The 144,179-nt window shown below is 37.6% G+C and overlaps 2 protein-coding genes and 4 long non-coding RNA genes across 9 annotated transcripts; 5 read left to right on the top strand and 1 right to left on the bottom strand.

Annotated features, from left to right (window-relative positions):
* The first annotated feature begins 36,080 nt into the window (after positions 1 to 36,080).
* LOC145801028 (uncharacterized) lies at positions 36,081 to 132,526 on the top strand. Its single transcript, XR_014341846.1, has 3 exons — positions 36,081 to 36,270; positions 37,538 to 37,672; positions 131,583 to 132,526. It is a non-coding gene; the product is annotated as an uncharacterized LOC145801028 (long non-coding RNA).
* Positions 45,630 to 51,101, top strand: LOC145801025 (uncharacterized). Of its 2 annotated transcripts, XR_014341835.1 has the most exons (5): positions 45,630 to 46,240; positions 46,341 to 46,441; positions 49,595 to 49,697; positions 50,511 to 50,606; positions 50,740 to 51,101. It is a non-coding gene; the product is annotated as an uncharacterized LOC145801025 (long non-coding RNA). The 2 variants fall into 2 exon arrangements; XR_014341834.1 differs by having other exon boundaries at positions 45,653 to 46,240; positions 50,511 to 51,101.
* Positions 52,381 to 56,734, top strand: LOC145801022 (disease resistance protein RGA2-like). The gene is made up of 2 exons (XM_082891087.1): positions 52,381 to 56,258; positions 56,372 to 56,734. Exon 1 carries the CDS (start codon positions 54,499 to 54,501, stop codon positions 56,065 to 56,067), a length of 1,569 nt encoding a protein of 522 aa, XP_082747213.1. The 5' UTR covers positions 52,381 to 54,498; the 3' UTR covers positions 56,068 to 56,258; positions 56,372 to 56,734.
* On the bottom strand, positions 71,325 to 76,183 carry LOC145789173 (uncharacterized). Of its 3 annotated transcripts, none has more exons than XR_014341844.1 (3): positions 75,607 to 76,183; positions 75,270 to 75,536; positions 71,325 to 71,728 (listed from the first exon to the last, which is right to left on the bottom strand). It is a non-coding gene; the product is annotated as an uncharacterized LOC145789173 (long non-coding RNA). The 3 variants fall into 3 exon arrangements; XR_014341843.1 differs by lacking the exon at positions 75,607 to 76,183 and adding an exon at positions 72,381 to 72,501 and having other exon boundaries at positions 75,270 to 75,600; XR_014341842.1 differs by lacking the exon at positions 75,607 to 76,183 and having other exon boundaries at positions 75,270 to 75,600.
* Positions 132,527 to 132,712: 186 nt separating the features above from the next.
* On the top strand, positions 132,713 to 138,248 carry LOC145801024 (uncharacterized). Its single transcript, XR_014341833.1, has 4 exons — positions 132,713 to 133,243; positions 133,382 to 133,482; positions 136,647 to 136,749; positions 137,633 to 138,248. It is a non-coding gene; the product is annotated as an uncharacterized LOC145801024 (long non-coding RNA).
* A 1,088-nt stretch (positions 138,249 to 139,336) lies between these two features.
* LOC114268736 (disease resistance protein RGA2) lies at positions 139,337 to 143,632 on the top strand. Its single transcript, XM_082891085.1, has 2 exons — positions 139,337 to 143,163; positions 143,268 to 143,632. The coding sequence occupies exon 1, from the start codon at positions 139,541 to 139,543 to the stop codon at positions 142,970 to 142,972; it is 3,432 nt and encodes a 1,143-aa protein (XP_082747211.1). The 5' UTR covers positions 139,337 to 139,540; the 3' UTR covers positions 142,973 to 143,163; positions 143,268 to 143,632.
* Positions 143,633 to 144,179: the final 547 nt, after the last annotated feature.

The raw sequence follows: 144,179 nt of genomic DNA, 5'->3' as shown, positions 1-144,179 counted from the left end.
GCGACTTAGGGAGTGCGCCATGAGCGACTTATACCTGATACTGGTATAACCCCCCCTCAAACTCAAATAGGTGTGAAGATAGAAACCTATTTGAGGTTGAAACAAATGGATTGATAAAGCTGACCGGTGTAAAAGACACTGTATGAGTGTGTAAAAGACACTGTATGAGTGTGTATATAGGCTGCCCAAAAATGGATGTAGATATCGAGCCCTCAAAAGTCGTGCCCTCAAAAGGTGTGCCCGCACCCTCAAAAGGCGTGCCATCAAAAGGCGTGCCCGAATGCATCAAAAGGCGTGCCTGTTTGTCGGCGAGAAGAGGCGCGCGATGCGCGTGGCTGCCTCGGCTATTTAACCAAGACAGAGCTGAGGCAGAGGCGAAGACAAACAATTGGCGAAAATCCTCTGAAAAACTCTTCGTTTTGCTGAGAAGGTTTTGCTGAGAAGATACTCTGTAACACTCTCTATAACACTCTGTTGCCCAGAAAAAATGGCTTCGTCTTCCCGCGGGCTGCTTACCCTCTTTCCCGACCTCAACGAGTCTACAGGAGAGAGAACTGGTGCGGTGGCCAGTGAACCTCAACCAAACACTGCTGGGTTTGCTCCGCTGAACTTTCCGATGCGGTCTGTGGAGCAAAAAATGGCGGTGCAGTCGGATGTGGAGGCCAATCAGTATACGTTGAAGGCATGTGTGGAGTCCATGACGGCGGTCACAAATCTGTCGCACCGGCTACAGAGTAGGACAAATGAGGTGCAGCAGTTAAACTCCCAGCTGGCTCTGCTCCAACGCATGTATAAGGATGCGCGAGCAGAGATGAGCGTGCTAAGGGCAGAAAACAAGGAGCTGAAGCGGAAGGCCACCGTGATGTTCCGATTTGGAGGTCCGCCATATGCTGCAGTGGAGGAGCAGAGAGTAGTGATCGTGCCCAGTGGAGTGGGAAACACGGAGGCAACACCGTCAAGGACTGGCCAAGACGGAGGCAAGAAGAAGAGACCTGCAGCAGAGTAGAGAAGAAAAATCCCACTGTGGATGTGGGTGTTTTATTGTTGTTGTTGTTTTTTTTTTTTTTTTTTTTTTTTTTTGTGTGTGTGTGTGTGTGTTGTTGTAAAATGATGATCGGGGTGAGGCCCGACATGAATAAAATAAGTTGGTGTGCAGTTCATCTTCGTCCTCGCTGTTTTTTTTTTTTTTTTTTTTTTTTTTTTGTGGTTGTTTTTTTTTTTTTTTTAGTGTGCAAAGAAAAAAGAAGGAAAAACAAAGATGAAAAATAAAGGGAAAGGGAAAGAAAAAAAAAAAAAAAAAAAACAGAAAGAATAAGAATATATGTGAATAAAATTGAAGAGAAAGGGGTGAATGTGAAAGGAATAAAAAAATTAAAAGAAATAGATAAAAGAAAATCACGTGGGTGTGTTGGGTTGTTTTTTTTTTTTTTTTTTTTTTTTTTTTTTGGTTTTGGTGTGAAACCGTCCTGTGGCCTTGGGAAGATAGTATAAGAAAATATATATATATATATATATATAAATGAGTAGTGAGAGAATGATGAGGATAAGGTGGTGTGGTGGGTGGAGGAAGAATCATTTAGTTTAAAAAAAGAGTGGATTTGTGAAAGGAATAAAAAATTAAAAAGGAATGTGAGATTTAAATGTATTGGGATGGGGCCGACACTAATGAAAAAGGAAGATGAAGGGTGTATGGGTCGGTTTCTGATCAAAAAAGAGGGATTAAAATAAATAAAAAAAAAAGAAAAAAGAAAAGAAAGTGGAGACCATGAGGAGAGAGAAAAGTACTGATCCCTTGCTCATATTTGCAGATATGAGAGAGATGCTCTAAATCTGTTAATCGCGTCTGCAACAGACTTTCCCAATCCAAGCACAACAATGTGGTCTTGTGCACCGGTTTTCTTGAAGTCAATCACGGAAGCAACATTCAAGGCTTTAGAAATTGATAGAAGCTCCTCCTCTGCAGAAGAATCGGATTCAACAAGTGGGACTACCGGAAAATCCAACTCAATTGAAAAACAATCCTGTGATTCTTCACTACTATTGTTCTTCAAGTTCAAGGAATGTGTTTGTTTGACTTCTGGAATTCTTTTAGCAGTCAAAACTCCTGATAGTGTCATAAACTCGATTTCATTTCCATTTACCAAACCAGATGTGAATAGAAAGTGTGAAGCTGCTAAGGTTGCATGGCCGCAGAGTTTAACCTCGATCGTAGGAGAGAACCATCTGAGGCGAAAGCGAGGGTTTATGGACGAGGAGTTTGAGTGATGAGCCCACGACTCGGGGTGAGTGATCCGAGTCAAGTAACAGGTTACGGGAAAACTCAAGAAGTTTGAGTGGAAATCTCCTTGGCAAGGAAAGCTCAAGGGAGGTGAATGAGGAGGTGGTTGGGATTTTGTGCAAAGAAGCATCATCCGGGAAGGGGATTCAGAGGACTGATCTTTCAGGGCGTCTGTTACGTCTGCTTCCAGAGAGACCCAACATACACACCCCGGAGAAAGAGAGAGAAAGACCATGCCCGAGGGAGGGGCTAGGACAGTGACTGAGATAGAGGAAGCTAGGGTATGTGTAGAGGTCTGGCGGGCGGCCAAGGCGAGCCTGCCGCCCGCCGGTGAAGCAGAATAACCAGGTTCTTAACCTTGCTCTGATACCATGTTAAAACTTTGATGTGTTATTGATTGATTGATGTGTTACAAGATTCTTGTATTGATATATTGTATTACAAATCAGAGTGGCATTATATAGGAGAGGGTTTGGGTTAGTGAGTGGTGGTAGTGGATGGTAGTGGAGGTGGTGGGTGGTAGTGGAGATGGTAAGTGTGTTAGGTTTAGTGGGGTGGATGTAGTGGGTTAGGTTAGTGGGTTAGGTTAGTGTACATTAACAAGAAATATATATGAACTGCTTTCACTCTGCCCACAATTCTCTCCCACTCCTCACAAAGATTGTAATCTAGCAATATCTGACTTACATCACTCAACACACAACCATCCCTAATAAAGGGCCAGCTAACAAGCTGCATAACAAACAAATGGAGAGGAAATGTATGTATGCATGATTATGTGTAAGAGATGCCACATAATTAGTTAGAATGATTCAGATATGATCAGATGTACACAGTTGATATGGGTAATTGGAGAGGAAATGCATGTATGCATTTTTATATATGTTTTCACCAATTTATACATTGTGCATTTTTACACCAAGGCAGCACACACCAACAGCACTAAAAAGGTAAGTAAATTTATTTGGAGGCCAAAAGTAGTGATAAAATGTAATCAAACATTGTATCTCCTCTTTAAAAATTCTTACAAAAATCAATCAATATTTTCTTTGGATTATATTTTTTTTTATTTTTTTTCGACTCTGTCTTTGGAACTTCCCTTAATTGATCACATAATGTTAGAGGGAAAATTTAAGAAAGAAGTGTTCTTAAGGTTATATTCTTTCTTTGGTATGGAAAGAAGAGATTTCATTACATTATGTGATTAAATTCAAAAAGCAAACTTTTCGCTTGGCAATTCAATAACAAACTCTAACTAACTTAATTTCCCTATGATTTACAAATCAATACAGCCCAAAAAACCCCATTTATTTTGTCCAAAAACCAAAATCACCCATTCAGATTCATTTTGCTTCCAACCTTGAACTAAAAATTCTGAATACTTCTCCAAAATCTAAATAAAATTGGAATATTTGTTAAGCAATACACGACCATAAGCAAAATATCAAACCAACCCCTTTGGATCCATTTGGTTAGCTCATGGGCAGCAGCCAACCCCCTGCTACAACAAAAACAAAATTTATAAGACTAAACTGATATAATAAAATTCAATGGATAAAACAACAAACAACAAGATTGTTTACAGGGTCTTAAAAAAGTAATAGGCAATGCTGAAACTATATTTATCACAGCGTACCAATCCTCACTCCCAAAGAAAGAAAGAAAGAAAGAAAGGGGAAAAAAAACAGAGAAAAAAAAAAAAAAGAAACAATAGAAAAACACAAAAACCCCAATAAATATAGAAAAACTCCATATCAGTATTTCAAGAGTATTTAGCAAACTCATAAGTGTTTAGCAAAAAATAGTATAGATATATATAGATCCATATATATATCATCCTTTCTAAAGAATGGAGAATTAGAATGCATCAAAAACAACAATAATGCCTTTTATTGTATTTTTTTTTTTTGGTTGATAAATAATGCCTTTCATTGTGAATTGACATTTGATGTTTGAGGTTTTTATATTGGTACCAAACTAGACAATGTGCTATCGTTATGAGATTCAATTTATCCTGTTTTTGTTTTGAAACAAAAAGCATGGTGAATGACCTTTGCTAAAACGTCTTACTCAGCAGTTGCAGCAACCATCAAAACTCAGCTGTGAATTTTTTCTCTACTCTTTTGTTCTCTTCAACAAAGCAAAAAATTAGGTGCTACAAAAATCAACACCCATTTCCTATTAAAGAATCATCCATTTTAGAAATCAAAACCATGTCAGAAATCAAACTCAAAATAAAAATTCATTTATGAAATCAAAACCTATATAAAAAATGAAACCCATTTCATGAAGATCAAGTATTATTTCAGACCCAAAATCTTTTAAAAAATTAAATCCATTAAGAGACAAAACCTATTTAAAAAATCAAAACTGTAAATAGAAACCCACACAATGACCAACCCAACCAAACACCCACACATGCCATAAACGTTTATGGTTTAAAATTGATGAATTGCAATTTCAACAAAATGAAGATAAATGATTTGAGTGAAAATGATCTGAGATTCAACAAAATGAAAAAATATCCAGGTTCAACAAAAATAACCATATTTAAAAATATCTAGATTGAACTTTACAAACCCGCAAAAATATCCAGATTCAAGCAATCAGAAACAACCAAACCCACAAAAATATCATGAATTGCAAAAGTTGGAAGTTGTATTTTACCTTGCAAGAGGAGGGAGACAAAAGAAGAGGGTGAGAGGAGAGGAGAGGAAAGGTGGTCGGTGCTGTCGTCGAGAGAGGATGATGGCAAGATGAGAGGTGGTCAGCAGCATCGAGATGGCGGTGGTGGCAAGAGGAGAGAGACGAAAGAGGACTAGAGGAAAGGCAGAGGACATTGACTGAGAGAGAGAGAGAGAGAAGCTTATGAGAGAAAAAAGTTTTGAGGAGAGAGAGAGAGCAGTGACTTTATGGACGGGAAAACAAACGTTAATCGGCGACTAAACATTTTGGTCACCAATTAATTTGATATATCTTTTCAAAATTTAAAACGTTTCCCTCTAAATGTTTTAATTTTTTGGTAATTAAAAATATTTTTAATCGCTGAAACTAAATCCTTGTTTGGTTTGTATTTAAGAAACATGTTTTGAGATAAAAAGTATAAAAATTTGTTTAATTTGATTTTTTTCAAAAGATGTTTTGAAAAATTATTTTGAGAGAGAGTTTTGAAAAAAGTGATTGATTTGATGTGTATGAGAGAGATTTGTTTGGAAAATTTGTAAACCAAACAAGTTTTGAAAAAAAATTTTGAGAAAATTTGTTTGGTTTGATTACTTTTGAAAACTTGTTTGTAGAGAATTTTTCTCAAAATTTTTTGAGAAACACAAACCAAACAAATTTTTGGTGACAAAACTTTTGGTTGCCAAAGATAAAAAATAAATTTTTGTTTTTATTCGGGCAACTAAAATATTTTTTAGTTGCTGAAAATAAATTTTTGTTTTTCATTCGGCGACTAAATAATTTTAGTAGCCAAAACTAACTATACAGAGACTAAAAATTTTTTTAGTCGCCAATTTTTAGCGACTAAATTTTTTTTTTAGTTGCCAATAATCAATATACCCCGACTAAAAAAAATTAGTAGTTAAATATTGTACTTTTACCGACTAATATAATTTTTGGTTTCCAATTCCACAACTTTTGACAACTAAATTTTTTTTAGCCACCAAATTTAGTTGCCAAAAGTGCAATTTGTTGTACTAACTTATCAACTAACCATTGGCACATTGACAATCAAAGTGTCTTCCTTGCAAAGCCTCATCTTCACTAATCCGTTGTTTTGAGAAGTTAGTTAAAAGCTAACTTTTTTATTTATTTATTTTTGGCTTTTTTTGAAAAAACGTGTAAAAAAGTAGAGAGATGATGTGACTCAAAATAGATTAAAAATTGACTTTTGGCTTTTAGCCATCTTCCCAAAAGAGTTAGCTTCACCTTTGTAATCAATTCTATATATGTCACTAAATCCATTTCTGAACTGCGCACCCAAGTCTGAAGAAAATGCAAAATTAGAGCAAAAACACAACAAAATCTGAAGAAAATGCAAATCAAATGAAGAACGTAAGGGTGGAAATTGTGACCACGGAGATTCCAAATGGAAAAAAACCAAATCAGAGCAAAATGCATAGCAAGAGAGAGATGCTTGAGAGTGAGACATTCAGATGACAAGAAGGTGAGGAGATATCAAATACCCAATTTTTAAAAACATGCCATAAAAATTAACAAAACACTTTTTTATTTAACCGCAAGTAGACCCAATATTATGATTAATGTTTGTGTGTGCTAGATATCAATCAAATCCTAAGGAATTACATCTTAGTGCTTGAGAGGGTAATTTTTGGGAAAAATTGGGCCGAGCTGCGAGTTGGGCTTTGAGGCCCAAAACGCGAAGGACTGAGTAAAAAAGGCCGTAAAGGATACTCCGGCCCAGGAGAGCAAGGTTACTCCGGCAAAGTTACTCCGGCCCAAGGAGGTGAAATTACTTCGGCTCACAAACGATAAAGTTACTCCGGTTCAAAGATTATAGATTTGTTCCGGTTCTGAGGAGATGTTGACTTACTACGGTCAAAAGAGATGAGGTTACTTCGGTTGAGAGATTGTAAATGTACTTCGGTCCTGGAACAGCTTGGAGTTAGACCGGTCTTGAAGTCTACATCGGCTTTAGAGGTGTACCGGTCTTGGAGTTATACCGGTCAAGAGTCGTTGTTTCGGTCCAAACACACCATGGGTTGAACAGAGGAGAATCGAGATATGGTATAGCGAGCAAAACCGAACTAAGGATAGGTCGGCCTAATCTGAGGCTCGGCATAACTAATGTTACTTCGGTCAAAATAGTAATTCGGCTATGGAGAAAACCATCCCACTTGGTTTAAGCAGTGGGGGAGGGTGTAAAAGGATAAGCATTATCCTTAGGAGAATGAATCCTAGGAGGACTCTGCATGGAGAAGTACAAGTCCTACTAGGATTGTGCCACGGAAAACTTATAAAAGCCCACAAGCATCACCTTGGAGGAGGTAATTGAACACAATTCTTTCTGAGAACATAGAGCTTTGTCTATTTGTTAAGCTTACTGACTTAGGCATCGGAGAGGTTTCCGGCACACACCCGCCGACTAGCTCACGTTTGTGTTTTCAGGTGATAAAGCGACGTCGTACGGAGGAGCGTGGACTTGGTCAACAGGATTATACGAGGAGAATTATTTCCTCCCCGTACAATTGGCGCCGTCTGTGGGAATCGAACAGACAAGAACAAAAACCTCTTGACTAAGCTTCTCCTTTCTCTCAAATCAATGGCACACATTGAAGAACTACCGCAGTCCGCCGTCGACGGACTAACTCCAGACGGGGGCGCAAGGCGTGAAGGATTACCCTCTGTCCCTCCTATGGCAGATCTGGAGCCCCAACAACATAACTCCAGGAGGAGTGGCAGGGGAAGGCAGAATAGCAGCCCTCGTCACTCTCAAAGTCCTGACAGGCAAAGGAGGAGGATTGATCCTCAAGCCCTGGAAGATCGCGTAAAGGAACAAGATGAACTAATTCGGAAGATGGCGGCGGACATGGAAGCATTAAAACGCCAGATGAAAACTAAAGATGTGGCGACAGGAGAGGGGCACAAGCACAAGACGCCCCCTCGCCACTCAGAAAATCGTAGTAGGAATACTACACCCTCCCAAGGAGAGAGCAGAAGCCTCAGGACAGGCGACACACACTCCTTATCTTCAAGGACTCGTCAGTCCAGGTCTGAGAGGACGAGATCCGAAAGATCATACACTGAAGGAAGCACGTATTGGCCTTCACATTCACACCAAACCAGATCTAGACAAACGGAGCTGCCCAGGTCATCCGACTTACGAACCGTGCTCGAAGAAAAAGCACGATGCAAGGAAGATGCCAGGGCAAGGGATCCACACCGAGTTTCGGCCTTACAACGGTTGGCTCCTCGGACGCATGGAAGCGTCGAGGTTGGAATGCCAATACCGCGACCGGCCTACGAACCAACGGACAAGGCATTGGCAAGACTACAGACTTCGCCGTTTGTCCCAGCGATCGAAAACGCGCCCCTGCCATCAGGCTTCCTTCAGCCGAAATTCAATACATATGAAGGGAAGACGGACCCATATTCACACCTGAGCCACTTTCGCCAAGTCATGGCTGTGTACAGGCGAAACGAGGCCTTAATGTGCATACTCTTCCCGTCAAGTCTGGGCGACTTAGGCTTGACTTGGTTCGAAAAGCTCCCAGAGGGCAGCATAGCCTCCTGGGCCCAATTGGCAGAAGCGTTCGTAACAAGGTTTCGAACAAATACTGAAACACCGGTGGAGATAGACCAGTTACTCTCCATCGACATGGGTGAAAAAGAGACCCTCAGATCTTACAACAGTCGCTACTGGGAGACATTCAACCAGATTGGAGACTGCCCCACCAATCTAGCCATTGCGCAATATAAAAGAGGCCTACCAGTAGGGAACCGACTAAGGGATTCAATTACCATGACGCCACCCCTCACCATGGAGGCCCTGATGGAAAGAGTGCATCAGCACATCAGGGTAGAAGAGGATGGCGCACGTGCAAAAGCAAAAACTAGTGCAACCACGGTGCCAGAAAAGAAGGCCTCAGCAAAGGTCAATACAGTAGATAGGCAGAACAAAAACGGGCGTGGCAGACGAGATAACGGAGAAGACCCAGACAAAAGATGGTTGAGAATCCGCACTGCCATAACAACGGTATTCAAAAAACCAATATATCGGATTCTGAGCGAAATAAAAGACGAGCCATTTGTCAAGTGGCCAGCCAAGCTAGGGGAAGCTCAGAAGAATTACGACGACAGATCTCGGTGCACCTTCCACAAAGAAAAGGGGCACTGAACTGAGAATTGCACGCCACTGAGACAGCACTTGGAAGAATTGGTGGCAGCAGGCCACTTGGACAAATACATTGAAGGAGGAGCGCAACTGGCCCCCCAAGATCATAATGACCATCCCAATAGAATGCCAATCGATGCACCACCTCAAGGCATTATCAATGTAATTCATGGAGTTTTTGAACCTGAGCGCGTATGCGAGCTCAGAGGTTTAATCAAGAAGGCTGAGCACTTTAGGGAAGTATTAAGTGCCCAACCTACCATCAAGAAGGGGAGGACAGAGGCAACAAACATCATGTCCTTTTCGGATAAGGACTTGGAACGAATTTACTGCCCCCATAATGATGCCCTGGTTGTCACTCTCCGAGTCAAGGATTTTGACGTCAAGCGGATTCTGATTGACCAGGGTAGTTCATGTGAGATCATGTATTACGACACATTCAAGCAACTAAAGCTGCAAGACAAAGACTTGGCACCTGCAGTTTCTCCCCTGATTGGATTCAACTCCATGCCAGAGTGGCCTGTCGGCAAAATAATCCTTCCAGTCAGAGCAGGAAGTGTAACAAAACAAGTGGAGTTCTGGGTATTGAAGGTCCCCTCCACCTACAACATCATCCTGGGCAGAACATGGCTGCATGCCATGCGTTCGGTAGCATCATCATACCATCAGGTAATGCGGTTCCCCAATGACGCCGGTATAATTGAAGAAGTCTATGGCGATCAGATCATGTCAAAACAGTGCTTCGCCACAGCGAATGGAAGCCGAGCTGCCAAAGGATACGTTCATTCGGTGGAAGAGCCAGAAAGTAATGAACTATTCGCGGACGTCGGCAAAGAGGCTGATCAGAAAGCGGTGGAGGACTTGGTGGAGGTAAAAATAGATGAGAAGAACCCGGATAAGTTCTTCTTGCTTGGCTCATCGTTGTCCAGCACTGAGAGATTAGAGGTCTTGGAATTCTTGACCTCTAATATCGAAGTGTTTGCCTGGACACCTTACGACATGCCAGGCATTGATCCAAACTTCATCAGTCACCAACTCAATGTCCACCCATCCGCCAGACCAGTCATTCAACGCACACGCAGATCGGCACTCCACCACGCCGAAATAGTGGCAGAAGAGGTAGGCAACCTGCTGGAGGCAGGAGCAATAAGGGAAGTGCACTACCCAAGATGGATCTCCAACACAGTCGTAGTGCCGAAAAAGAATGGTAAATGGCGTGTCTGCGTCGACTACAAAACAGTCAACAAGGCGTGCCCAAAAGATAGCTTTCCTCTACCAAGGATAGATCAACTGGTGGACCTGACGGCAGGGCATAACTGACTTAGCTTTCTGGATGCATACAGAGGCTACCACCAGATCGCCATGCATGAACCAGACCAAGAGGTCACATCCTTCACAACACCAAGGGGGTTATATTGCTACAAGGTCATGCCCTTTGGCCTAAAGAACGCTGGGGCGACATTCCAAAGGATGGTCACCAAGATGTTCGAACCATTGTTAGGCAGAACAATGGAGGCTTACATCGACGACATGGTGGTCAAAAGCAAGGATGAGAATGACCATCTTAAAGACCTAGGCGAGATGTTCCAGATCCTGAAGAAACACAAGCTGCGCCTCAATGCGTCCAAATGCGCATTCGGAGTTGGATCTGGCAAATTCTTGGGCTTCCTGGTGACCAACCGAGGTATAGAAGCTGACCCCTCTCAGATCAAAGCAATCCAGGAGTTGGAGAGACCAAACTCAGTCAAAGAAGTGCAGCATCTCACTGGTATGGCGGCTGCACTCAACCGGTTCATAAGCAGATCGTCGGACAGACTACGACCGTTCTTCCAAGCTTTAAAAGCCAAGTTTGAGTGGGATGAAGAATGCGACCGAGCTCTGGAAAGCTTGAAGGAGTACATGTCTTCCCCACCACTACTTGTTACTCCAGTACCTGGTGAAGAACTCTTTTTGTACCTGGCAGTTTCTCAGCACGCAGTTAGCGCAGTGTTGGTCCGTGCAGAAGGAATACAACACCTGCCCATCTTTTATGTCAGCAAGACATTGTTGGGAGCCGAAACAAGGTACTTGCCCTTGGAGAAACTAGCATTAGCATTAATGATGGCATCCAGAAAATTGGCACACTACTTTCACGCCCACACCATAGTCGTCCTCACAGCCTTTCCACTAAAGGCTCTATTTGAAAGGGCGAACTTTAGTGGGCGAATCTTAAAGTGGGCAGTGGAGTTGGGACAATTCGACATTAAGTTCCAACCCAAGACCGCAATAAAAGCCCAATCTTTGGCAGACTTCGTCGCGGAGTTTACTCCTGGAAGTCATCATATCTGCCCAGTCGACCTGACTGACACAACCGAACTAGGGACGGAAGTTGACGCCGGAATAGCGCAACCCCTAGTGGAAGGTAGTCAATCAAGCACCAAGGCAGATCATACTAAGGACAACAAGGAAGAGACAAACAAAGGCTCACCAGCAGTTCAAACAGAGGACAAAGGACAGACAGCCAACATGGACCTCGAAGAAAACACCATTCTTGACCTCACGACATCGTCTGATCCTTCCACTTGCTGGAAACTATTCGTTGGAGAGATGTGGAAGCTCTTTGTGGATGGAGCATCCAACCGACATGGTGCAGGGCTTGGCATAGTCCTCATCTCTCCAGACGGCCTGGTTATAGAGCAAGCAATCAACCTTGGCTTCCCAGCATCCAACAATGAAGCGGAGTATGAGGCGCTTCTCGCAGGACTCAAGTCTGCACACTTCATGAAAGCAACCGAAATAATGGTATACAGTGACTCTCTGCTGGTGGTAAACCAAATTTCTGGCGAATACGAAGCAAAGGACGACAGAATGGCCAAGTACCAAGAGTTAGTCAGAACGGAGATCAAGAAGTTTGATGTGGTAAGGATAGAACAAATTGGCAGGGAGGAAAACAGCCGTGCGGACGAGCTAGCAGGCCTTGCCTCAATAACAGATACATCAATCCCTCATCCATTACTCATCGACTTCTTACCAAGACCAAGCATAGAAGACCCCGAAGCAGAAGAAGTATGTTGCGCAGAATTAGGCCCTTCTTGGATGGATCCCATCATCCTATTCCTAAAAGACGGCATCCTACCAGAAGAGAAAAAAGAAGCCAACAGAATAAGGGCAAAGTCGCAGCGGTTTTGGCTATCTCCATCTTTGGCATTATACAAGAAGTCGTTCTCTGGGCCTTGCCTCAAGTGCGTTCATCCCAGCAAAGTAGAAGCATTCCTGTTCGAAATACACGAAGGGGTATGTGGAAGTCATCAAGGGGGAAGGTCGCTCGCTTACAGGGCTATTTCACAAGGATATTGGTGGCCATATATGCAAGCAGACTCAGAGAAATATGTGAAGAAGTGTGAAAATTGCCAGAAATTCGCGCACCAAATACATCAACCAGCAAGAGAACTCCTACCCTTAACTAGCCCATGGCCTTTCGCAATGTGGGGCTTAGACATAGTAGGACCACTTCCAACAGCACCCGGGGGCAGAAAATTCTTTCTCGCAGCAACAGACTACTTCACAAAGTGGGTGGAAGCAGAAGCATTGGCGTCAATCAAAGAAAAAGATGTGAAGAAGTTTGTTTGGCAGAATATTATCACTCGGTTTGGCATACCAAAAGCACTGATCTCAGACAATGGAACTCAGTTCGACGGCAGAATCTTTAGAAGCTTTTGTGAAGAATACAAGATAGAGTTCTACAATTCCACACCGGCATATCCTCAAGCAAATGGGCAGGCTGAAGCATCAAATAAAGTCGTCTTGGATGGACTAAAGAAAAGGCTAGAGAAAGCAAAAGGCAAGTGGGCAGATGAACTTCCTCACGTCTTATGGGCTTACCGCACCACGCCTCGGCGATCAACTGGAGAAACACCATTCTCCTTAGCCTATGGCATGGAAGCAGTGATCCCACTAGAAGTTGGCCTCCCCACAATTCGAAGCGAAAATTTTGATCCAGACTTAAATGGAGAAGCCATAGCCTTAGAACTCAACCTTGCAGAAGAAAGAAGAGAAAGAGCGTTAGTCCACATCGCCTCATACCAACGAGAGTTAATCAGAAAATACAGCAAAAAGGTGCATCCAAGACAATTCAAGATTGGGGATTGGGTACTACGCAAAGTAATGGGAAACACCTTGATCCCAGGAGACGGCAAGTTAGGCCCAAATTGGGAAGGTCCTTATAAGGTGGTTGGGTTAGCAGGCAAAGGGGCATACCACCTAGAAGACAAGGATGGCAAGGCAATCCCTAGGCCATGGAATACGGCCAATCTCAAGTTATTTTACTTTTAGCTTTTCTTTTCCAAACATATGTAATTTTCTCTTCCTTCAATAAAATGAGAAATTCTTTTTAGCACAAGTTGTTCTTTGTAAAAGTTTAAGTATATCGCAAGCATTCTATTCTAAGTTAGCTGGAAAAACTAACTTAGAGGTTGGCTGGATTAAACCAACACTCTTCCTAAGCCCAGGATAAGGATCCAGGCTGCGGGACATTTGGTCGGAATAACCAAATACTATAAGTTAGCTGGAAAAACTAACTTCAATAGTTGGCTGGAATAAACCAACACTTGTTACTCTTCAGCCGAAGTAAGTGTATGGCTGAAGAGTGGTTGGCTGGAATAAACCAACTCTTGTTACTCTTCAGCCGAAGTAAGCGTATGGCTGAAGAGTGGTTGGCTGGAATAAACCAACACTTGTTACTCTTCAGCCGAAGTAAGTGTATGGCTGAAAAATGGTTGGCTGGAATAAACCAACTCTTGTTACTCTTCAGCCGAAGTAAGTGTATGGCTGAAGAGTGGTTGGCTGGAATAAACCAACTCTTGTTACTCTTCAGCCGAAGTAAGTGTATGGCTGAAGAGTGGTTGGCTGGAATAAACCAACTCTTGTTACTCTTCAGCAAGTAAGTGTATGGCTGAAGAGTGGTTGGCTGGAATAAACCGACTCTTGTTACTCTTCAGCCGAAGTAAGTGTATGGCTGAAGAGTGGTTGGCTGGAATAAACCAACTCTTGTTACTCTTCAGCCGAAGTAAGCGTATGGCTGAAGAGTGGTTGGCTGGAATAAACCAACTCTTGTTACTCTTCAGCCGAAGTAAGTGCATGGCTGAAGAATAGTTGGCTGGAATTAACCAACACTTTGTACTCCTTAGCCGAAGTAAGTATATCGGCTAAGGAGTGGTTGGCTGGTAAGCATAGATTAAAAAGCCAAAACCGAAATAGAAGTTGGAGTAATAAAAGGCATTACGAAGTACAGACATACATATCAAAACCGAAGTTAGAGTCCAAGCAAATTTCCATTTCATTAAAGATCAAAATAAGTACAAAGCAAGGATCGAAGCCCGGTTACAAAGACGAAACAAAAAAAGAAAAAGTACAAAGTCAAGAAAAGAGTTCTTGTATTTCAGCGTCAAAGGCCGCATCACCATCAACTTGAAAACCGGTTTCAAGGGGAAGATCACGCTCGGTCGCCGGGTTAGTTTCGGTTGGAACCACGGTGTCACTTGGTTGTTCAATAGGAGGGCCACAACGGCAGGCTGCGCCTCGACGGATGGCTGTACTTCGGCTCTGGTTGTTGAAGTTAGAAGGGCCCTGACTCTGCTCTTCTTTGCCATTTCTTCCTCAGCAGTTAATGGAACAAGTCTTATTTCGGGCAAAGTTGGGTCCGGTTCTGGTTCTTCCTCAAGTAGGAAATCGGTCACTCTTGCTTTTCGGCGACCACTATATCGGTAGGTCGGTTCAAAATTTAGAAGCTTGGCCCAACCTCGTTCTTTAATCCGTAGTGCGGCTCGCAAAACCGCAAGGTTGGGATAGCTATATAAGGAATGAAGGTGGGCGAAATCTGCAAAAAAGAGAAGTGTTAGTTCGGCTAATAAACTAACAAAAACCGAAATAAAATACAAATAAGAAGACCGAAGTCAGATTACCAGGCTCTCCCTTCTTCCAATTTATAGGTCGGCCAGGAATTTGGGCTTGAAAATCCTCAAAATTCCCAGAGACCCAGAAGAAGTCATCATCATTAAGGTCTTTGTCCGGTGTGTGCTTAACAATCTTCTCTCGGCGGCGGCGGATCCTAAGGTAGTAGACCCACCCAGCATCTTTCGAGCCGATGGAATATTGATGGAATATTTCGGCAAGGCCGAGGTTTAAACTAGTTTGGTGGTTTAGTGCGGCTATTCCCATAATAATACGGTATGTATTGGTGGACAGTTGGGTGGGGCATAACCTAGTTTGCCTAAGGAACTCACAGATCAACGGTTGTACGGGAAACCGTAGTCCGGTTTCTATTATGGACTGAAGAGTAAAGGGGACGAAGCCTTCGTTATCCCAGGGTGTGATGTCTTTTTCGGCCAAAGTCAAATGGACGTCATCCGGTATGTTATAGTCCTTCCTGAATTCGGCCATCCCACCAGGGGTCTCAACTAAATACCTATACTTACCCATTTGTTGTATAATTTACGGATAAGTTATTTCGGTGCAAAAATCGTGCTCAGTAGCTCGATTGAGCGCACGCAGGAGTGCCTGGGTAACCTAAGTCTGCAAAGTAAAAAGCAGAGGGGGTTAAAACACTGATTAATGGACCGTGCTACAATTTAAAAGCAAGGTATAAGAGCCCTACTTCGGCCTCAAATTAGCTTTTTCTATCTCGGCTCATCAAAACGTTTGGTAGCTCGATTTGAGCAGTTTGCTCGGTAGACCGGTTTAACGTCTAGGGGCAGCTTTCTGAGTTCGGTCTAAAAGACTAAGAGAGCTGGTTTAGCCCCAAGGCCTAAATCGGCTGCAATGTGAATAGAGTTACTTCGGTTAAGCCTCCGGGGGTGGCTTTCTGAGTTCGGTTTAGGAACCAAGAGAGCCGACTTGACCCCAAAAGCTTAGTTCGGTTGACCACCGAGGTTCCTAGTTTGCTATATTCAAAACTTGGTGATCTTATTTCGGCTAAAGCGAGTTCGGTTATTGACTACAAAGATCTATCTATTTGGGGACAAACAGGATCCTAGCTCGGTTGCTATGTGATTTTGGATCTAAAAGTGGTTTTCTACATAACAGTTCATACACACATGGAGTTCTACTGGTTTTTTCATAAAAGTACGAAAACATAGAAAGCAAGATGGTTAGATTTTCTTACCAGAGAAGAGAGAAAGAAGACTGGAGTCGGAAACGGTGGCAGCAAGTAAAGAACACAAGCTTGAGTATGGAAGGAGTAGAGGCACAGAAAGAAGATGAAAACAGTAGAGTAAGTGATTCAAGAAGAGAAAGGTTGTTTTGTGAAAGAAGGGAGAGAAAAAGGCGGCAAAAAGAGGCGGGAACAGTACAAAATTTCTGAAGGGCGGCATGACAGTTGGCCACAGCTTATCAGAGCTTGCCACGTGTCACTGGAATGGGAAGCGTTACAGTCGCTGTGATTGAAGAGACATTTTGACCGGACATAGTGATACCCGAGGTAAAATTAGCTCGGTTGGAGAGCCTGAGGGTCTTTCGCTCGGCTGGAGAGGCTAAAGGGTTTTTAGCTCGGCTGGAAAGGCTTAATAAACTCTAGCTCGGCCAGTAGACTGATAATCCCAATCATGCTGCGCAGATGGGATTAAGGGGCAATTGAGAGGGTAATTTTTGGGAAAAATTGGGCCGAGCTGCGAGTTGGGCTTTGAGGCCCAAAACGCGAAGGACTGAGTAAAAAAGGCCGTAAAGGATACTCTGGCCCAGGAGAGCAAGGTTACTCCGGCAAAGTTACTCCGGCCCAAGGAGGTGAAATTACTTCGGCTCACAAACGATAAAGTTACTCCGGTTCAAAGATTATAGATTTGTTCCGGTTCTGAGGAGATGTTGACTTACTACGGTCAAAAGAGATGAGGTTACTTCGGTTGAGAGGTTGTAAATGTACTTCGGTCCTGGAACAGCTTGGAGTTAGACCGGTCTTGAAGTCTACATCGGCTTTAGAGGTGTACCGGTCTTGGAGTTATACTGGTCAAGAGTCGTTGTTTCGGTCCAAACACACCATGGGTTGAACAGAGGAGAATCGAGATATGGTATAGCGAGCAAAACCGAACTAAGGATAGGTCGGCCTAATCTGAGGCTCGGCATAACTAATGTTACTTCGGTCAAAATAGTAATTCGGCTATGGAGAAAACCATCCCACTTGGTTTAAGCAGTGGGGGAGGGTGTAAAAGGATAAGCATTATCCTTAGGAGAATGAATCCTAGGAGGACTCTGCATGGAGAAGTACAAGTCCTACTAGGATTGTGCCACGGAAAACTTATAAAAGCCCACAAGCATCACCTTGGAGGAGGTAATTGAACACAATTCTTTCTGAGAACATAGAGTTTTGTCTATTTGTCAAGCTTACTGACTTAGGCATCGGAGAGGTTTCCGGCACACACCCGCCGGCTAGCTCACGTTTGTGTTTTCAGGTGATAAAGCGACGTCGTACGGAGGAGCGTGGACTTGGTCAACAGGATTATACGAGGAGAATTATTTCCTCCCCGTACAGTGCTGTTAAAAGAATTTTTAGATATCTTGTTGGCACTGAAAATTTGAGACTGTTTTATCCTAGAGGTGTTGCATTTAATTTAATTAGTTACTCAGATGTCGACTTTGCCGGATGCAAACTTGATAGAAAAAGCAACAGTGGCACTTGTCACTTTATTGGTAACTCAGTAGTATCTTGGTTTAGCAAAAAGCAAAATTCGGTTGCTTTATCAACAGCCGAAGCTGAATATATAGCTTTCGGAAGTTGTTGTGCCCAAATACTTTGGATGAAACAACAATTTGAGGATTTCGATTTGCATTATGATCATATTCCTATTAAATGTGATAATACTAGTGCCATCAATTTAAGCAAAAATTCAGTTCAACACTTACGAACAAAACATATTGAAATTCGATATTATTTTTTAAGATATTATGTTCAAAAATGGGATATTGTACTTCAATTTATAAACACCGACAAGCAATTGGCGGATATTTTAACCAAACCCCTAAGCGATGATCGCTTCAATTTTATTCGTGGCGAGCTTGGAATGTTGATTTCTACTTAAAAAGTTTTGTTATGACTGTAAAACTTGAATTTTTGTTAAAATGATATATGTGTATTGCTACATTGATATGGAAACATTTATATCAGTTGAATACTCTCAAGTCCTTCATACATTTATTCTCCTTAATAGTTTGCTATTCTCAACTGTGTACTTTTTTTTGAGTTCTGCATCTTGAGGTAAAATTAACTTTGCATATATTGATTTTTTTTAAACCCTCATGGTATTTTTTTTTTTTTGCATTACCATTCCAACAACACCAACGTCCCATTAAGTTTAATTTCTGCTAGTATTATTTTATTTTTTTATTTTGTTATTAGTCTTAATTTCTTTTATTTTTATTTTTTTCTCATTATTATTTTTTTGTTTGGGTTTAATTTTCTTATTTTTTTTATTTTCTATTTTTTAATTTCATTTTTCAGTACTTAAACATAAAAACAAAAATAAATCAAAATAAACATATTTACATACAAAAAAAAAAAAAACCTTCATTTTTTTTTACGCCTGTACGCCGATCTTACTTACTCGCCTCTTCCATCGTTTTCTTCTTCTTTTTATCACCTTGGGTGGCACTTGAAGGCCTTGCCCCCGTGCTTTCGTCGAGAGCAACGACTCTCTGCTGACTGTCAAAGGCCAAGAACGACGTTTCTCCAAATCGGGCCATGGAGATGGTCTTCCATTTAAGTTCTTTATTTTCGGCCTTCAGTGCGCAAATCTCCGCTCGCGCATCCTTATACATGCGCTGGAGCAGCAAGAGTTGGGCGTTGACCTGGTGGAGCTCACTCGTCCTGTTCTGCAGTCGGTGAGCCAATTTTGTGACTGCAGTCACCGTCTCCATACAAGACGTCAGTGTGAAATGATTGGTTTCAATGTCTAATTGAACTGCCATTATTTGCTCAATCGACATCATAGGAAGGTTGGAAAGAGTAAGAGCAGGGCACTCAACCCAGTAGCGCTTGCGGGATCATTCAAGTTCGGAAAGAGAGTAAGGGGACGGGACGAGGCCATGAAGTAGAAGAGAGAGATGTAATCGAAATGAGGGTTGCTTTTGGCAGCCTTTCTGCTCTGCTCAGTCTCTCTGTTCTATCTCTCTCACGTAGAAGAAGAAAATAATGGAAGCGAATGAGAAAGCAGAATGAGAAGAGAGTGATTAAGAAGAAGACGGAGGGGAAGAAGACAAAAGGGAGAGAGAGCTGAGGCAATCGATTGACCCGTCTCGTTTTTGTCGGTCAACTGACGCAAAAACGAGGACGCGTGTCCGACGCGATTTTCGACGGAAAAGAGAGAGGTGCGTGAATCGTATATATATGTATATATATATATGTTTTGAATTGTATAGATGCCGTTTATCACTATCATTTTCCTCCTCCTCCTCCAGTTTTTGACCTATGATTTCCTTTTGATAATGTCACAAGGGAAGAAAATTATATGATATTATGTATTATGGTATTATTTTGTTATGATGTTATGTATTTATAGTTTGATATCTTAGTCTCATATCATGTCTCTAATTAAAGCTTATTTATTACACATGTGCTAACCTATGTATTTAGAAATGAATTCATGGAGTATGACTTGAGGGGAGCTTTTCTTACTCCCAAATCAAATTAAAACATCATTGTGTGCTATCATAAAAAATGGGGAGATTGTTAGACTTATTTATTTTGATAATTTATTTAATTATGTTTTAATTTATTTGAAAGAGGAAAATAGAATCTAAAATTTATTTTGATGATTTAGTTAATTATGTTTTAATTTATTTGAAAGAGAAAAATAGAGTCCAAAATTTATTTTGATGATTTATTTAATTTTAATTTATTTGAAAAAGAAAAATAGAATCCAAAATTTCTTTTGATGATTTATTTAATTATGTTTTAATATAATCCAAAATTTATTTTGATGATTTATTTAAATTATGTTTTAATTTATTTAAAAGAGAAAAATAGAATCAAAATTTATTTTGTCCCATTATTTCTCACCTAAACTTTTATCCTAAATATTGTTTGAATGTATTTAATATTTGCTTAAATCAGAAGTTCATTTCAACCTAAAAATAATGCCTAAACCAGAGGTTCAAACAGCCCAAAACAAAGGTTCAAACAGCCTAGCACAGCAGTAGGCCAAAAGGTTTAAGTGAAAGATATTCAAATTAGTAATGATGGAGTGGAAGATATTTAAATTAGTAATGATGGAGTGGAAGATATTCAAATTAGTAATGATGGAGTACAACGGCTAGAAACGGCTATAAGTTTCATTATATATACCAAAACCTCTAATATAAATAAGTTACAAAAAAATCAGAAAATATTCTTTGATCTATAATCACTCACATCTATTCTCTGAAAAATTCTCTGAGAAATATTCTTCAATTTTTGTTTACATCCACTTTCAGAAATTATACATTGAGACGTATAATTTTAAACCCATCTTTCCTGTGTGAGGTTTACAGAAAAACTAGAGCTTCATTTTTATATTTATCTTTAAGAGATAATTCTTATAACTTTCTGTGAAAGCAAAAGTACATTCTTTTCAATCTTGTAAGAGTGTAGTACACTCAGTGTTCTTGACTTAGAGAGTTTGTGTAAAATCTGTGAAGGATTGCTCCATCTGTGAAAAGGTTGTTGGTACCCTGTGAAGTTAGAGTATAGTGGAAAATCTCAAGTGAAGCTTGAGGAGTGGACGTAGGCCGAGTTGACACCGAACCACTATAAATTTGTTTGCCTCTCTCTCCCTTATCTCTTTATTTTTTTTTAAAATTGCTATAGCTATATTTCACATTTTTACTGTGCTAAAATTATTAACTGACATAGTTGTTAAAACACTTGTTTTAATTATTTTTATTTCATTAATTATATTTATATATTGTGCTAGTCATAATTTTTATTAGGGTATTATTAATTTTAATTGTAAAAACCTAATTCACTCCCTCTTAAGTTGTCTTTTGGGTAACAACATCTTTATTTTTTTACATATTTTTTTAAAAACAGTCAGAAAATAAGCTTTTATTGTCACGCACCATGTCTATTCTACTAGTTGATGTTTGTATGAGAGGTTGAGCTATAGTTTACTGCATTGAATATTTATGAGCTACTAGTGGATCTGTGCGTATGTTTGCCAATCTTAGTGTTTATGAGCCATCAATTTAAGAGTATTTCTCAATCTCAATTACCTCAATTACTGTGAACCATTCATTTTTATAAAAAATTGTTTGCATAAGTATAGAATGACCATGTAGGCTTTTCTTTGTACATTAAAATCCACTTGACCCCAAAAAACAGACTCAATTTGACATATTCTTTCATTGATAACTCAAAATTCAAACTACCCTTAAAAGATTATTTAGTGCAATTGAAATGGTGGGCTTTTTTTTTTTCATTTTTATCTAATTTGCACAAACTAGGTGATTCTCTTACCCTCAAATGCTGTCTATATAGTTTAGAATTAAGTGTGAGACACACAATATCATGTGGAATTATCTTCTTCTTCTTTATTTATTTATTTAATTTTGTTGTTGTTGATGATTGGGCATGTGCATATTATTCGCAAATATTTTGCTTTTATACACACATATTTATAGTCACCTATTCAAACTATATGCAATTCAGCATTTGGACAAAGAGAAAAATGGGAGGAGAGATAGATTCATTCTCTCTAAGTCCCAAAACTCCCAATCATATCATTTTAAGGAAAATTATTTGCACCCCGAAGTTTGCATAGTTTATATTGTACCCTACAAATAGAGACAAACTCAAAGCATTCCCTATTAACTTGGTTCATGATTGCATTGAGTGGCCAACTTGCATAGTATATGATGAAGAATGGAATCTCTTTCATTCATTCATGAAATTTTTCTTGTCCAACTGTGGCTTTTGAAAAGGGGTGTAAATCTGCGTATAAGTTATTCCCTAATGAATTTTATATATCTAGCTTGGTTTGTTTAGTCGTATAATGTTGAATAAGCTATGGCATACTAATGCCTGCCTTATGAATAAACTGACTGGAATCACACATCTACACCATGATCTTTAGCAATATCTTTGACCTTGTAGGTAGCGACAAAGTTAGAAGATTTGCTTAGAGGGGGCCATGTTAAGTGTAGAAAAAAAATCTTTCGTTGAATGAACATGATAAAGAGCATGGAAAAAGAAAAAGGGCAAATTGATTTACCTTAGGCAGAGGGTTTCAAACTAACCTTCGGTCAGAATTGGTTGGTGTTAAATAAACCAGAAGATTGGTGGTTGGGTGGCGGGTCAGTAGCAAACCCAACACGACCCGTGAACAACCCAAATATCACTTTGTAGGTTTACTAGGTCTGCTAATCCAAAGCAATGTGAATGGGTTGAATTCATGGTTAAGGAGTAGAATTAGTTAACGTTTTTATCCATGCCCATTTTCTAAATATTAAAGAAAGATCAATTAATTAATTAGAAGAAAAAAAGTAAAATCAATTAATTAATCTGGGCGCATTGATTTTTTTGTTCACTTTTCTATGATTTTGTTCCCCTATGCACATAGGCATTATTGGTGTCCTGTTGCTACTATTAACATGCTTCATCACCCCTATTATCCATTTCCGTACTGCTATATGTGCTTTTATTGTGTTGGATAAGTGTTTTTGAAGCTCATTTTGAGCCCAGGAACTTCTATATATGGTGGATTTCAACTATGCATCTCATTCCTTCATGGTGAATAGACATTCATATTTTTCTAATTGATGTATGTCTTGAGAATAGATCATTGATAGCAAATTGTTTACTAACTTCTAGAAAAAAGTAAATGATGACATGACAATTTAATATGCTAAAAATCACAAAATGCATGATAACCTATTTCACAATGTTACTCGTTTTGTTTATATACATGATGTTTATTTACACTTAATTCTTTTGCTAAAGAATGTAATATTCTCTGTTGATCATTGCATATTTACAGACAACTTATGAGAACTTTTGTTATCACTATGACGAGAAGGAAAACCCATTTAACAATGGGATAGTGAAGAATCTTAAAGAAATCTTCCTCTCTAAGACCCCTCCTTCAGCAATCAATTTCAGAGAATGAGTGGTGCAAGAAACTGATCCAATTATGGAATCCATAAATCAAAAATTTGGTAGAGGTATGATTGACTCAAAAGATAAATTAGATATAAAAATGGGAGGTGTGCTTAGCAAGGATGGTGGAATTCTTATTCCAAATATTTTGCAAAATTTGAATTATACTGGAATTGATGATAATTTGAAAAAGGAATGAGGGGATAATGCATTTGATCCGTTGTTCTCTTGTACTAAGGAAGAACATAGGCACTCACAGTGGAGCCCCCATAACCGCTATAGTACAAGTGTAGATGAAAGGAGTGAGGACGGTAGCTCCCATTGAACTTCATCTCCAATTCCTTAAGATTTAAAAGGTAACATGAACATTGTGTTTTTACTTAAAAATGGCTAACAATATAACAATAAATTTTGTAGTATAAATATTTGCATTTGAATCTTAATACTGCTTTGCACTCAGTGTTCATTTTTTGTTCTACATGACTGTAAGAGGGAAGTCCTAATTGTTCCAAAATTTTGTTTGTTCTATTAATTGCATACACCTGCCATTTATTTTTCAATGATAATTATTCCATCTGCAAGTTTCTTTTCTAGTTATGCTAGGAATTGTGATGGAAAATGATAGAAAATCAAAATTTTAGAAATAACAGAAAATGTTAAAGGAAAAGCATAATCGTTGCTTTGGAGCACTAGAGACCATTCTAGTATATGAAAGAGCTGGTTTATTCCTCATTAAAAAGCTATTGTAAATATCTCCATGAAGCCAAATAAACCAGCTCTTTCATATTTAAGCCTAAGGAGTTAAGAAGCACAAATACTTCTAAAAAGGTGCGTGTCGGTGTTGTGTCTGTCTTAGCGTTTCTTAGCTATGGAGCTTTTTTCCATATTCCTCTTGTTCACATTCTTGGAAACTTCATGATCAGTTTTTTGTTAAATTCTCTTTGATTCAACTTTTTCTTCCTCTTTTAGAGGAGTACTGTAGCTCGACTTTTTCGTGCCCCCCCTTTCGTGAGGTTGAGATATAAGCCCTACAGTTCGGACTCCCGTGGTTCTAACTCTAATCTCACAAGTGCAATGTGAAATTGATAAACACCAAAGAGTCCAAATCCGGCAAATTGTTTTAAAAAATTGATTTTGAATCAAAAATGCCAAAATTGGACTGATTTGCTAGATACAAAGTCACCACCTAAATATTTTTATTTTGGAGAAATTTAGGAAACCCACGACTCATGCCAAAGGCCACGTGTCTGTCATCACCAAAGTTGCTTTGGCTCGGGAACTTGGGTACGAGAGGGGAAGGTCGTGAATACATTTGTGCACCCCCGCTCGCCCGATCAAAGATCGGCCTCTACTAATCATGATATGATTTTTATCAACATTATATGCTCTTGTTCTGGTTTATTAGGCTAGCATTTACTATGTGATGCACGCACACAAGGTATAGACTAGTTTGCCCAAATTAGAACAATTCAATTTCATGTTTGTTTTGCGAAAAGGGTTGATTTTGCCACTTAACCAAAGTGGGCTTAAAGTTTGTGAATTTGCCACTTGACAAAGTGGGCTTTAAATGTACATTCATTGAATTATTTCCAATTCAAACAACAAGCCTTCATCCACAAGCACTCAAACAATTTAATAAGTAAGCACTTAGCCTCATGGCAAGCATGCTAGTCATGGTGATCACTCACATTCATGCAAGTATGCTAAAATACTAAAAACTCACCTAGTACTCTAAGCTAAGATAAAACAAAAGAGTTAGAAAAATATGTATGTTTCCTAACTACACAAGATAACTAATGCAACACATGGAATAATGCAACTAATAGGCTTGACTACTTAACATGTTATTTGCAACAATTTCATAGCATGCGTTTAAACATGTATTCAATGAGGTAATAAACGACAATGCAAGTTAGAATGATGCGCCGAGTCTCGGTGCATACAATACAAATGAATGGATTCAAACATACGATATGCTAATTGAAATGTTAACCATCGAAAGTGGATAAATAAAAAGGAGAAAGACATGAGGTTGTAAGGCATACACATTATTACAACATTGATGCCCTCGCGCATGAGGGTCCGAATGAATAAACTAGCTAAGCTAAACTACTTAACTAATTATTAGAAAACTTGAAATAAATTAACTACCTCTAAGCTAATTAAATAAGTACAATGCAAACTAATTAATTAACTAACTAATCTAAACTAATTAAATAAGTACAAAACAAACTAATGAGCTACAACTAATTAATTACAACAAATAAATGACTAATTGCCAATTAAACTAATTAACTAGCCCCAGAAAACGAGGGAGGCCCACGCATGCTTGGTTTCCACCCAAAGAATGTCCACTGTTTGCTCCTGAAAGCCTCTGCTGCACAACACTTACACTTTTTTTCTTCCCCAAATCAAATCTGCTCTACCTCACAAGCATTCTGCTCAAAATTCACTGGTGGCCGGTAGGCCAGAAGTGGGGGATTGCCGGCCAACACTGAGCGGCTGCCGGCCACTGTTAAGGGGTTACTGGCCACTAATGGCTTATTCCTCCTTGCTGTAATAGAGGAAAAACAGAGCAAAGAGAGGGTATTCTTATAGATTGTTTGTACTGTGTATCCCTCTTTATCATCAAAACATCTCAAATGAGTGATACACTTAGCTCTTAAACCATCAATCAAGCAATTTCATTGATAATGGCAAAAGAACTAAGATGTACAAGTTCAATAAATGCACAAACAAGACCAAAAGCCTTCACCCTATCATGCATGATCAAAGGTAATGGAGACCTAGGAAACTTGGCACATTTCATCACTTTAAGTATGAAATGTCCCAATTTTCTTTGTGTTCAAATTAACGTCCAATTTGAAACACAACAAGACATAACCAATTTCTTATCTTGCACTATTTTAGTTGCATCTTTTAGTTACTCATTTTAGATTACCAACCATTGCTTAACCAATTAAGTCCATTGGTGAGAAGTCCTCTAAAGAGAAGGAAGTGTCAAATAAGGGGTGGTTTAAGGCAAGAGAGATGTGTCATGCCGTTGTTAATGAACCCCCAAAAGAAGATTAAACCATTAAGCATGGACCTCAATCCTAAGCTTAAACAATCCCAAGGTTGAAACAATCCTCAAAGCAAATGAAAAAGTCAAGAAATGAGGGAGGTTGCAGAGATTAATAATACTAAAATTAAGTGAGAAAAGCACCAAAAACATGCAATCAACTCAAACAAGTAGTGTCTAAAGCTTAAAACACCAAGCTTGTGAGGACATTTACACTAGAAGCATGCAAAACAAAACTCAAATGCACTAAACAGCCAAAAACAGAAACAAAACAGTCCAAAATTTAGCCTAAAACATGTTGGAATTAAGCTACAAAGAGCTACAAAAATAAGCTAACACATAGAGCTATCTAAGCTAGCAAACAAGGCACAAAGAGGGGAGGCTAACCCCTCAAAATATGGACTTTAAAACATGATTTTCACTATTGAAAATACTCTAAAATTCAGTTTTCAAAAGCTCCGAAAAAGATGGTTTGAAAGTGGAAAACAAAGGTGGAAAGGCCTTACAAACAATGAATAAAAAAGGGTGAACCACCCCTTAACCTTAAATGGCCTAAAACCACCAATTTTAGCCCACCAAAAGAGAGTTTTTTATAGCCCCAAAACAGCCCAAAATCAGTAGAAAAAGACAGAAAAAATAAGTATACAAAACAAGTTTAAAAGGGAGGTATTATACTTCTTGAAGTAAAGATCAACTTTAAGTAATAATTCAAGTCAAAACCACCTTCAAGAGCTCCAAAAAGGCTTCAGGGAACCTCAGCTCAAAGATGAACAACTTTGGTTAAGGAGGTGTAGACAAAAGGGCAGTGTATGTAGGCTAATGTGCACAAATTTGCAAGACAGAGAGAGAAATGTAGAGAGAGAGATATATTTTTGCTCAAAAAATTCCAACCCTCAAAAATGGGAGAGGAGACACCCTATATATAGAAAAACATGTATTTGGCTGAGATACATCCCTCCATACACGTGTAGGGAGATGCAGCCAATTATGCCTATAACTGGAACAACTGTCAACAAAATATCTAAAAAAAGACACTAATGGCCGGCAAGGCACAAGGGTGGCTGGCAACCCACAACTGGTGGGCGGCAGGCCACCAGAGGATACTTGTAGGTCTCAGGGTCTTAAGATTTGAAGCAATAAGGTTTTGGTCCAAAACAAGACACAGAAAGGATAGGGTTTAAAGGCTCAAAGACAGGGCATTCCACCAAAGACTTTGGGCACTAAAACGAGCACATGCAATCAAAATCATCGAGTGCACAAGTAATGGCGTCCAAGTCTTGAAGACGGTCAAAAATGGGGTGTCTACAAGTACCTTGACTTTTCTTACACCTTTTGTTATGTTTGTCCTCATGTAATACAAGATTTGTTCAATCTTTATTCAATTCATTGTCTGGGAAACTTCTTCTCTTTGTTGGCAATAATGAATATCAAATGTGTGTTCACAGAGTAGTGGCAGAGTTACTTGACCTCGGTGTGGAAATTCCATCTTGTTTGCTAATTAGCGAATGCAAGTTTTTTTACAAGACTCGAGATTTTTCATATCCTATTTCTCAAATGCAAGTTGTTTTGAACTTATTTCCCAAATCCATGTTGTTTTGTGAAGGCTATGTTTTGAAAATATTACTTTATGGTTGAAGTTGTGTTTTGTAAGCAAATGAAAACATGACTTCAATCCTTAGTTGCACGAAGCGGGAGTGTGGAATCGTAAATATTTCAAGTATTGTTGGTTGGGAGGGTTTCTATATATTTTAATAATATATAAAAATATATTGTAAGATTATATTTTTTTTCTCCAATGATAATGGAATAATATATGTTATAAATAAAAAAATAAATAAATCATATGTTAAAATATTCTAATTATAATATTTTAATTACTTTTTTTTATCTATTTATTCTAAAAATTTTTTGTTAAAAATTATTTGTTGTAATAACATTAATTCAATAAATATAATATATAAATAAATACACATAAATTTATAAAGGCAATATATAATATATAAATTAAAACATACATATAATTTATATAGGTTATATATAATATATAAATAAAAACATATACAAGTATACAAATATAATTTATAAAAACATAAATAAATATATATATATGCATACATACTACATATATATATATATATATATATATAATCTGAGAAGAGAAGGAAGATCAAAGAGAGAGAGAGAGAGAGAGAGAGGAGTCGTAAAGCCCAACAAAGAGGGAGAGAGATGTTGCGAACCACTTGCGAAGAGAGAGAGAGAAGTCGTGATCAAATTCACGTTTCTCTCACATCAAACTTGTGATTCTTCTACAAATCTGAGTTAAGAGCGCAAAATTACGCTTCCGAGGAAGAATCGTGAGCAACTTGAATGATTCCTGCTACTAAGTTTTAACCTTTAAAGCGATGTATTTCACAAAACAGGGGTTTGAGGAATAAATTTAAAATAATTTGTATGTGATAAAAAATGATTTAAAAGAACTCAAACTTGGCAAAAAAAAAATTTCTGCTCTTCCCTCATTTTCAATCTCTTGAAATAAGGATAGTTGAGTCGTTTAAAACACAATAATTGATTTAAGTCTACATATTTCATTTCTACATTAGCCATCAAAACACTGCCTTCAAATATGAAGGCACTAGTCTAACATTGGCAAGTCAGAGACACCTGTTCAAAAAATCACACACAACATATGGTGAGACTATCCAATATTTAAATATAACAGATAAATAAAGATTAGATAACCTTTGTTAGTTGAGTAAAATCAACCATTCAATCAGGCTCCAAACTTCAGATATTGTAATTTGTTACATGTAGATATGCATTTAAATGTGTTGGTGAAAATACTAGAAAAATTATATTTTATTGATAAAAAATTTCAAAGAAAATGATATACAAATAGATTAAGCTAAGGCACGGATATCTCGTTTTCTTTAAGGAGATCAAGCCTACTGTGGTAGGATGAACCTAAATACCGATGCAGCAGTCACAAAACTATGACTTGTCCCCTCCTAGATACAACAGCCCGACCATTTGTCGTATGATTCAGGCCAACTTTGCACAAGATGGTGAACCCAAAGCTCCACCAAGAAAAAACACCCTTCTTTGGCTAGTAATCTCTCAAGTATAGAAAAATAGTTGGTGTGTTGGTGTAGAAAAGAGTAGATGTGAGGAACTATTTATAGGCCACTAGGACTTTACAAAATACACCAAAAAATAATAATGACCATGAACCTAGAGAAAATGGAGAGTCTCCAAAAAATTAACTCACCACCAAATCCATGAACCTAACTAATCTCCATTCATGAACAAGACAAAATGTTACCAAAACAATGAATCTCCATTCATGAACAAGATGAGATTCATGAACAAGGCAAAAGAAGATTCATGAACAAACTATATATATATGTATATAAATAAATAACAGATATTAAAATGGTCCAACAAAATGTACTTAATGTGACATTTCTATCATATGTCCTAGACTAGTCCGATTGCTCCTAAGCTATTGTGGGGAAGTATTTTAAGATGATGCCATGTGGCTAAGGTGATGTTGTCAGCCGAGGGCAGATCATGTTTGCCAAGATGTTTAGGGCACTGCCGAGGTATTCTACGGGGATACCAGAATTCGAGATATTTGGATAGAGGACTAGAGTCCTAGATGACATCAAGCTACCTATTTGGATAGAGATGAGACTCTTAAGGGAATTCATCTTAATCTGAATAGTGTGAGTTGTGATATATGTTATCCTTATAAAGGATAGAGTCCCATGAAGTAAGACTTCTAGGGGAAATTGGATACTGATCATTATAAAAGTGAGACATCCTCATGGGTTTAAAGTATGTTTTTATTTATGTGTGGTATACTGTGAACAATAAGTTATTTCTTGTGAGTTAAGCATAATTTGCTATCTGTGAAAGATAAGATTTACTGACTTGATTGTTGGAGTTTCCCCGGGTGGACGAACCACCGCGAGAATTCTCATATTCTTGTTACAGGTTGTTGGGCTTAATCTATTTTGTCGGTGCTCTCTAGCTAAATTCACCTTTTGGTTGTGTGGTCGGAAATCAACACCCACAATTTGGCGCAGTCTGTGGGAACTTAGTAAGGATAGATGGCCAACAACGGACAGGAAGTGAGGATTGGGGACGACATCCATAGTGAAGAGGAGGAGCATGTGGATCCTAACACTGAAGGAGGGGACCATAACGGAGCAAGAAGTGAATCCTGAGGCGAATAATGTCACCAAAGGCCGAGAAGGGAACAACAAAGGTAGCCGAGATAAGTACTACCGTGAAAGCGACCTTCAGGTATGGAGGGACAAATGCCGAAGAAAAGATGAGAAAATTGAAAGACATGGCAAATAAGTTGACAGATATACAGACAGTAGTCAACCTCATAATGCAGAACAACGTGATGCAGCCAACATCCCCATTATAGGATATGCCAGCACCAATAACCAAAACTGGTGCCCAGAAAACAAGATCTCGACCTAGATGATTAGGTCCGATAAGAGAAGAGCTCAGCCGGAGTGAGCAGATCCCAAATTTCAGAAGACAAGATCTCTACCTAGATGATTAGGTCCGAGAAGACGAGAGCTCAATCTGGTTGAGCAGATCCTAGATTCTAGAAGACAAGATCTTGGCCTAGATGATTAGGTCCGAAAAGACGAGAGCTCAACGAGTAAGCAGATCCCAGATTCTAGAAGACTAGATCTCAGCCTAAATAATTAGGTCCGAAAAGAAAAGAGCTCAGCCTAAGTGAGCAGATCCCAGATTCCAGAAGACAAGACCTCGACCTAGATGATTAAGTCTGAGAAGATGAGAGCTCAGCCTCAGTGAGCAGATCCCAGATTCCAGAGGACTAGATCTCAGCGTAGATGATTAGGTCCGAGAAGAGAAGAGTTCAGCCTAAGTGAGTAGATCCTACATTCCAGAAGACAAGATCTCGACCTAAATGATTAGGTCCGAGAAGACAAGAGCTCAGCCTCAGTGAGCAGATCCCAGATTCCAGAAGACTAGATCTCGGCGTAGATGATTAGGTCTGAGAAAAGAAGAGCTCAGCTTGAGTGAGCAGATCCCAAATTCCAGAAGACAAGATCTCGGCCTAGATGATTAGGTCTGAGAAGACGAGAGCTCAGCTTGAGTGAGCAGATCCAAGATTCCAGAAGACAAGATCTCGGCCTAAATGATTAGGTCCGAGAAGAGAAGAGCTCAGCCTAAGTGAGCAGATCCCAGATTCTAGAAAATAAGATCTTGGCCTAGATGATTAGGTCCGACAAGATAAGAGCTCAGCCTCAGTGAGCAAATCCCAGATTCTAGAAGACAAGATCTCGGCCTAGATGATTAGGTCCGAGAAGAGAAGAGCTTAATCTAAATAAGCAAATCCCAGATCCCAAAAGGCAAAAAAGAAGCACACAAGATCAAACTGAAGTCACCCAAGTTCTGTCTGTCGGCAGAAGGCCATCTATACAGAAGGGATTTTATTGGACCTCTATTATGATATGTACATCCTTCCCAAGTTGAAGACTTTTTATACAAGGTCCACAAAACAGTATGTGGAAGCAATGCATGGGGTGGATCCCTTATCCATAGAGCTATATCGCATGGATTCTAGTAGCCCTACATGCAAAAGGATGCCGAAGCCTATGTAAAAAAGCGTAAAAGTGTTGTTGAAATCCATGATTATGCGATAAGATCGAAAAGTCTTATCACGATGTTTCAAATTGAAACATGACGAATAACTTAGACTTATCATATGGTAGAGTTGAGTTATACTTGCCATATGATAAAGTTGAACTAAGTTGGCGATATTTCCGAATGAAACATGATGAATAACTTAGACTTATCATATGGTATAATTGAATTACACTTGCCATATGATAGAGTTGAACTAAGTTGGTGATGTTTCCGATTGAAAAATGACGAATAACTTAGACTTATCATATGGTAGAGTTGAATTATACTTGTCATATGATAGAGTTGAACTAAGTTGGCGATGTTTCTGAATAAAACATGACGAATAACTTAGACTTATCATATGGTGGAGTTGAATTATACTTACCATATGATAATTGAACTAAGTTGGCGATGTTTCCGAATGAAACATGATGAATAACTTAGACTTGCCATAACGGCAGAGTTGAACTAAGTTTGATCTAGTCAGATTAACAGAGACACCGAGGTAGAAAACCTCGGCTAAGATTTGTTTGAATCAAAATTTTGTAAAATTGAAGATGCATGCTTAATGTGAACATAAGTAATACTTAAGTTCACATTAGGGGGCAGGATGCAAGAATAAGGAATAGGCTTAACATTTGTTGAAATTTACAAGTTAGAGTCTGCCAAGGTATCTAGATAAAGGAAGCAGTAATAAGCTTGACACTTGTTCAGATTTTTGAAAAAATTTACAAGTTGGAGTCAACCGAGGTATCCAGATGAAGGGACACTCGAGTTGTTGGTTACCTGAGATCACCAACCAGGTCGTCGAACCTGGAAATGTTAGAAGGGTGAAGTCTTGATAAAAGACAGCAAGTACAAGTAAGGAAGCAATACTTGTTGAATCTTATTCAAAGAATTTTTATAAAGTTCCCGTTGGCTGAGATCACAGTAAAAGGTGACCTCTGAGGTAAGTTGATCCGAGGTGACCAAAAAAGGGTACACCCGAGATGAAGCGGATCCGAGGTGGTACATGTCAGATATGTTCTAACGCAAAGTGATTACACAGTTAAAGTATACCTGGGAGAAGTACAAAAATATTCTAAGTATGGAATCAAACAAGACAGTAAAGACAGAGACAAGCATTCAACACTTAGTTAAAAAAAGGACTTGCATTCAAAAAGACAACTTGTTCAGATACAAAAGAAGGCACCTGGGCCCGAAGCAAACAAGATGTTAAGATGGAATCTGACTCCATCCTTGATGATAGATATTATAAGGAAGGGCATATATGTCTCTCTAGGCATCATGGAATCCTCCTCCCCAGCCAACCTTAGATAAACGTCAGCTGGAACGGAGAATTCCTGACGGAAGTATTCTAGTTTATTGGAGGAGTCTACCCTCCATTTGAACATCCCCACGACATCGGCTAGGGAAATTTTGGACTGTGTGGGTTAAAGACCTCGGCAAAATCCTAAGGACTGCTGGGCTATCAGTTTTAGGGTTCTGAGGAAGGTTTGGGGGCAAAATTTGTTTCAGTTTTCCTAAGTGTGGATTCTAGCAAATCCTAAACCTAAGTCTATGCAAATGTACAAGATTCAGAGGTAGTACTCTACTAACAAGCAAGAACAGACAGAAGAAACATGTCTTAAAATCATAAATCAGTGATCAAAGATTCAAGAATACGAGAAAAATAGAGCATTGACAGATTCAAGGTATGAACAAAATTGATAGAATTCGGTGACAGTGTGCCAGAAGATATGTGTCAAATACAGAAAATGTGAAGATGGGCTCGAGAACATGAAGGACAAAATATGAGTCAAAGCAAGCAAAGGCATATAGAACAATAGGATTTGAATATGAATATAAGATGGCAATGTAGATGCAGATATAGATACCGTGTGTGATGTGTAACAATCAACAAAAGGAATATATTTGAAAACGGTGGAGAACTGAAGTTAAAATAAAAGAAATCAAGGACTTACAAAGCAGAGCTGAGGAAGTAAATGCCGGAGGAGGATTCGCCAGAGTCAGACAACGCTCTGATCGGAACGGAACTGCTGAGTGCACATCGGAAGTGGTGACCAAAGTTGTAATAGGAAAAACTTAGAAGGAATGGCAATGGAGACTTTTAGAGAGAGAGTGAAAGAAGTTTTGTCCAAAAATGAAAAAGGTGGCAAAACATTATGTAACTGCCTTGGACGACGTGCCTGTTAAACGGCGTGGGCCGCTTTGATGTAACAGAGTGACGCGTGACTAACACGAACCAACGAAATAATGATCTCGGTTGAAATGTTGATCTTGGTTGAGATTTTAATCTTGGTTGAGACTTTGAATTTAGATGGGATAGAACTTGTTTGTTTTTGGTTCCTGATGATTTAATATTCGGGTCTTGATGTTTTTTGAACTAGTGAATCATGATATCTGCTAGTAGTGTGATCTTTGTAGATGTTGGACCTGGATGAAATAGAACATGATGGCTCTTGATTCTTGGTTCTTGACGAGTGAACATTTGAGTCGTTGTTTCGATACGCCGACAAGTCATGATCTCGGTTGGAAGAGTATCTCTAGCATGTTGGAAGATGAAACGATGTAGGTTCCATTACCTCAAGTTGCCTAGAGGTAGTTATGGGGAAGTATTTTGAGATGATGCCACGTGGCTAAGGTGACGCTGAGGTGTCAGCTGAGGGCAGATCATGTTTGCCAAGATCTTTTGAGCACTGCCGAGGTATTTTGCGGGGATACCAGAATCCGAGATATTTGGATAGAGGATTAGAGTCGTAGATAACATCAAGCTACCTATTTGGATAGAGATGAGACTCTTGATGGAGTTCATCTTAATCTGAATAGTGTGAGTTGTGGTAGATGTTATCCTTGTAAAGAATAGAGTCCCATGAAGTAAGACTTTTAGGGGAAGTTGGATATTGATCATTATAAAAGTGAGACACTCTCGTGGGTCTAAGGTATGTTTTTATTTATGTGTGGTATACTGTGAGCAATAAGTTATTTCTTGTGAGTTAAGCACAATTTGCTATTTGTGAGAGATAAGATTTACTGACTTGATCGTTGGAGTGCCCCTTGATTGACGAACCACCGCGGGAATTTTCATCTTCTTGTTACAGGTTGTTGGGTTTAATCTATTCTGTCGGTATTCTCTAGCTAAGTTTCCCTTTTGGTTGAGTGGATAATCCACCGTGGGAATTCTCATCTTTTTTGTTTTGTTTTGAAATTTGAATTATTTATTTATTTATTTATTTATTAAATTACCAAAACGACGTTGTTTTGATGAGGCTTAATCTTAGCCCTTGGGTGGATCACTCTAGAGGATCTTAACGCCGACTCTCTTTCTCTTATGCCATTTCTGTTCTTTTTGCTTGTTCACTAGAGTAGTGTACCATGTTGGACTCTTTCGTAAATTGCTACCCACAGTAAATATATTGTTTGTTTTTTATTTATTTTTACCGTGTTTATTTACTTTGTGTGAACGATAGTTGTTCACATTTTCATTTTGCCTTCGTTTGGCATGTGGGGTGTCTTTTTAGTTTGTTTTTTTTTTTTAACTATTTTAGTTTGAATTAAAAAGACTTGTTTGGAATAAATTTTTTGATTTTTTAAATATGTATGAGAGAAAAAATAAAATAATTATGATTTATATATGATATTTTATTTTATTTTTTTTACTAAAATAATTAAAAAAAGTCCCTCCCCAAGTCTTTGGGTGTGTTTGCATTGATTTTGAAAGATAAATTTTCAAAAAAAATCTTGGAGAAAGATTTTAAATTTTTTTTTGGTTTGTTTGGTCGTATATTTTGGATATAATTTTGGAGTATAGGAGTTTGCGATAATTTGATATTTTGTTGTAATTGAGTAGATATGTGTGAAAAAAAAGTGATTGAGAGAGAGGAGAGATAAAAAATAATTGATTGAAATGTAAGAGATAAAAAAGTAAATTAATTTTTTTTTTTTCAAAATCACTAAACCAAACAAAATTTTTTAAAAAAAAATTCCAAAATTTATTTCCTAAAATCAAACCAAACAAGCCTTTGTCTTGGAAAACACCGACGGCCTCCTGGGGAAGCCATTTTCTTGATTACTATTTTTCTCTTTTTTTTTGGTTGCTCTTGAGAAATTTTTCACGGCTTGCGAAATTCTCTCTCACGGCTCCATAATCAAACAATGACCGACTCTGTTTCTCTATGTTCCTCACGCTTCTCTCATCTCTGTCGCGTCTCTTTATCTCTGGACGATATCGATGAGAAACCATATCGGAGATCCCTATCGGAGATGGCTCGCACGAAGTGAAGTGAAAGGCTTTGAAGGGGAAGCAACAGGTTGGTTTAATTTTGAGGTTTGTTTTCATTTTCTTGCCTTATTCTTGCTGAATGTTTGGTTTTGTGTTGTTTTTGATTTTGTCTATGAAAATGTGTCCTGTTATTCACGCCCACAACACCAATTTTCTCTTTTATTCAGTTTCTTTATGTAATTTGACTTGTTGTTGTAATAATGGCTGCTTTATTTTGGCGGTTTTTCCCTTTTTTTTTTCTATTCTTTTGCATTCGCACATTTTTCGTGGGACAAGAATTTGCGGGTTTCGCTGAGTTTCTCTTTTCCATTCTCACTTATTGGACAAGCTCTTGCTGGTTTTCCTTATTGCACTTTTTTGCTGGTTTATCTTTTTGTTTTCACTGCTTTATTAATCATGAGTGAGGTTCAACTGATTTTTTTTTTGAATAAATAATAAAAATGGTGCGTTTCTATCTTATTTACATTTTCTCATTCAAATTAATTATTGTGATATAATCATATCCCCTTCTACATTATAGATTACTGCTTATATTTATATATGCATGTGTATGTATCTATTCGTTACTGAAATTATTGGGATTCCATAATTTCTCTAACATACAATGGTACCATTCTTATTCATTGATTTTCTTTGGAGTTTTCTACTTTAACCAGGTACCTTTAGACAAGAAATTAAGTTGCTGACGTGTTAAATGAATTATTGTGGAAGAAAAATTTGTCTACAAAAAGAACCAAGAAATAGAAAAGGCAGTGAGCGAATTTAGGAAAGCCATTAAAGAAATGGCAAAAGTGATGATTTTATTTATTGTTCTACTTTTGTGATGAGGTAATCAAAATGAATAGGAAAGTTGTGGTCTTCAGGATAAATTACTCTTTTAGAAGGGCCAGGTTCTATTCTTTCTTCTTCTTTTGTTTTTTGTTAATTATTTTTATTGATGGTGGGGTTAGTACCTATTTTTGCGTATTAACTTTTTTGCATGTTCTTTGTGTCCTCTAAATTACTTCTTTTTGAAAACTTTTTCCTATACTTGCAAATTCTCAATTTTGCTTCTCATGACTCTATAAATTTTTAATTTTTTTTTCGTTGTTCATGGTCGATCAAAGACTCACAACATTGGTATGAATTATGGCATTTCTTCCACAGTCTGGTTTTTTTACTCGCCTTCATTGAGGCATTTACTTTTAAAGTTGAGGCATTTACGTTTTCAGAGATCACTCTTCTATAGTGTTTACTTTTTGCCTTCCTAATAAATTTGTGATTATGGTTTAAATTGAGCACATTTACATTGCCAGAAACATGGTGGTACTTCTTTTCTATGGTTTGATGTGTCACATTGTGATAGACACTTTGATCAACTTAATGTGTGGCATTCAGACACTACTATTACTGGCAAATGCTCCACAGTTGTATAATATTCAGCCAAACAGGTAAATTATTTCCCTATTTCTCTCTACTGCTTTTCTTTTCTGATTCTCTTCTTGTTTTTTTCTTAATAAATAATATCATTATTATTATTAGGTGTGTGCGTGCGTGCATGCTCATAACATTCAAAGGTGAATAAACTAATTGCAGTTGATGTGGTGGATGGGGAGGTTATCCAATATATTTTGGGTGGAAAGACACTGTTATCCTGTATATTTCTTCTTTTGTGGTCATAGGTTGGTACAGGTGAATTTCCAGCATACATTTTATGTTCTTATCATTGGGATATTTTGTCATGGGTGATTGGATTCAAATTTGTTGTTGGTTAGCATTGCAGAATTATTTGATTTTCGGGATTTGATCTATTCATCATGTATAAAATTATTTTCTCTATCATTGTTTTCGTTTTGTTTTTCAAAAGCTTCTAGATCACAGAAAGGGATTTTTTTTTTTTTTTTTAAAGATTGCTTGCCCTTACATATTAGAACATTGTTGTGATGAATTATGTATTATTGATATAGTACCTTAAGTTATAATATTTGATTTGCTTTTTTTTTTTTAAAAAAAAAAAAAATTGTAGTTGCATATTCATTAATTTAACATCTACTTATTGAAATTTTACATTTGTGGAAATAAATAGTGTTTCAAATATAGTAAAACAACGATCCTTTGTGGGGAAAGCACTCATTGGGGTTCATTCAATTTTGTGGACTACAATGAAAAACCTGTAACAACAAGAGATTTTTTGCCAAAATGGATTGTTATATTTTGGTTTCAATCACTGCTTTCGTATCTACCCAGACAAGATATAAAAGCTTGTTGCTGCAGTTGACATCTTACTCGCGCACGCTAACACAAATTATAATTGTTAGTATATTATTCTATTCTATGTTAGTGTATATCAGCTGTTAGTAGGGTATATTTATTTTCCTTTTACTTTACTTTATTAGTGCCACTTTCGGCTCCTCTCCTATATAGAGGAGTTCAACTGAACCTTTGTAATATCAATCAATACAACATTCAATACAACATTTCAATACACAATTCTTTTTCTTTCTTTATACATAAAACTTTCATGGTATCAAAGCAATAGGTTAAAGATCTTGGTGTTCTTCACCTTCCGGCGGGCGGCAACCTTGCCTTGACCGCCCGCCGGATCTCAACCAATTCAAACCTCCCTCTCCCTCTCGGCACCTCACTGAAACACACCACCATTGCCATCACTCGATGCATACACACACACGGTTTTGAGGGAAGATCCATACACATGCACTCTCTCAACCATGCAAGACACGGTCTCTCTCTCTCTCTCTAATCTCTCTCTCGATGTGCATGGGGAGAGGGCCTTGATCCACACACAACCCACACACAGCAGACACATGCACACTGCCACAGACACCACCGTTGCCATCACCACGCCACAGTAGCAGCAGCCACGGGAAGCACCACATCACTCAATCAATTCACAAACCCATGATCATCAGCTCAATCATCGACCACTATCTCGCCGCCGCCGTCCATTTCTCCACCACCACCAGCAGCCTCATCTCCGCCGCCGGCATCTTCGCCTCCACCACCCATAGCGCCAGTCGCTTCTCCGCCTCCGCCCTCGACTTCCCTTCTCTCTCCTCCGCCACCGAGACCACCACCGCCATGGCCGTCGATACCTCCTTCTATGACTCCTCCTCCACCGCCCTAGACAACTCCAAGCCCATGCACCCACAAGACATGATTCACGCACCTCTCCCTCTCTCTAGGTCTCGGTTGGCTATCACACAAACACACACAGAGGAGGCACCTCTCCCTCTCTCTGGGTCTCGATTGGAGGTGGAAAGGGGACAAACATTCCTCTCTTTCATGGATACACACCCAAGAGGGACACCCAGCAGATGCATACACCCACGGCCATGAGCTCTCTCTTGGCTCTCTCTATGGACAACACATGCACTGGCTCTTTCTCTTCTCTCTCTATAACACACTGACTCACGACATAGCCATTGATCATTCACAAACACACACCAGCTCTCACACACAGACTGAGCTCACTGAGCTCCTTCTCCCTCTCGGCTCTCTCCATAGCCACAGCCCACATACACATTGACAAACACACACCCTTGGAAGCTGCACACACTGATACACACACCCTGGACGCACCAGCACACACACGGCACACACCAAACAACCAGCAAATGGGGGGCACCCACTCAATCTCTTTCTCTCTCATATTTTATTAATCTCTCTCTCTTCATCCAACCCACCAACTTAGCCGCTTTTGTCCCCCCACCATAATTGTTTTCACCACCCACCACCCCACTCAACTTTCTTTTACTTTATATATATATATATATATTTCTTTTGCTCCACCTTTTCCGCGTTGTTCTAATTTTTTTTTTATTCCTTTTTCGTTCTCTCAGTGCTTAGTCCACCAACTCACTCTCCCTCTAACATCATAATTCTCCACCGAATTGGACACCCTATGAGGGAGATATATTGTATTAAAACAAAAAAAAAAAAAAAAAACACAAACATTTTCCACCCACCAAACAACCTTTCATAGCCACTCTACACTCAAATAATTTCCCACCACCCCACACCAGCACTCACTTCCCTCTTTTATTTATTTATTTTACACACTTTTCCACAGAAAGTGAGCCAGCCCTTTTCAAATAATTTTTCATTACATTTTTATTTTACCAAAAAAAAAAAAAAAAAAACAAAACCAAAACTACATTCATTCCAGTTGATTTTTCTGCCTTACCACACCTCCCATTCGAGTTTGCACAACACACTTATTTTATTCATATCAGGGATTCACCCCGCTCACCATTCTACACCAAAAAAAAAAAAAAAAAAAACCACACCCACAGTGGGATTTTTCTTCTCTACTCTGCCGCCGGTCTTTTCTTCTTGCCTCCGTCCTGGACGGCCCTTGACGGTGTTGCCTCCGTGTTTCCCACTCCACTGGGCACGATCACTACTCCCTACTCCTCCACTGCAGCATATGGCGGACCTCCAAATCGGAACATCACGGTGGCCTTCCGCTTCAGCTCCTTATTTTCCGCCTTTAGCACACTTATCTCTGCTCGCGCATCCTTATACATGCGCTGGAGCAGAGCCAGTTGGGCGTTTAACTGCTGCACCTCATTTGTCCTACTCTGCAGCCGGTGCGACAGGTTTGTGACCGCTGTCATGGTCTCCACACATGACTTCAAAGTATACTGATTGGCCTCAATATCAGTTTGCACTGCCATTTTTTGCTCCACCGACCGCATCGGAAAGTTCAACGGAGCAAAACCAGAGGCGCTTGGTTGAGGTTCACTGGCCACCACACCAGTTATCTCTCTTGTTGACTCGTTGAGGTCGGGAAAGAGAGTGAGCAGACCACGGGACGAAGAGGCCATAAGCTGAACGGGAAGACGAGGCCATGTTATGGGTTGCTGAGTGTTTCAGAGAAGGGTTGGTTACAGAGTGTTTACAGAGTGTTTCAAGATTTGCAGCTCTTAGCGACAAGCTCTCAGAGAACGAAGAGGTTTCAACTGGTTTGTTATGCTTCCAAGCCTCAGCCTCCGCTTCGGTTTATAAAGACCATGATGAAGAGGCAGACACGCGCATCGCGCGCCACTTGACGCCAGACGACAAAACGGGCGCGCAAGCCAAGGTAGTCACGCGCCTCGCCATCATGTCCGGCACACCTTTTTATGGATGGGCACGCCTTTTGATGGCACGCCTTTTGATAGATTGGGCACGACTTTTGAGGACTCGATATATATATCCATGTATATCTTTTGGGCAGCCTATATACACACTCATACAGTGTCTTCTACAACGGTAAGCTTTATCACTCCCTTTGTTTCAACCTCAAATAGGTTTCTATCCTCACACCTATTTGAGTTTGAGGGGGGGTTATACATATATCATGTATCATGGTGAGCATGGTTACACACCATGGGAACCACCCAAGCCACCCCACGGCGCACTCCCTAAGTCGCCCCCTTGGTGCACCACCACAAGCTTATACAACGGTCCGACATGACCCCGTAAACTGTCCCGACATTGATTCCGGTCAGTTTCTACAACGGTCCGACATGACCCCGTAAACTGTCCCGACCTTGATTCCGGTTAGCTTCTACATCGGTCCAGCATGACCTCGTAAACTGTCCAGACATTATCTGCTACAACGGTCTGACACGACCATACAGTGTCTCCTATCCACTTTTATTTGTCAGTTTATTTTCCTGTTTTGTTACTCTCTTCAAACTCAAGTTAGTTAGTACCTATCCTCCTTGAGTTTGAGGGGGGCTGTTAGTATATTATTCTATTCTATGTTAGTGTATATCAGCTGTTAGTAGGGTATATTTCTTTTCCTTTTACTTTACTTTATTAGTGCCACTTTCGGCTCCTCTCCTATATAGAGGAGTTCAACTGAACCTTTGTAATATCAATCAATACAACATTCAATACAACATTTCAATACACAATTCTTTTTCTTTCTTTATACATAAAACTTTCAATAATTAAACTGGGGTGTTCTTTGCAAGTAATTGGGAAACAAACAAACACACAGTTTATTGCTTACACTAGCTCATGTTTATTAGTTGGAAAAATTCTCTGAAAAATATCAAAACTTGTTTGTTAGATTTTGGGATGTGTATCTCTACTGAATGAATTTTCCTAACCAAATAAATAAACTAAATTATTTGCTTCATTATTCATGTTCCATTTCATTTATCAACAAAACATTCAAAATACTAACATACGGAATTTTGGGGTTAAAACTTGCGAATTCTGACTCTTTGATTTATATGTTACCCAAAACTCAGGAGAAATTTATGAAAACTTGATTGCCATTTTCTTATTTTCTATGCATGGAGGGAAGAAAAAAAAGATTGAAAAGTGTACCAATATTCATTAATGGATTGAAGAGGACACTATTCAGCAAGTTTGTGAATATGTTAAAGGTTCTTTTTAAGATTAGATTGCATACTTAATATGCATTATTTATAAATTCTTGCAAATAATAATGCTTTTATGGTAAGTTGTTCAAGTACATGTCTAACTGGTAATAAGAAAAAATACTTCTTATGATATTATGATCAATCTATTATTTTAGTAGATAAAGCAGTATGTTCCCATTTAAATGGTTCCCTTTCCCTATAGCATGGAATCCATATTATTGCAGATGCTTTGGATATGACAATAAAGAAATTCAGTGATCCAAGTGAAAAATCTATTTTGCTTGAGGGCAACATAAGTCAACTTACAAAACTCACTTTTTCTGATTAGTGTATGTATTTGAATACTGCCTCTGCAAGAATTTTCTCTATAATCTTTACAGTAGGTGTAACGATTCAAAGAGCAAAGTGGCGGGAAGGAGAATGCTGTATAAATGGTGCAAGTGAAGATGCAAAATTATCAAATATTTTTTGTATGACTGAATATTTGGTTGTGCCTTTTTTAAAGAGAAGTAGCCCATTAATAGAATACCACTCTTCAATGTCTTGTTTTTGGAGTCTTTAGTCTTGCTATAGCTCTTCCAATAAGTGTATCAACTATGAAGCATGGACACGCCAAAATGGAAGCCGTGGCGGTGTCGCATATGGGGACACACTGGGGACATGGGGACACGTCGGGGATACGTATCCCTTTAATTTAATTTATTTTTTTTGCAAGAGACACGGCAGAGACATGGCGGGATCACGCGTGTCCAAATCTAGACACGCCATGGGATCATCTTCTGAGGACTTCGATCATCTTCGATTGTCTTCGTCTCTATTCTCTCTCTCTCTCTCTCTCTTCAACCGTCTTTGTTCTCTCTCTCTCTCTCTCTCTCCGTTTGCATATAATTTACTTTATATAAGATAATTGATCATATATAATATATATAATAAAATTTATAAATTATAATTTTTATCCTATATAATAAAATATCTAATTATTATTTCTTAAAATATCATATATAATAATAATTTTTGTAAATTATTATTTCTTAACTTTTTAACATATAATAAATAAAATAAACCATTCAATTATTTAAAAGAAATCTAATGAAATCATATATAACAAAAAATTATAAAATAAAATATCTAATTTTTCTTTTTATTTATTTTAACATATTTTATTATCCCTTATTTGTTATATTTTTTTATTTATAATATATATATCAATTAAAAATAAAAAAATAAATTAACAATGACATATTATTTAAAAAAATATAATAAATAAATAAAATAATTAATGTGTATTAAAATAAAAACATTTATAAAAAAATTAAAAAATTTGCCGTGTCCCGTGTCGTGTCCGTGTCTCCCATTTTTAGAAATTTCCGTGTCCCGTGTCCATGTCCGTATGCGTGTCCGTATATCAAATACATTTTGACAAATTATATTTTGATGGTTGATATGCATCTCTTTGCCTAAAAAATATTCTAGACCTGAAATTAGTGAAAGCATATATGTCAATCTCTGCTTGATGTTTCTTTTCATATAAGAGAAGAACTAAGGCATAAAGTAGGATCTTTCCCCTGCTTTTCTATGGATCTTTGTTTCATCAGCCTTTTCTTTTTTCTCTTTTATTTTTTGTTGCTTGTGGAATCGATTATACAATTATCATGTAATCTTGTTCATTTTTTCGTAAAAGAATTGCTCCTGCTTTTTATATGGATCTTTTTCTTAGATTTTTTTAATGCTCCTTTTTATTTTCCATTTTTTTGGGGCAGAATATCTTGTAGCTTAATGTTTATTTTCTCTTTCTGATTTTCAGAGTCGATCGTCATATTAAAACCATGACTAGAATTGCAAAGATCTTCTTTTTTAAAAGGTAGAGCTTTCTTTCTTGTCACTTCTTTCTATTAATTTTTATTTGCTTTTAATGTTTTGGTTCTTATGCTTTGAATTTACGTATTAATTCAGAATTTACTTCCAAAACTAAGTCTCGGTTTGCTTTCTAGAAGGAATTTGAGGTTGTTGAATCTTGACCATTGTTCAATTTATTATATGAGTGCTTTGATATTCTGTAGTCCATATTCATTGGCGCTTGAAAATCCTGTTAATAAATCAGATAATTCAATGCTTCCCTTTGCCCTTCTCCCTAACTTCTCTCTCTCTCTCTCTCTCTCTCTCTCTCTCTCTCCCCGTGAGAACATAGAAAATGGACGTTTAAATCATGATTAGTTTTTCTTTTTTTTTTAAAAAAAAAGATTATAAACTTGATGCAATTTACAAAATTATAAAAAAATTCATGAAAATGCACTAATGTTTTTGTGTCCTCAATCATCACGAGACTTCTACCATCACATGAGCACTTTAGAAATGCCTTGGACATGAAAAGGAGGGATCTAAAGAGAGTAGCTCGACATTTTAAAATCTCAAAAAAATTCCAACTCTACAGTGGTATAAAGAACAGATTTCTTAGGTAAATATGATAAAAGATGGAAAAATAGTCACTACCTAAGAAACAAATTTTGTGGTGGAATAATAAGAGGCAAAACAATTATCTTCATCTCGTAGTTTACCAGGATTGTGCACATGACTTTTGACCATTTTTTCAGTTGATACTCTTGCTTTAAATATGTTTTTGAGATGTTAATTCAGAACATTTTTTTTACTTTCAAACTATTTTCTATTAGTTTTACCTTGTGAATGGTGATTGGTTTATTCACGTATCATGTGACATTGTCTTAATCTATGTTGGAAAATTTGGAAAGTTGCCATTATTTTGCTTTTTGTTTTGACCAGTAGCTTCTAATTATGCTATTTTCTTTATTTATTTCAAATACCTTTATAAAGTAAAATCCACTAAAAGCTAGGTATTCTTTATTTTGTTTTGTACTATGTTACTTCAACATGATAATTAACTTTCTTCTACTTAAAAAAAAGAAGAAAACTATAGGCATGACTGAAACTAAAAATGGGATGGATATTCTTAATCTTTCTATGAACATCAATTTCTTCCACCTACATAGAGAGTAGGGCTTACCTCATACTACATTTGATTTCATGTTAAAATTTACTTGAACCACGGGCATGGGTAATCGTGCGAAGCACGACGCCTCACAACTAGTACACATATAAGAGGGAGTTCATTATGCTACAGTATTTGTGGCTTTCTTTTTCAGTTTTCCCTTTTGTCCCTTTCGTTTGTTGAATTTTCCAAGCCATCTCATGTACTTGATTTTCTTAGTACTTATTATTTTGGACTATTTTGTAATTTCATGGCCCAACTTTGCCTGTCATATTAAAGTGTTCATCACATGGCCACTGCCTTTGTTTGGAACAGAAAGAGCAGAGCATGTCTTAATCATTTTACACTCTTCTTCAGTGTCTACATCGCTCTTCCTCTCTTTGGCAGGGATGATGATCTAGACGACGTCAGATTGACAGCTTTATTGATAGTGAGACCCATCGATGCACCACTTTGATTTCGAATCGAAACCCACAGAAGATGAGGTCCAAGAAAGATCTCGACCGAAGATCTGCATCACCATGGCTTCAGGATCCTGACTGAAGATGGGGTACAAGGAAGATCTCCCTTGAAGATGAACTCTTCCGACAACTTCACCAGCAGAATCGCACAATGTACTTTCGCCATAATTTGCCAATTCTAGGCTGAGACCAGTTCCATGGTTTTTTAATTTGAGAGAATCTGATATTGAAGTAGTTGATGTTTCTCTTTTAGGTCAACGTAGAAGAACTATGACTATACATCGGTCTTCTAGATTTTTCTTTTACTGGCTTCTGTTTTCTTGACTTCAAGATTGCTCCATTATTTTTTGTAAGGTGTGCTCCTCTCTTCTCTTGCCCTCTTTTGATGATTTTGCTAAAGTAATTAGACCTCCCAGTTCTTCAAATGGCAGGATTTGTTTTGGATTTTCGTTAGTTTTCATTTTTTTAAAAATTATTTGCACAAGGTGGAAATCTCAGTTTTAGGCTTTTGTTTTTTTTTTTTTTTTTGATTTATTTGCAGGGGTCAAGTTCAGAGCATGTCATATTTGAGCTAAAAGCTATTTTCTTTTTATTTTTGTGAATCCTTTTTTTTTTATTTTTTAACCACATTTTTATTTTGTTGTCTTTTGAAGTTTGTGAATTCCTAAGGTTTTAACTATTATCTTTCCAATTTAGATGTTTTTTTCCATTTCTATTCACTTCTGCTTTTGTTAATTTTATCTGGTGTGTTTTTTGGATTTGTGTTTTTTGGTATTTTCCTTGGGGATTGATACTGACACCAGCAACCAAGTTATAATAGTAGCTATTCCAATTGAAGGAATCAGTGATGCGTACAAAACTACAGATCATATGTAGCCTTTTAATGTGTTTTTTTTTATTTCTTCATCTTTTCAATGTTTTCTTTCAAGTATTTCATATTGTAGCTTTTCAAATTGCATTATGTCGATTTTAGGATGAGAGGTTCAATACGAAGGCAATGTGCCAGGGTCAGTAGTATAGTCACTCAATACTTTTTGGCCAAATCCTCCTCTACTCTCTCTACTCGATGAGAACTTTCTTTGCTTGAAAATGGCCTTGTCTTCTATATGTAAGTGAATTGTTTGTTGTATTGTCTAAATGAATCCAATTATTCTATCAATAGGCTTCAAAGGGTATGTTATTTATTAGACATCAATACTAATTGCACATATAAACCGTATTTTCACTCTGGTTTGTTACTTCTGTGCAAGTCCAAAAAAGTGTTGAGGATTTGTTTGCATATGGAATATCGAAGTTAATGATCAAGTATGGACATCTTAGTGTTATTCTTCCTAATTCTCGAATAACTTCAAGTCAATATTTTTGACTTTCTCAGCTTCGCTATTGATTTGTGAGGTTGATATAGGTAAGCAAGATTCTTTTGGTTGATCTAGGGATGGCTCATTTGGTTTAGCTCGTAAGCTGGTGTTTAAAAAAATATGATTAAGCAAAATTAATATGAAGTTGAGTATGGTTCACACTAGAGTTGCATAAGAAATTATTTGAAAGTTAAAAGCCTCATTCAAGTTACTTGGAAATTAATGTTAAAAAAACTAATTTGATTTGGAGATTAGGTGTCTATACTCTATAGATGTGCTGTTGAAATTTGGTGCAGATTTAGCCATATCTGTTGGTAGATTCTCTATTCTACTAAAAACCAAATGGATTAAACCTTTTCAATCACCCCCACCATCTCCTCCTTGAGGTGTATCAATATTGAAATTGGTTTTGCATTTTTAGCCTTTGTTTGAATCATAGATTGGACATATTTGCATTCAGCCTAAAGCTGTGATGAATAATGAACCATCATGTCTTACAAACAGCATCCTTTTTCTTCTAATTCTGCTACAGTTGTTCTAAAGAAACATGTAGATTTTTAAACTACCTTTTTAATAAAATTTTAGTTGTTTTAGTCCATTATTTATTGAATTATATATATATATTTTTTAGGTTTAGTCGGACTCAAGACAACATGTAGACTATTTTAACTAAAATTTTAAGCTATTTTTTAATTTCAATTCTTAGTTAATCCATATTTTGCCTATTTAAAGATGTGTGGTTCTGTGTATATCTGCTAGCTCAGTAGTTTTAATTGGAGTTGGTTGTCATTTTGTTCCAGTCAAATCCATCAATTTCACTATGGATATTATTGATTAAAGTAGAATTGGCAATATTGCTGTGACCTTTTATTGATGACCACATTGTGTCTGCTAAAAACCCTTTTATCATTAGTAATTTCTTAATTCTTTGATTTTTGATTCCTTGGCTTTTGATCTCACTATACATGCTGCTCCATTGCTAAGTGAATCAACAAATATTGTTTGTATGTGTTGTAATATTTTGGAAGCTTCACACGTCCTAAAGTTGGTAAGGGTCAGTCACTATCTTATGCCCTTTTGATTGCGTAATTCAAAGCCCGATTCGCATCATTATGCTCAATAAAAGGGATGAGGGAAGCTCCAATAGAAAAATATTGGAAGGGAAATGGCAACAAACTCCTATGTTCCTTTCATTATGGTTTATTTGGTCGATAACTCTGAAAAGATAGATTGCCTATCTTTTCTTTCATTTCGGGAGAAATGCAAATTTAGGAGGGCTTGATAATTGCATACCATCAATTTTTTGAAAAATACCAAATGGGAGCATCCGTTCAACAAAGACAAGGCATCTCTCTTTTCTACCAACAAAGACAAACACCACTCCATCTTCTCTCTCACAAAGCAAAATGGACTTGCATAGATTAGCTAAATTCCCTCTCCTCTTCACTTCTTCACTCCTATGTAGCTCTATTAGGATTGTATCTCATTCCTCTAATTATTTCATGTGTTGATTTTATTCTTCTTTTTATTTATTTATTTATTTATATATATTTATTTTAACTTTGACATTATAGAAATCCACCTAACATTTTAATTTGCTTACTGTTCATTTTAATACATAGTGGTTATGTCAATGAGCTCTTCTGAAGCAGTTATGCACAAATGCACAATCTGACAACACTTTTTAAATTAATATAGTTTACAATTAGATGTTATTTTATATAAGGATCAAAGTAACAGTCAATGTTAATACTCCAATTTTAATTCATATGTTTAATGCTTTTTTTTTTCACAATGATGCAACTATTTTCTATTTTAAGAATGTTGAAGAAGAAAAATCATACCTAAAGCAAGTTCAGGAGAAAAATCATCAAATCTCACTCCTACTTGACCACCTAGATTATTTGGAATTTTTGTTCGACTCTATAAAAGCTACATTGCTGATTTTTTATTTCTATTTCATTGCTGACAAAATGATGGGTAAACAAAGAACTTGACATGTGTTTTACATAAAGTCATATCATTTGAAATGTGTTTTGCGTATGTATTCAATAGTGTAGATTTTAGCATAAGCATGCGTGTATTATGCATGTGTTAGTCATAGATAGATCTTATGCTTATACATTTCTTTGTATTGTTTGGTTTGCAGAACAACAGAAATTGAGGAATGATACATGGATGGAGCAAACAAAACTGGTTTTCTTCTATCAAGGAAAGCTTTTAGCTAAAAGTGCAACCAAAATAAAGCACAGGTTTACAAAATTTCCACCATGATTATTCTTCTTCTTCTAAAATTTCCCACTTCCTCAAGCTTATAGATTGAATCCAGTTCACCTAATTATTGATCTAGAACATATGATATTGAGAATAGACTTTCACCCATTCCATTTACATGAACATATATTTTCTTAACACAGAATGACCCTTTTTATTTTTCCCTGTAATTTTAAATTTTCAGACATACAATAAATTATCTAACTTCAATGTAATGTCGTCTTTGTTTGTTTGTTTTGTTTTGTTGTCTGTCATATATAAATGTTTGTAGGGTTTGAGCAGTCTAGAACTTCGAATTTTGCTAAATCTTTTGATTGTGTTCTATTAAATTTCCTACTATCATGCCTCTCACGAAAGACCACCATTAATGTTTACCATTGCAAGCTATTTGTCATACTCCTTGTCAACATCATTGTAATTTCCAAATATTTGTTGATTTTGAGTTCCATTAGTTTGGAGAAGAAACCTCTAGAATTTGTTGTTCGTTTCTTCATGGAAATGCCTTGTTTTGATTTATCTAAATAGTGAGGCATTGCTTGCATTTGGCCAAGCCTCCTCTTGAAATATAAGTCATTCGTATTATTTCTTTGAATTTTTTTTAAAAAAAAAAAAAAATCCTTTCTATACAATTATTATTTGCTTTCTAGAACAATGCTTTAATGGAACTAACATGAGATGCGTATGTGTTAGCATCTTTCTATGGCAAGTATGTATGTGTATTTTTACTTTTTTACATGTAAGAAACAATTATAAAAGAACCATATGTACTTATTAATTAGTCTTTATTGCAGACACTTTTGAGAATGAAGAATCCAAACACACATTTATGGACGAAAAAAATTGATAATATGCAAACCTGATGGCTAGTGCGATCGCATTCTTAGAAGGTTTTATCTGGGGAAGTCCATTACAATCAGAAAAAATCAAATTTCATAACCCCCTTCAAGTTTTGCAAAATATGCACACCATGGATTTTTATTTTATTTTTGCTTATATACTTTCATTCTATTTGTTTTGTAGGGACCCTACAGTTCCCCTAGTGAGTTGGTCCATCTATAGCGCTCACAACTGTAGCTGAACGTGGAAAGCAGCAAGTTACAAGTAGGATGCAACCGGGTAACATCAGTAATTAGTTATCAAAGCTTAAGGATCCTTTTGGATGGATGCTTGATTTGAAATTTGCATGAGCATAGACTGTCGTGGTCTCACAACTAATATATATACAAGTGGTGGTTTGCTGCTTGTGGCTTGTTCTTTTTATTTTTTTTTACTATTTTGCTCTTAACTTGTTTTGAAATTGCTATTTTGTCTTTTAGTTTGGTGAGTGAAACAATTTGAATGGTGGCTTTTTGAAAATTATATAATAAATTTTGGTTGTTTTAGTTGAGAATGTTTGTCATGGGTTGCCTATTTTGCTTTTTTATTTTGTATAATTTACTAATAGTGTATTAATTTGAGTGAAGATTTTTTTGTAAATATGCAAATATTCTTTATCAATTATGAAAAATAATTTTTTTAGTTTTTAACAAATTACAAATATACCAATAATTTAAAATATAAATTAGTCCTATAATGCTATAAATTACAACTATAGTTTATTATAAATTTTAATTTAACACTAATAAGAAAAAAAAAACAACTCGCCTATGAAATAATAAATTATCAAAATTATTCATTAAAAAATATTTCTCATATTATTAAAAATTATTAATTGACTTAGGTCAAGTTTGGCATGAGTGAAAAAAGATAAAAAGTTAAAAAGTCACTATCCTATTTAAGTCACATCATCTTATTTAAGTCACATCACCTCTCTAACACATCACTTCAAACCCAATTCAAATTCAATCCATATTTCATAAAAAGTCAAAAAGTGCACTTATTTACTTATTTAGTTAAAAAGTGCACTTATTTACTTTTTAGATTTTTTGGAGGATGCCAAACTTGGCCTTATTTATTAATGAAATGGTGAATTGAAAGATATTTTTCGTATTATTAAAAGTTATTAATTGATTTAAAATTTTATTTATTAATAAAATCAGTCATTTGTTATACGAGTACGGTTTATTTATTAATAAAATGGGTCATTTTTTTATGTATGTATTTTTTTTTTGTTTCTTTGTTAGTTTAGTATTTTTTTTAGATGAAAAAATTATCTTATCTCTTTTATATTAAAATATATATTTTATTTTGTTTATCTTTGTGTCTTCACACTTTCTGTAATAATTTCAGTTATTTTAGTTATTGAAAAAGAAAAAAAGTATAATTATGTTAAAATGATAGAACTTATTATATTTTTTCTAATTACAATTATTTATAATACAATTTATATAATTGTATTATATATCTAATGATTTAGTCTATTTATAATTTCATAAAATAATATTTTTTTTTAAAAAAATTATCAACATATAAAATTTAAATATGCTGTAATAATAACTCATGCCTTGTACACAAACTTTTGTAAACTACGGCTCTTTTTGATAAGTGAGTTAAAAATTATTTCTTAATTTTTAACTTACTTTCTCGTTCACATAAAAAAATTAAAAAATTTAAAAAAATAAGAAATTAATTTTTAATAATTTTTTCAAAACACTCCTACTATATATATATATATATATATATATCTCTGTGGAGGATTAGAGAGGCTCATGACTGAAATAAAAGAAAAGAAAATGATAGCAAAGAGATCTAAATATAGACCACTAATTTATCATCACTAATATCATCATTAGTGAGATGGCAATTAAAAAAATAAATAAATAAATAAAATAAGACACAAAACACATGTGACAATAAATAAGACCCACTACCACCTTATTAGAGTCACCACTAATTAGTGAGCCACCACTTATTAGTGGTGTAAAGCATTTTTGTTTATTCTTTGGTTCCAACTTGATGCCTCCGTGAGTCTCTGCAGTAGTCAACACCGCGTGGAGCCGAACGTGTAAAAAAATGAAAACCCCCTGATTGCTGTGTTTCCCATTTGATTTCTTTGAAACTGTTTGAGGGTCTGCATTTCTTTTCATTACATTTCCAAAAGTTGTGAGTGAAAATTGATTCAACTCTTTTCTCATCTGGTTTTGATTTCAATTCCAATTCTCAAAGAGTTTGGGATAGCATGGGGTTTGAAAACAAAGCTAGAGAACTTAGAGAGCACACTAAGTACCATTCAAGCAGTCCTTCAAGATGCAGAGACCAAGCGAGGGAAGAGCGAGGCTCTGAAGAATTGGCTTAGAAAGCTCAATGATGCAGCTTATGATGCAGACAATCTGGTGGATGAGTTCATGATTGAAACTCAGAGAAGAAGGATGGATTCTGAGAGAGGCATAAAACCCCAAGTAAGTGCCTTTTTCTCTCTTCGAAACCGGCTTATATTTCGATTGAAAATGGGGCATAAGATCGAGGATATGAGGGATAGGTTAGATGCCATTGCTGGGGAGAAAAGTAAGTTTCACTTGCGGGAAGGTGTGGTGGAAACCGAAGAAGATCGTGTGATGGAGAGAGGACAAACTAGTTCATTGGTGAATGAATTGGAAATTTATGGGAGAACTGATGAGAAAGAAATGATAATTGAAAAGTTGCTCAACAATTCAAGTGATCGTGATGATGATGTTTCGGTCTATGCTATGTGTGGTATGGGGGGACTTGGAAAAACCACACTTGCTCAATTAGTCTACAATGATGGAAGGGTGGAGAGCTACTTTGAGCTGAGAATTTGGGTGTGTGTCTCTGTTGATTTCGATGTAGAGAGACTAACCAGAGCAATCCTAGAGTCCATAGAAGGTGGTGGGTGTAGTATCTCAAACTTGGATCCACTTCTACGTCGCCTCCAAGAAAAACTGTTTGGGAAGAGATTTTTACTTGTCTTGGATGATGTATGGAATGAGTACCATGAGAAGTGGGATAGGCTAAAAAATGCACTAAAGTGTGGAGCTAAAGGCTGTACCGTTATAGTAACAACAAGGATTCAGAAAGTTGCTCTTATCATGGCTACACTTCCTATACACCACATGGCTCCTCTATCGGATGATGATTCTTGGTCCTTGTTTAAACGGCGTGCATTTGGCAACGAAAGAAGAGAGGAAAACATTCAATTGGATCTCATTGGGAAGGAAATAGTGAAAAAATGCAAAGGGTTACCCTTAGCAATAAAGGCTTTGGGAAGCCTCATGCAATTTAAAAGAAGTGAAAGTGAATGGTTATCTATGAAGGAGAGTGAGATTTGGGATTTGCCAGATGATGGAAGTGGTATTTTACCTTCTTTGAGGTTGAGCTATGTAGCCTTACCTCCACATTTGAGGCAATGTTTTGCTTATTGCTGTATATTTCCCAAAGATCATATGATGGAGAAAGACATGCTGATACAATTGTGGATAGCAAATGATTTTATTCCATCTAAAGGAAAAACGACATTGCATATTGGCAATGAGATTTTTAAGGACTTGGTTTGGAGGTCGTTCTTACAAGATGTGGAAGAGAATGAGGATGGAACATAGTTTGTAAAATGCATGATCTGATGCATGATCTTGCACAATCTATCATGAGAAATGAATGCTCTATTATGGAGTATCACGAGGGCATGAAAATTCCAGAGAAAATTCGCCACTTGTCTCTTAACATTGGCATTGGAGAGATGGTTCCTTGGAATGAGATTGTATCTGAAGTCCCATCTTTGCGGTCTCTCATTTTAAGTTGCTGGGAAAAGGATTCTTCACCTTTCATGTCAAAACAAAAGTATCTCAGAGTGTTGGATTTGGTGAAAATGTTCATAAGTTGTCAATGTCAATTTCCAATTTCTACCATCTTAGGTATCTAAACTTGTCGAAGTCTGATATAAAAATTCTACCAGAATCAATAAGTAATTTCCAAAACCTGCAAACACTGAAGCTAAAATATTGCTACCAACTTTGTAAGTTGCCCAAATGCATGAAGCACATGAGAAATCTCACTTACTTGGACATCACGGGTTGTCGTTCTCTTACTTCAATGCCCGATAAAATGGGACAATTAACTTGCTTACAAAGACTAAGCACATTCCTTGCGGGCCAGGATGAGGGTTACCAAATTGGTGAGTTGAAAGAATTAAATCTTGAGGGTACGTTGATCATACAGGGACTTGAGAACGTAAGAAATTCAGAAGATGCCAAGAAGGCCAATTTGAAGGGGAAGCATGATCTTATTTCTTTGGAATTATGCTGGAGCGACGAAGAAAACAGACCAAAGAATGTCGAAGAGGTTCTCGAGAGTCTCCAACCTAATTCAAATCTGAAGAAGTTGAGCATACATTTCTTCCAAGGTTCAAAGTTTCCAAATTGGATGTTGGGTTTGGTTCTTAAAAATCTGGTTGAGATCTCTTTAGGAGGTTGTGAAAGATGTGGACATCTTCCTTCTCTTGGCAAACTACAATCCCTAAAAATTCTCATTATCAGCGGCATGGATTCTGTTAAGTACTTCAACGATGGGGATTATGGAGATGGGGAAAGTTCATTTCCTGCATTGAAGACTCTCGAGTTCTATGAAATGCCAAGCTTGGAGGAATGGACTGTAGTGGATAGAGGAGAAATTTTCCCTTGTCTACGGGAGTTGGTGGTATCTAGATGCCCCAAATTGACTAAATTGCCTTTTCTTCCAGCACTTGAGAGATTAACAATTGAGAAGGGCAATGTGTTGAAGATTCTTCCAGATGGACTGCCTGGAAATCTTAAGGCCTTGGAGTTCCTAGAGTTAGATTTCATGTACAATCTGAAGACCCTGTCAAATCAACTGGATAATCTATTTGCTCTAAAGTTCTTACACCTTAATTGTTGTCTTGAACTTGAAAATTTGTCAGGACTCAAAAACGTAAACTCTCTGCAGAGACTGCATATATGGGAATGTAATAGTCTTACAACCCTTCCAGTGCAAGGGTTGCAAGGCATGACTACCCTAACATCCTTACATATTCACAGCTGTAAACTAATATCTTTGTCAGATGGAATGCAATATCTGACAGCACTTCAGAACTTGAGTATCATTCGATGTCCAGAGATACAATCTTTTCCAGAGGGTATGCAACATTTGAATGCTCTCCGATATTTGTCAATAGACAATTGTGGCGGATTAATTTCTCTACCAAATTGGCTAGGAAGCCTCCGGTCATTATCATCCTTATCGATTTGGCGATGCTTTAAGCTGAGGTGTTTGCCGGATGGGCTGCAGGATCAGAATACTCTGACAATGCTGTCAATGGGACAATGTCCACGTTTGGAGCGCCGGTGCAAGAAACAGACTGGGGAGGATTGGTTGAAGATAGCTCGTATTCCCGAGATTTGGATCAATTTTGAACAAGTACAATCCTTGGATTTTTAATGTGCTATTTTGAAGCCGAGATTCACATCCAACAGTGTTTGCAGAAAGCTGATTCGAGGAAGTGTGATAACATAGTCCCAAGTTAGTGCAGAATTGAAGACTGGAGTTTTTGATGGAGCGTGCTTGAAGAATTTTGTGGCTGGCCTCAATGGGTTCGCAAACTTGTTGAATAATACGTCATAGTTTTCAAGGTTCGTTTTCTTTTTCTTGGATAATAATGCATCATAGTCAGAATTGAATTTAATGAAGTTGTGAAATTAGAAAATCACTAAATTTTGATTTCTTTGATTTATCTGTCGTAGAGGTTGAAGAAATTGGAAATTGTATTTGATAGCAGAGCGGCATGGGTACGGAATGCTCTCAGTTCTCTAATTGCTCTGAAAAGCTTTTGTGGAATTAGATTAGATCATAGATGGCGATGAAGAATTGTAATAATTGGTCGCTGCAAAACATTGCTTTGTTTCCTTTGATTTTATATTTCTAAGCACGGGATGGTGTTTTTAGATGCTAGATATTGTGTGGATTGATTTGTTCCAAGTTGCTTCCTTCCTAGTTTCATCGTTCTTCTTTGAGGGATGTGATTTCCATTTTTTAGCTAATTTAGAGCCATTATGTGGATCAATAGGCCATCAGTTTTTTATTTTGATTTTGATTTTTTCATTTTTTGTAACTTTTTTTTTTAAAAAAAATAAAAATAAAAATAAAAATTTATTATTATTATTATTATTTATTTCTGTTATCTTGCCCAGGCTTTTCATGCTTGCAGAATTTCTTTGGTCCACCATTGTATGTTTTGGGAAACTTAAAAAGTCACCTTTTTCTCTAATTTTTTTTTTTGGGGCGATTTTTTTCAAAATTATGTTAATTTTTTTTTAAGCTTTTCAGTCGATGTAGACGCATCTAAAAATTTTTTTTTAAAAAAAATGAAAATGTCAAAATAAGCTGAAAAAGTTCACTATTTTTAACTTATTTTTGTTTTTTTCTGGACTTTTTTTTAAAATTTATTTTCAATTTATTTTTTATTTTTTGGTTTATCCCGTCGAGTTGAATTTAGAATTTTAAATTTTTTGAAATATTTTAAAAAATTCACTAAAGACTAAAATAAAATAAAAATATAAAAAGCCACCAAACGAGCAAATTCCAAAGGCCGATTAATCTTAAGTTTGTATGTGGGTAAAAATCTGACCACACTGCCCGTTTAGTGATCAGCTGGAGAGCACAGGCAGAATAGATGGCTTTAGCAACCTGTAACAGAAAGAAAAAGCTCCGGCGGTGGTTCTTCCACCCGGGGGCACTCCGACGATCAAGTCAGTATATCTCTCAAAGATAATCAAATGCTAAACTGAATACTCAAAACATAAATTACATACCTTAGACCCACGGGGGTGCCTCTCTTTTATAATATACTCAATCCAAGTCTCACTAGAAGTATGACTTCTATGAACTCCAATTTAGTGCTTACTCTGGACTCTATAAGAGATAAAGATAAAACTCCCTAAGAGCTTTATCCTTATCTTGGTTAAGTCCCCTTTTTGTCTTAGGACTCTTGTCCCTTATCTGCTTATCTCGGATTCCGATATCTTCGGGGATAACCTCGGCCATTCCGAGATCATCTCGGCTTAACTACCAGGACACGTGGCACCTCGGCCAACACGTCGGCGTCACCATGCCACGTGTTGGTATTCAGAAAATACATCCCCACAACTGCCCCCTAGGTTCTATTACCTCGGCATTCTGAGGTGATGGAACCTATTCCGATATTTTGCCATTTCTTTTCTAAGTAATGGTTCAAAAACTGTTTAGCCGAGATAATCCTCTTCCAGCCGACGTGTTCTCTTCGGAGAACAAGGTTTCGATCGTACTTTTCCACGTGCATGAGCTGTCATGCATATCTAACCGTTCTTTTTCACGTGTTTTGTTTTCATTGGAGCGTGTCTGTGACGCGCCTGAAAGCTGTCTGTTCGTTCGTCTGCGCCGTCTGACGCGTGCGTTGCTCTAGGCGCAATAATTGCCCTAATTTTGCCGCCGTTTCAAATTTTTGACAAAACTCTTTTTTGCCTCTACTTTTCCTTCACTTTTTCATTCTGTCTTCTTGCTCTTTTCCTCTCTGAAAGCTCTTTCTTCTTCGAATCCGCCATTGCTTCGATCTCTCTTCTCGAACTGCTCTTAATCCCTCATTCTTGCGAAGCCTTCTTTGCTGTTGCAACCAATTTTTGAGCTCGGCGAACATTGCCCCGACTTCACTTGTTCCGGTAAGATTCATTCCCTTCAATGTTAATTTCTCTTTCTGCGCTTTTGTCTGCCTGTTGCCATTACTGATCTTGTTCGAAGCCTTGGGTTTATTTGTATCTTGAATTTGTGGCTATTCCTTGAACTTCTATACTTTTTCACCATTATCTTTGCCACTGTTCTTGATTTTTTTTTTACTTTTGTATCTCTATTGTTTCTGAGAGCTATACCTCTGTTCTTGAATCTGAAACTTCGTCTTTTTTTTCTCGTTTTTGTATCTGCCCCGGATCTGTGCCTTCAATCTTGGTCTTTAGAGTTCTTAGGTTTGGGATTTGTGCGTAGAACCTTCAAATTTAGGGAAAACTGAAATAAGCCTTATCAGCCATTTCTTAGATTTTTACCGAGGTTCTTGTAACCCTTCCTAAAAACGCCCATCTTCTGAAACATATTTTAAATTGACATAATGGGTATATGGAGGCATAGGGTAAATACCCCAACAAAACTTGAATACTTTAGGCAGGAATTCTCTATCCCAGCCGATGTTCATCTTAAACTAGCTGGGGACAGTGATACCATCATGCCCACAGACCATACGATGCCCTTTCCTATAGTAGCTTTCACCGAATGTGGACTTCGGCTTCCACTTGATCCCCTGTTTCGCGAAGTTCTTTATTTCTACAAGCTAAACCCCATGCAACTTACTATCAACTCTTATAGGGTGATTAATGGTATTATAGCCTTAGCTAGGCAAGAGAACCTTAGAATTACCCTGGCCGACCTTCAATACTGCTATACCATGTGCCCTCTTGACCTGAAGGATAGGGGTTTCGTTTATTACCTTAAGCCGAGATCTACTCAGTACAAAATTGTAGCCGACCTCCCAGACTCCAACAAGGGGGCTGGAGATGATTTTCTCATTGCTTCTGGAAATTGGGAATTTGGCCCTGATGAAGATGTCCACCTCTACCCTCTTCCTCGAACAATTACAGAGGGCAAGAGTAAGAGCCCTGAGTCAACACTTAGTTGTTTTTATTTAAGTCTTTAATATATTTTTTTGTTTCTGACGTCTGTTTCTCTGTCTTGCAGATCTTCGCCAGCCACCGAAAAATTTTCGTCAATCCTTCTTCCCAGGAACAGATCTAAAAACACTCCTTAACCTTCCAATCCATAAACGAAAAGCCCCACTGTTACTAAACTTCATCCCTACATACAAGTCCACTTTACCCGACGTCCCAAGAAAAAGGAAGAAGAGTCTTTCTCCACCCACAGCCACAACCTTAACTGCTTCCACATCCCGAACAGATCAAGAATCCACATCTGACCCAGCTGATTTTCCATCAACTTCGGCCCCCTACTTAATACCAATTCCTGAACGTAAACGTCGACGAAGGCTTGTAAAGACTGCCGAGATGGTTCGCCAAGGCCTGTCGTTCAAGACCTTCTCGCCGATCTTCCAACTGACGCAGAAGCCGCGCCAACGCAATCAATGCTCCCACCCAAACCAAAGAGAGTTAAAAAGGCTCAGCCTAAAGCCAAGGCTACAGATGCCGAAGCTGAGGATGCTGTGCCTATTTCAAAGCTGGCAGAAAGCAAAAAATCAACCTCTGTTTCCACCAAGAGGTCAGCTGAGGGTCAACCCTCAGGGTCTACTCAATCAAAGAGGCCAAGGTCATCGTCTGTGACGACCTCGGCTTCAAAGAAGCCCGACGTCCCTTGGGCCCCTGATCTATCCCTGGAGGATAGGCCCATTATGGCTAGTGAAAGTGTTGACGACATTAACGTTGGTGTCGCCCTCAGCACTGCTCTTCTCCTTCCGAATGACTTGGAGCGAAATGCTAAGCTTAGTGAGTATGAGAATTACGCTCTCATGCTCCAACACTCCGTCCAAGTAAGTATTTCTGTTTGTACTTGTGATTTTTTCTTCCGTTCTTCACTGAGAGTACTGTCTAACACTTTTGTTTTTTCTGCAGGCCATTCAGCATGCCCATTCATTTTCAATGCAATCTTTTGAAAATCGTCAAAGGTTGGTTGATATGAAAAGGGAAGCATCTTCCATGAAGAGAGAGATAAAGTCCCTCGAAGCAAAAATGAAAAAACTGGAGGATCAAGCCGAGGCTGCAACTAAAGTTCAAACTTTAGCTCTTGAGAAGGCCGAAGCTGCTGAGGCCGTTAGAAAAGTTGTTGAGGCCGAGAAAAGAGAGGCCGAGGCTCAGAAGGCCCAAGCGGAGAAAGAACTCCAGCAAGCTCTGGCCACGAAAGAGACCGAAGTCAAAGAGGCCGACGAAAAGGCCTACGCCCAAGGTATGGCCGACGTCGCAGAAGATTATAAGCTTCAAGTCAGGCAGGCATGCAACATGGGATTTTCCCTAGGTTGGATGTCCCTGATAAAGAAGCTTGATCTCCCTGTTGACTCGCCCCTTCGGAATGCTGATGTCATCCCTTTGCCATTTCCTCCACCTCCACCTGAAGGTGAATCAGAATCTGATGCTGACGCCGAGGATGAAGATAAGGAAACCAATGAAGAAGCCTTGGTGAGAAAACCCAAGGATGCCGTCGTAGCCAAGCCCCCTCCTCCTACTGAGCAGGTTATGGACTTAACTTTGGATGAGGAGGGTGATGAGGCCAAGGAGGCAACCAAGGAAACTGCCACTGGGCATCTATCGTCCAATCTTCTCTTGATAGAAAGAAGTGTTGAGGAATCACTAGCAGAGATTGATGCCGAGATACAAGCGGATAAAGTGGCCGACGAGGTTCCACCAGAATCGTCCGAGGTCCCAGTCCCTGCAGTGGCTAATAGTGAAGAATCTTGAGAAAATTGTCTTTTGTACTTTTTCCTTCTTTTCCTGTACCTTGCACTTTTGTACTCGTTTAATTTTTGGACAATGCAAAACTTCTTCTTATGGCCGACGTGGTTTTTTCAGTATATAATTGCAACTGTTCTTTTCTACGGATGTTTTAATCTTGTGATGTTCTGTTGACTAGTTTCTGCATAGTCTTGTATTTAGAAGTTCTTTATGTCGCTTCCTTTGTGCAATCTTCTCGGGGTTACATACCTCGGGTATAACTATAAAACTTAAACTTCGGCAAGATACCGACCTGCAAACTTTTCATGAATTTTAACAAGTATAAAACATATATTTCTGAATGTAAATTGTGCAAGTTTCTTCTCAAATAAGTATCAAACAGTGATCTTGATCTATCTTACTTGTAAATTGTTACAAATTTTCAACAAGTAGTAAACAATATACTTAGCCTCTATATCAACCTATAAATTTCTGTACACCTCAGCGGGTGATCATATGTCGGCTTAACATAGACTTGTGAATTGCTACAAATTTCAACAAGTGTTAAGCATCTTCCCTAGGGTTTAAGCAACTCACACATTGCTATGAGAACTTAAGCAATAACCTCGGCGTATCTTCAACTTGTAAATCGCTACAAATTTTAACAAGTGAAGATAAGGAATCAGCTTAATTCCAACTTGTAAATTGCTACAAATTTCAACAAGTGAATTAAAGAATAATCTCGGCTTAACTTCAACTTGTAAATTGCTACAAATTTCAACAAGTGAAGATAAGGAATCAGCTTAATTCCAACTTGTAAATTGCTACAAATTTCAACAAGTGAATTAAGGAATAATCTCGGCTTAACTTCAACTTGTAAATTGCTACAAATTTCAACAAGTGAAGATAAGGAATCAGCTTAATTCCAACTTGTAAATTGCTACAAATTTCAACAAGTGAATTAAGGAATAATCTCGGCTTAACTTCAACTTGTAAATTGCTACAAATTTCAACAAGTGAAGATAAGGAATCAGCTTAATTCCAACTTGTAAATTGCTACAAATTTCAACAAGTGAATTAAGGAATAATCTCGGCTTAACTTCAACTTGTAAATTGCTACAAATTTCAACAAGTGAAGATAAGGAATCAGCTTAATTCCAACTTGTAAATTGCTACAAATTTCAACAAGTGAATTAAGGAATAATCTCGGCTTAACTTCAACTTGTAAATTGCTACAAATTTCAACAAGTAAAGATAAGGAATCAGCTTAATTCCAACTTGTAAATTGCTACAAATTTCAACAAGTGAATTAAGGAATAATCTCGGCTTAACTTCAACTTGTAAATTGCTACAAATTTCAACAAGTGAAGATAAGGAATCAACTTAATTCCAACTTGTAAATTGCTACAAATTTCAACAAGTGAATTAAGGAATAATCTCGGCTTAACTTCAACTTGTAAATTGCTACAAATTTCAACAAGTGAAGATAAGGAATCATCTCGGCTTAACTTTGCCTGAGCTTGACTTGGGTTCACATTAATTATGTCTTCAATACTCATCAATGCATAACTTTATTACTCATACATGTTGAAAGGATTCTGAAAAAACTTTATTGATGATATCGGCCAAACAGTGATGTATATCTAATGATAGAAAAATTTCAAATTACAAGTATTCCAAGGTCTGGGCAATGCTTTGCCCTTATTGTCCTCAAGCCGATAAGCTCCATTGCCTAATACTGAAGTAATTCTGTAGGGTCCTTCCCAGTTTGGGCCAAGCTTGCCCTCCCTGGGATCCTTCTTGTTCCCGACGACTTTCCTTAGTACTAGGTCGCCGACTTGAAAATCTCTTGGATTAACCTTCTTGTTGTAAGCTCTGGCAAGCTGTTGCTGGTACACTGCGAGCTGAATTGCAGCTTTCTCTCTTCGTTCTTCCAACAAATCCAGGTTTCGGGCTAAGAGTATGTCATTGGTGCCATTCTCTACTCCCTGGGTTCTGATCCCTGGGATGCCGATCTCCAATGGGATGACTGCTTCTGTGCCATAGGCCATGGCAAAGGGGGATTCTCCTGTTGATCTTCTCGGCGTAGTCCGATATGCCCAAAGTACGTTGGGCAACTCGTCCACCCACTTTCCTTTTGCTGCCTGCAGCCTCTTCTTTATTCCATCCAGGATTACTTTGTTGGATGCCTCTGCTTGCCCATTGCTTTGAGGAAACCTTGGTGTTGAGAAATAATTCTTGATCTTGAATTTTGCACAAAAGTTTTTAATAAGTTTGCTGTCGAACTGTGTTCCGTTGTCGGCAACTATTGCTCTTGGAATCCCAAATCTGGTGATAATGTTTCTCCATATAAAATTTTTGACGTCCACATCTCGGATTTTGGCAAGAGGTTCTGCCTCTATCCATTTTGTAAAGTAGTCAGTTGCTACCAGCAAGTATTTTCTCTGCCCAGTTGCCTGGGGAAGTTGTCCAACCAGATCCATGCCCCATTGGGCAAACGGCCAAGGGCTGGATACTGGGTTCAGGTCGGCAGCTGGCTGATGTATCAAAGGTGCAAACCTTTGACATTGTTCACACTTCTTTACATAGGCTTCGGCATCCTTTTGCATGTAGGGCCACCAATGCCCCTGGGTAATGGCCCTGTGGGCTAACGATCCGCCCCCAGCATGGCTTCCACAAATTCCTTCATGAATCTCGTAAAGAAAATCTTCAACCTGCAAAGGGTGTACGCACCTTAAAAGTGGTCCAGTGAAGGACCTCCTGTAGAGATGGCCTTCTGCTGTTAGACTGAATCTGGCCGATTTCAGTCTAATTTTATGTGCTTCTTTATGGTCTTCTGGCAGCTTCCCCTCTTTTAGGAATGCAATGATTGCATCCATCCAGCTTGGTCCCAAGTCTACGCACATTGCTTCTTGTTTGGTGCTTTGTTTGTCTATGCTCGGGGCCGACATGTAATCGATCATAATTGTCCTTGTTTTTCCAGTTTGAATTGAACTGGCCAGGTTAGCCAACGCGTCGGCGTGGGTGTTGTCATCTCGGCTAACTTGGAGTAATCTGCAGTTCTGAAATAGGGCTGCCAGTCGGACGACTTCCTTTGCATATGCCGACATTCTTTCGTCTCTGGCTGCAAATTCTCCTGTTGACTGGTTAACAATGAGTTGTGAATCACAAAAAACAATTACCTCGTCTGCCTCTGCTGCTGCTGCTAGCTTTAGCCCTGCAATTAATGCTTCATATTCTGCTTCATTGTTGGAGGCTTTGAACCCCAGACGGATGGACTGTTCTACAATTTCTCCATCTGGAGATATCAGCAGTACTCCTGCTCCTGCTCCCTGGCGGTTTGAACTTCCATCGACGAATAGTCTGAATGAATCGCCGATGTAGATGCTGCATGGTCTGAGCTTTTCTTTCTCTTGCTTTTTTGTCTTTGACTGGGATTCTTTTTGCTTGTTGGGGCGATGCTCATCTCGGCTCGACGGAGCCCGAGGTGTGATGGCTTCAGGTGTGAGTTCTGCGACGAAGTCGGACAAAACTTGGCCTTTTATTGCTGTTCTCGGCCTAAATTCTAGGTCAAACTGGCCCAGTGTTACTGCCCATTTTGCTATCCTTCCTGTTAAGTCTCCTTGATGTAACAAGGACTTCAGTGGGTGCTCTGTTAGGACCACAATCTTGTGTGCCTGAAAGTAATGGCTCAATTTCTTTGAAGCCATTACCAAGGCTAGCATTAATTTTTCCAGTGGTAGGTATCTTGTTTCTGCGTTAGCCAAAGTCTTACTTACATAATAGACAGCCTTCTGCTCCCCTTTTTCCTCTCGGATTAGCACTGCACTGACTGCGTGTTCAGAGACTGCTAAGTACAAAAACAATTCCTCCCCTGGAACTGGGTTAAAAAGGACCGGGGTTGTGGTCAAGTACTTTTTTAGGTCGGCTAAGGCAGCTTCACATTCTTCTGTCCATAGGAAGTCTGTGGCTTTTTTCACCAGGTTAAAGAAGGGTCTGCACTTGTCTGAGCTTCTGCTGATGAATCTGTTTAGGGCTGCGGCCCTTCCAGTAAGCACTTGAACTTGTTTTGCCGATGTCGGACTCTGTAGTTCTAGGATGGCCTTGATTTGGTCTGGGCTGGCCTCAATGCCCTTTCTTGTTACCAGATATCCTAAAAATTTACCTGACCCAACTCCAAAGGCACACTTCGAGGCGTTGAGTCGGAGCCGATATCTTTTGAGTATGTCAAAGACCTCTTTTAGGTCGGCAAGATGACCTTCTGATTTCTTGGTCTTTACGACCATGTCATCGATGTAAACTTCTACCGTTTTGCCAATCAGGTGTTTAAACATCTTTGTCACTAACCTCTGATAGGTCGCTCCTGTGTTTTTCAGCCCAAAAGGCATTACCTTGTAACAGTACAGGCCTTTCGGGGTGATGAACGCGGTCTTCTCCTCATCTTAAGGGTACATAGCAATCTGGTGGTATCCTCTTTATATATCTAAAAAACTCATCCTTTCATGTCCCGAAGTGGCGTCTACCAGTTGGTCGATTTTGGGCAGAGGGAAGCTATCTTTGGGGCAAGCTTTGTTGAGGCTGGTAAAGTCTACACAAACCCTCCACTTGCCATTCTTATTTTTTACTACTACTGTGTTGGACAGCCATGTTGGGTACTGAACTTCTCGGATGGCCCTGGCTTCAAGGAGTCTGTCTACCTCTTCCTCTACTGCTTCGACGTGCATCAACGTCGGCCTTCTGGCTCGTTGAATCACAGGCTTTGCCGATCTGTCGACATTCAGACTGTGGCAGGTGACCTCGGGGTCAATGCCATGCATTTCATAAGGTGTCCAGGCGAACGCCTCTATGTTTGCCCTTAAAAAATCTTCCAGTTCTTTTTCCTCTTCTCTAGCTAAGCCTGAGCCGAGAAGAAAAAATCGTTCTTCGTCGCCCTCCTGGACGAGGATTTTCTTTAGCGCCTCTTCGCTTTTCTCGGCTGGTTCTTTCCCGACGTCTTCTAGGACTTCCATGTCCTCATCTTCAACTTCTGCTTTCTTTGGCTCCCGTATACTACAGGTGGATTTTATTGCTGCCATGGAGCAAGTTTTGGCTTGTAGTTGATCCCCTCTAACTTCTTCAATCCCATGCTCTGTTGGGAACCGGAGTAGTTGATGCAACGTCGAGGGAACTGCCCCCATTGCATGCAACCACGGCCTTCCCAAGATGATGTTGTATGGTGAGGGTGTGTCAATTACCAGGAATTCCGTCCTGATCTTCTTAGTGCCGGCTTGTACTTCTAAGCTTGTTGCACCCAGTGGCCATGTCGGTGTTCCGTTAAAGCCGACCATCGGGCCGCTTGATTGTTCTAGGTCATCGGGGTGAAGGCCTAGCTCTTTGTAACATCTGACATACATGATGTCACAGGAGCTGCCTTGATCTATTAGGATGCGTTTTACTTGGCACTCCCCAACCTGGAGGGATACTACCAAGGCATCATTATGCGGATGTTGGACCAGTTCTAAGTCGGCTTCAGTAAATGCTATCATTGGCCCTTGGCATTCTTCTGGCCGATGTCTCTTTTCCCCGACTTGGTAGATGTGTTGTAAATGTCTTACCCTCTGGGTTTCTCCTCTGACTTCGTTTTCGTTGACCCTTGAGTGGATCACATTAACCACCCTCGGTTCTCCTGCTTGTGGTGGCTGTGCTGGGGGAGGGGGTGCTGCTAGTGCTTGAGGCAACCTTGCCTGCTCTTCCCTTGTTCTGGCCTCATCGACCAGGTCCCTCAGAAGGCCTTGTCTTACCAGGTCCTCCAAGTGTGCTTTTAAGGCTCTGCAACGTTGAGTTGGATGCCCTTCTTCATTGTGGTAGGCACAACGTCTACCAACGTTCCTTCCCATGAATTCCCCCGGTGCTCTTGCCGGAGCCCTGAAATAAGGTTGATTTCGAATCCGATCTAAGATTTTATGGATTGGGATCCGGAATACCGTGGTTACCTCCTGTTTATTTCTTAATTCTATTTCTTGTTTGGTCGGCCCATTGTTGACTCGGCCTCGCTTTGGCGAGCCGTTTCCCTTTTCTTGTTTCACCTATTTGTTTCCCGATGTATCTTCTTCGGCCCTGGCGTATTTCTCAATTCTTGCCATGAGTTCTTCCATGCTTTTTGGCAATGTTTTTGCCAAAGACTTCCGTAGTGGGCAGTCATCTTTCAGGCCGTTCTTAAAAGACACGACTGCTACTTCCTGGTTGCATTCGGGTATTCGGTTGAACACCTCGTAGTACCTCTTCGCATAGGCCCTAAGGCCTTCTTCCTTGGTGATTCGTAGAGCCATCAAAGCATCAACCCTCAGGGGTTGCAGTTTGTTGGTCACGAACCTGGCCACAAACATCTCGGCCAAGCCTTCCCATGTCTTTATGCTTCCTTTTGGTAACTTATGGAACCAATCAGATGCAATTTCCCCGAAGGATGAGGGGAATACTTTGCAGAGCAACGGCTCGTTCCCGCTATATAATGCCATTGAATTTAGGTATAGCGCAACATGAAAGTTTGGATCTGACTTACCATCATAGATTTGAAACCTCGGCATACTGAATCTCTTGGGCGGTTCGAATTTGTCCAGTTCCATCGAGAAGGCTGTCTTCGGTTTTACTGGGGAGTTTACCTCGGCTTCTGCATTCTGCTGCCTCTTTTTGAGGTAGTCCCTTAGGTCTTCTTTGCTCCTCCCTGGAGCTCGGCTGTCTTTGGATTTTAGTCTTTTTGGTACACTGCTTTCGGCCTCGTGGTGGGTCCGTTTGGATCTTTCTTCATGGGTTGTGTCAAAATGGAGTACTTGCCCCTGAACATGTCGATGTTCTTTGGGGTCTGGGTTCTTCATGTGGTGTGTCCTTCGGGACTCTTCTTCCCTCGGCTTTTCCCGTCCGACTTCTCTGGAAGGCCGGTGAGAATGCCTTCCGCTCCTGGTATGCTGAGGGACCTCGGGGATTGTTTTTCTTTCACCCTTCTGAGTGTTGGTCGCTGGCATCGGCGTATCTTGCAGCGGGTATGGTGGCTGCATAACATTATTCTGCATCATGAAGTTGACGACTGACTGAAGGTCCGCCAACTTGTTTGCTAGTTCTTTCACTTCCTCATCCCTCCGTAGGCACCTGTCCCTCCATACCTGGAGGTTATCTTCATTGTAGTACTTTCCTTGGTTTGTTCTTTTTGACGTGTCGCCTTCTGGGATGACGTCGTTCTCTCTGTGACCCTGGTCACGGGCTTCTGCATTGTGGTTGTCTCCTTCAATGTCAAGGTCAATTGGTCTGCCACTCCCAGTGGGGGTGTCATCCCCAATATTTTCCTGTTGTCCGTTACTGGCCATCTATTCTTCCTTCGTTCCCACAGACGGCGCCAAATTGTGTGGGTAAAAATCTGACCACACTGCCCGTTTAGTGATCAGCTGGAGAGCACAGGCAGAATAGATGGCTTTAGCAACCTGTAACAGAAAGAAAAAGCTCCGGCGGTGGTTCTTCCACCCGGGGGCACTCCGACGATCAAGTCAGTATATCTCTCAAAGATAATCAAGTGCTAAACTGAATACTCAAAACATAAATTACATACCTTAGACCCACGGGGGTGCCTCTCTTTTATAATATACTCAATCCAAGTCCCACTAGAAGTATGACTTCTATGAACTCCAATTTAGTGCTTACTCTGGACTCTATAAGAGATAAAGATAAAACTCCCTAAGAGCTTTATCCTTATCTTGGTTAAGTCCCCTTTTTGTCTTAGGACTCTTGTCCCTTATCTGCTTATCTCGGATTCCGATATCTTCGAGGATAACCTCGGCCATTCCGAGATCATCTCGGCTTAACTACCAGGACACGTGGCACCTCGGCCAATACGTCGGCGTCACCATGCCACGTGTTGGTATTCAGAAAATACATCCCCACAGTTTGTTTTATGTCTTTGTGACCAATCTTCTTTCTTTTTTTTTTTCATCAAATTTGTTCACCAATTTAGATCAAAAGGTTGATTTAATAAAGCTTACTCCAATGATGAGAGTCAAAATTTTCATCAAATATTTTTTAAAATACTTAACCTATCATGAAAACCTATCATTTAGCCAATTCAAATTAAAAAAAAAAAAAAAATTCCATACCTTCATGTTTTTAACAATTTAATCAAATTTAAGTAAAAAAATAGTTGGTGGAAATTTGATGAAATTTAGTACCACCGAAACAAGGCCAACCTTGTACAACTGCTTTGAGATGTAAAGAAAGTGGAGGGAGAGTTAGCTTGCTTACTTGGTGTACAAAGTATTTGTTTGGTGTGCCAACCAGTGAAAGTTGGAATTACCAAACGTGGCCTTAATATTGTTTTCTAAATTCATTTAAATTATTCATGTTAATCACATTAGGTTGTCAGTTATAGATCATTTAACTATATAATGCATAAGGACAATTCTAAACACGCATAAGCTATGTCTCATTTGGTAGCGTCGTCAATTTCAAGTTTTCTATTTGTAAAAAACATGCATATAAAAATATTTTGAAAATAAATTAAAATAAAAAATAAAGAAAAAATGTTTGATGAGTTGCAAAAGATGGTGGATAGCAGTGAAGGGTGGACAGATGTGGTGGTCGAAGTGTCGTCGGAGATCATGGGGTAGTCAGAGGGTCGTTGGAAGTGGTTGGAGCTTGATGAAGGTTGGCCGGTGGTGGTGGGAGAGGGAGGAGAGTAAAAATTAATTCTAAAAACAAGTAAAAACAAATATATATATATATATATAAATTTTCAAAATTTTAGAATCAATTTCACTTTCTTAAAATCAAAAATACCGTAACAAACAAGTTTCATTTTCGATTTCTAAGAATAATGAAAAGGAAGTTTTTGTACTACTAATTTATTAGTTTCAGCTCAATCTTTGGTAGCCATGAAATGCACTTTGTTGTGGATTCTAGGGAGCAGTAGTGTTTGTCAAGATTTTATTTAGTATTTATTTTTTAAAGGTGATAAATTTTAAATATTTGTAATCACTTAAAAATAACAATGATATCTCCAAAATTTGATAAACATTAGTGAGAGTGGAATTCAAAATATTTAAATTTACGATTCATCTCAAAATTCAGTCCCCTAACTATTAAAATGGATGAAAACAGGTCATGTTTTACCATCATTCTAGATACGTCATAGTTTATTGAGATAAAAGTTGGGAGGTTCAATCAGATAATCTCGTATGACATTGTTATCTTTTCTTTCATATCTAGATTATTATTATTATTTTATTTTTATTTTTTTGCCAATGGCTCAAAAGTAAAATGTGTGGGATTTTGTTTCTAGTTTAAATCATTCTTTATATTTTTTGAGCTCTCATTCTTTAAAGTTGGAACTACCAAATGTGGCCTTAACTACTCAAAAAGTATTTTATAAGGGTGCGTTTGTTTGGACAAACTGGATAAGGAGAAATTGTAATCCATCGGACTATTAGTTCTGAGATACATTGTTCCGGGACTATTTGGTTGGACTAAATTGGTATCCTATGTTTGTTTAGTCATGGGATTAGATGTCTGGATTGAACTATTTTTAGTTATTTAAAGTTTGTTTGAAATATTATGGAGAAGGATAAATGCACAAAATGACTATTTTATCCTTTTCGATTATTTACTAAAGTAATAACAATATTAAACAAAGCTTTAATATTTTAATTATTTTTAGCTAGATTAAATAAAAATTTGTTTTATTTTATTTTTTGCACAATATTTTAATTATTTTAATTTATTATTTTCAATCAAATTAAATTTATAATTTATAATTTATATTTTTTATTTAATATATAATTTTAAATTAACAACACTAAAAAAATAATTTAATTTAATATGTAAATTTAATATTTTAACAACACTAAAAAAATTTAATTTTTAAGGCCATAATTTATAATTTATTATTTTTAATTAAATTTAATTTTTAATTTATAACTTATAATTAAATTTTTTTATTTAATATATAATTTTAAATTAACAACACTAAAAAAATTATTTATAAATGTTTAAAAGACTATTTTATCATTTTCTAATTGTTTGCTAAGTAATAACATGGAGGGTAAAATGGACATTTCACAAAATAATTCCATGGGATACCAATCACATGGTTTCTATCCCACCTCCCTATGGAATAGGATAGTCCCATATTTGTGGGATTAATAGTCCGAAGTCCGGAGCAAAAAAAATGAAACAAACAATGGACTATTAGTCCGGTGGGACTAATAGTCCAATCCCACTCTCTAATCCTTCAAAACAAACACACCCTAAATTCATTAAAATTATTCATGTTTTTCACATTAGGTTGCCACTTATCGATCATTTGACTATACTAGTTGGACCTCCACACGCCATGGGTCGCATTATCATTGATGAAAATAATAAGGAAAAGATGCAGTGTGTGTTTTTTTTTTTTTTTTTTTTTTTTTTTTGAGAGAAATTCTCCAATGCAAAATATACAATATTTCTTCTTTTCCGTCCTATCAATCATAACCATATCTTATATTTCACGAAATTGGCCCCCTTGTCTTCAAATGAAACTCAGTGGGTTAACCGGTTGGAAGGATTGTTTTATGTTTCTTCTTTTTCCTTCTCTCTATGCTGCCACTGCTTCCAAAGGTGGAACTGGAAACAAATCCACCTTCAAGTTTTCTCTGCAAAGTTAATTGGAAAATAGCATTAGTTATTGCGTGGGCACAAATGATGTAGTGAGAGTAAAAATGTATAATGATGTAGTGAGAGTGAAAATGTATAAAAGATTTGATTAGTTATGTTTAAGCAGTTGGAAGGTTATCCAAACACAAATTAGAACAGAAGGTGTGGAATTTGCCTAATAATACTATTTTTTAAGTGAGGAAGAGAATGAGATTACACTATCATTTGTTCTTCATATCTGGATAGTGTAGGATTTGCATAGGTGGTGGAATGAGATAAGATGGTTGCTGCTAGTGGTGCCTGGTAAGTTGGGTATGCTAGCTAAAATGCTGCATGGCCTCTGTTCTGTCTTGATGCAGGTTGTATCTTGCGGGGTTATAATGGAAGAAAATAAGAGGGGTAGAAGCGTGAACGAACAGAGAGCAAAATGGCAAACATCAACAAAGAACGACTTTGAAGCAGTAACTAAGAGGACATATGAGAGCCCATGAAAACCACTTAAATCAAAACAAAAACATCAACAATCTAACAAAGCAACAAGAAATTAATCAATATATATTATACTTTCATCTATTGTTCCATTATCTTCACTAATTTTCTCAACAACCAAAAATGATTAGATAAGTAGGGTTCCATTTACACTTAACTAACCATTGGCACATTGACAATCAGAGGGTCATCCTTGCAAAGCCTCATCTTCACTATTCCCATCAACCACTAAGCTTCACCTTTTTTATGTCACTAAATCCATTTCTGAACTGTGTGCCAAAGTCTGAAGAAAATGCAAAATCAAAGCAAAAACACAGCAAAATCTGAAGGAAATGCAAATCAAATGAAGAACATGAGGGTGGAAATTGTGACCATGGAGATTCCAAATGGAAAAATTACCAAATCAGAGCAAAATGCATAACAAGAGAGAGATGCTTGAGAGTGAGACAATCAATGTAAGTTTTCTGTATTTCAGTATATTCAAATTGTGTATTTGATTACAACTAGACCTTACATTATATAGCCCTAACTCCTAAACCAAAAAGGACTCTAATACAATCACTCATCTAATAGGACTCTAACATGAACAACCACAATCATGCCTAATTTGTAAGATTCACAATGTGATGTCAACCTGTAATAATCCAAAGTTTGAGACAGAGGGGTCAATTACTGGTGGACTTGAAAACAGAACACAGAGAACCGAAGATAGAGAGAGCAAAGACCAGACAACAAGACCAGAGACCAAAGAGAGAGAGCGAAGGCAGAGGCCGCGAGAGAGTGCAAGAGATCCCTCAAGCCCAAACTAGACTTGGGACTTCATATATATGTTGCCATTGCATGTTAGAAAATTACAAGCTTCTTGACAATAAGCCTCCAATGAAAGAACAAATCAATCAATAAAGAAAAATAATTCTTTGCATAGTTCAAATTAAAGAACACTATGGTTCTTTCTATTTTGTTGTCCATGTTTTGAGCAACATTGTAATAAAGCACAAATCTTTTTGGACGTTTGGAATTTTTACAGACCAGAATTTCTGCTATATTTTTGCATACAACTCCACAACTATTGACCCATGATATTTCATTGCCCTTTCATTTTATTAGAAATATATACATATATCAACAGGAAACAACCATAAACCAACAAGTAGCAACAGGAACAACTAATTGGCTGAATTGGAAATAAAGAAAAGCAAAAAAGCATGGGAAAAAAAAAAGAAGAAAAGAATGTGAGTAATTTTTTTTTTTTTTTTTTTTTTTTGGGGGGGGGGGGGGGGGAATGCTACAATGTGCACTTATACATGTAAGAAAAGTTACGATTTTTATGGTTAAAGTTACTATTTTTGGAGAAAGAATAATAAGACATGAAAAGTAAAAACCCCACCAAACCCTCAATGAAATTGGGAACTTTGGTTCACTTGAATTAGAGAAATGGGTATGCAAAAAGACAGAGATTGCTAACCAAGCAAGGGTTCTGAGTACTAAATCCAAAAGGGTTACAATCTTTTCATCAGACCAACCATTTCTATACCAATAAAAACAGTACAACAAACTAAGAACCAGGTTAAAGAGTGAAAGACCCAGACAACACAATAGAGTTTGTTTGTAGTAAAATATTTTAGTTTTTCTAGTACTCTGTTTTGAGAACAAATAACAAAAGCGAAGGAATACAAAAATAAATTACGGAAAATAAATTATAAGAGATTTCATTTCTGGTTTACTGGTTATGTTAATAACAACAAGAAAAATAAATTATACAGAAAACCAGGAGTAAATTTTTAAATGAAAATATAAAAAATAAAAAAAATCAACAAACAATCATTTCTAATGTCCCCCAATTCAAAATTCCAATTATCCAAACCACTGTCATCTCACAAGCAGACTAAAACTCCAAGTCAGTCAGAGATTTGGAACTATTGCATTAGCTTATTTGAATTGAAATATTTTGTTGAGAGAAATAAGAGTCCATCAATTGGACAGTTGAAGTTTAATTGATTAAAATATTCAACATGCAGCATGATAAAGTGCAAATAATACATCCAAACCAAATAATAGAATCCAAGAAAACATAAATTCACTTTAGATATTGACCATAGGTGTTCATGAACATTAGATTTAGAGACCAACCCAGATACTCTGATTGGCCTACAAATTGACTGTCTGTTAGTATCATGTATCATAGGTTAGCAGTCGAATTTACTAACCTCATGTTTGTATGGTCATTTACATTACAATATTCGTGAAAGTACCTCCACATGTGTTGACACATGCACACAAACTGGCGAATTAGTCACCTTCGAAGTTTGTTGTGGTATTGGCGTTTGTCTAGTCATATAATTTTTAGCTTCTCAACTTACCTTCAGTTCTAATTGAAATCCTTCTCTTAATCTCAGGACAAGCCTGAGCAACCAATTGAAGGCTGTCTTCCTGATGCTATAAAGGGTTAGTGTTGTTAACTATGTCCTAGTCACACTATATATTTATATCTTAAGGAAAAAAACAAATGAATTTAATTATAAACACCAAATTGTAAAACCGACTTAAACAGAATTTTCAGAATACGCCATCTACTAAATGTAATCTAACATTGATTTCTGGAAAATTAGGTAGATTATTGGTTTAGACTAAAGTCAATGGAGCAATCCAACATTTCAATATATCTGTTGTGTTCGTGGTCCAAGATAAGACGGGAGCATGTTCCAATTTCGTTTTACAAAATGGGAACAAAGTTACAGTCACTTGGTGGGCAATAATCAAACACTTGGTGAGCATGTTCCAATTGTTTGTGATGAATTTCTCACTTGAACCTAGAATCAAACACTTGGTGGGCAGAAATTTTAACAAATGTAAAAAAGGAGGAACTTCATCCCAAAACACAAATTCATGAACAGTTAATTTCAACAAGAAGAAATTAAATTCAATATAGGCACTAACCAAGCTCATAAACAGATATCTAAAAAACAATTTTCAATGAAGCAAACATATGACAACGGAAGAAAGAATTGGATTTCACAGCCACTAAAAAATGCATATTGAAGAATGTCATACCTCTTCTGTTTCGTTGACAAAACGCAGATTATTTTGCACCAACGCAATGAAACACTCAACACCTCTCAACATCGCAGAACTTATGTAACAAGCCTGGGTGAAAAGCTGCAGCAACACAGGTGGCAAGAGGTGATGTGATGCACAGCTTGCTAGAGAAGCTGCAATTGACGCGGAGCTTGCTGGAGCGTGATCAACAATCTTCAAGGAGGGTGAACTGGCCATTCAACTGGGTTAGACACACTGGTGTGGTGTCAGACACAGATTTTCCTGCTTTTATAGATAGTTATAGATAATGCACAACAAAAATTCTAAACACAACCCAGGGGTGAGTGGCAACCTGGTAGGCCTGGGTTTAAGCCCCTAGGTCTTTGGCTTCAACTCCTCTCTGGCCAATCTCCTGGATGTAGCACAGTTGGTTAGAAGGATGACTTGAAGGATACTTTATCAGTTACTTGGTGTGGGTTTAATTCTCTCTCATGAGTCCTGACTTAAGGGGAGCTTGCCTTGGGAGGTCGGGACAAGCAAGCTTCCAGGTTATAGTCTTTTACTCGGAACGGACAACAGGACACTCTGGTGATCTTCTCAAAGGGCGCTGCCTTGGACTGCAGGAGAGTGGGAGGATTTTCCTGTAACCAAAAAAAAAAAAAAATTCTAAGCATGCATAAGCTAGGTCTCGTTTGGTAGCAATGTCAATTTCAAGTTTTCTGTTTGCAAAAACACACGTAACATAACTTGTTTCAAATGTGTAATTCGCCCAAAACAAAAATAACATAACAAACAAGTTTCATTTTGTGCGGTGGAAGATTGATCTTTGGTCGTGATGGGGCATCACTGTTTTTATCTACATTCCTAATATGGCTGCCAGCAATGACATTATGCATAAAAATACTTGTTTTGCTATATCGTCCACCACGTGCTTCTCATTGCTCCATTTGCAATAACGCTGTAGAGAGGTTTGACCATCATTGAATGAGTTATGCCATTTTTTCTTGTCATATCCACTGACTCCCTAAATTTTTTCTGTGTAATGAATAAGCGGGTTAAGTATGCAACATTAACTTGTTTGATGAAATGCCTCAATAAAATTGCTGTTTTTCTGTGTGTTTATTCAACATTTGATTCTGAGCCTAATCAATTCCTAATCAACCCTAAACCTTTTCCTACCAAGACCTAACTTGAATGGTGCCTGATTGCTTTTCCTGAGCCCACTATGACTATTTCAATTTCCAGTGGAATGGTTACTTCAGTTTTCATTAGACGCTAAATTGCACCTCAAAGGACTTATTTTGACAATAGGGTTAAAAGTAAGTTTTTTTGAGTTTTTGACTTTTTTTTTTTTTTTTTGAGTCATATCACTTTTGTTACATTTATTTATTTTGATGATTTATTTAATTATGTTTTAATTTATTTAAAAGAGAAAAATAGAATTCAAAATTTATTTTGATGTTTTATTTAATTATGTTTAATTTATTTAAAAGAAAAAAATAGAATCCAAAATTTATTTTGATGATTTATTTAATTTTAATTTATTTCAAAAAGAAAAATAAAATCCAAAATTTCTTTTGATAATTTATTTAATTATGTTTTAATATAATCTAAAATTTATTTTGATGATTTATTTAAATTATGTTTTAATTTATTTGAAAGAGAAAAATAGAATCAAAATTTATTTTGTCCCATTATTTATCACCTAAACTTTTATCCTAAATATTATTTGAAAGTATTTAATATTTGCTTAAATCAGGAGTTCATTTCAACCCAAAAATAATGCCCAAACTAGAGGTTCAAACAGCCCAGCACAACAGCAGGCCAGAAGATTCAAGTGAAGGATATTCAAATTAGTAATGATAGAGTGGAAGATATTCAAATTAGTAATGATAGAGTGAAAGATATTCAAATTAGTAATGATAGAGTACAACGGCTATAAACGGCTATAAGTTTCATTATATATACCAAAACCTCTAATGTAAACAAGTTACAAAAAAAACCAGAAAATATTCTTTGATCTATAATTACTCACATCTATTCTCTGAAAAATTCTCTGAGAAGTGTTCTTCAATTTTTGTTTACATCCTCTTTCAGAAATTATACATTGAGACGTATAGCTTTAACCCCATCTTTCCTGTGTGAGGTTTACAGAAAAACCAGAGCTTCATTTTTATATCTATTTTTGAGAGATAATTCTTGTAACTTTCTATGAAAGCAAAAACACTTTCTTTTCAACCTTGTAAGTATGTAGTACACTCAATGTTCTTGACTTATAAAGTCTGTGTAAAATCCGTGGATGAAGCTCTATCTGTGAAAAGATTGCTAGCACCCTGTGAAGCAAGAGTATAGTGGAAAATCTCAAGTGAGGAGTGGACGTATGCTGAGTTGAAACCGAACCACTATAAATTTGTTTGCCTCTCTCTCCCTTATCTCTTTATTTTATTTTAAATTGCCATAGCTATATTTCACATTTTTACTGTGCTAAAATCATTAACTGACATAGTATTATTTTTATTTCATTAATTATATTTATATATTGTGCTAGTCATAATTTTTATTAGGGTATTATTAATTTTAATTGTAAAAACCTAATTCACCCTCATCTTAGATTGTCTTTTGGGTAGCAATTAGTATGAGAGCCTAGACTCTTGTTTTAGATTTAACCATCTAAGAGTTTCGATCTATGACAACCTTAGCTAGCACTGCTGAAGGACAAGCTGTGACGCCCTAAAAATCGAGAACATCAGATAATATATTAACCATGAAATACAGGTTTATCTAAGGTTACAAAAGTAGGAAACGTCACTAATGAGTCCTTTGACTAATAACCAAGCAAGATCCCAAGAAGGTTGAAGGAGTCAAAATAGCCTCCCTTCAAAATCCAACCACCTTAGATAGCAAAGCTACCTTTTTGACAGATCTTGACAATGTATTAACACAAGGCCTACATGAGTTGATCTTGGTGTGCCCGAAATTCGAAGAAATTCCCTAAGACAGGTCAAGAACAATTCTATTTTTGATGTCTTTTAGTTGATAGAATAGGTAGTCTTATAATAATATAACATAGTCGAGGCAAGGTAGTCTCTAACCGCAGGTCGAAACGCGTGGGTAAGGATTGAACCTAGGCTTTGATACCAAGTTGTGACGCTCCAAAAATCGAGAACATCAGATAATATATTAACCATTAAATACAGGGTTTATCTAAGGTTACAAGAGTAGGAAACGTCACTAATGAGTCCTTTGGCTAATAACCAAGCAAGATCCCAGGAAGGTCGAAGGAGTCAAAATAGTCTCCCTTTAAAGTCCAACTACCTTAGATAGCAAAGCTACCTTTTTGACAGATCTTGATAAGGTATTAACACAAGGCCTACATGAGTTGACAGAGTATAAGGATAGGTTACAAACGTTACATATATACAAATTACAAAAAAATCATGTCTTAAATACAACATGAGATCTATCACTTACAATCTCAAAACACGTTTACAAATTAGATTCTAATCCTCCTTGGGTAGCCGTACGTCCTCAAATGCTTCAACTTTGCCTTCGATCGGTCTAGTAGTTTTCAATACCTGGCATGAAATGCCATGAGCTTTGAATGCCCAGATATTAAAGACTATTAGACCGGTCGAAAGCAAAGTTGAAGCATTTGAGGACGTACGGCTACCCTAGGAGGATTAGAATTCTAGTTTGTAAATGTGTTTTGAGATTGTAAGTGATAGATCCCATGTTGTATTTAAGACATTATTTTTTGTAATTTGTATATATGTAACGTTTGTAACCTATCCTTATACTCCGTCAACTCATGTAAGCCTTGTGTAAATACCTTGTCAAGATCTGTCAAAAAGGTAGCTTTGCTATCTAAGGTGGTTGGACTTTGAAGGGATGCTATTTTGACTCCTTCGACCTTCTTGGGATCTTACTTGGTTATTAGCCAAAGGACTCATTAGTAACGTTCCTACTCTTATAACCTTAGATAAACCTTGTATTTAATGGTTAATATATTATCTGATGTTCCCGATTTTTGAGGTGTCACACAAGCCACCAATACGCCACTACTATTTGATGGAAACAACTATAGTCATTGGGAAGATAAGATCACCCTATACCTTCAAGCCACTGATTATGCCATGTGGATTATTGTCACCAAAGATCCAAAAATTCCTACCAAATTAGTAGATAATATTAGTGTATTTAAAACAGAAGATAAATGTGATGAGAGGAATCACAAATTATTGCAAGCTCAAACTCACCCTTGTTTATGGATTAGACTTAAGGAGTATAATAGAATTTCAAGTTGTGGTTTGGCAAAAGAAATTTGGGACAAACTAGAGGTAACATATGAAGGAACAAATCAAGTGAAGGAATCTCATATTGATATGCTTGTTCATAGTTATGAATTGTTTAAAATGAACTCTGATGAATCTATTTCAAGTATGTTTACTAGATTTACTGAAATTGTAAACTCTTTGAAATCTCTTGGCAAAATTTATACTAACAGTGAGTTGGTAAAAAAAATTCTTAGGTGTTTACCAAAGAATTGGGAAGCAAAGGTCACCGCCATTATAGAAGTCAAAAATCTCTCCACACTTGGATTGGATGAGCTTATGGGTTCCCTTATGACTCATGAGATCACCATGAAAGGACATGAGGATGTTGAAAACAAAAAGAAAAGTGAAATTGTATTCAAAGCATCATCAAATGAAAAAGAATATGAAAACTCCAGTGAGGATGAAAGCTATGCCATGTTTAGTAGAAATCTCAAAAAGCACTTCAAGAAAAACAATTATGGAGGAAAAAGACCTTTCAAAAAAGAGTACAACAAAGATAACAAGAAAGAACCTATTATTTGCTATGAGTGCAAAAATCCTGGACATATAAAGATGGATTGTCCAAAATTGAAAAATCATAGAAAAGACTACAAAAGAAACAAGAAGGCCATGGTAGCAGCTTGGAGAGAAAGTGAAGATGAAAGCTCAAGTGATAAAATTGAAAATGAAGTAGCCAACTTATATCTCATGACTCTTGAAGATGAAGACTTATGAGGTAACTACTCTTTATGAATAACTTGAAAATGCATTCCATGAACTACGAGACGAATTTAGAAAAGTTTGTGTAAAAAATAATGTGTCAAAAAAAATTGTTGCATCTTTATCTAGTAATGTAAAAGAATTAAAGAAAGAAAAAATTGTTTTGAAAAATGATTTTGACACCATCTCTAATGAGAAAACTGCTTTAAAAAATAATGTTGATGATTTAACAAAAACACTTGAAAATTTTGTAAAAAGTAGATATAATCTCAACATGCTTATTGAAAATCAAAGATGTGTTTTCGATAAAACGGGCATTGGATATGACTCTATTAAAAAACAAAAGAATCTCGATACAATTTTTGAAAAGGCACCTCTCATGACACACCCTCATATTACTTGTCATTATTGTAGAAAGAAATGCCATTATATATCTTATTGTTCATTCAAAAAGAATATGAACATGAGAATTAAAAAGATTTGGATTATTAAGGAATCTAAAAAACTAACCAAGAAGGACCCAAGAAACTATAGGTACCAAAAACCAATACTTGATTGTCATCTTGTAGGTTTGCCTTAAGTCCAAAGCTAAAGAAGGGAAGTGGTACCTTGATAGTGGATGTTTTAGACACACAACCGGAGATAAATCATTCTTTACTACACTATCATCCAAAAATGGAGGCCTTGTTACTTTTGGAGACAACAAGGAAGGAAAAATCATCGGTATTGGTAGTATCGATATTTCTTCTAACCATTCTATTGAAAATGTTTTACTTGTTGATGGACTTAAGTATAACCTACTTAGTATTAATCAATTATGTGATAAATGTAATCGAGTTATTTTTGATAAATCACATTGCACAATTGAAAGCACAAATGATCATAAAGCTTTATTTGTTGGTAATCGCCATGATAATGTTTATGTTTTTCATCTTAATGATCTCTATGCTAGTGATGTTAAATGTTTATATGTTAATAATGAAAATAGTTGGTTATGGTAGAGAAGACTTGGTCATACTCATATGGATTTAATTGCTAAACTTTTGAGAAAGGATTTGGTCATTGGACTTCCAAAAATTAAATTTGAAAAAGATCATCTTTGTAGTGCTTGTCAACAAGGAAAACAAACTAAAACATCGTTTAAATCAAAATCTCATATTTCCACAACTAGACATTTACAACTATTGCATATGAATTTATTTGGTCCCTCAAAGACATCTAGTCTAGGTGGTAAATATTATTATCTTGTTATAGTTGATGATTATTCAAGATTTACATGGGTTATGTTTTTAGCACACAAAGATGAAACATTTTCTTCTTTCACAAAACTCTGTCGTAGAATTCAAAATGAAAAAGGCTTTCTTATTACTAATATTCGAACCGACCATGGTAGAGAACTTGAAAATGAGAAATTTGAATTGTTTTGTGATGAGCATGGTATTAGACATAATTTATAGCGATCCCGGATTTACCCTTGTTGTACAGTGATCTGGACATGTGTCCGTGGATAATAGTAGTTGATTATTACCTGGTGTACACCCTTTCTTACTTTGTATTTGAGTTATAGGATGTGTTGGGCAGGTTTGTTACAGGTTGGTTGAGTTTAGAAACCAAAACTAGTTGCCTAGATTTTTGACCTGTCCGCTCGAGCGGGGGTTTTGGCGCTCGAGCAGGAATTGCACCCATCCAGTATTTCCTGTGCAGTGTTCGACGCTCGAGCGTGGGATTGGCCGCTCGAGCGGGATTGTGTGAGTGCCGCTCGAGCGGGAAGTTGGAAGCTCAAGCGGGAGACCTGTTGTGTCGAGATGCTGGGAGTGTGCATCCGGCGCTCGAGCGAGAGTCTGTGAGTGACGCTCGAGCGGGAAGTTTGACGCTCGAGCGGGGCGACTTTTATATAAAGCCGAGATCCGATTTTTGGATCACTTTTTCAAGATCTTTTCTCTCTCTTACTTTTCCAAAAAGCCATTTTCAGAGCTTCTCACTCTAAAACCGGCCCTTCTCTCTTAGATTTGATCTAGTAGGAGTGATTTGCTCATCTTTGGCCTTTATAAAAAGGTTGTTGATCGTTGGGGGCTACATTTTAATCTGAAAATTTCGGGATTTGGAGCACGTTGGGTTTTGTTATCTTCTCCTTTGGGGCTCCGGATTTGAGGTAGGGATATCCTACTCCTCTCTATGGATTTTGTCTTTAAATTTTAGTATTTTGAGATGTTGAGGTTGGTTTGGTAACTTTGTGAAAGTTTGGGGCTTTTGTGTAATTTTACAAAAGTTGGGGTTTTATTTATAATAAACCTAGATGCATATTTGGCATAGAGAAATGGAATAAATGTTGAATCATTGATGAAAATGGGACCTAAGGGTTGTAATGTTAATTATGGAAAATGACCTAATTACATTGTTAGATTAATTGGGATAATTAATTGTGAGAAACGAGGAAATGAAATGGAATTGTTGAGATTGGAAACGCGTGGGGTTAAAGGGTGTAGTTGAATTATTTGTCACTCACCGAATTGAAATGTTGATTGAATATCCATTTGTGCATTTATTTTCTGTTTAGAAATAACTGCTTTGGGCTATCGGTGGAGGATAGTCGTGATTGTTGTAGACAATGCATGATGATTAGGCAAATGAAAACTAATCAATGGAATGTGTCATGGAATTTGACGGTTGATAGAACACATTAACTGTATGTATTGAGTGATTGTATATAGAACCAATGTGTTTGTATACGTTATGTGTAGAGGAGGAGATGGAGGATGTACTCCGCGGTTTAGGGAAAGATGTGGGATGTACTTCTAAACCGGATAGTATTGGGAGAAGATAGGGGATGAACTCTGTAGATACAGCTCATATGCTTGTCTAGAGAAGTGAAGATAGAGCTCATATGCTTATCTTTGTGAAGTGTAGATTCAGCTTATATGCTTATTTGTGAATGTGGGATATAGTCGTTATATATATTTGTTGAGAATGTGGATATAGCTTATATGCTTATCTGTGAATGTGAGATATAGTTTTTATACATATCTATGGAGATGATGATAGAGCTGATATGCTTATCTGTTGAAAAGGGGAAAATGAAAAGTAACTTGGACTCATAAGTCGTATGACATAAAATGTGATTTATGTGGATGTATCAGTGTGGGCCATCTATCAATTGCTAATCTTTTAGTCATTGTTCATGGTTGGTTTAGTGTATTTCTACTGGGCTGTGGCTCACCCTATATGGGAATATCATTTTCAGGTACAGGTAGCATGCCACCTCCAAGGACGTAGCTTGGGAGGCTAGAGGCAGACAGACTTTTGTCGTTTTATTTCTTTGATGTATTACATGTATTTTCAAGCCAAGGGCTTAATGTGTAAATGAGTTAGCACTCTTTTATTGTAACCAAATGTTAACTTGGAAAGCTGTAAGCCCGTAGGGCATTTGCTTTTGTTGTTAGCATGTAATACTTTTGTAAATAACTACTCTGATGAATAGAAGAATGTTTATCTTTACTTCCAGTTCATGTCTATGTTGATGGGTTTAATGTTATTATTTTGAGGGCGTTACATAATTTTTCAGTACCTAGAACCCCTCTACAAAATGGTGTAGTAGAAAGGAAGAATAGAACTTTAGAAGAAATGAGTAGAACAATGCTTTGCGAAAATAATCTTCTTAAATATTTTTGGGCCGAAGCCGTTCACACCGCATGCTATATTTTAAATCATGCATTGATTAGACATATTCTCAAAAAGACTCATTATGAACTTTGGCATGATAGAAAGCCCAACATTAGTCACTTGCATATTTTTGGTTGTAAATTTTTTTGTGCATAATAATGGTAAGGATAATTTAGGTAAATTTGATTCAAAATCTGATGAAGCAATTTTTCTTGGCCATTCCCTAACTAGTAAAGCTTATCATGTTTTTAATAAAAGAACTCTTGTTGTGGAAGAATCTATACATGTAGCATTTGATGAAACTAACATCTCTACTCAAAAGCAAATTATTAGTGATAATATAGATTTGAAACCAAATGTGGAAGATTCAAGTATCTACAAAGAAGAGAACCAACCATGTAACTTGATCAAAGAGATTGAATAACCTATTCTCCCATCTCAAGAAGAAGGAGGAAACAATGATGATTTGCCAAGAGAATGGAAATTTGTTCATAATCACCCTAAGAATTTAATCTTAGGTGACCCTACAAAAGGTATCGAAACTTGCTCTTAACTTAGAAACATTTGTAATAACTTGGCTTTTCTCTCACAGATTGAGCCTAAAAACTTTCAAGAAGCCGAATTCGATGAACATTGGATGATAGCTATGCATGAAGAGCTTAACCAATTTGAGAGAAACAAAGTGTGGGAACTTGTGTCAAAACCTAAAGATCATACCATTATCGGTACCAAATGGATCTTTCGAAATTGTAACGCCCTCAAAAAAAATACATAAAACCCATCTCTTTGGATATGCATTGATACAAAGAAACCAACCATCTTTCCATTAATCTGAGTAATTCTTACAAAGTATTACATGTTAACAACAAAAGCAAATGTCCTACGGGCTTACAGCTTTCCAAGTTAACACTTGGTTACCAAAAAAGAAGAGTGCTAACTCAATACATATTAAGCCCTTGGCTTGAATTTACATGTAATACATCAAAAGAAAGCAAATAACAAAGCAGTCTGTCTGCCTCTAGCCTCCCAAGCTATGTCCTTGGAGGTGGCATGCTACCTGTACCTGAAAATAATGTCCCATAAAGGGTGAGCCACGGCCCAGTAGAAATACACTAAACCAGCCATGAACAATGACTAAAAGATTAGCAGTTGATAGATGGTCAGTACAGATACGTCCACATATATCACATTTCGATTTCATGACATTAATTCCATGTTACATTTCATTTCCCATGTCTTTTTCAACTTTGAGTTTAAAAACAAGGCTCAACACCTAGCCAAATAACTTAATGAGATTTAGACTCATCTTTAAAACACTTTCAAAATTTATGAGGGATACACATTTTAATACTATAGCAATAACACATAAACCATTCCCACACTTTGCGAAAGATACACATTTCGGTGATGTATCAACAGAACATAGAATCACTTCTATACCTCACAATTGATAACGATATACATTTTAGTGCTATAGCAAATCAATTCAAACACTTCCATAATCAACACTTGATAGACATTGTAGCGCTGTATCAATGTCACACAAAATCCGGTTTAGAGGTCCATCCCCTATCTTCCCCTAAACCGTGGAGTACATTCCCTATCTCCTCCCACATAACACATGTATATAAACATATATCATATACAATCAATTAATACATAGAATTAACGTATTATTCCAGTTGCTATATTCAATAGCATACTCAATCGATTAGTTTTAGTTTGCCTAATCATCATGTAGTGTCTACAACAATCAAGACTATCCTCCACCGATAGCCCAAAGCAGTTATTTCTATATTGAAAATAAATGCACCAAATAGATATATAATCAACATTTCAACTAGGTGAGCGATGAACGAATCTAACTACACCCTTTAATCTCATCCACATCCAATTCCAACATTCTCAATTTAATTCCTCTTTTCTTCAAATTAATTATACCAATTGATTTATCAATGTAATTAGAGCATTTCCCATAATTATCATCACAACCCTAAGGTTCTATTTTCACCAATAATCCAATATTGATCTCATTTCTCTATGCCAAACATGCATATAAGTTTATATAAACAAAACCCCAACTTTTGTAAAATTACACAAAGGCCCAAACTTTCTCAAAATTACCCAATAACCCCCAACTCATCAAAATGCTAAAATTCAAAGACAAAACTCATGAGAAGGAGTAGGATATCCCTACCTCGAAGTTAGAGCTCAAACAGGGGAGTTGAAGAAAACCAAAATGCTCCAAACTCAAAGATCCACGGATCAAAATGGAGCCCTCGACGATCCACACACTTTTTACAAAGGTCGGAGGATAGTGAGACACTCTAACTAGATTAAATCCTAGAGAGAAGGGAGTTTCTAGAGAGAGGAGCTCTCAAAATATCTTTTTTTAGAAAGTAAGAAAGAGAGAGAGAGAATGTAAAAAGTGATTTTAAAATGCCCAGCTGCCAACTGATATACGACGTTCCCACTCGAGCGGAGAACACAATGCTCGAGCGTTAAGAACAAAAAACTAGGTACGCTCGAACGCAAGAAGGCCCGCTCGAGCGCCAAGACACAAGAATAAAGTACATCCGTTCAAGCACGAAAACCAGTCCGCTCGAGCGTGGATTTCCCCCTCCCAGAACTTACACCAAAAAGTACTACCCGCTCGAGCGCCAGAGTACCCACTCGAGCGCGACCGCTCGAGCGTAAATAAACCCGCTCGAGCGTAAAAATCACACCTGTAGAAGTTTTGCAGGGACACGAAATACTGGGAGTGTGCAATCTCCGCTCGAGCGCAACAAGGACCGCTCAAGCGGAACGACCAAAAACTTGGCAACAAGATTTTAGACCAAGGTTCAACCCACCTGTTCGAAACATGCCCAACACATCCTAAAACTCAAATAAATGGAATTAAAGGACGACAACAAGATAGATACAACTACCAACTCCACGGAACCGAGTCCGAAATACAACAGAACAGTAAAGGGACAACCGAGATCGCTATAGAAACAAGCTTGATGAATTCGGCACAATTATAAGAAACAAGGCTAGACTTGTCGCACAAGGATACAATCAAGAAGTACGTATTGATTTCGATGAAACCTTTGCTCCGGTTGCTAGATTAGAAGCCATTCGCATGTTACTTGCATTTGCATGTTTTAGAGATTTCAAACTTTATCAAATGGACGTAAAAAGTGTCTTTCTAAATGGTTTTATAAATGAGGAAGTTTATGTTAAACAACCCCCAAGTTTAGAAGATCATGCTTTTCCAAATCATGTTTTTAAACTATCAAAAGCTTTATATAGTTTGAAACAAACACCTCATGCATAGAATGAACGATTAAGTAAATTTTTGATTGAAAATAATTTTTCTAGAGGAACGATTGACATAACACTTTTTGTTAAAACTAAAAATGATGATTTACTTATTGTGCAAATATATGTGGATGACATTATATTTGGTGCTACTAATGAAACCTTATGTAAGGAATTTGCTAAGTGTATGCAAGGTGAGTTTGAGATGAGCATGATGGAGGAGCTAAATTATTTCCTTAGGCTTCAAATCAAACAATGTAAGGAATGAATTTTTATCAACCAAGCTAAGTACACAAAAGAACTACTCAAAAAATTTGGTATGTTTGACTCAAAAATAGCTGGAACTCCTATGAGCACATCCATTAAGCTAGACAAGGATGAAAATGGTAAGTCCATTGATCAAACAAAATATCGAGGTATGATTGGCTCACTTTTTTATTTAACCGCAAGTAGACCTGATATTATGTTTAGTGTTTGTATGTGTGTTAGATATCAATCAAATCCTAAGGAATTACATCTTAGTGTTGTTAAAAGAATTTTTAGATATCTTGTTGGTACTCAAAATTTGAGACTATTTTATCCTAGATGTGTTGCATTTGATTTAATTAGTTACTCGGATGCCGACTTTGCCGGATGAAAACTTGATAGAAAAAGCACCAGTGGCACTTGTCACTTTCTTAGTAACTCATTAGTATCTTGGTTTAGCAAAAAGCAAAATTCTGTTGCTTTATCAATGGCCGAAGCTGAATATATAGCTTTCGGAAGTTGTTGTGCCCAAATACTTTGGATGAAACAACAATTGGGGGACTTCGATTTGCATTATGATCATATCCCTATTAAATGTGATAATACTAGTGCCATCAATTTAAGCAAAAATCCAGTTCAACACTCACGAACAAAACATATTGAAATTTGATATTATTTTTTAAGATATCATGTTCAAAAAAGGGATATTGTACTTGAATTTGTAAACACCGACAAGCAATTAGCGGATATTTTAACAAAACCCCTAAGCGATGATCGCTTCAATTTTATTTGTGGCGAGCTTAGAATGTCGATTTCTACTTAAAAAGTTTTGTTATGACTATGAAACTTGAATTTTTGTTAAAATGATATATGTGTATTGCTACATTGATATGGAAACATTTATATCAGTTGAATACTCTCAAGTCTGTCATACATTTATTGTCCTTAACAGTTTGTTATTCTCAACTGTGTAATTTTTTTTTGGGTTCTGCATCTTGAGGTAAAATTAACTTTGCATACATTGATTTTTTTTAAACCCTCATGGTATTTTTTTTTTTGCATTACCATTCCAGCAACACTAACGTCCCATTAAGTTTAATTTCTGCTAGTATTATTTTATTTTTTTTATTTTGCTATTAGTCTTAATTTCTTTTATTTTTATTTTTTCTCATTATTATTTTTTCGTTTGGGCTTAATTTTCTTTTCTTTTTTTATTTTCTGTTTTTTAATTTCATTTTTCAGTACTTAAACATAAAAACAAAAACAAATCAAAATAAACATATTTACATACCAAAAAAAAAAAACCTTCATTTTTTTTACGGCCATACGCCGATTTTATTTACTCGCCTCTTCTATTGTTTTCTTCTTCTTTTTATCACCTTGTGCGACCCTTGAAGGCCTTGCCCCGTGCTTTCGTCAAGAGCGACGACTCCTTGCTGACTATCAAAGGCCAAGAACGACGTTGCTCCAAATCGGGCCATGGAGATGGTCTTCCGTTTAAGCTATTTATTTTTGCCCTTCAGTGCGCAAATCTCTGCTTGCGCATCCTTGTACGTGCGCTGGAGCAGCAAGAGTTGGGCATTGACTTGGTGGAGCTCACTCATCTTGTTCTGCAGTCGGTAAGCCAATTTTGTGACTGCAGTCACCGTCTCCATACAGGACGTCAGTGTGAAATGATTGAGCTGCCATTATTTGCTCAATCGACATCATAGGAAGGTTGGAAAGAGTAGGAGTCGGGGCACTCAGCCCAGCAGTGCTTGCGGGATCATTTAGGCCCGGAAAGAGAGTAAGGGGACGAGACGAGGCTATGAAGTAGAAGAGAGAGATGTAATCGAAAGAAGGGTCGCTTTTGGTAGCCTTTCTGCTTTGCTCAGTCTCTCTGTTCTATCTCTCTCACGTAGAAGAAGAAAGGGATGGAAGCGAATGAGAAAGCAGAAGGAGAAGAGAGTGATTAAGAAGAAGACAGAGGAGAACAAGACAAGAGGGAGAGAGAGCCGAGACCATTGAATGACCTGTCTCGTTTTTGTCGGTCGGCTGATGTAAAAACGAGGACGCGTGTCCGACGCGATTTTTGACGTAAAATAGAGAGGTGCGCGAATTGTATATATATGTATATATATGTTTTGAATTGTATAGATGCCATTTATCACTATCATTTTCCTTATAACGATCCCGGTTTTCTTTTTTTTTCTTGTTATATACAGACTTAGGTTCCGTGGAGCTGGTTGTTGAGAGTATGTTGTTTGCACCCTTTAATCCTTATTTTGAGTCTTGGGTTGTGTTGGGAAGATTTGGAGCAGGTTGGTTGAGCTTAGGAACCAAGTCTAGTTGCCCAGATTTTGGCTTGTCCGCTCGAGCGGGGGTTTGGACGCTCGAGCGGGGAATACACCCATCCAGTATGTCCTGTGTAGTGTTGGCCACTCGAGCGGGGGATTGGACGCTCGAGCGGGAAGTCGTGAGTGACGCTCGAGCGGGGAGTTGGGCGCTCGAGCGGGGACCTGTCTGCAAAAACTTCTGGGAGTTTGGCTGCTCGAGCGGGAGTTTGGCGGCTCGAGCGGGAGTCTGTGAGTGGCGCTCGAGCGGGGGTTTCCACGCTCGAACGGGGCGACTGGTATAAAAATCCGAGACTCGACTTTCTGGATCATTTTTTATCTCCTTTTTGATTTTAAAACCCTAGAACCGTCTTCTCCCTCTCCCTACACACCTTCTCTCTTAGGCTTGATCTACTTAGAGTGTATTTCTACCCTAAGTCCTTTGTTAAAAAGATAGAGTGGGTCGAGGGCTTCCGTTGAATCTGAACAATCTTGGGTTTGGAGCACTTTGGTTTTCGTCATCTTCTCCATTCGAGTTCTTCGCTTCAAGGTAGGGATTTCCTACTCCATTCTATAAGTTTTGTTCTAAGTTTTGGTATATTGATATGTTGGGGTTACTTTGATAATTTTGGGAAAAACCCTTGTATTAATTAATTAATATGTATAATTAACTTAAGGGAATTGGGGAAATTGGTTAAATTCATGGAATTGGGGAATTCATTGATTAAATGGTGTAGTTGGTTAATTTAAATCACTCACCTATTGAATTGTTGATATATTTATTTTCAAGTCTAGAAATAACTGTTTTGGGCTATCGGTGGAGGATAGTCGTGATTGTTGTAGACACTACATGTGGATTAGGGATAACTGAAACTAATCATTGTTTAAGTCATCAATTTTGACTGTTGAATTAATACAAACATTATGTGTATTGATTGTGTGTTGTATATGTTATGTGTTTACATACATTGTTTTGCGTGGGAGGAGATAGGGGATGTACTCCACGGTTTAGGGGAAGATAGGGGATGGACCTCTAAACCGGGTTTTGTTTGGGAGGAGATAGGGGATGGACTCCATTAGCATCACTTTTATGTGTGCTTATCTATATTGAAGTGTTTTATTGATACAGCACTAAAATGTGTATCAAACTGGAAGTATGAAGTGTTTTGATTTGAGCCTGAGTCTCAATTGTTTGTTGACATTGGAGGAATGTGAATATGATATATATATATAGTTCACTGTTGTAAGTTTGGCCAGGTTCTGAGCCATATTGATAATGTTGGAAAGTAAAACGTGTTTTAGACATTAGTGTCATGAGACTGTATAATGATGTAATTGATTATCTTGGTTGACCATCTATTGAATGTTGTAGCTTTATTCAATGCTTATATTTGGTTTAGTATTTTTCTACTGGGCTGTGGCTCACCCTATATGGGAACATCATTTTCAGGTTCAGGTGATAAGCTACCTCCAAGGACTTAGCTTGGAAGGACTTGGAAGACTATTTTCAGTTATTTGTTTTTATTTGTTAGTACATATAAACACTCAAGCCTAGGGCTTAATTTGTATTTGAGTTAGAACTCATACTTTTGTGTCCAAGTGTTGGCTTGGAAAGATGTAAGCCTGTAGGGCATTTAAATTGATGTTACATGTAATGCTTTGAGTTAGTAAGACTCTAATGAATGTTATAATGAATTGTTTCCTTTTTAACATTGCATGTTGATGATATATCTATATTTAATGGGTTTATTTTTTAGGGCGTTACATTCCTCCTCCTCTCTTCCAGTTTCTGACTCATGATTTCCTTTTGATAATGTCACAGGGAGAGAAAATTATATGATATTATGTATTATGGTATTATTTTGTTATGATGATATGTATTTATAGTTTGATATCTTAGTCTCATATCATGTCTCTAATTAAAGTTTATTTATTACACATGTGCTAACCTATGTATTTAGAAATGAATTCATGGAGCATGACTTGAGGAGGAAGCTTTTCTTACTCCCAAATCAAATTAAAACATCATTGTATGCCATCATAAAAAAAGAGGAGATTGTTAGACTTATTTATTTTGATAATTTATTTAATTATTTTTAATTTATTTGAAAGAGAAAAATAGAATCTAAAATTTATTTTGATGATTTATTTAGTTATGTTTTAATTTATTTGAAAGAGAAAAATAGAATCCAAAATTTATTTTGATGATTTATTTAATTTTAATTTATTTGAAAAAGAAAAATAGAATTCAAAATTTCTTTTGATGATTTATTTAATTATGTTTTAATATAATCCAAAATTTATTTTGCTGATTTATTTAAATTACGTTTTAATTTATTTGAAAGAGAAAAATAAAATCAAAATTTATTTTGTCCCATTATTTCTCACCTAAACTTTTATCCTAAATATTGTTTGAATGTATTTAATATTTGCTTAAATCAGAAGTTCATTTCAACCTAAAAATAATACTCAAACCAGAGGTTCAAACAGCCTAGCACAGCAGTAGGCCAAAAGGTTTAAGTGGAAGATATTCAAATTAGTAATGATGGAGTACAACGGCTAGAAACGACTATAAGTTTCATTATATATACCAAAACCTCTAATATAAATAAGTTACAAAAAAAACTAGAAAATATTCTTTGATCTATAATCACTCACATCTATTCTCTGAAAAATTCTCTGATAAGTATTCTTCGATTTTTGTTTACATCTACTTTAAAAAATTATACTTTGAGACGTATAACTTTAAGCCCATTTTTCCTATGTGAGGTTTACAGCAAAACTAGAGCTTCATTTTTATATCTATCTTTGAGAGATAATTCTTGTACCTTTCTGTGAAAGCAAAAATACTTTCTTTTCAACATTGTAAGAGTGTAGTACACTCAGTGTTCTTGACTTAGAAAGTCTGTGTAAAATCTGTGGAGGATTGCTCCATCTGTGAAAAGGTTGCTAGCACCCTGTGAAGTTAGAGTATAGTGGAAAATCTCAAGTGAAGCTTGAGGAGTGGACGTAGGTCGAGTTGAAACCGGACCACTATAAATTTGTTTGTCTCTCTCTCCATTATCTCTTTATTTTATTTTAAATTGCCATAGCTATATTTCACATTTTTACTGTGCTAAAATCATTAACTGACATAGTTGTTAAAACACTTGTTTCAATTATTTTTATTTCATTAATTATATTTATATATTGTGCTAATCATAATTTTTATTAGGGTATTATTAATTTTAATTGTAAAAACCTAATTCACCCCCTCTTAGGTTGTCTTTTGAGTAACAACATCTTTATTTTTTTACATATTTTTTTAAAAACAGTCAAAAAATAAGCTTTTATTGTCACGCACCATGTCTATTCTACTAGTTGATGTTTGTATGAGAGGTTGAGCTATAGTTTACTACATTGAATATTTCTGAGCTACTAGTGGATTTGTGCGTATGTTTGCCAATCTTAGTGTTTATGAGCCATCAATTTAAGAGTATTTCTCAATCTCAATTACCTAAAATACTGTGAACCATTCATTTTTATAACAAATTGTTTGCATAAGTATAGAATGACCATGTAGGCTATTCTTTGTACATTAAAATCCACTTGACCCTAACAAACCAACTCAATTCGACATATTCTTTCTTTGATAACTCAAAATTCAAACTACCCTTAAAAGATTATTTGGTGCAATTGAAATGGTGGGCTCTTTTTTCTTTTTTTTTTTTCATTTTTATCTAATTTGCACAAACCAACTGATTCTCTTACCCTCAAATGCTGTCTATATAGTTTAGAATTAAGTGTGAGAAACACAATATCATGTGGAATTATCTTCTTCTTCTTCTTCTTCTTCTTCTTCTTTATTTATTTATTTAATTTTGTTGTTGTTGATGATGGGGCATGTGCATATTATTCGCAAATATTTTGCTTTTATACACACATATTTACAGTCACCTATTCAAACCATATGCAATTCAACATTTAGACAAAGAAAAATGGGAGGAGAGATAGATTCATTCTCTCTAAGTCCCAAAACTCCCAATCATATCATTTTAAGGAAAATTATTTGCACCCCCAAGTTTACATAGTTTGTAGAGTACCCTACAAATAGAGACAAACTCAAAGCATTCCCTATTAACTTGGTTCATGACAGCATTGAGTGGCCAACTTGCTTAGTATATGATGAAGAATGGAATCTCTTTCATTCATTCATGAAAATTTTCTTGTCCAACTGTGGCTTTTGAAAAGGGCTGTAAATCTGCGTATAAGTTATTCCCTGATGAATTTTATACATCTAGCTTGGTTTGTTTTGTCACGACCCACTCCCCGTACCCAAGGGTTAAGCATCGTGATGCCCAGTAACTGAAGTTACCTTCGACCAATTCATAAACAAATCAATAAACACGAGCGGAAGTAATATTTAAATAAGGGTACCAAAAGAATCATTGGAGTTTCTATTTTTATTACAAAATTTACTGACCAAAAAGGTCGATATTTACATATAAAAAAATATCAAAAAAGTGTTGTATGTGTCTAATCCGCAGCCCCGCATCTAAGACTTTCCAAAGCTATTTCTGAATTGCATGTTTCTTGAAAATTGGTAAACAACTATAAGTACATGACAGAGTGAGAAATATTATACCAAGAGTATAAGGTCACGAAATAACCATGAATAGTTAGTTAGGCCAAAACATTTAAGATACCTTAGTCGGAACAAATAATCCTTTAAGTAGCAAAACCGAGATTATTTTCATTTTAGTGGCAGATACTGAAATACATAAATTATGTAAATATATAACCATAACCACGGTACAGAACAGAATAGAACAGAGGTCACAGGTGTGACAATCAAAACAGAGGTACAGATTCAAGAGGTGGTTCGTACGGATTCTAGAGGTGGCTCCCACAATAGTGTAGCACTTAACTCCGCACAGCACTTTAGTCTGCACAGAACAGAGGTACGGATTCTAGAGGTGGCTCCCACAATAGCGTAGCACTTAACTCCGCACAGCACTTTGGTTCGCACAGAACAGAGGTCAATGGATCCATGACAAACAGAGACTAATAGTTATTTAAGTCCCCCAAGGCGTGGGACTCCCGTGGTGATACTTACAAAACATAATTGTTTATAAGGTCGTAGCCAAATATTCTTTAGAATATAAACAAACATGTCCATGGGTTTCCTTTTAAGCAAATAGGGTTCAGAAGATAAATCACGTAACTGAAACCTTTATAAAACATAACTTTTATTAAAAATATAACTTGTATAAAACAGATTTTGGTAAGTTAAAACATACGTAAAATATATTTTGGTGACTCAAGGTATAATAAAACTCACCTTAACTTTAATACCTTACTCTTTCTTTCCACTATCACAAACCCTTTCAGCTTCCATTATTTTTTTCCTTCCTTTCCTCTCTTTCTTTTCCTTCTCTCCTTCTTCCTTTTTCTTTCCTCTTCTTTCCAGCGGACGCCCCTCCCTTTTTATAGGGGGAGAGTTGATACGTGGCAGATTTCGATAATAATTACAAAGATTTACTCTTATCCTTAATAGATATTTAAGATAATTACCTTTTGACTTAATATTTTAATATAATTATATAAATAATTTAATTTGTAATTAAATTACACTTTATCACATTATTATTATTATTAATATTATTTATATTATTATTATTTATATTTTGATACCTAAACTTTTAAATAATTATATTATTTTACAAAATTACGCATAATAATATATAATAAATTATATATTTTCTGAGCTGAGATTAAATAATATTAGTATAAATTCTATAGAATAATTAGAAATCTGGGTTGTTACAATCTTCCCTCATTTTAAAATTTCGTCCTCGAAATTTGTCATATGCATAAGCTATCCGCTGCGCACTCTGATAAATATATGTTAGATAATTAATCTAATAGAAAATATTACCTCAAAAAAAAACTTTACCAAAAATAATTCACTGTCTAGTTGTCAAAAATTGATTTGGGCCAAAATGAGAAATAATGGGCGACTTTAAAAACTTTTTCACATGTTTTGTTTACGATAAAAAAATAAATAAAATGAGAACACAATAACAGAATCATATGCAAGAGTTGAAAAAAAATTGAGAAGAACCTTTCATTTATGAGAAATAGTTTCAAAATTAGTATCTTTATAATTTGAACTCATTTTTAAAATCATCAAAATAAATTTTTTTTTGAATACTGAACTGAAAATTATAAATATTTAATTATATTATAATTTTAGTAGGTGATTGAACCCGACATCCTTCTGTTCTTGTCCTTCTTTTACTATAACAAATATAAATTATATCGAATATTCTTCACAAATTATGCACATAAAAAAAATTTATTATATATATATATAATCATATAAAATTATAATATAATTAAATCGACGAACAAAATATAATAATTCGGTACTAATTACCCGTTATCACAGTTCTTAAATGTGCGCGTGTCCTATGCTCCAATGATGATTTTTTTTCTTAAAAAGACCATTGCTCTGATACCACTTGTCACGACCCGCTCCCCGTACCCAAGGGTTAAGCATCGTGATGGCCAGTAACTGAAGTTGCCTTCGGCAAATTCATAAACAAATCAATAAACGCGAGCAGAAGTAATATTTAAATAAGGGTACCAAAAGAATCATTGGAGCTTTTATTTTTATTACAAAATTTACTGACCAAAAAGGTCGATATTTACATATAAAAAAATATCAAAAAAGTGTTGTGTGTGTCTAATCCGCAGCCCTGCATCTAAGACTTTCCAAAGCTATTTCTGAATTGCATGTTTCCTGAAAATTGGTAAACAACTATAAGCACATGGCAGAGTGAGAAATATTATACCAAGAGTATAAGGACACGAAATAACCATGAATAGTTAGTTAGGCCAAAACATTTAAGATACCTTAGTCAGAACAAATAATCCTTTAAGTAGCAAAACCGAGATTATTTTCATTTAAGTGGCAGAAACTGAAATACATAAATTATGTAAATATATAACCATAACCACGATACAGAACAGAATAGAACAGAGGTCACAGATGTGACAGTCAGAACAGAGGTACGGATTCAAGAGGTGGCTCGTACGGATTATAGAGGTGGCTCCCACAATAGTGTAGCACTTAACTCCGCACAGCACTTTGGTCTGCACAGAACAGAGGTACGGATTCTAGAGGTGGCTCCCATAATAGTGTAGCACTTAGCTCCGCACAGCACTTTGGTTCGCACAGAACAGAGGTCAATGGATCCATGACAAACAGATACTAATGGTTATTTAAGTCCCCCATGGCATGGGACTCCCGTGGTGATACTTACAAAACATAATTGTTTATAAGGTCGTAGCCAAATATTCTTTAGAATATAAACAAACATGTCCATGGGTTTCCTTTTAAGCAAATAGGGTTCAAAAGATAAACCGCGTAACTGAAACCTTTATAAAACATAACTTTTATTAAAAATATAACTTGTACAAAATAGATTTTGGTAAGTTAAAACATACGTAAAATACATTTTGGTGACTCAAGGTATAATAAAACTCACCTTAACTTTAATACCTTACTCTTTCTTTCCACTATCACAAACCCATTTTGGTGACTCAAGGTATAATAAAACTCACCTTAACTTTAATACCTTACTCTTTCTTTCCACTATCACAAACCCTTTCAGCTTCCATTATTTTTTTCCTTCCTTTCCTCTCTTTCTTTTCCTTCTCTCCTTCTTTCTTTTCTTTCTTTTTCTTTCCTCTTCTTTCCAGCGGACGCCCCTCCCTTTTTATAGGGGGAGAGTTGATACGTGGTAGATTTCGATAATAATTACAAAGATTCATTCTTATCCTTAATAGATATTTAAGATAAATACCTTTTGACTTAATATTTTAATATAATTATATAAATAATTTAATTTGTAATTAAATTACACTTTATCACATTATTATTATTATTAATATTAATATTATTTATATTATTATTTATATTTTGATACCTAAACTTTTAAATAATTATATTATTTTACAAAATTACGCATAATAATATATAATAAATTATATATTTTCTGAGTTGAGATTAAATAATATTAATATAAATTCTATAGAATAATTAAAAATCTGGGTTGTTACATGTTTAGTCGTATAATGTTGAATAAGCTATGGGATACTAATGGCTGCCTTATGGTTGCAATTCAAACTGACTGGAATCACACATCCACACCATGATCTTTAGCAATATCTTTGACCTTGTAGGTAGCGACAAAGATAGAAGATTTGCTTAGAGGGGGTCGTGTTAAGTGTAGAAAAAAAATCTTCCGTTGAATGAACATGATGAAGAGCATGGAAAAAGAAAAAAGGCAAACTGATTTACCTTGGGCAGAGGGTTTCAAACTAACCTTCGGTCAGAATTGGTTGGTGTTAAATAAACCAGAAGATTGGTGGTTGGGTGGCGGGTCAGTAGCAAACCCAACACGACCCGTGAACAACCCAAATATCACTTTGTAGGTTTACTAGGTCTGCTAATCCAAAGCAATGTGAATGGGTTGAATTCATGGTTAAGGAGTAGAATTAGCTATCGTTTTTATCCATGCCCATTTTCTAAATATTAAAGAAAGATCAATTAATTAATTAGAAGAAAAAAAAAAGTAAAATCAATTAATTAATCTGGGCACATTGATTTTTTTGTTCACTTTTCTATGATTTTGTTCCCCTATGCACATAGGCATTATTGGTGTCCTGTTGCTACTATTAACATGCTTCATCACCCCTATTATCCATTTCCGTACTGCTATATGTGCTTTTATTGTGTTGGATAAGTGTTTTTGAAGCTCATTTTGAGCCTAGGAACTTCTATATATGGTGGATTTCAACTATGCATCTCATTCCTTCATGGTGAATAGACATTCATATTTTTCTAAGTGATGTATGTCTTGAGAATAGATCATTCATAGCAAATTGTTTACTAACTTCTAGAAAAAAGTAAATGATGACATGACTCAATTTGACATGCTAAAAATCACAAAATGCATGATAACCTATTTCACAATGTTACTTGTTTTGTTTATATACATGATGTTTATTTACACTTAATTCTTTTGCTAAAGAATGTAATATTCTCTGTTGATCATTGCATATGTACAGACAACTTATGAGAACTTTTGTTATCACTATGACGAGAAGGAAAACCCATTTAACAATGGAATAGTGAAGAATCTTAAAGAAATCTTCTTCTCTAAGACCCCTCCTTCAGCAATCAATTTCAGAGAATGAGTGGTGCAGGAAACTGATCCAATTATGGAATCCATAAATCAAAAATTTGGTAGTGGTATGATTGACTCAAAAGATAAATTAGATATAAAAATGGGAGGTGTTCTTAGCAAGGATGGTGAAATTGTGACACCCTGAACGTTAAATTAAGCACCACATAAATATTTATAGTTATATATAGTTATGGTTGCATGTGATGATAGATCATTACATAAATAAATATATAAATCTAAATTGGCATTGGGTTATCAAATATGAGAATAATTAGGGATTATTATTTGAGGCTAAATTAACACAAATATAAATTTTATAATACAAATTAGAGTTAGAGATAGTAAATAAATAGAGGGAATAAATAATAATATTGATAACAATAATAATAATAATAGTGGGTGTGGTAGTAAAATAAATAATTAATTTTCTGTTGGTATACGATAAAGTGAAATTTAATTAGGGATTAATTTAGGCAAGAATGTAATTATCATAAGATAAGAATAAATCTTCTGTTATAAATGACGTATCCAAGTGAGATTGAACAGATCTGTAGAAAGATTGTAATCCGCCATGTGTCGGCGTAAGAGTGGCCTGACCTCCCTATAAATAGGGAGGAGTGGGACAACCTGTGAAGGAAAAACCAAAGGAAAGAAAGAAAAAGAAAACGAGAGAGGTGCGCTTAAGTACTAAACTTATAGTAGAGAGGTTGTGTTAGTGGAGTAAGCTAAGGGTCATTATTAAGGTAAGTTATATTATATCTTGATTTACCATTATATATTTTACGAATGTTTGGAATTATCATAACTTATTTTATACAAGTTATATTTTATTAAGTTATATTAATAAAAGTTATGTTTTATAAATATTTCAGTTACATGGGTTACTTTCTAAACTCTATTTACTTAAAAGGAAACACATGGTTATGTTTATTTAAATTTTAGTATATATTTAACTATAACCTTATAAACAATTATGTTTTGTAAGTACCACCACGGGGGTCCCACGCCTTGGGGGACTTAAATAACCATAGGCCTCTGTTTGGCCACTTTGTGGTCCTCTGTTTGTCATGGATCCATTGACCTCTGTTCTGACTGTCACTTTTGTGACCTCTGTTCTATTTTGTTTTATACCATGGTTATGATTATTTATTTACATGATTTCTGTATTCTGCCACTTTAAATAAATTGTTATTACAAATTAAATTATGTAAATATTTTAGCCTAACTAATTATCCATGGTTATTTTGTATTCCCTACACTCTTAGCATAATATTTCTCACTCTGCTGTGTGCTTATAGCTGTTACCCTTTCAGGTGACGAGATGTAGAGGAAACCCATAACCCTTCAAAATGGAACCCGCACATGGATTACTGTTGAACCACTTTTTTTTTTTTTTTTAGTTTTGCTTTCTTTTTGTCCTACTCGGAGCCAGTCACTGACTAATAAAATAACTAAAGCCCTAGATATGTATGTTCTTTTTCTTAAATAGTAAAATGAAGTAAAATTTCCATTTCATTATTTTATTTCCGCTTGCACAGTTAAGTTTGTTACAAATAACATAAGTTAATAAATTGCGATTCCAACCCTAAATCGTGCATAGTTAAATTTTCAATCTCCTGAAATGAGGATAGTTGAGTCATTTCAAACACAATAATCGATTTAAGTCTGCATATTTCATTTCTACATTTGCCATCAAAACACTGCCTTCAAATGTGAATGCACTAGTCTAACATTGGCAAGTCAGAGACACATGTTCAAAAAATCACACACAACATATGGTGAGACTATCCAATATTTAAATATAACAGATAAATAAAGATTATATAACCTTTGTTAGTTGAGTAAAATCAATCATTCAATCAGGCTCCAAACTTCAGATATTGTAATTTGTTACATGTAGATATGCATTTAAATGTGCTGGTGAAAATACCAGAAAAATTATATTTTATTGATAAAAAATTTCAAAGAAAATGAGATACAAATAGATTAGGCTGAGGCACGGATATCTCGTTTTCTTTAAGGAGATCAAGCCCACTGCGGTAGGAAGAACCCAAATACCGATGCAGCAGTCACAAAACTATGACTTGTTCCCTCCAAGATACAACAACCCAATCATTTGTCGTATGATTCAGGCCAACTCTGCACAAGATGGTGAACCCAAAGCTCCACCAAGAAAAAACACCCTCCTTTGGCTAGTAATCTCTCAAGTATAGAAAAATAGTTGGTGTGTTGGTGTGGAAAAGGGTAGATATGAGGAACTATTTATAGGCTACTAGGACTTTACAAAATACACCAAAAAATAATAATGACCATGAACTTAGAGAAAATGAAGAGTCTCCAAAAAATTAACTCACTACCAAATCCATGAACCTAACTAATCTCCATTCATGAACAAGACAAAATGTTACCAAAACAATGAATCTCCATTCATGAACAAGATGAGATTCATGAACAAGACAAAAGAAGATTCATGAACAAACTATATATATATATATAAATAAAAGATATTAAAATGGTCCAACAAAATGTACTTAATGTGACATTTCTATCATATGTCCTAGACTAGTCCGATTGCTCCTAAGCTATTGTGGGGAATTATTTTGACATGATGCCATGTGGCTAAGGTGACGCTGAGGTGTCAGCCGAGGGCAGATCATGTTTGCTAAGATGTTTAGGGCACTGCCGAGGTATTCTACGGGAATTCCAAAATTCGAGATATTTGGATAGAGGACTAGAGTCCTAGATGAAGTCAAGCTACCTATTTGGATAGAGATGGGACTCTTAAAGGAATTCATCTTAATCTGAATAGTGTAAGTTGTGATATATGTTATCCTTATAAAGGATAGAGTCCCATGAAGTAAGACTTCTAGGGGAAATTGGACACTGATCATTATAAAAGTGAGACACTCTCGTGGGTCTAAGGTATGTTTTTATTTATGTGTGGTATACTGTGAACAGTAAGTTATTTCTTGTGAGTTAAGCATAATTTGCTATCTGTGAAAGATAAGATTTACTGACTTGATCATCGGAGTGTCCCCCGATGGACGAACCACCGCGAGAATTCTCATTTTCTTGTTATAGGTTGTTGGGCTTAATCTATTTTGTCGGTGCTCTCTAGCTAAGTTCCCCTTTTGGTTGTGTGGTCGAAAATCAACACCCGCAATTTGGCGCAGTTTGTGGGAACTTAGTAAGGATAAATGGCCAACAACGGACAGGAAGTGATGATTGGGGACGACATCCATAGTGAAGAGGAGGAGCATGTGGATCCTAACACTGAAGAAGGGGACCATAACGAAAAAGTGCAAGAAGTGAATCCTGAGGCGAATAATGTCGCCAAAGGCCGAGAAGGGAACAAGAAAGGTAGCCGAGATAAGTACTACCGTGAAAGCGACCTTCAGGTATGGAAGGACAAATGCCGAAGAAAGAATGAGAAAACTAAAAGACATGGCAAATAAGTTGACAGATTTACAGACAGTGGTCAACCTCATGATGCAGAACAATGTGATGTAGCCAACATTCCCATTATAGGATATGCTAGCACCAGTAACCAAAACTGGTGCCCAGAAAACAAGATCTCGGCCTAGATGATTAGGTCCGATAAGAGAAGAGCTTAGCCGGAGTGAGAAGATCCCAAATTTCAGAAGACAAGATCTCGACCTAGATGATTAGGTCCGAGAAGACGAGAGCTCAATCTGGTTGAGCAAATCCTAGATTCCAAAATATAAGATCTCGGCCTAGATGATTAGGTCCGAAAAGATGAGAGCTCAGCGAGTAAGCAGATCCCAGATTCTAGAAGACTAGATCTCAGCCTAGATAATTAGGTCCGAGAAGAAAAGAGCTCATCCTAAGTGAGTAGATTTCGGATTCCAGAAGACAAGATCTCGACCTAGATGATTAGGTCTGAGAAGATGAGAGCTCAACCTCAGTGAGCAGATCCCAGATTCCAGAGGACTAAATCTCGGCGTAGATGATTAGGTCCGAGAAGAGAAGAGCTTAGCCTAAGTGAGTAGATCCTAGATTCTAGAAGACAAGATCTCGGCCTAGATGATTAGGTCTGAGAAGACAAGAGCTCAGCCACAGTGAGCAGATCCCAGCTTTCAGAATACTAGAGACTACGTCTGAGAAGACAAGAGCTCAGCCTCAGTAAGCAGATCCCAAATTCCAGAAGACAAGATCTCGACTTAGATGATTAGGTCTAAGAAGACGAGAGCTCAGCCTGAGTGAGCAGATCCAAGATTCCAGAAGACAAGATCTCGGCCTAAATGATTAGGTCCGAGAAGAGAAGAGCTCAGCCTAAGTGAGCAGATCCCAGATTCTAGAAAATAAGATCTTGGCCTAGATGATTAGGTCCGAGAAGATGAGAGCTCAGCCTCAGCGAGCGGATCCCAGATTCTAGAAGACAAGATCTCGGCCTAGATGATTAGGTCCGAGAAGAGAAGAGCTTAATCTATATAAGCAGATCCCAAATCCCAAAAGGCAAAAAGAAAGCACACAAGATCAAACTGAAGTCGGCCAGGTTCTGTTTGTCGGTAGAAGGCCATCTATACAGAAGGGATTTTATTAGACCTCTATTACGATATGTACATCCTTCCCAGGTTGAAGACTTTTTATACAAGGTCCACAAAGCAGTATGTGGAAGCCATACAGGGAGTGGATCCCTTATCCATAGAGCTATATCGCATGGATTCTAGTGGCCCTACATGCAAAAAGATGCCGAAGCCTATGTAAAAAAGCGTAAAAATGTTGTTGAAATCCGTGATTATGCTATAAGATCGAAAAGTCTTATGACAATGTTTTAGATTGAAACATGGCGAATAATTTAGACTTGTCATATGGTAGAGTTGAGTTATACTTGCCATATGATAGAGTTGAACTAAGTTGGCGATATTTCCGAATGAAACATGACGAATAACTTAGACTTGTCATATGGTAGAGTTGAATTACACTTGCCATATGATAGAGTTGAACTAAGTTGGCGATGTTTCCGATTGAAAAATGATGAATAACTTAGACTTATCATATGGTAGAGTTGAATTATACTTGTCATATGATAGAGTTTAGCTAAGTTGGCTATGTTTCCGAATGAAACATGACGAATAACTTAGACTTATCATGTGGTGGAGTTGAATTATACTTACCATATGATAATTGAACTAAGTTGGCGATGTTTCCGAATGAAACATGACGAATAACTTAGACTTGTCATAACGGCAAAGTTGAATTAAGTTTGATCTGGTCAGATTAAAAGAGACACTGAGGTAGAAAACCTCGACTAAGATTTGTTTGAATCAGATTTTTGCAAAATTGAAGATGCATGCTTAATGTGAACATAAGTGATACTTAAGTTCACATTAGGGGGCAGGAAGCAGGAATAAGGAATAGGCTTAACACTTGTTGAAATTTACAAGTTAGAGTCTGCCAAGGTATCTAGATGAAGGAAGCAGTAATAGGCTTGACATTTGTTGAAATTTTTGAAAAAATTTACAAGTTGGAGTCAGCCGAGGTATCCAGATGAGGGGACACTCGAGTTGTTAGTTACTCGAGATCACCAACCAGGTCGTTGAACCTGGAAATGTTAGAAGGGTGAAGTCCTGATAAAAGACAACAAGTACAAGTAAGGAAGCAATACTTGTTGAATGTTATTCAAAGAATTTTTATAAAGTGCCCATTGGCTGAGATCACAGTAAAAGGTGAACTCTGAGGTAAGTTGATCCGAGGTGACCAAAAAAGGGTACACCCGAGATGAAGTGGATCTAAGGTGGTACATGTCAGATGTGTTCTAACCCGAAGTGATTACACAGTTAAAGTATACCTGGGAGAAGTAAAAAAATATTCTAAGTATGAAATCAAACAAGACAGTAAAGACAGAGACAAGCATTCAACACTTAGTTAAAAAAAAGACTTGCATTCAAAAAGACAACTTGTTCAGATACAAAAGAAGGCACCTGGGCCTGAAGCAAACAAGATGTCAAGATGGAATCTGACTCCACCCTCGATGATAGATATTATAAGGAAGGGCATATATGTCTCTCCAGGCATCATGGAATCCTCCTCCCCAGCCAACCTTAGATAAACGTCAGCTGGAATGGAGAATTCCTGATGGAAGTATTCTAGTTTATTGGAGGAGTTTACCCTCCATTTGAACATCCCCACGACCTCGGCTAGGGAAATTTTGGACTGTGTGGGTTAAAGACCTCGGCGAAATCCTAAGGACTGCTGGGTTATCAGTTTTAGGGTTCTGAGGAAGGTTTGGGGGCAAAATTTGTTTCAGTTTTCCTAAGTGTGGATTCTAGCAAATCCCAAACCTAAGTCTATGCAAATGTACAAGATTCAGAGGTAGTACTCTACTAACAAGCAAGAACAGACAGAAGAAACAGGTCTAAAAAACATGAATCAGTGATCAAAGATTCAAGAATACAAGAAAAATAGAGCATTGACATGAGAGGGGAATTTATATGTAAATTGGGCCGAGTTGGGCCGTTGTGGGCCTCAGTGCGAAGGGTTGAGTAAAAATGCCATAAAGTTACTCCGGTCCCAAAGAGGTTAGCTTGGTCACCATACTAAAACTTGTACCGGTTGTCGCAGCATGGTTAGTTCGGTCGCTACAGTTAGTTCGGTCATGGCATAGGGAACCGAAGTATACTGAGCCCTCTTTAGGACTTGGTTTTGGGTTCGTTCGGCTCAAAATCTTCTACGGATAGCTCGGTCTTGGCATGTGAAGCCGAGGTAGGAGAAAAACAAGGAAGAGCCGAACTAACAGTTAGATCGGTCACTCTGGTTAGTCTAGCATGGCAATGTTATTTCGGTCGTATGGTAGTCCGACCATGGTAAAACCATCTCACTTGGTTTAAGCAGTGAGGGGAGTGCCACACGAAACCTATAAAAGCTCACAAATATCACCTGTGGAGAGGTAACATAACTTTGATTTCCGAATACACAGAGCTTTTGTCTATTTGTCTAGTTCGCTGACTTAGGCATCGGAGAGGTTTCCGGTACACACTCGCCGGCTAGCTCACGTTTGTGTTTTCAGGAAGTAAAGCGATGGCGTACGAAGGAGCGCAGACTTGATCAACAAGATTATACGAGAATGTTTATTTCTTTCCCGTACAATTGGCGTCGTCTGTGGGAATTCAGACAAAGAACAAAACCTCTTGATCAAGCTTCTCCTCTTTAGAAGCAATGGCGCACAACGAAGATTTGCCCCAGTCCGCCATCGACGGACAAACACCGGAGGGGGATGCAAGACGCGAAGGCCTACCTTCTATCCCTCCCAATGCGGACTTAGAGCCACAGCGACAAAATCCCAGGAGGGATACAAGGGGAAGGAGGCGGACTAACAGCCCCCGTCACTCTCGTTCACGAAGTCCTGACAGACAAAGGAGGAGGATTGATCCTCAAGTTCTGGAGGACCGCGTGAAGGAGCAAGATGAATTAATAAGGAAGATGGCGGTGGACATGGAGGCCATGAAATGCCAGTTGAAGGGAAAAGGAGTGGCGACAGGAGAGGGGCGCAAAAGCAAGACGCCCCCTCGCCGCTTAGAAAACCGTGAAAGGCATTCCATACCATCACAAGCAGAGAGTAGAAGCCTCAGGGTAGGCGATACTCAATCCAGAACATCCAGAACTCGTTTCTCCAGGTCTAAGAGAACGAGATCATTGAGGTCTTACACGGAGGGAAGTACCTATCGACCCTCGCGTTCGCACCAAACATCATCCAAGCAGACAGAGTTGCCAAGATCGTCCGATTTACGGAACATGTTGGAAGAAAAGGCACGATGGAAGGAGGATATTAAGGCGCGCAACCCTCACAGGGTGTCTGCCCTTCAACGGTTGGCTCCTCGGACGCATGGAAGCGTCGAGGTAGGAATGCCGTTGCCACGCCCTGCCTACGAACCAACAGACAAAGCATTAGCAAGGCTGCAGACCTCGCCGTTCGTCCTGACAATTGAAAACACGCCCCTACCTTCAGGCTTCCTTTAGCCAAAATTCACCACGTACGAAGGGAAGACGGACCCTTACATTCACCTAAGCCACTTCTGCCAGGTTATGGCGGTATATCGGCGAAACAAGGCTTTGATGTGCATCCTCTTCCCATCGAGCCTTGGTGACCTAGGCTTGACTTGGTTCGAAAAACTTCCAGAAGGCAGCATAGCCTCCTGGGCACAATTGGCGGAGGCGTTCGTCACGAGGTTCAGAACAAACACCAAAACCCCGGTGGAGATTGACCAGTTACTCTCCATCGACATGGGCGAAAAGGAGACACTAAGATCCTACAATAGTCGCTACTGGGAGACATTCAACCAGATTGGGGACTGCCCCACCAATCTCGTCATTGCACAATACAAAAAAGGCCTTCCGGTCGGGAACAGACTAAGGGACTCAATCACCATGACACCGCCCCTCACCATGGAGGCCTTGATAGAAAGAGTGCATCAGCACATCAGGGTGGAGACGATGGTGCCCGCGCCAAAAAAAAATCTGGCACGACCGCAGTACCAGATAAAAAGACCACAGCAAAGATCAACGCGGTAGAATGTCCAAACAAAAACGGACGAGGCAAGCGGGACAACGGAGAAAACCAAGATAAAATATGGTTAAGAATCCGTACTACCATAACCACGGTATTCAAGAAACCGATCTATCGGATTCTGAGTAAAATACGCGATGAGCTTTTCGTCAGATGGCCAGCTAAGCTAGGAGAAGCACAGAAAGACTATGACGAAAGATCGCAATGCACCTTTCACAAAGAAAAGGGACACCGCACTGAAAATTGCATGCCATGGAGACAGTATCTGGAGGAGTTGGTGGCAGCCGGTCACCTGGATAAATACATTGAAGGAGAGACGCAACTAGCTCCCCAGGACCACGATAAACCCAATGGAATGCCAATTGACACCCCCACCTCAAGGAGTGATCAATGTGATACATGGAGTATTCGAACCTGAGCGTGTATGCGAGCTCAGAGGGTCGATCAAGAAGGCTAAGCACTTAAGGGGGATACTAAGTGCCCAACCTACCATCAAAAATGGGAGAACAGATGCCAAGAACGTCATGTCTTTTTCAGACAAATACTTGGAAAGAATATATTGCCTACACAACGATGCACTGGTCGTCACCCTCTGCGTCAAGGATTACGACGTCAAGCGAATTCTGATAAACCAAGGTAGCTTATGTGAGATAATGTACTACGATACCTTCAAACAACTGAAATTGGAGGACAAAGACTTGGCACCAGCTGTATCCCCCCTTATTGGATTCAACTTAATGCCAGAATGGCCAGTCGGCAAAATCATTCTTCCAGTCAGGGCAGGAAGCGTGACAAAACAAGTGGAGTTTTAGGTGTTAAAGGTCCCTTCCACTTACAACATAATCTTGGGAAGAACGTGGCTGCATGCCATGCGATCTGTGGCGTCATCCTACCATCAAGTAATGCGGTTCCCCAACGAAGTCGGTGTAATTGAAGAGGTCTTTGGAGACCAAATTATGTCTAAGCAATGTTTTGTCACGGCTAATGGCAGCCGTGCTGCCAAGGGATATGTTCATTCGGTGGAAGAACCTGAGAGTAATGAACTGTTCGTAGATGTCGGCAGAGCAGCTGATCAAAAAACGGTGGAAGATTTGGTAGAGGTAAGAATAGATGAAAAGAACCCGGATAAGTTCTTTTTGCTCGGTTCGTCGTTGTCCAGCACTGAGAGATTAGAGGTCTTGGAATTCTTGACCTCTAACATCGACTTGTTCGCCTGGACACCCTACGACATGCCAGGCATTGATCCAAACTTCATCTGTCACCAACTCAATGTCCACCCATCTGCCAGACCAATCATTCAGTGCACTCGCAGATCAGCACTCCACCACGCCGAGATAATGGTGGAAGAGGTGGGAAATCTGCTAGAGGCAGGAGCTATCAGAGAGGTAAACTACCCCAGATGGATTTCCAACACAGTCGTGGTACCAAAGAAGAATGGCAAATGGCGTGTCTGCGTCGACTATAAGACAGTCAACAGAGCATGCCCAAAAGACAGCTTCCCCCTACCACGAATAGATCAATTAGTAGACCTGACGGCGGGGCACAACCGGCTTAGCTTTCTAGATGCGTACAGAGGCTACCATCAGATCGCCATGTACGAACCAGACCAGGAGGTCACGTCCTTTACTACTCCAAGAGGACTGTATTGCTATAAGGTCATGCCCTTTGGCCTAAAGAACGCAGGGGCAACATTCCAGAGCATGGTCATCAAGATGTTTGAGCCGTTGTTAGGCAGAACAATGGAAGCTTACATCGACGATATGGTGGTCAAAAGCAAGGACGAGAACGACCATCTAAAGGACCTAGGTGAGATGTTCCAGATTTTGAAGAGGCACAAGTTGCCCCTTAATGCATCTAAGTGCGCGTTCGGTGTAGGATCTGGCAAATTCCTGGGCTTCCTGGTGACCAACCGGGGTATAGAAGCAGACCCCTCCCAGATCAAAGCTATTCAGGATCTGGAGAGGCCTAACTCAGTAAAAGAAGTACAGCATCTCACCGGCATGGTAGCTGCACTTAACCGATTCATTAGTCGGTCGTCAGACAGACTACGACCGTTTTTTCAAGCATTAAAAGCTAAGTTCGAGTGGGATGAAGAATGCGACCGCACTCTGGAAAGCTTGAAAGAATACATGTCTTCTCCACCACTACTGGTAACCCCAATACCTGGAGAAGAACTCTTCCTGTACCTGGCAGTCTCTCAGCACGTAATTAGCGCAGTGTTGGTTCATGCGGAAGGAATCCAACATCTGCCCATCTATTATGTCAGCAAGACATTGCTGGGTGCCGAAACAAGGTATTTGCCACTGGAAAAACTGGCATTGGCCTTGATGATGGCCTCGAGAAAGTTATCGCACTACTTTCACGCCTACACCATAGTCGTCCTCACAGCTTTTCCATTAAAAGCTTTGTTTGAGAGGGCAAACTTTTCTGGGCGAATCTTGAAGTGGGCAGTAGAGTTGGGACAATTCGATATCAAGTTTCAACCCAGAACCGCGATAAAGGCCCAAGCTTTGGCAGAATTTGTCACAGAATTCACCCCTGGAAGTCATCATATCTGCCTAGTCGACCTGACTGATACAACCAAACCAGGGATAGAAGTTGACGCTGGAATAGCGCAACCCCTGGTGCAGGATATTCAGTCAGACCCCAAGGCAGACCAGAATAAAGAGAGTAAGGCAGAAGCGAACCATGCTACACTGAGCTAAGACTCACCAACAAAAAAAGACTTGGTACAATCAGATAACGAGGGGCAGACAGCAAGCATGGACCTTAAAGAAAACACCAGCAACATTCTTGACCCCACGACATCATCTGACCCCTCCACTTGTTGGAAGTTGTTCGTTGGTGAGATGTGGAAGCTCTTTGTGGATGGAGCATCCAACCGGCATCGTGCAGGACTTGGCATAGTCCTCATCTCACCAGACTGCCTGGTTGTGGAGCAAGCAATCAACCTTGGCTTCCCAGCATCAAACAACGAAGCGGAGTATGAAGCACTTCTTGCAGGACTCAAATCAGCATTCTACATGAAGGCTGTCGAATTAATGGTCTACAGCGACTCACAGCTGGTGGTAAACCAAATTTCTGGCGACTATGAAGCAAAGGATGACAGGATGGCCAAGTACCAAGAATTGGTCAGAACAGAGATCAAGAAATTTGAAGCAGTAAGGATAGAACAGATTGGCAGGGAGGAAAACAGCAGAGCAGACGAACTAGCAGGCTTTGCGTCAATGGCAGATACATCCATCCCTCACCCACTACTAATTGACTACCTATCGAGACCAAGCATTGAAGACCCCGAAGTAGAAGAGGTATGTTGCGCCGAATTAGGCCTCTCATGGATGGATCCCATCATACTGTTCTTAAAAGACGGCATCTTACCAGAAGACAGGAAATAAGCCAACAAAATTCGAGCAAAGTCACAGTGATTCTGGCTCTCCCCATCTATGGCATTGTACAAAAAGTCATTCTCAGGACCTTATCTAAAGTGCGTCCACCCCAGCAAAGTAGAAGCATTCTTGTTTGAAATACACGAAGGAGTGTGCGGAAGCCACCAAGGAGGAAGATCATTAGCATACAGAGTAATTTCGCAAGGATATTGGTGGCCATACATGCAAGCAAATTCAGAGAAGTACGTCAAAAAATGCGAGAAATGTCAGAAATTTGCACACCAAATACGCCAACCTGCCAGAGAACTTCTACCTCTCACTAGCCTATGGCCCTTCGCAATGTGGGGCCTAGACATAGTAGGGCCACTTCCAACGGCACCCGGCAACAGGAGGTTTTTTCTTGCAGCAGCAGACTACTTCACAAAGTGGGTGGAGGCAGAGGCATTGGCATCAATCAAGGAGAAGGATGTGAAGAAGTTTGTTTGGCAGAACATCCTCACTTGATTCGGTATACCAAAAGCCTTAATATCAGACAACGGTACTCAGTTCGATGGCAGAATCTTCAGAGGCTTTTGTGAAGAATACAAGATAGAGTTCTACAATTCCACACCAGCATATCCCCAAGCAAATGGTCAGGCAGAGGCATCAAACAAGGTCGTTTTGGATGGATTGAAGAAAAGGTTAGAAAAAGCAAAGGGCAAGTCAGTAGAAGAACTCCCTCATGTTTTATGGGCTTACCACACCACACCACGACGATCAACTGGAGAAACACCATTCTCCTTAGCTTATGGCATGGAAGCAGTGATCCCACTGGAAGTTGGTCTCCCTACAATTCGAAGCGAAAATTTTGATCCCGATTTAAATGGTGAAGCCATAACATTAGAACTCGACCTTGCGGAAGAAAGGAGAGAAAGAGCACTAGTCCACATTGCCTCATATCAACAAGAGTTATCCAGGAAATACAACAAAACAGTGCATCCAAGGCAATTCAAGATCGGAGATTGGGTGCTGCGCAAAGTGATGGGAAACACCCTGGTGCCGGGAGATGGCAAGCTAGGGCTTAATTGGGAAGGTCTTTACAAAGTTGTTGGGTTAGCAGGCAAAGGAGCATACCACCTAGAAGACAAGGACGGCAAAGCAATCCCTAGGCCATGGAACACCGCCAATCTCAAGTTATTTTATTTTTAGCTTTCTCTTTCAAGCATGTGTAATTTTTTCTTTCCTCAATAAAACAAGTCGATTCTTTTCAGCATAGTTGTTTTCTGTAAAAGTTAGTTTTAGTGAAGTTAGGAACATTGTAAACACTTTACTCTAGGTTGGCTGGAAAAACCAACTTAGAGGTTGGCTGGATTAAACCAACACCCCTCCTAAGCCCAGGATATGGATCCAGGCTGCAGGACGTTTGGTCGAAATAACCAAACATTTTATTCTAAGCTGGCTGGAAAAACCAACTTAGAGGTTGGCTGGATTAAACCAACACCCCTCCTAAGCCCAGGATAAGGATCCAGGCTGCAGGACGTTTGGTCGAAATAACCAAACATTTTATTCTAAGTTGGCTGGAAAAACTAACTTAGAGGTTGGATGGATTAAACCAACTCTTATTATTCTTCAGTCGAAGTAAGGGTATAGGCTGAAAAGTGGTTAGCAAGATTAAACCACTCTTAGTACTCCTCAGCCAAAGTAAGGGTATGGGCTGAAGAGTAGTTGGCTGGATTAAACCAACTCTTGGTACTCTTTAGCCGAGATAAGTATATCGGCTAAAGAGTGGTTGGCTAGTAAGCTGTCAAATGGTACAGCTAAGACCGAAATAAAGTATCTCGGCCGAAAAGTAGTATGTTTCAAGTTACAATTAGAAAGCATGCTCAAACAAGAAAGTAAATCAAGATAACAGTTGAAGCAATAGAAGTCATTGAAAAGTCATTACAGGTACAAGCATATAGATCAAACCGGAATAAGTATTGAGTAGAAAAGATGATTTTCATTGATCAAATTCAAAACAAGTACAAAGGAGGGGCCACAGCCCGGTTACAAGAGCAAAAAGAAAAAAGAAGATACAAAATCAGTTAAAGAGATTGTCCAGATCAGCATCCAGCTCAACTTTGAGTCCGGTCTCAGCAGGAAGTTCGGTCGTAGCCAGAACTCGGTTGGGCTCGATTGAAACAAGCTCCTCTGGGTTCGACTCAGCTGGAGACACGACTATAGCATTAGGTGCTGGGGGATTGGAGATCACTGGAATTGGAGGAGTAGGCTGGCGATCGGGCTGAGAGTCATCTTTAGAAGAAGAGCCTTCATCTCCACCTTCTTCAAGAAATTGTTTCTGAAGGTCAGCAGCATACTCCGCCAGTGAGGCCGGAATGAAATACTGAAGAACATTGTAGACCTCAGTTTCGGGCCCACAACCGAGCTGCTCCACAGCACCTCTCCAGCCGCACTTGAAGAATAAATCCTTTGCTGCTTCACATTGTTTGATATAAAGGGCTTCGCCCTCCTTGAAACCCTGGAGCTCGGCGTCTTCTGCCTTCTTCTTCAGCTCTGTTATCTCGGCGTCCTTCTTACCTTCGAGCTTGACTAGCTCACGAAGGTACTTATCCTTCATCACAGTTAGGGCCTTCTGTTTGTCTGCATTGGCCGAGGTAACTAGTTCGGTCAGACGCGCTACCTCGGCCTCTAGCTTGGCTGTTTTCTGGTAAGACTCCCTTAGTTCGGTTGTTTTTGCTTCAACCTTTGCCATGGCTTGCCTTGCTGTGTTCCTGAGCTCCAACACCTTTTTATGCGCAATTTGGCTCTTTTGCATGGCCTGAAAAAGAAACTAATGACAAAACCGAACAGAAAGTTGGTAATATTTAGAGAGACAAGAAGAACAACTTACCAGGATTATTGATTTCGTGGCCGAGCGGATGGTCCTTAGCTTGGTCAAGTTCTTGTGGTGCTCCATGTCAGTTGGGAGGCACACACTCTTGGCAAGGTTGAAAGCCATCAGATGGTCTTTTTCAGCGACAACTGAATCAGTGTCCTGAATATCACGATTCTAGAAAGACAGTTTGGGTGCCCATTTGGAAGAGCTGGCTCGGTCGGCATGCTCCGGTTGCGAGCTCGGTGGAGGGCTTGGTGGCAGAGTGGTTTCGTCTTTATCAACTAAGCGTTGTTCGGTCTGGGTAGTACGGGGGCGCTTAGTTCGGCGTGATGAAGAAGGTTGTTGAGATGGAAGGGCCACCACTGTTTCCTGAGTTTGGTTGGATGGTGGTACTTCAGCTCGGTTGGTCTCGGTTAAGAGGGCCTTCACTCTATTCCGGTTCGCCATTTCTTCTTCTTCGGTAGTGCGAACCAGGTTAATTTGTGGCAAGTTGGGGTCCGGTTCGGGAGAGGCTTCTAGTAAGAAGTCTGTTACTCTGGCTTTACGTCGGCCGCTGTATCTGTACGTCGGCTCAAAATTCAGTAGCTTGGCCCAACTTCTTTCGGAATACCGAAGTGCGGCGCGAAGTGTGTGTAGGTTGGGGTAACTATACAGTGACTTGAGGTGGGCTGAATCTGCATAAAGAAGACAACTATCAGTTCGGTTAAGGAATAGAATACCAAAACAAAACAGAAGCATGCAAAGAAACCGAGGTAATTATACCTGGGGTCCCTTTATTCCAGTTTATTCGGTCACCAGGAATCTGGGCTTCTTGGTCTTTGAAGTTCCCAGAAACCCAGAAGAAATCATTGTCATTCAAGTCTTTATCCGGTGTGTTTGTTATTATTTTCTCTCCACGACGGCGTATCCTTAGATAATAAACCCAGCCATCTTCTTTGGATCCTATTGAATATTGATGGAACAGTTCGGCTAAGCCGAGGTTAATGCCAGCTCGACGGTTTAGCTCGACTATGCCCATTATTATGCGGTATGAGTTGGTGGAAAGTTGGGTTGGGCATATTCTCGTTTGCCTAAGGAATTCACAAATTAAGGGTTGGACTGGAAATCTTAGTCTGGTTTCTATTATTGATAAAAGGGTAAAGGGTACAAAGCCCTGGTTTCCCCAAGGTGTAGCATCTTTTTTGGCTAAGGTTAGGTGGACATCGTCAGGGATGTTATAATCCCTTCGGAATTCGGCTAAGCCACCTAGTGTTTCTACTAAAAACCTATATTTACCCATTTATTCCTAAGTTATGTATAAATTATGCTTGGTGCTAGCTCGGTCGGAAAATGTTGCTGTGTAGCTCGGTTGAGCGATCAAAAGGAGTGCCTGGGCAACCTAAGTCTGCAAAGTGAAAAACAGAAGTGTTAAGCACAGATCTTTAGACCGTGCTACAAAGTAAAAACAAGTTAAGTCCTACTTCGGCTTTGTGAAATGTTGCAGGTCCTATCTCGGTTTCAGCAAGGTGCTTGGTAGCTCAGTTGGGGCAAGTGATTTGTTAGACCGGTTGAAATTCTAGGGGCAGCTTTCTTAGTTCGGTCTGAACTAAGAGTGCTGGTTTAGCCCCAAGATAGTTCGGTCGGAATTGTGGCCTTCAAACACACTAAGTGCAGATCTAGTTCGGTTTGTTATCTCGGCTAAGATAAATCAAAAAGATGGTTTTTTGATTTGTTAGAACTACTGGTACAAGTGTTGGTTAGGTTGAAAGGTCTGGCTAGACTTACACATAGCATAAACAGTATCCTAGTTCGGTTGAGACGTGTTTATGGATCAAACATAGTGTTCTACAGATTGCTTCGTAAAGTTCATGGGGTTTTCATGAAGTTTTTTCCCAGAAAATAAGGCAAAAAAAAGAAAAAGCAGTGTTTTGTAAAAACACATGAACAGATTGTTGTGGATTGTATAAAGCAAATACGAAAACAACAAAAGCAAGAAAGATGGATTTGAGTGACTTACCAGATGAAGGGGTAGAAGCACTGAAGATGAAGCAATGACAGTGAAGAACACGAGCTCCTTAGTTACAAGAAGGAATGCGAGAAAGAGAGAGAGAAGAGGTGAATAGGAAGATGTAATGATTTGGAAGGAAAAACGAAAAGATTTGTTTTTGTGGTTAATGGCGGGAACTGTTCAAATTTTGCGAAGTACGAGGGCAGCATGACAGCTGCAAAGGGCCAATCAGAGCCTGCCACGTGTCACTAGAATAGGAAGCGATTCAATTTCTATGACTAAAGAGACGTTTTGGGCGGATAAGGATAAGCTCGGCTAAAATGTAGCTCGGCTGGAAAAGCTTGAGAGTTTTTAGCTCGGCTGGAAAGGCTAAAGGATTTTTTAGCTCGGCTGGAAAGGTTAAAACTTTAGCCCGGTTTATAGACAGGTAATCCCTATCATGCTACGCAGATGGAATTAAGGGGCAATTGAGAGGGGAATTTATATGTAAATTGGGCCGAGTTGGGCCGTTGTGGGCCTCAGTGCGAAGGGTTGAGTAAAAATGCCATAAAGTTACTCCGGTCCCAAAGAGGTTAGCTTGGTTACCATACTAAAACTTGTATCGGTTGTTGCAGTATGGTTAATTTGGTCGCTACAGTTAGTTCGGTCATGGCATAGGGAACCGAAGTATACTGAGCCCTCTTCAGGACTTGGTTTTGGGTTAGTTCGGCTCAAACTCTTCTATGGATAGCTCGGTCTTGGCATGTGAAGCCGAGGTAGGAGAAAAGCAAGGAAGAGCCGAACTAACAGTTAGATCGGTCACTCCAGTTAGTCTAGCATGGCAATGTTATTTCGGTCGCATGGTAGTCTGGCCATGGTAAAACCATCTCACTTGGTTTAAGCAGTGAGGGGGGTGTTGAAGGATAAACATTATCCCTCAGGAGTATGAATCCTAGGAGGATTCTGCATGGAGAAGTAAAAGTCCTACTTGGATTATGCCACACGAAACCTATAAAAGCTCACAAATATCACCTATGGGGAGGTAACACAACTTTGATTTTCCGAATACACAGAGCTTTTTTCTATTTGTCTAGTTCGCTGACTTAGGCATCAGAGAGGTTTCCGACACACACCCGCCGGCTAGCTCACGTTTGTGTTTTCAAGAAGTAAAGCGACGGCGTACGAAGGAGCGCAGACTTGATCAATAGGATTATATGAGAAGGTTTATTTCTTTCCCGTACAATTGGCGTCGTCTATGGGAATTCAGACAAAGAACAAAATCTCTTGATCAAGCTTCTCCATGCAGATTCAGGGTATGAACAAAATTGATAGAATTCGGTGACAGTGTGCTAGAAGATATGTGTCAAATATAGAAAATGTAAAGATGGGCTCGAGAACATGAAGGACAAAATATGAGTCAAAGCAAGCGAAGGCATATAGAACAATGGGATTCGAATATGAATACAAGATGACAATGTAGATGCAGATACAGATATCGTGTGTGATGTGTAATAATCCACAAAAGGAATATATTTGAAAATGGTAGAGAACTGAAGTTAAAATAAAAGAAATCAAGGACTTACAATGCAGAGCTGAGGAAGTAAATGTCGGAGGGGGATTCGCCAGAGTCAGACAACACTCTGATCGGAACGAAACTGCTAAGTGCACGTCGGAAGTGGTGACTAGAATTCGCCAGAGTCAGACAACGCTCTGATCGGAACGAAACTGCTAAGTGCATGTCGGAAGTGGTGACTAGAGTTGTAATAGGAAAAACTTCGAAGGAATGGCAATGAAGACTTTTACAGAGAGAGAGTGAAAGAAGTTTTGTCCAAAAATGAAAAAGGTGGCAAAATATTATGTAACTGCCTTGGACGACGTGCCTGTTCAGCGGCGTGGGCCGTTTTGATGTAACAGAGTGACGTGTGACTGATAGAGTGACACGTGATTGACACGAACCAACGAGGTGATGAAATAATGATCTCGGTTGAAATGTTGATCTTGGTTGAGATGATGATCTTGGTTGAAATGTTAATCTTAGTTGAGATTTTGAATTTAGATGGGATAGAACTTGTTTGTTTTTTGTTCCTGATGATTTAATATTCGGGTATTGATTTTTTTGAACTAGTGAATCATGATCTCTGCTAGTAGTGTGATCTTTGTCGAGATGTTGGACCTGGATGAAATAGAACATGATGGCTCTTGATTCTTGGTTCTTGACGGGTGGACATTTGAGTCCTTGTTTCAATACGCCGGCAAGTCATGATCTCGGTCGGAAGAGTATCTCTAGCATGTTGGAAGATGAAACGATGCAGGTTCCATCACCTCAAGTTGCCTAGGGGTAGTTGTGGGGAAGCATTTTGAGATGATGCCACGTGGCTAAGGTGACGCTGAGGTGTCAGCCGAGGGCAGATCATGTTTGCCAAGATTTTTTGGGCACTGCCGAGGTATTCTACGAGGATACCAGAATCCGAGATATTTGGATAGAGGACTAGAGTTCTACATGACATCAAGCTACCTATTTGGATAGAGATGAGACTCTTGAGGGAGTTCATTTTAATCTGAATAGTCTGAGTTGTGGTAGATGTTATCATTGTAAAGGATAGAGTCCTATGAAGTAAGACTTCTAGGGGAAGTTGGACATTGATCATTATAAAAATGAGACACTCTCGTGGGTCTAAGGTAAGTTTTTATTTATGTGTGGTATACTGTGAGCAGTAAGTTATTTCTTGTAAGTTAAGCACAATTTGCTATTTGTGAGAGATAAGATTTATTGACTTGATCGTTGGAGTGCCCTCGGGTAGACGAACCACCGCGAGAATTCTCATCTTCTTGTTACAGGTTGTTGGGTTTAATCTATTCTGTCGGTACTCTCTAGCTAAGTTTCCTTTTGGCTGTGTGGATGAACCACCGTGGGAATTTTCATCTTCTTTTTGTTTTGAAATTTGAATTATTTATTTATTTATTTATTTTTAAATTATCAAAACGACGTTGTTTTGATGAGGCTTAATCTTAGCCCTTCGGTGGATCACTCTAGAGGATCTTAACGCTGGCTCTCTTTCTCTTATGCCATTTCTGTTCTTTTTGCTTGTTCACTATAGTAGTGTACCATGTTGAACTCTTTCGTAAATTTCTACCCACAGTGAATATATTGTTTGTTTTTTTATTTATTTTTACCGTGTTTATTCACTTTGTGTGAACAACAGTTGTTCACATTTTCATTTTACCTTAGTTTGGCATGTGGGGCGTCTTTTTAGTTTTTTTTTTTTTTTTTTTTTTTTTTTTTTTGACTATTTTGGTTTGAATTAAAAAGACTTATTTAGAATAAATTTTTTGATTTTTTAAATATTTATAAGAGAAAAAATAAAATAATTATGATTTATATATGATATTTTATTTTATTAACTTTTTAATTTATTTTATTTTTTTACTAAAATAATTAAAAAAAGTCCCTCCCCAAGTCTTTGGGTGTGTTTGCTTTGATTTTGAGAGATAAATTTTCAAAAAAAATCTTGAAGAAAGATTTAAATTTTTTTTTTTGGTTTGTTTGGTCATGTATTTTGGATATAATTTTGGAGTATAGGAGTTTGAGATGATTTGATATTTTGTCGTAGATATGTGTGAAAAAAAGTGATTGAGAGAGAGGAGAGATAAAAAATGATTGATTAAAATGTAAGAGATAAAGAAGTAAATTTGAATTTTTTTTTTCCAAAATCACTAAATCAAACAAAATTTTTAAATTTTTTTTCCAAAATTTATTTCCTAAAATCAAACCAAACAAGCTTTGTCTTGTAAAACACCGACGGCCTCCTGGGGAAACCATTTTCTTGATTATTTTAGTATTTTTCTCTTATTTTTGGTTGCTCTTGAGAAAATTTTCACGGCTTGCGAAATTCTCTCTCACGGTTCCATAATCAAACAATGACCGACTCTGTTTCTCTCTGTTCCTTACGCTTCTCTCATCTCTTAGTCGCGTCTCTTTATCTCTGGACGGGATCGATGAGAAACCCTATCGGAGATCCCTATCGGAGATGGCTCGCGCGAAGTGAAGTGAAAGGCTTTGAAGGGGAAGCAACAGGTTGGTTTAATTCTGAGGTTTGTTTTCATTTTCTTGCTGAATGTTTGGTTTTGTGTTGTTTTTGATTTTGTCTATGAAAATTTGTCCTGTTATTCATGCCCACAACACCAATTTTCTCTTTTATTCAGTTTCTTTATGTAATTTGACTTCTTGTTGTAATAATGGCTGCTTTATGTAATTTGACATTTTTCGTGGGACAAGGATTTGCGGGTTTCGCTGAGTTTCTCTTTTCCATTCTCACATATTGGACAAGCTCTTGCTGGTTTTCCTTATTGCACTTTTTTGCTGGTTTATCTTTTTGTTTTCACTGCTTTATTAATCACGAGTGAGGTTTAACTGATTTTTTTTTTTGAATAAATAATAAAAATGGTGCGTTTCTATCTTATTTACATTTTGTCATTCAAATTAATTATTGTGATATAATCATATCCCCTTCTACATTATAGATTACTGCTTATATTTATATATGCATGTGTATGTATCTATTCGTTACTGAAATTATTGGGATTCCATAATTTCTCCAACATGCAATGGTACCATTCTTATTCATTGATTTTCTTTGGGGTTTTCTACTTTAACCAGGTACCTTTAGGCAAGAAATTAAGTTGCTGACGTGTTAAATGAATTATTGTGGAAGAGAAATTTGTCTACAAAAAGAACCAAGAAATAGAAAAGGGAGTGAGCGAATTTAGGAAAGCCATAAAAGAATTGGCAAAAGTGATGATTTTATTTATTGTTCTACTTTTGTGATGAGGTAATCAAAATGAATAGGAAAGTTGTGGTCTTCATGATAAATAACTCTTTTAGAAGGGCCAGGTTATATTCTTTCTTCTTCTTTTGTTTTTTGTTAATTATTTTTATTGATGGTGAGCTTAGTACCTATTGTTGCGTATTAACTTTTTTGCATGTTCTTTGTGTCCTCTAAATTACTTCTTTTTGAAAACCTTTTCTTATACTTACAAATTCTCAATTTTGCTTCTCATGACTCTGTAAATGTTTATTTTTATTTTCGTTGTTCATGGTCAATCAAAGACTCACAACTTTGGTATGAATTATGGCATTTCTTGCACAGTCTCGTTTTTTTACTCACCTTCTTTGAGGCATTTACTTTTAAAGTTGAGGCATTTACGTTTTCAGAGATCACTCTTCTGTAGTGTTTACTTTTTGCCTTCCTAATAAATATGTGATTATGGAACTAATTGCAGTTGATGTGGTTGATAGGGAGGTTATCCAATATATTTTGGGTGGAAAGACACTGTTATCCTGTATATTTCTTCTTTTGTGGTCATAGGTTGGTACAGGTGAATTTGCAGCATACATTTTATGTTCTTATCATTGGGATATTTTGTCATGAGTGATTGGATTCAAATTTGTTGTTGGTTAGCATTGCAGAATTATTTGATTTTCGGGATTTGATCTATTCATCATGTATAAAATTATTTTCTTTATCATTGTTTTCGTTTTGTTTTTCAAAAGCTTCTAGATAACAGAAAGATATTTAAAAAAAAAAAAAAAAAAGATTGCTTGCCCTTACATATCAGAACATTGTTGTGATGAATTATGTATTCTTTATATAGTACCTTAAGTTATAATATTTGATTTGCTTTTTTTTTTTTTAAAAAAAAAAAAATTGTAGTTGCATATTCATTAATTTAACATGTACTCGTTGAGATTTTACATTTGTGGAAATAAATAGTGTTTCAGATATAGTAAAACAAGGATCCTTTGTGGGGAAAGCACTCATTGGGGTTCATTCAATTTTGTGGACTACAATGAAAAAACTGTAACAACAAGAGATTTTTTGCCAAAATGGATTGTTATATTTTGGTTTCAATCACTGCTTTCATATCTACCCAGACAAGATATAAAAGCTTGTTGCTGTAGTTGACATCTTACTCGCGCACACTAACAAAAATTATAATTAAACTGTGGTGTTCTTTGCAAGTGATTGGGAAACAAACAAACACACAGTTTATTGCTTACTCTAGCTCATGTTTATTAGTTGGAAAAATTCTCTAAAAAATATCAAAACTTGTTTGTTAGATTTTGGGATGCGTATCTCTACTAAATGAGTTTTCCTAACCAAATAAATAAACTAAATTATTTGCTTCATTATTCATGTTCCATTTCATTTATCAACAAAACATTCAAAATACTAACATACGGAATTTTGGGGTTAAAACTTGCAAATTCCAACTCTTTGATTTACATGTAACCCAAAGCTCAGGAAAAATTTATGAAAACTTGATTGCCATTTTCTTATTTTCTACGCATGGAGGGAAGAAAAAAAAGATTGAAAAGTGTACCAATATTCATTAATGGATTGACGAGGACACTATTCAACAAGTTTGTGAATACGTTAAAGGTTCTTTTTAAGATTGGATTGCATACTTAATATGCATTATTTATAAATTCTTGCAAATAATAATGCTTTTATGATAAGTTGTTTAAGTACATGTCTAACTGGTAATAAGAAAAAATACTTCTTATGATATTATGATCAATCTATTATTTTAGTAGATAGAGCAGAGTATGTTCCCATTTAAATGGTTCCTTTCCCTGTAGCATGGAATCCATAGTATTGCAGATGCTTTGGAAATGACAATCAAGAAATTCAGTGATCCAAGTGAAAAATCTATTTTGCTTGAGGGCAACATAAGTCAACTAACAAAACTGTAAAAATTAATGTATTATTGATTGATGTATTTTGTGTTTACAATGAGTCCTATATATAGAAGATTAAAGGAGGTAGGTATGTAGTAGGTGGAGTAGTAGGTGGAGTAGGTGAAGTGGGTGGAGTAGGTGTAGTGGTAGGTTTTGGTACATTTTAACAGCCCCCCGCAAACTCAAGGGGGATAGGAACTAACCAACTTGAGTTTGGAGAGACTAACAAAACAAGAAAATAGACGAATACATAAAATAAAAGAGGATATGAGACACTGTATGGTCGTGTCAGACCGTTGTAGAAGACTGTATGGTTATGGCAGACCGATGTAGAAGACAGTTTATGGGGTCATGTCGGACCGTTGTAGCAGACAATGTTGTGACAGTTGTTGTGACAGTTTACGGAGTCTTGCTGGACCCTTGTAGAAACTAACCGGAATCAATGTCGGGACAGTTTACAGAGTCTTGTCGGACCCATGAAGGAGCTAACCGGAATCAATGTCGGGACAGTTTACAGAGTCTTGTCGGACCCATGAAGGAGCTAACCGGAATCAATGTCGGGACAGTTTACAGAGTCTTGTCGGACCCCTAAAAAGTCGCACCCTCAAAAGGTGTGCCCAATCTTTCAAAAGGCGTGCCATCAAAAGGCGTGCCCAATCCATAAAAAGGTGTGCCATCAAAAGGCGAGCCCAAGTCATAAAAAGATGTGCCGGACATGATGGCGAGGCGCGTCACCATATTGGCTTGCGCGCCCGTTTTGTCGTCTGGCGTCAAGTGGCGCGCGATGCGCGTGTCTGCCTTGGCTATTTAACCAAGACGGAAGCTGAAGCTGAGGCAGAGGCTAAGACAAAAAACTGGCTAAAAACCTCTGAGAAACTCTTCGTTGTCTTGAGAGAGATACTCTGTAACACTCTGTAACCAACCCTTCTCTGAAACACTCAGCAACCCATAACATGGCCTCGTCTTCCCGTTCAGCTACCCAGAAAATGGCCGCTTCGTCCCGTGGTCTGCTTACTCTCTTTCCCGACCTCAACGAGTCAACAAGAGAGATAACTGGTGCGGTGGCTAGTGAACCTCAACCAAGCGCCTCTGGTTTTGCTCCGTTGAACTTTCCGATGCGGTCGGTGGAGCAAAAAATGGCGGTGCAAACTGATATTGAGGCCAATCAGTATACTTTGAAGTCATGTGTGGAGACCATGACGGCGGTCACAAACTTGTCGCACCGGCTGCAGAGTAGGACAAATGAGGTGCAGCAGTTAAATGCCCAACTGGCTTTGCTCCAGCGCATGTATAAGGATGCGCGAGCAGAGATATGTATGCTGAAAGCGGAAAACAAGGAGCTGAAGCGGAAGGCCACCGTGATGTTCCGATTTGGAGATCCGCCATATGCTGCAGTGGAGGAGCAGAGAGGAGGCAACTTGCTTGGTGGTCTAGGAAGCACGGAGGCAACACCGTCAAGGGCCGTCCAGGATGGAGGTAAGAAAAAGAGACCAGCGGCAGAGTAGAGAAGAAAAAAAAATCCCGCCGGTGGATGTGGTTGTTTTGTTTGTTTGGTTGTTTTTTTTTTTTTTTTTGTGTGTGTAAAAGTGTGATCGGGGTTGTTCCCTGAGATAAATAAAATATGATTGGTTGTGCAAATTTGTAAATGGTTTGCAATGGTGTTTGGTATTTTTTTTTTTATTTTGTTTTAATAAGAATAATAATAATAATAATAAATAGGTATCATGGAGTGGGCGGTGATAAAAATATGATTTAGAAAAAAAGAGGAAGGTGGTGGAATGATGGGTCAAAAAGTAGAATAAAAGAGAAAAAAAAAAAGGTGCACATGAGTTGGTATGTGTAGACACCCCATTTTTGACCGACCTTAAGACTCAGATGTCACCGATTGAGCGCTTGGTGATGTTGCATGTTGTGCTTGTTCAGAGGCCTCAGAGTCGCGGCTGCGAGCCCCGCCTCCGGACTTCCGAACCCTCTTCTGTACCTTGTCTCGGTTTGCGAACCAGACTCGGTTTTCTCTGTTTCTTTTCCTAAGGGAAGGGAGAGGTCCCGTAGACCGTCTCTCAATGTCCGTAGGCTACATTTGGTGGCCGTAGGCCATTGTTCCCATTTCGGAGTCCGGTTCCCGGTTTTCGGGACCGTAGGCCGTGTGCCTCGGTTCGGGACCGCTTAACCATCTCCGTTTGCTCCGATTTTTGGCATACTTCCTATTTGCTCCCTTTTGAGGGACACTGGGGTCTCGGAAACCCACTTCGTGGCCGAACGCCACTTTCGGTGCTTAACAGCCCATTTTCGGGATCCCGAACTGCGTGTTTTGGCCCCCGAGCATTCGTTTTGCATCGGTTTTTGCTCATTTTTGGCAGGTACCTCTGTTTCATCATTAGGAAGGTCAATGAAGGGTGGGAGGCTAGTAATTGTTGCAGCAACCAGTTATCTCTCCTCCGGAGCCTCCCGACGCCCGTTTTTCTGACTTCCGGGCTAATGTTGAACACCCTAGGGGTAATGTTGCCAACTTTCAACCACATATCTGTGATCTACACACCTGGGAGGCCCCTAAAAGTTGGTGGCCGGCCATTAAGGTTACCTGACCCTTTTGACCCCTTTCTTCCAGGCTAATGTTGAACCCCTTGGACCTTTTTTCTTGAACTTTGAACCACATATCTGTGATGTACACACATGAGAGGCCCCTAAAAGTTCATGGCCGGCCAGTAATTCAACTTGACCCTTTTGACCCCCTCTTTCCGAGCTAATGTTGAACCCCTGAGACCCACTTTCTTGGAATTTTAACCACATGGTTGTGTTGTACACACATAGGAGTACCTCCCCAGTAGCTGGCCGGCCAGAAAATCACATTGACCCTTTTGACCCCTAGCCGGCCGGCTAGGGGGTGTGGCCGGCCGGCCACCTCCAACAAAAGTGAGAGGCCGGCCGTGTTCCTCGCACTGTGCACTTTACAGCTGTGGGGCAATATCCCCCAGATATTATCTGTATCCGGGGGATATTTTGTGGGGGAGTTTTCCTCTCCTTTTCCCCCACCTTTACACCCCCTTTTGAACCCTTATAACCAGCTGGTGGCCTCCTTTGTTGGGGTTAGAAAAACTCTCCTTCAAGCTTCCATAGCCAACTCCATCTTCTTCCTTCTTAATTCTTGAAAAAACCCTAAGTCCCTAACCATCATTCCTTCTACACCACCAAGCTCTACCACCACCATCTCATTTCCAGCAACAAGGAAGGATTCTTGAAGGCTAAAGAAGCTGCAAATCCATCCAATAAGCAACAAAAGTTTGATTCTTCAAGGGTAAGTAATACTTTTACCCTTTTGAACCTTTTTCTTGATCTATTTCTAAGCCCCACTTCCTTTTGGTTTCAAGCTCCGGCCCTAACTGAAAAGGGCCATATTTTGAGCTCATCTTCACTTCTCATTAAAGGCTCAACCCTGTTTGAGCCCTCCATAATATACTTGCTTCAATGATCCTCTTGTATGTCATAGTTTTGCATGCTATTTTTGACCCATGAGAAATCTGTTTTTGAGTATGTTGTAAACTTATATTAGGCTTATTTTGATCCCCTCTTCAACATTGGAGAAGGGATCAACATTGTTTGGTGCTTCCATGCGTCACTTGTAGTTATATCCCTTATTTGGCCCCATTTTTGCATAAATTGATAGCCCTCTTTGCTTCTGTTTTTGGACCTTGGTCCGAACTGAAAGTGGCCTTGTTTTGGCCTATACTTCATGTTTCATTAACACTTTCTTTCTGTTTGGTGATTATTTTGTATACTTCATGTTTTAGCACCTTTTGAGCCTCATTTTGCATCACATTTTTAGCATGTTTGTATACTGATTTTGAGGTTTCCATATACTGTAAATGTTCATATTTTTGGTCCATCTTCAGTGTTGTAGAAGGAAATTTTTCAGTTTGGGTTTTGCTTATACCACTTGCTTCATTACCCCTCTTTTGGCCCCTATTCTTGCATGCCATTTTTCCCTTACCTTTGTTTGCTGTTTGGCCATGTTTATAACTGTGAAAGTGCATCTTTTGGGACTGTCTAGCTTCTGTCTTTGCATTTCATGTCCATATTGTGCATGTTTAGCATAGCTATAGGCCATTTCGGGTGCCTTATGTTGCATTTCGGGACATTTCCTTGCATTTCATGTCATTTCACTTCATTTCGGGACTGTTTTTCCCTTATTTTGTTACTAAAATTCCATTAGCATGCTTGCATATCATTTTTGCCACATTTCATTACATTTTGTCATTGCCTCGGTTTGCGTGCCCGTGTGCACGCATTTCGAGGCACCCCGTTTTTATCCGCCGGCATCCTATGTGAGTGTGGCTGAGGCTCACTCATGTTGGTATAAGCCCATTTGTCATTTTCATGTCATTTCATTACATTTTGTCATCGCCTCGGTTTGCGTGCCCGTGTGCACGCATTTCGAGGCACTTCATTTTTATCCGCCGGCATCCTATGTGAGTGTGGCTGAGGCTCACTCATGTTGGTATAAGCCCATTTGTCATTTTCATGTCATTTCATTACATTTTGTCATCGCCTCGGTTTGCGTGCCCGTGTGCACGCATTTCGAGGCACTTCATTTTTATCCGCCGGCATCCTATGTGAGTGTGGCTGAGGCTCACTCATGTTGGTATAAGCCCATTTGTCATTTCCATGTCATTTCATTACATTTTGTCATCGCCTCGGTTTGCGTGCCCGTGGGCACGCATTTCAAGGCACTTCATTTTTATCCGCCGGCATCCTATGTGAGTGTGGCTGAGGCTCACTCATGTTGGTATAAGCCCATTTATCATATTTCCATGTCATTTCATAACATTTTATCATTGCCTCGGTTTGCGTGCCCGCGTGCACGCATTTCGAGACATATATCATTGCCTCGATTTGCATGCCCGCGTGTACGTATTTTGAGACACATATCATCACCTCGGTTTGCGTACCCACGTGCACGCATTTCGAGGCACATATCATTTTCTCGGTTTGCGTGCCCGTGTGCACGCACTTCGAGGCATTTCATTTTCATTGTATTCTGCCATTTTCTCGGTTTGCGTGCCCGTGAGCACGCATTTCGAGGCATCTCATTTTCATAGCATTCTGTGTATGTTAGGATTATATCTTAGTTGCATTTCATGCATATCATGCATATTGCATCGTGTCCGGAATAGGAGTTAGCCCGGGCACGAGAAACGAGGTACATTTCGTACTCCGAGTGACGGAACGTGTCTCAATTCCCCAGTCACCGACACTCCGAATTCTCCATGATGGAGTTGGGTTTTAGCTGTAGTTTCATGTGCATTCATCCTATATTGAGTTGTGCATTTCGATTCCTCGGCCATCATGCCTCGGTATGCGTGATTGGTGGCACGAGGATCGAGACATGCATATATCTGTGCAAATACATTGCTATGCCCCTTTCTTGCTCTCTGTTGCAGCAAAACGAAGGATCAGCAACTTTTGGGACTTGGCACGCATTTCAAGAACAAGTGTAACAGAGGCTAATTGGGGCATTCCGGTAGATTTCTGCGCAAGACAATCCGGATATGCATCATCTATCCGAAGCAAGGCAGTCCCTGGCTTGCATGCCAGTTTTTTACAGTTTTCTTAATTAATCTGTTAATTAATTAGGAATTTGTATATTATTTGGACTGTAATATTTGGGACTGTAATATTCTTTTATTCGGGACTGTATATTTATTCGGGCCCTCTGTGTGAGGGCACAACTGTAATAAGTGTGCGTGTGTGTGTTGTATGTCTTCCAACCCCACGTCTTTCTCCCTTTTATTTATCCGCTTTTGATGGTTAGATTAGGGCATGTTTAAATTAGCATACAGTATGACAGCATGTTTGCATCATTCATCTGTATTGCATGCACCGGGCTCGGCGCATCATACTAACTGCATTGTATTTTCGATTTAAAAGATGAATACATGTTAGCTGTAGCATTCCATATGCCATCTTAGAATAGCCGAGCCTGCTATAATTGCATTTTGCATGTGTTGCATTAGACATTTTTGTATACTTAGGATTCATGCATGATTTCTAATATAGTTTCTGTTTTTTGCTTGGAGTACTCGGTAAGCTTTATGCTTTAGCATCCTTGCATGCGTGTGAGTGAATGCCATGATAGCATGCTTACCATGAGGCTATGTGCTTATCTGATATATCTGCCTGAATGCCTGTGGGTGAAGGTTGGGTTATCTGAATTGGAATGAATCATCAAATGTTTCAAGCCTACCTGCGGGTAGCAAACCATTTTAAAAAACAAGCATGAAATGTTTTGTTCCAATTCAGGCGATCCAGTCTATACTTGTATGCTGTGAGCATCACATAGTAACCTAGGCTAATAACCGGAATAAGAACTCACAATGTTTTTCAAAAATTGATATCATGGTTAGTAGAGGCCGGTCTATGACCGGGCGAGCGGGGGTGCTCACGAAGTGACCTTCCCCAATCGTACCCAAGTTCCCGAGCCGAGGCAACTTTGGTGATGACGGACACGTGGCCTTTTGGCACCGAGTCAGGGTTTCCTAAATTTCCCAAAATAAAATATTTAGGTGGCGACTCTATATCTGGCAAATCAGTCCATTTTTGGCACTACTTTTTCAAAAATCAGTTTCTCAAAATGATTTGCCGGATTTGGACTCTTTGGTTCAGATTAGGAACCGTGACATTTCAAGAGTCCGAACTGTAGTAACCCCAAATGAACAGAACTGGAGCTAACCCTCCCGGGGCGTTCGGGGGACGTCTACAGTATGTCAAAAAGTAGAATAAAAACAAAAGTGCACATGGGTTGGAAAGTAACATGACCTCGTCAATTATTTGTCCATAACTAGTTCCTTTCTCCTTAAACCAGTATGGGATTTTTCTCTTGGTAAATATGATGTTATCATCGGGGAGACCCGGCAAAGCAAATGTCTCTGTAACATAGAACAAGAACCTGGGAATGCCGAGGCGAGCACCAAGGTCGGCAGTCCAGGGATGGAACATGTCGCTGACGATGCAATCAGGGCGGCGTCGTTTGAAATGATCGCCGATGACCTACGATTTTGGACGCCGATCACGAGGTTGAGATTTTCCGGCGAGGAAAAGAAGCAGAAGCTTCCGAGATGGCAGGATTCACCTCTGATGGTGACGACGTAGGCGAATCGGACGGCGATGATGAGAACACCGAAGACAAAGAGTCGAACCAGAATGTTCCTCAGTAAGCTTGGCTTAGACTCCATAGCTCTCTGTATATACTAAATCTAGAGAGAGGGAGAGAGAGCCGTGGGTCTCCTTGGTTTGATGCCAGGAGAGTGTAAAAGAAATTGAGAGAGAGATGTGGAATTTGTGGCAGCGGAGTGAAGGAATGTGTGGAGGTCCGGCGGGCGGCCAAGGCGAGGCTGCCGCCCGCCGGTGAAGCAGAATTACTAGCTTCTTAACCTTACTCTGATACCATGTAAAAATTAATGTATTATTGATTGATGTATTTTGTGTTTACAATGAGTGCTATATATAGAAGATTAAAGGAGGTAGGTATGTAGTAGGTGGAGTAGTAGGTGGAGTAGTAGGTGGAGTAGGTGAAGTGGGTGGAGTAGGTGTAGTGGTAGGTTTTGGTACATTTTAACAAAAACTCACTTTTTTGATTAGTGTATGTATTTGAATATTGCCTCTGCAAGAATTTTCTCTATAATCTTTACAATAGGTGTTACGATTCAAAGAACACAGAGGCAAGAAGGAGAATGCTGTAGAAATGGTGCAAGTGAAGATGCAAAATTATCAAATATTTTTTGTATGATTGAATATTTGGTTGTGCCTTTTTTAAAGAAGTAGCCCATTAATAGAATACCACTCTTCAATGTCTTGTTTTTGGAGTCTTTAGTCTTGCTATAGCTCTTCCAATAAGTGTATCAACTATGAAGCATGGACACGCCAAAATGGAAGCCGTGGCGGTATCGGATATGGGGACACACCGGGGACACGGGGACACGCCGGGGATATGTATCCCTTTAATTTAATTTATTTTGTTGCAAGGGACACGGCGAGGTCATGTGTGTCCAAATCTGGACACACCATGGGATCATCTTCTGAGGACTTCAATCATCTTCGATTGTCTCTCTCTCTCTCTCTCTCTCTCTCTCTCTCTCTCTCTCTCTCTCTCTCTCCGTTTGCATATAATTTACTTTATATAATATAATTGATCATATATAATATATATAATAAAATTTATAAATTATAATTTTTATCTTGTATAATAAAATATTTAATTGTTATTTCTTAAAATATCATATATAATAATAATTTTTGTAAATTATTATTTCTTAACTTTTTAACATATAATAAATAAAATAAATCATCCAGTTATTTAAAAGAAATCTAATGAAATCATATATAATAAAAAATTATAAAATAAAATATCTAACTTTTTTATTATCCCTTATTTGTTATTTTTTTATTTAAAAAATATATATATATATATATGTATCAATTAAAAATAAAAAATAAATAACAATAACACATTATTTAAAAAATATAATAAATAAATAAAATAATTAATGTGTATTAAAATAAAAACATTTATAAAAAAATTAAAAAATTTGCCATGTCTCCTGCTGTGTCCGTGTCCCCCATTTTTAGAAATTTCCGTGTCCCGTGTTCGTGTCCGTATCCGTGACCGTGTATCAAATACATTTTGACAAATTATATTTTGATGGTTGATTTGCATCTCTCTGCCTAAAAAAATATTCTAGACCTAAAATCAGTGAAAGCATATATGTCAATCTCTGCTTGATGTTTCTTTTCATATAAGAGAAGAACTAAGGCATAAAGTATGATCTTTCCCTTGCTTTTCTATGGATCTTTCTTTTATCAGCCTTTTCTTTTTTCTCTTTTATTTTTTGTTGCTTGTGGAATCAATTATACAATTATCATGTGGTCTTGTTCATTTTTGGATAAAAGAATTGCTCATGCTTTTTATATGGATCTTTTTCCTAGATTTTTTTAATGTTCCTTTTTATTTTTCATTTTTTTTGGGCAGAATTTCTTATAGCTTAATGTTTATTTTCTCTTTCTGATTTTCAGGAGTCGATCGTCATATTAAAACCATGACTAGAATTGCAAAGATCTTCTTTTCTAAAAGGTAGAGCTTTCTTTCTTGTCAATTCTTTCTTTTAATTTTTATTTGCTTTTAATGTTTTGGTTCTTACGCTTTGAATTTATGTATTAATTCAGAATTTACTTCCAGAACTAACTCTCGGTTTGCTTTCTAGAAGGAATTTGAGGTTGTTGAATCTTGACCGTTGTTCAATTTATTATATCAGTGGTTCGATGTTATGGAGTCTATATTCATTGGCGCTTGAAAATCCTGTTAATAAATCAGATAATTCAATGCTTCCTTTTGCCCTTCTCCCTAACTTCTGTTTTTTTTTTCTTTCTTTTTTTTCCTCTTCCTGTGAGAATATAGAAAATGGAAGTTTAAATCATGATTAGTTTTTTTTTTTTTAAAAAAAAAAAAATTATAAACTTGATGCAATTTACAAAATTATAAAAAATTCATGAAAATGCACTAATGTTTTTGTGTCCTCAATCATCACGAGACTTCTACCATCACATGAACACTTTAGAAATGCCTTGGACATGAACAGGAGGGATCTAAAGAGAGTAGCTCGACATTTTCGAATCTCAAAAGAATTCCAACTCTACAGTGGTATAAAGAACAGATTTCTTAGGTACATATGATAAAAGATGGAAAGATAGTCACTACCTAAGAAACAAATTTTGTGGTGGAATAATAGGAGGCAAAACAGTTATCTTCATCTCGTAGTTTACTAGGATTGTGCCCATGACTTTTGACCATTTTTTCAGTTGATACTCTTGCTTTGAATATATTTATGAGATGTTAATTCAGAACATTTTTTTTACTTTCAAAATATTTTCTATTAGTTTTACCTTGTGGATGGTGGTTGGTTTATTCACGTATCATGTGACATTGTCTTAATCTATGTTGGAAAATTTGGAAAGTTGCCATTATTTTGTTCTTTGTTTTGAGGAGTAGCTTCTAATTATGCCATCTTCTTTATTTATTTCAAATACCTTTATAAAGTAAAATCCACTAAAAGCTAGGTATTCTTTATTTTGTTTTGTACATAATAATTAACTTTCTTCTACTTAAAAAAAGAAAAAAACCGGCATGGGTGATCGTGCGAAGCACGACGCCGCGCAACTAGTACACATATAAGAGGAAGTTCATTGTGCTACAGTATTTGTGGCTTTCTTTTTCAGTTTCCCCTTTTGTCCCTTTCATTTGTTGAATTTTCCAAGCCATCTCATGTACTTGATTTTCTTATTATTTACTATTTTGGACTATTTTCTAATTTCATGGCCCAACTTTGCCTGTCATATTAAAGTGTTCATCACATGGCCACTGCCTTTGTTTGGAGCAGGAAGAGCAGAGCATGTCTCTGTCATTTTGCACTCTTCTTCAGTGTCTACATCGCTCTTCCTCTCTTTGGCAGGGATGATGATCTAGACGATGGTGAGATTGACAGCTTTATTGATAGTGAGACCCATCGATGCACCACTTTGATTTCGAATCGAAACACACAGAAGATGAGGTCCAAGAAAGATCTCGACCGAAGATCTGCATCGCCATGGCTTCAGGATCCTGACTGAAGATGGGGTACAAGGAAGATCTCCCTTGAAGATGAACTCTTCCGACAACTTCACCAGCAGAATCGCACGAGGTACTTTTGCCATAATTTGCCAATTCTAGGCTGAGATCAGTTTTCTTTTTTTTAATTTAATAATTTGATTCTTTGTGACTCCATGGTTTTTTTATTTGAGAGAATCTGATATTGAAGTAGTTGATGTTTCTCTTTTAGGTCAACGTAGAAGAACTATGACTATACATCGGTCTTCTAGATTTTTCTTTTACTGGCTTCTGTTTTCTTGACTTCAAGATTGCTCCATTATTTTTTGTAAGGTGTGCTCTTCTCTTCTCTTGCCCTCTTTTGATGATTTTGCTAAAGTAATTAGACTCCCAGTTCTTCAAATGGCAGGATTTGTTTTGGATTTTCGTTAGTTTTCATTTTTTTAAAAATTATTTGCACAAGGTGGAATCCTCGGTTTTAGGTTTTTTTTTTTTTTGATTTATTTGTAGGGGTCAAGTTCAAAGCATGTCATATTTGAGCTAAAAGTTATTTTCTTTTTATTTTTGTGAATCCTTTTTTTTTTATTTTTTAACCACATTTTTGTTTTGTTTTCTTTTGAAGTTAGTGAATTCCTAAGGTTTTAACTATTATCTTTCCAATTCAGATGTTTTTTCCATTTCTATTCACTTCTGCTTTTGTTAATTTTATCTAGTGTTTTTTTTGGATTTGTGTTTTTTGGTATTTTCCTTGGGAATTGATACTGACGCCATAAACCAAGTTATAATAGTAGCTATTCCAATTGAAGGAATCAGTGATGCGTACAAAACTATAGATCAAATATGTATGTGTTTTTTTTATTTCATCATCTTTTCAATGTTTTCTTTCAAGTATTTCATATTGTAGCTTTTAAAATTGCATTATGTCGATTTTTGGATGAGAGGTTCAATACGAAGGCAATGTGCCAGGGTCAGTAGTATAGTTACTCATACTTTTTTGGCCAAATCCTCCTCTACTCGTTCTACTCGATGAGAACTTTCTTTGCTTGAAAATGGCCTTGTCTTCAATATGTAAGTGAATTGTTTGTTGTATTGTCTAAATGAATCCAATTATTCTATCAACAGGCTTCAAAGGGTATGTTATTTATTAGACATCAATACTAATTGCACATATAAACAGTATTTTCACTTTGGTTTGTTACTTCTGTGCAAGTCCAAAAAAGTGTTGAGGATTTGTTTGCATATGGAATATCGAAGTTAATGATCAAGTATGGACATCTTATTGTTATTCTTCCTAATCCTCGAATAACTTCAAGTCAATATTTTTGACTTTCTCAGCTTCGCTATTGATTTGTGAGGTTGATATAGGTAAGCAAGATTCTTTTGGTTGATCTAGGGATGGCTCATTTGGTTTAGCTCATAAGCTGGTGTTAAAAAAATATGATTAAGCAAAATTAATATGAAGTTGAGTATGGTTCACACTAGAGTTGCATAAGAAATTATTTGAAAGTTAAAAACCTCATTCAAGTTACTTGGAAATTAATGTTAAAAAATCTAATTTGATTTGGAGATTAGGTGTCTATACTCTATAGATGTGCTGTTGAAATTTGGTGCAGATTTAGCTATATCTGTTGGTAGATTCTCTATTCTACTCAAAACCAAATGGATTAAACCTTTTCAATCACCCCCACCATCTCCTCCTTGAGGTGTATCAATAGTGAAATTGGTTTTGCATTTTTAGCCTTTGTTCGAATCATAGATTGGACATATTTGCATTCAGCCTAAAGCTGTGATGAATAATGAACCATCATGTCTTACAAACAGCATCCTTTTTCTTCTAATTCTGCTACAGTTGTTCTAAAGAAACATGTAGATTTTTAAACTACCTTTTTAATAAAATTTTAGTTGTTTTAGTCCATTATTTATTGAATTATATATATATATATATATATTTTTAGGTTTAGTCAGACTCAAGACAACATGTAGACTATTTTAACTAAAATTTTAAATTAAATTTTAAGCTATTTTTTTATTTCAATTCTTAGTTAATCCGTATTTTGCCTATTCAAAGATGTGTGGTTCTATCGATTCTTAGAACGTCTATGTATATCTGCTAGCTGAGTAGTTTTAATTGGAGTTGGTTGTCATTTTGTTCCAGTCAAATCCATCAATTTCACCATGGATATTATTGATTAAAGTAGAATTGGCAATATTGCTATGACCTTTTATTGATGACCACATTGTGTCTGCTAAAAACCCTTTATCATTAGTAATTTCTTAATTCTTTGGTTTTTGATTCTTTGGCTTTTGATCTCACTATACATGCTGCTCCATTGCTTAGTGAATCAACAAATATTGTTTGTATGTGTTGTAATATTTTGGAAGCTTCACACGTGCTGAAGTTGGTAAGGGTCTATCACTATCTTATGCCCTTTTGATTGGGTAATTCAAAGACCGATTCGCATCATTATGCTCAATAAAAGGAATGAGGGAAGCTCCCATAGAAAAATACTGGAAGGGAAATGGCAACAAACTCCTATGTTCCTGTCATTACGGTTTATTTGGTCGATAACTCTGAAAAGATAGATTGCCTTTCTTTTCTTTCATTTTGGGAGAAATACAAATTTAGGAGAGCTTGATAATTGCATACCATCAAATTTTTGAAAAATACCAAATGGGAGCATCCATTCAACAAAGACAAGGCATCTCTCTTTTCTATCAACAAAGACAAACACCACTCCATCTTCTCTCTCACAAAGCAAAATGGACTTGCATAGATTAGCTAAATTGCCTCTCCTCTTCGCTTCTTCACTCCTATGTAGTTCTATTAGGATTGTATCTCATTCCTCTAATTATTTCATGTGTTGATTTTATTCTTTATTTATTTATTTATTTATTTTTTATATTTTAACTTTGACATTATAGAAATCCACCTAACATTTTAATTTGCTTACTGTTCATTTTAATACATAGTGGTTATGTCAATGAGCTCTTCTGAAGCAGTTATGCACAAATGCACAATCTGACAACACTTTTTAAATTAATATAGTTTACAATTAGATGTTATTTATATAAGGATCAAAGTAACAGTCAATGTTAATACTCCAATTTTAATTCATATGTTTAATGCTATTTTTTTTCACAATGATGCAACTATTTTCTATTCTAAGAATGTTGAAGAAGAAAAATCATACTTAAAGCAAGTTCAGCAGAAAAATCATCAAATCTCACTCCTACTTGACCACCTAGATTATTTGGAATTTTTGTTCGTCTCTATAAAAACTACATTGCTGACTTTTTATTTCTATTTCATTGCTGACAAAATGATGGGTAAACAAAGAACTTGAAATGTGTTTTACATAAAGTCATATCATTTGAAATGTGTTTTGCGTATGTATTCATAGTGTAGATTTTAGCATAAGCATGCGTGTATTATGCATGTGTTAGTCATAGATAGATCACTTATGCTTGTACATTTCTTTGTATTGTTTGGTTTCCAGAACAACATAAATTGAGGAATGATACATGGATGGAGCAAACAAAACTGGTTTTCTTCTATCAAGGAAAGCTTTTATCTAAAAGTGCAACCAAAATAAAGCACAGGTTTACAAAATTTCCACCATGATTATTCTTCTTCTAAAATTTCCCACTTCCTCAAGCTTATAGATTGAATCCAGTTCACCTAATTATTGATTTAGAACATATGATATTGAGAATAGACTTTCACCCATTCCATTTACATAAACATATATTTTCTTAACACAGAATGACCCTTAATAGAAAGAAGGGGGCGGGGGGGGGGGGGGGGGGGAGAGAGATTACTTGTCGTTCTATGAGTATAACTTGACTTTTTTATTTTTCCCTGTAATTTTAAATTTCAAACATACAATAAATTATCTAACTTCAATATAATGTCATCTTTGTTTGTTTTGTTTTGTTGTCTTTCATATTTGAATGTTTGTAGGGTTTGAGCACTGTCTAGAACTTCGAATTTTGCTAAATCTTTTGATTGTGTTCTATTAAATTTCCTACTATGATGCCTCTCACTAAAGAACACTATTAATGTTTACCATTGCAAGCTATTTGTCATACTCCTTGTCAACGTCATTGTAATTTCCAAATATTTCTTGATTTTGAGTTCCATTAGTTTTGAGAAGAAACCTCTAGAATTTGTTGTTCGTTTCTTCATGGAAATGCCTTGTTTAGATTTATCTAAATAGTGAGGCATTGCTTGCATTTGGCCAAGCCTCCTCTTGAAATGTAAGTCATTAGTATTATTTCTTTGAAATTTAAAAAAAAAAAAAAAAAAATCCTTTCTACACAATTATTATTAGCTTTCTAGAACAATGCTTTAATGGAACTAACATGAGATGTGTATGTGTTAGCATCTTTCTATGGCAAGTATGTATGTGTATTTTTATTTTTTTACGAGTAAGAAACAATTTTAAAAGAATCATATGTACTTATTAATTAGTCTTTATTGCAGACACTTTTGAGAATGAAGAATCCAATCACACATTTATGGAGGAAAAAAATTGATAATATGCAAACCTGATGGCTAGTGTGATCGCATTCTTAGAAGGTTTTATCTGGGGAAGTCCATTACAATCAGAAAAAATCAAATTTCATAACCCCCTTCAAGTTTTGCAAAATATGCACCATGGATTTTTATTTTATTTTTGCTTATATACTTTCATTCTATTTGTTTTGTAGGGACCCTACAGTTCCCGTAGTGAGCTGGTCCAATATTTGCAAATATGATATGTTTCCATTTATAGCGGTCACAACTGTAGCTGAACGTGGGAAGCAGCAAGTTACAAGTAGCATGCAACGGGGTAACATCAGTAATTAGTTATCAAAGCTTAAAGGATCTTTTTGGATGGATGTAAATTTCAAATCAAGTAATTTGAGATTGCTTGAACTATGGGCATGATCTATCATGCGAAGCACCGTGCCTCAGAACTAATATGTATATAAGCGGTGGTTTGCTGCTTGTGGCTTGTTCTTTGTTTTTTTTCTTCCTATTTTGCTCTTAACTTGTTTTGAAATTTGGATGGTGGGTTTTTGAAAATTATATAATAAATTTTGGTTCTTTTGGTTGAGGATGTTTGTCATGGGTTGTCTATTTTGCTTTTTTATTTTGTATAATTTACTAGTAGTGTATTAATTTGAGTGAAGATTTTTTTGTAAATACGCAAACATTTTTTTTCAATTATGAAAAATAATTTTTTTAGTTTTTAACAAATTACAAATATTCCAATAATTTAAAATATAAATTAGTCTTCTAATACTATAAATTACAATTATCGTTTATTATAAATTTTAATTTAACAAAATAATAAGAAAAAAAAATTTACTTGCTTATGTAATAATAAATTATCAAAATTATTCATTGAAAATATTTTTCATATTATTAAAAATTATTAATTGACTTAATGTTTAATTTATTAACGAAATGGTGAATTGAAAGATATTTTTCATATTATTAAAAGTTATTAATTGGCTTAAAAATTTATTTATTAATAAAATTAGTCATTTGTTATACGAGTATCATTTATTTATTAATAAAATAGGTCATTTTTCTATATATGTATTCTTTTTTGTTTCTTTGTTAGTTTAGTAATTTTTTTAGATGGAAAAATTATTTTATCTCTTTTATACTAAAATGTATATTTTATTTTATTTATTTTTGTGTCTTTACACTATGTAATATTTCTCATATTATGTATATTTAGTTATAAATAATTAGAAAAGATAAATAAATATACATAATTAGAAAAGATACAAAGATAAATATATATACATAATAGATATATAAATTGTATTATAAATAATAGTAATTAAAAAATATAGAAATTGTATTATAAATAATAATAATTAGAAAATATACTTTATCTAAAATAACTCTGCAGTAGTCAACACGGCGTGGAGCCGAACGCGTAAAAAAATGAAAGGCTTTGCTAGAGAGTTCTAGAGCTGTTAGCATCATTTAAAAAAAATAAAATAAAATAAAAGATAAAGAAAAATGTTTGAAAACAGTAAAAAAAAATTGTTAAAAAGAAATATTAATGATGTGACAGTAAATTTCGTTTACTTTCTATACCTTATTTTTATTTTATTATTATCTTTTTTATCATTCTTAATATATTAATCTTATTAATAATATATTTTTTAATGTTCTGAATCATTGAAAAACAAGCTCAAGTTTTAGAGCTCTTACTCATTTTTGAAAATGAAAACCCCCTGATTGCTGTGTTTCCCATTTGATTTCTTTGAAACTGTTTGAGGGTCTCCATTTCTTTTCATTACGTTTCCAAAAGTTGTGAGTGAATTGATTCAACTCTTTTCTCGTCTGGTTTTGATTTCAATTCCAATTCTCAAAACAGATAAGAGTATGGCTGATCTACTCATTTCTCCCCTTGTTACTTCAATTTTGAAAACCTTGAACTCTTTAGTGCTAAAAGAGTTTGGGATATCATGGGGTTTGAAAACAGAGCTAGAGAACCTAGAGAGCACACTAAGTACCATTCAAGCAGTCCTTCAAGATGCAGAGACCAAGCGAGGGAAGAGCGAGGCTCTGAAGAATTGGCATAGAAAGCTCAATGATGCAGCTTATGATGCAGACAATCTGGTGGATGAGTTCATGATTGAAGCTCAGAGAAGAAGGATGGATTCTGAGAGAGGCATTAAACCCCAAGTAAGTGCCTTTTTCTCTCTTCGAAACCGGCTTATATTTCGATTGAAAATGGGGCATAAGATCGAGGATATGAGGGATAGGTTAGATGCCATTGCTGGGGAGAAAAATAAGTTTCACTTGAGGGAAGGTGTGGTGGAAACCCGAGAAGTTTGTGGGATGGAGAGAGGACAAACTGATTCAATGGTGAATGAATCGGAAATTTATGGGAGAACTGATGAGAAAGAAATGATAATTGAAATGTTGCTCAACAATTCAAGTGATCTTGATGATGATGTTTCGGTCTATGCTATGTGTGGTATGGGGGGGCTTGGAAAAACCACACTTGCTCAATTGGTCTACAATGATAGAAGGGTGGATAGCCACTTCGATCTGAGAATTTGGGTGTGTGTCTCTGTTGATTTCGATGTAGAGAGACTAACCAGAGAAATCCTAGAGTCCATTGAAGGTGGTGGGTGTAGTATCTCAAACTTGGATACACTTCTACGTCGCCTCCAAGAAAAACTGTTTGGGAAGAGATTTTTACTTGTCTTGGACGATGTATGGAATGAGTACCATGAGAAGTGGGATAGGATCCAAAATGCACTGAAGTGTGGAGCTAAAGGCTGTACTGTTATAGTAACAACAAGGATTCAGAAAGTTGCTCTTATCATGGCTACACTTCCTATACACCACATGGCTCGTTTGTCAGAGGATGATTCTTGGTCCTTGTTTAAACGACGCGCATTCGGCAACGAAAGGAGAGAGGAAAACCTTCAATTGGGTCTCATTGGGAAGGAAATAGTGAAAAAATGCAAAGGGTTACCCTTAGCAATAAAGGCTTTGGGAAGCCTCATGCAATTTAAAAGAAGTGAAAGTGAATGGTTGTCTGTGAAGGACAGTGAGATTTGGGATTTGCCAGATGATGGAAGTAATATTTTACCTGCTTTGAGGTTGAGCTATGAAGCCTTACCTCCACATTTGAGGCAATGTTTTACTTATTGTTGTATATTCCCCAAAGACTATAGAATGGAGAACAGCATGCTGATAGAGTTGTGGATGGCAAATGATTTTATTCCATCTAAAGGACAAATGAGGTTACATGATATGGGCCATGACATTTTCAGGGACTTGGTTTCGAGGTCATTCTTCCAAGATGTAAAAGAGTCCAATAGTGGAACAATATTTTGTAAAATGCACGATCTTATGCATGATCTTGCACAGTCTATTATGAGATATGAATGCTCTATTATGGAGCCTCACGAGGGCATGAAAATTCGAGATAAAATTCGTCACTTGTCTTTTAATATTGTTGGTTTTGGAGAGATGGTTCCTTGGAATGAGATTGTATTTGAAGTCCCATCTTTGCGGTCTGTCTTAATATTCGAGTCTTTCATTCCAAATTCCAAGGACAATATTGCTTCACCTTGCATTTCAAAACAAAAGTATCTTAGAGTGTTGGATTTTGGTAGAAATGTTGATGAGAAGTTGTCAATGTCAGTTTCCAATTTTAGCCATCTTAGGTACCTGGACATGTCATGCTCTAATATAGAAATTCTGCCAGAATCAATAAGTAATCTCCAAAGCCTGCAGACATTGAAGCTAGAACATTGCCGACGACTTCGTAAGCTGCCCAAACGCATGAAGCACATGAGAAATCTCACTTACTTGGACATCACAGGGTGTGATTCTCTCACTTCTTTGCCTGACCAAATGGGACAATTAACTTGCCTACAAAGACTAAGCATGTTCCTTGTGGGCCAAGATGAGGGTTACCAAGTTGGTGAGCTGAAAGAATTAAATCTCGGGGGTACGTTGAGCATAAAGAGACTTGAGAACGTAAGAAATTCAGAAGAGGCCAAGAAGGCCAATTTGAAGGGGAAACATGATCTTATTTCTTTGGAATTATATTGGAGCAAGAGCAATGAAGAAAACATACCAAAGAATGTCAAAGAGGTTCTTGAGAGTCTCGAACCTAATTCAAATTTGAAGAAGCTGAGGATAAATTTCTTCCAAGGTTCAAAGTTTCCAAATTGGATGTGGGGTTTGGTTCTTAAAAATTTGGTTGAGATCTCTTTAAGAGATTGTGAAAGATGTGAACATCTTCCTCCTCTTGGCAAACTACAATCCCTAAAAATTCTCGAGATCAGACGTATGTGTTCTCTTAAGTACTTCAACCATGGGGATTATGGAGATGGGGAAAGTTCATTTCCTGCATTGAAGACTCTCAAGTTCTATGAAATGCCAAGCTTGGAGGAATGGGCATTAGTGGATAGAGGAGAAATTTTCCCTTGCCTACGGGAGTTGGTGATATCTGGATGCCCCAAATTGACTAAATTGCCTTTTCTTCTAGCACTTAAGAGATTAACAATTGAGGGAGGCTATGAAATGTTATTTAGGTCAGTGATTAATCTTACTTCGATTTCCTATTTTTCGATAGGTAGCTCTAACTCTAAGTTCGAATTTGAAGAAGCTGAGCATAAATTACTTCCAAGGTTCAAAGTTTCCAGCTCTAACTCTATGTTGAAGATTCTTCCAGATGGACGGCTTCCAAACCTCAAGGCCTTGAAGTCCCTAGTGTTACATTCCATGTACAATCTGAAGACCATACACTTTTATCTTTGGCCTGAACTTATGTCAGGACTCAAAAACCTAAACTCTCTGCAAATAAATAAATGTAATAGTCTTACGTCCCTTCCAATGCAAGTGTTGCAAGGCTTGACTTCCCTTACATCCTTACAAATTATCAGCTGTAATAAACTAAAATCTTTGTCAGATGGAATGCAATATCTGACAGCACTTCAGCTCTTGGTTATGATTGGATGTCCAGAGATAAAATCTTTTCCAGAGGGTATGCAACATTTGAATGCTCTCCGAGATTTGTATATATCCGATTGCAGCGGATTAATTTCTCTACCAAATTGGCTAGGAAGCCTCCGGTCATTATCAATGTTATTGATTTCGGGTTGCCCTAATCTGAGGTGTTTGCCGGATGGGCTGCAGGATCAGGATACTCTGAAATTGCTGTCAATCATAGAATGTCCACATTTGGAGTGCCGGTGCGAGAAACAGGCTGGGGAGGATTGGCTGAAGATAGCTCATATTCCCGAGATTTGGATCAATGGTGAACAAGTACAATCCTTGGATTGTTAATGCGCTAGTTTGAAGCCGAGATTCACATCCAACAGTGTTCGCAGAAAGCTGATTTGAGGGAGTGTGACAACATAGTCCCAAGTTGGTGCAGAATTGAAGACTGGAGTTTTTGATGGAGCGTGCTTGAAGAATTTTGTGGCTGGCCTCAATAGGTTTGCACACTTGTTGAATAACACGTCATAGTTTTCAAGGTTCGTTTTCTTTTTCTTGAATAATAATACATCATAGTCAGAATTGAATTTAATTAACTTGTGAAATTAGAAAATCACTAAATTTTGATTTCTTTGATTTATAGGTTGAAGAAATTGGAAATTGTATTTCATAGCAGAGCGGCATGGGTACGGAATGCTCTCATTTCTCTAATTGCTCTGAAAAGCTTTTGTGGAATTAGTTTAGATCATAGATGGCTATGAAGAATTGTAATAATTGGTTGCTGCAAAACATTGCTTTCTTTCCTTTGATCTTATATTTCTAAGCACAGGATGGTGTTTTTAGATGCTAGGTATTATGGATTGATTTGTTCCATGTTGCTTCCTAGTTTCATCGTTCTTCTTTGAGGGATGTGATTTCCATTTATTTGTTCATTTTTATATATTTAGAGCCATTTACATGGATATTATTTATTTTGATTTAATTTTTATCAGAATTTCTTAGGGTCCACCATTGTATGTTTAATCTTAAGTTTGTTTTATTATTATTTACCACCTCATTAGAGATGCAGTTAGAGGCGATGAAACAAGGGTGGGACATTTCTCTTAATACCACCAAACAAGGCCAACCTAGCTTTGAGATGTAAAGAAAGTGGAGGAAGGGATAGCTTGCTTACTTGGTGTCCAAAGTGTTTGTTTGGTGTGCCAACAAGTGGAAGTTGGAACTACCAAACGTGGCCTTAATTACTCAAAAGTATTTTCTAAATTCATTTATATTATGTTTGGTTCAAAGATTTGGGGAGGGATTTGGAAAGAGAAAAAGAAAAGATAGATGAAATTTGAATAAAATATACTTATATTTCCTCAAATTTCACACATTTTTCTTTTCTCTTTTTAAAATTCTCCTCAAATTTATGAAGCAAACCCAGTCTTAAATTATTCATTGGAGGTTTTTATCTAATTCCAAGTTGTAATATTTTTAAGATGATCCCTCTGCCTCTACCAGACTTAGAATAACCTTTTTCCCCTCTGCTCGACCGTCCCTCTACCAGCAATAG

This window comes from Camellia sinensis, chromosome 10, assembly GCF_055761805.1.
Source record: "Camellia sinensis isolate YWXY chromosome 10, ASM5576180v1, whole genome shotgun sequence".
In the NCBI taxonomy this organism is placed as follows: domain Eukaryota; kingdom Viridiplantae; phylum Streptophyta; class Magnoliopsida; order Ericales; family Theaceae; genus Camellia; species Camellia sinensis.
This window is presented reverse-complemented; position numbering and strand designations above follow the sequence as displayed.

What these genes read in the sequence shown, in the direction of transcription:
- LOC114268736 (XM_082891085.1), top strand. Translation starts at nt 139,541, where the DNA reads ATGGCTGATCTACTCATTTCTCCCCTTGTTACTTCAATTTTGAAAACC.
- LOC145801022 (XM_082891087.1), top strand. Translation starts at nt 54,499, where the DNA reads ATGTCAATTTCCAATTTCTACCATCTTAGGTATCTAAACTTGTCGAAG.